The sequence below is a fragment of the Amphibalanus amphitrite genome, unplaced genomic scaffold (genome assembly GCF_019059575.1).
Source record: "Amphibalanus amphitrite isolate SeventyFive unplaced genomic scaffold, NRLGWU_Aamphi_draft 001150F_arrow, whole genome shotgun sequence".
In the NCBI taxonomy this organism is placed as follows: Eukaryota; Metazoa; Arthropoda; class Thecostraca; order Balanomorpha; family Balanidae; genus Amphibalanus; species Amphibalanus amphitrite.
In genome coordinates this window covers 116,677-229,165 of record NW_024882644.1, presented here as the reverse complement: position 1 = coordinate 229,165, position 112,489 = coordinate 116,677, and the positions used below count along the sequence as shown (strand labels likewise).

The 112,489-nt window shown below is 49.9% G+C and overlaps 5 protein-coding genes and 1 long non-coding RNA gene across 11 annotated transcripts; 3 read left to right on the top strand and 3 right to left on the bottom strand.

The window, feature by feature from the left end:
* Positions 1–5,759: 5,759 nt before the first annotated feature.
* LOC122370613 (indian hedgehog B protein-like) lies at positions 5,760–39,408 on the bottom strand (the record flags this gene model as incomplete). Its single annotated transcript, XM_043346344.1, has 2 exons — positions 38,796–39,408; positions 5,760–6,021 (listed from the first exon to the last, which is right to left on the bottom strand). Coding segments are annotated over exons 1-2 (586 nt in total), but the record flags the coding sequence as incomplete, so codon positions are not given.
* A 23,007-nt stretch (positions 39,409–62,415) lies between these two features.
* Positions 62,416–64,577, bottom strand: LOC122370619 (actin-related protein 2/3 complex subunit 3-like). Its single transcript, XM_043346350.1, has 4 exons — positions 64,423–64,577; positions 63,939–64,109; positions 63,550–63,745; positions 62,416–62,927 (listed from the first exon to the last, which is right to left on the bottom strand). The coding sequence occupies exons 1-4, from the start codon at positions 64,426–64,428 to the stop codon at positions 62,770–62,772; spliced, it is 531 nt and encodes a 176-aa protein (XP_043202285.1). The 5' UTR covers positions 64,429–64,577; the 3' UTR covers positions 62,416–62,769.
* Positions 64,578–65,160: 583 nt separating this feature from the next.
* Positions 65,161–72,321, bottom strand: LOC122370618 (negative elongation factor A-like). Of its 3 annotated transcripts, none has more exons than XM_043346349.1 (10): positions 71,891–72,321; positions 70,381–70,561; positions 69,855–69,940; positions 69,144–69,309; positions 68,496–68,717; positions 67,763–67,972; positions 67,213–67,379; positions 66,838–66,957; positions 66,285–66,417; positions 65,161–65,914 (listed from the first exon to the last, which is right to left on the bottom strand). In XM_043346349.1, the coding sequence occupies exons 1-10, from the start codon at positions 72,098–72,100 to the stop codon at positions 65,727–65,729; spliced, it is 1,683 nt and encodes a 560-aa protein (XP_043202284.1). In that variant the 5' UTR covers positions 72,101–72,321; the 3' UTR covers positions 65,161–65,726. The 3 variants fall into 3 exon arrangements, with proteins under 3 accessions (XP_043202284.1, XP_043202282.1, XP_043202283.1); XM_043346347.1 differs by having other exon boundaries at positions 66,838–66,954; positions 71,891–72,167; XM_043346348.1 differs by having other exon boundaries at positions 67,219–67,379; positions 71,891–72,167.
* A 576-nt stretch (positions 72,322–72,897) lies between these two features.
* On the top strand, positions 72,898–86,724 carry LOC122370615. Its single transcript, XR_006254585.1, has 2 exons — positions 72,898–73,179; positions 85,638–86,724. It is a non-coding gene; the product is annotated as an uncharacterized LOC122370615 (long non-coding RNA).
* An 8,445-nt stretch (positions 86,725–95,169) lies between these two features.
* LOC122370612 (pre-mRNA-splicing factor SPF27-like) lies at positions 95,170–98,231 on the top strand. 4 transcript variants are annotated; one of them, XR_006254584.1, is made up of 2 exons: positions 95,170–95,259; positions 97,364–98,231. XR_006254584.1 is itself a non-coding variant. In XM_043346343.1 (2 exons), exon 2 carries the CDS (start codon positions 97,367–97,369, stop codon positions 98,006–98,008), a length of 642 nt encoding a protein of 213 aa, XP_043202278.1. In that variant the 5' UTR covers positions 95,612–95,625; positions 97,364–97,366; the 3' UTR covers positions 98,009–98,231. The 4 variants fall into 4 exon arrangements, 2 of the variants coding, with proteins under 2 accessions (XP_043202278.1, XP_043202277.1); XM_043346343.1 differs by lacking the exon at positions 95,170–95,259 and adding an exon at positions 95,612–95,625; XR_006254583.1 differs by lacking the exon at positions 95,170–95,259 and adding an exon at positions 95,632–95,858.
* A 2,836-nt stretch (positions 98,232–101,067) lies between these two features.
* On the top strand, positions 101,068–112,012 carry LOC122370614 (N-lysine methyltransferase KMT5A-like). Its single transcript, XM_043346345.1, has 8 exons — positions 101,068–101,278; positions 102,960–103,059; positions 103,484–103,613; positions 104,477–104,610; positions 106,063–106,291; positions 109,068–109,248; positions 109,412–109,602; positions 110,627–112,012. The coding sequence occupies exons 2-8, from the start codon at positions 102,999–103,001 to the stop codon at positions 110,838–110,840; spliced, it is 1,140 nt and encodes a 379-aa protein (XP_043202280.1). The 5' UTR covers positions 101,068–101,278; positions 102,960–102,998; the 3' UTR covers positions 110,841–112,012.
* Positions 112,013–112,489: the final 477 nt, after the last annotated feature.

The window sequence follows — 112,489 nt, the reverse complement described above, 5'->3', positions numbered from 1 at the left end:
TCTCTCTCTCTCTCTCTCTCTCTCTCTTCTCTCTCTCTCTCTCTCTCTCTCTCTCTCTCTCTCTCTCTATCTCCTCTCTCTCTCTCTCTCTCTCTCTCTCTCTCTCTCTCTCTCTCTATCTCTCTCTCTCTCTCTCTCTCTCTCTCTCTCTCTCTCTCTCTCTCTCTCTCTCTCTCTCTCTCTCTCTCTCTCTCTCTCTCTCTCTCTCTCTCTCTCTCCTGCTAAGACGAGCGTTATGCCGGGACGGGATGTGTGCAGTTGTAGACCAGGTACGAGTAAGTGCTAAAATGCGCAACTACGGTATTTAGACGGTTTAAATCGAGGTAATGGATCTATCCCCGTAAAAAAGGTACGTCGAACATGCCACATCCTAGCCAACCGTCGGGCCGCCCGTCTATTCGTCAGCCACTGCGCCACTGCTGGTCTGCTGTGGCCGGGGCCGGGCCCGCCGTGGTGAGGCCGCGACCCGGGCCGCTGCGGTCGACCGGCCCGCCCGGTGCAGTCGGCGCCGGTGGCCATTAGTAGGTGCTCGCCGCGGCGCCGGCGGCACTCGTGGCGCGAGAACACCGCCGCAAATCAGCCCTAATTGATTGGCGTGCTGGGCGGCGGCCGGCGGATGGCGGCGCGGCCGGCCGCTGCAGCCGCTCGTAGCCGGCGCCCGCTCTCAGTGGGCCCACACGGCGGCCGGAGCACGCGAGACGGCGCCGCGGGCAGCGGGGCCGGCACTCTCCCGAACTGTGTCCGGCCCCGGGGGCAGCAGCACACACCGGCGGAATACGGATCACACGGCGCAGTATACCCAGTCACTCGGTTCGACGGTTCGAGCACCTCTCTCTCTCTCTCTCTCTCTCCCTCTCTCTCTCCTCTATCTCCTCCTCCTTCCCCTTTCTCATTGCCTGTTTGTCTCTCACCCACCCATTCCGAGGTGCTCTGGCCCCCAGTGGGACATTCCGCAGGCCATTAACAATGCTATGTGACAGGACGGCTAATGTGACGGTAATTTGCAGGCTTACCTTAAACAAGACTGGCACGCTAATTGTCGTTAACCCATCACGAGGTATTTTGCCGGGGAGCCGGGAAACTACATCGGACAGTGGTGTGGGAGCCGGTAGGATTCCGACTGGGATGCGGGCGGGGCACCCCCCCCCCCCCTCCTATTCGCTATCAGAGAGGCACGCGTCTCGTGCTTGTAACGGGAGACGGCCGAGCAGCCGGTGTACCGCCCGGGACTGGCGACCGGACCATATGACTACCTCAGACCATATCTGCCTGCCTTTGGCCATCTGACTGGCTTAGGCTGGGGGGATCCGTGCTTTCGTAAGTTATATCGGATGTGGCTGCGAAACTTCTCTCGGTACGAAACTTCTCTTGATCGGAAGAAAATCGGAGGGATGAAAAAGAAAGAGCGGCCCATCGGAGCTACGTTGTACGTAAGTTGTTTCGTAGCGTTTAAATGCCAGTTTTACTACGATTTAAATGCCAAGCAGATCAGCTGACCTCGTAGTACCATGTCGATAAGGTCGAATTTCCCATACGTCTATAGTGTAAAAGTGACCCCTATTGCAAATGGGCTGTCAGGGACATCTCCTCCTCTGTAAATTTGGAGGGATCATGTGTCGGCATTCCCACGTTCGTTTCGGAGTCCATCTGTTCCATTTGGAGCCCGGCAGTTAGCGTCAAGAGTTGGCGCAGCGAGCGCCCTGAAGGCTTGTGTCTGCGTGCAAGGCTTCGCGATGGAAGAGTATTTTGAGGAAATCGCCATCGCTGCGGAAGAAATAGAGGAACGTGTTGAGGAAGAGGAGGTCACAGTGTGCCGACGACTTTAAACCGTACGCCAACGCCAAGACCAAGGCAATCAGGGGGCGCTCAGATGATCGGGAGGTTACAATTGATCAGGGACCCACCAGGTGACCAGGGAACCCTCTGATAACCAGGGGCCCTTCCAGTAACCAGGGACTTCTTCAATAACCAGGGGCCCCTCAGTAAACGGGGGCCACTCAGGTTACTGCAAGAGACAGGAGTCCCTTATAACCAGGGACCGGCAAGGTCTCTCAGGTCCGTTTTTGACAAGGCTGTTATTGACGTCATGTGCGAGCCCTTTGCCACCAGCAGAGGGCCCTTTCAAGCCTTTTTAGGGCCGTTTAACGTCTCTTGAGTTTCCTTTGAGGCTAAGGGCCTCTTCAGCAGCCGAGGGGTCTTTGAGGCCTTTTTGAGGGCCTCTTAACGTCAGCTGAGGACCGTTGGACGCCATCTGAGGACCGTTTGGGGCCTTCTGATGGCCAGTAGATGCCAACTGAGGGCTCTCTGACACCAGCTGAGGGCACCCTGACACCAACTGGGGGCCTCCTGACACCAGCTAAGGGCGCTTTTATATTTAACACGAGTTTAGGGCCCTTTGACGCCCTTTGAGACCTTCTGAGGTCCGTTTGACGCCAGCAGAGGAACCTTTGGGGTCATATGAGGGCCCTTTGCTGCCTTCTAAGCGGCCTTTGAGGCTTTTTGAGGGCCGCTTGACGCCACCTGAGGACCGTTGCGGTTGGACTCCAGTTACGGACCGTTTGAGGCCTTCTGATGGCCATTTCGCGCCAACTGAAGGTCCTCTGACACTAGCTGGGGGCCCTCTGACACCAGATAAGGGCCCTTTAAGGCCTTCTGAGGTCCGGTTAACGCTAGCGGAGGGCCTTTTGAGGTCAAATGAGGCCCTTTGAGACCTTATAAGGGCTTCTTGAGGCTTTTGAGGGCCGCGTGACGGCCTGAGGACCGTTGTACTCCAGCTGACGACCGTTTGAGGCCTTCAGATGGACTTTTGGCGCCAGCTGAGGAGGGCTCACTGACACCAGCTGAGGGCCCTCAGACACAAGCTAAGGACTCTTTAAGGCCTTCGGAGGGTCGTTTGACGCGAGCTCAGGGCCCTCTGACGCAGGTTTATGGCCCTTTGACGCCCTTTAAGGTCTTCTGAGGTAGGTTTAACGTTGGCTGAGAGCCCTTTGAACCCATCTGAGGGCCCTTTGAGGCCATCTTGTGGCCCTTCATTTGGCCATCTGAGGGCCCTTTGACACCAGATGAGGGCCATTTGACGCTAACCGAGGGCCCTTCGAGACCATCTGAGGACCCTGTGACCCTATATGTGGGCCCTTTGAGGTCTTTTGAGGGCCATTGAAATTTCACCACAATACCCCTGGCTGCGCTACTGGGCATTTGTGGACTCGTATGGGCCTGCTGGGGAACGAGATGGGCCCTCCCGGTCTTTTCAATCATTATTTCAGTTCATTTTACATGGTCTTCGGCGGCCTAAAGATTACGGGCCCCAACTCGAATGGGGGGGGGGGAGGCCCGTGTGCCCTCTCCTGTGTGCGGCCTTGCCGACACTACACCGCTTCCCCTCCCTCCGCCATAAACGCACCGCTGTTAGGCGCCGACAAATACGGACCGGCGCCGCCACCGGCTCCCCCGCGGCCTGCCTCGCGTTGACATAGCCCTTCCCGAACACCAGTGTAACCCCCACGCGGCCTAGGTATCGCCGCGCCCACCTGTCCGCGGCGCGGCCTCTGATGGCGTATCAGATCATTGATGGTGCGATACATGTTTTGGGTCAGATTTTCGCAATTAACGCGAAAAATTGCCCAAAACACTTTTTAAATTTCAAAATTGAAAAAAACTAATTTCAAAAATGACGTGAAAGTGACCGTTTTCAACGTGTAAATTTAAAACGCTCTAGCGCAGCCATTTTTGAAGAAATCGACTTCAAATTTTGCACACGTGTTCAACAACCATATTTGTTTAACATATATTTCGGTTTTGTGAAAATTTTGAAAATTTCTTATATTTTTCTCTTCAGAAAGAGGTAAAACTTCGCTACGATCGGCCTTCCGATCGACCGAGAAGATTCGTAAAGTTAATTCGTATCTTCACCATTTGCGATACAACTTGCGTAACTACTTAGCCTCCGATTCGATGGATCCCTCCAATATCTGCTCCGATACAACTTACGTTTGATCGCAACTGCGATGTGCCTTGCGATCACATGGATCCCCCCAGCCTTAGACAGTTTGGTAGTCTGGTCCAGTCTGCACTATGTCGGTGCTGGTTGAAGATCGGGCGGGTGAAGCAGTTCCCGTATAATTCCTGCTATGGGTGTATGCATAAAATGTTGCACTTTTTGTTGCACACAAAAAAAAACTTTTAATTCGTAATACCTATCGACCATTCCTAAGCTAACTTCAGAACGGAATTCTCACCGTTACCCGAATATCGGCAAGTTCTCAATTTTGAATTTTATCAAGCATATACCTACCATGATATGTTTCGTTTCATTCTATCCATTTCCGTATTCCATTACAAATTTTGCCGCAAAATGTGAAACAAATAAATACCTAATGTTATATACCCAGTTCATAACTGTTCGGTGCGTTAACCTGTCATCCACGAATTTTGACTTGTTAAATAGCTAAATGCTTATCAACTGATTGTTTTGAATGGCCTCCGAACAAAATTAATTACATTCATGTCTTTTTGGTATCATGGCCCGTGGCTGAAAATTCATCTATAAAACAAAAATAAATGAATGTCAAAATTTAGTTTGTGGCAAAATTTACAATAGCTTCCGGAGATGAGCCGGCATTCTACGCGTCACCGAACCCGTCAGCCATCCGGTCCCGTTGGATTCGAACAGCTCGTCTTCTTCCACAGCTGCACGAGGCAGAGCGGGCCGACCTGACCGACCCACCGCAGCGCCGCAGCCGTGCAGCGGGCACTAATGTAGCCATAGCCAATCGCGGCCGCCATTCACTATAACAAGGTACCGCCGTCAGGAAAATTAAATCGGCTGCAGAGTGGGTGTGCAAAAGCCCGTGCATTCCTGCCGACAAACTAAGTGAAATAAACGGCCAAAACACCACTTTAACTGTCAGACCTCGACAGTTAAAAACTCTTAAAATGTCCTGTAAACTCAATGGCTCGTTGTCTGCCGGCAAACGAGGCCGTAAAAACTGGTTGTGCATCAGAATCAAAGCGGTATGATTAGGAGTGATTACAGCGTGCGGCCATTATCAGTGCGGTGCCGGCCGGCCATTTGGCGGCGGTGGCGGCGGCGGGGGGCGCCCATGGCACGCCTGCCGCGCCGCCCCACGGCCCTACCTCATTATCCGCGGCCGGGCAGCTAACAAATGATCCGGCCCCCGAGCTGTAATTGATTAGGGTCCGGCGGCGGCGGCCGGGTGGCGTGCCTGCACCGCTGCCCGGCCAATTTAAATCAATCAGCGCCGCGGTAATCACTGCGGGCGCCGGCCGGCCGCGCGGCGGAGGGCCGCGCGCGCGGCAGCGGACCGGCCGTGTTTGAACAGTGTTTGTTTCGACAGGGACTGTGTTTGAACAGTGTTTGTTTCAACACGCGGCGCTGTGAGAGGCCACTTATCCGCGGGCCGCTGTGATAATGTGACTTGCTGATATGACAGCAGGTAAAGCGAAAGGTACACTTACGCCACTTCTGTGCGCGCGCGCGGCATACAAATGACAGACGAACTGACTGGCAGGTGAAGGGACCTACATTTGCTCTTCAACTGCGGCCCTGAGTTCTCTGTTTTCACGTCCCATAACTGACAGACTTGGCTGACGATAAGCCAGGTAATGGTGCTTTTTCGTCATCTGAATCATCACGTCAACTTCTGAGTTCTGACAGCAGGCCGACAGACCCCCCTGACCACTAGGTAAAGGACCACCCGCCCCACCTCTATCCCAAGCTCACACGACTGACGACTCACCTGATTTGACCGAGCAGTGGATGTGGAAGCGCGACTCGTAGTAGACCCAGTCGAAGCCGGCCTCCACGGCCAGCCGGGCCAGCATGCCGTACTTGCTGCGGTCGCGGTCGGACGTGGTGATGTCGACGGCGCGGCCCTCGTAGTGCAGTGAGTTGGGCGCGTGCAGACGACTGTCATCCCACGCCTCGGTGACCCGCAGCCGCACACCGGGCCACTGGTTCATGACAGCTATCGCCAGCGTGTCCAGCTTGGCTTTCATGCGCTGCGGGCGGAGGGAGAGGGCTGTCAGGTACTGTACTGGGGTGGGAGAGAGAGAGAGAGAGAGAGAGAGAGAGAGAGAGAGAGAGAGAGAGAGAGAGAGAGAGAGAGAGAGAGAGAGAGAGAGAGAGAGAGAGAGAGAGAGAGAGAGAGAGAGAGAGAGAGAGAGAGAGACGTTTCTGTGAGCGCTCGGTCCGCTGCTGGGATTTGCTATTAGCTGGGATACAATGTATGAGCGCCACATCGTAATCGAATCATTCCGTAACAATTTAAAGATTGATAAATAACACTTTCTTATGAGATTATTGGCTTCGCTGCCCTACCGCCCGAGGAATCGGAAACACAAATTGGCCTTCAGTGATTATCTGTTTTACTGGGTATAGGGGAGAGTGGGGTAAGATGCCCAGGGTGGGAAAGACGCCCCGCCCCCTCTAGCGGCGAAACAAAGAATCAGACCTGGAAATTAATGTTCTTAGCGTAAAGCGGAAGCCTGCCTTGTTAACTGCACAAAAAATTGCGAAGCTCAGTTGGGCAATGGCTGGCTTATGATTGCATGTTTTTTATTTGCTGCTTTCAAAAAATATTTTGGTGTCAGAACATTGTAAATATCAAAGAAGGTAAATAATTTTTGCGTCCCTTGCTTTAGTCGTGATACATTAGCATGCGTGTACTGTGTCCCAAACAGTTTGTTTCAGGGTGTAGTTTTATGGCTAACAAATTGTACTGATTTAATGTTAATTCGGTACCTTGGGGTAAGATGCCCCCTGTCCTGATGGGGAAAGACGCCCCCCTAAATCCGTAGGCTATCCTTCAAACAGTCCGTCAAATCATTTATTACATACTTGTGATGTAGACAAAAGCCGATCTGGGACTATTGAGAGTCCAGTACGGTCGGGTGCTCCCCATGCCGGTCTCTCGGCCCACATAGCGACTTTTTGGGCGGCATCTGACTCTGAGAGCCCTCACGACGGCCTCTGTGGGCCCCATTATTGGCTCCAGGGCCCCTCACGACATCCTTTGAGGGCTCCCACGTTGGCCCCACGGGCCGCACTGGCATCGGAGGTCCCCACGATGGGCTCGAGGGCCCTCAAGCATCATGAAGACCTATAAGAGCCCCACAGTGGTCTCCGAACGCCACCACGGAGGCTTGTTTGGCCGCGCTGGACTATGATGGCCCTAACGATGACCTCTGAAGCCCTTACGACTACTTTTGAGGGCCCTTATGATGACGTTTGGTGTCTACTGCAGGCTCGAAGGGACTACTGATTCGTTCAGGCGATTCACGTGCCCATTTATGTCACTTATAGTGCAGGGGGCATCTTTCCCAACGTCAGGGGGCGTCTTTCCCATCCTGTGGGGTAAGATGCCCCCTTTCACTTCTTCAGGAAAATGCTTAATAGCAAAAAAAGTTATGATATTTCAGGCACGAAAGTGTGATATTTTTGGAGAAAAATGATGTCGGCTTCCGTTGAAACTCCAAGTTTTTGCTTTCCCATCGTCATTTTCGAATAATATATGACATAGCAAAACCCTGGGCATCTTTCCCCACTCTCCCCTACGTCAGTAGGTATCGTATGACTAATCTAATTGCTATCTAAATCGAGATACTGTCGGTCGCACATCAGACGAACCAGAACGTGCTTAAAACAAAAAATTGTGTAATAATTTTAGCTCGATACTTTTTGCTTCTTTCGTGTTTTAAGTTGAATTGAATTGAACAGGTTGTTGTCAGAATTACCTATTCCAGATTAACCTCATGGGATTACGAAACCACGAAAACATGGATACCACACCTACTAGACCAATCACCTGCTTATTTCACACGACGATCATAATGTAATGGGGATGAAATTGTTGGTTTTCCTAACACCCTTTGTCACGTCGGTTAATAATTGAACGTAACTACCACCTTAATAAAGCACCACCGTCATGCCTCGTGACTAATGCCCTTGTTATATTCGCGAGGTAATTTGCATTATGAAGCACGGCAATTGCCATAGAATTAGCACGTAGGCCCTTGCAGAGCAGAGACAATGGCCACTAAATTACTGGGCGCCATGGGTAGCAAGGCCACTCGGATCGCTGGCGACGGCTAACTGGATGCCACCCGGCACATACGAATGGCTGGCACGGAGACGAGACGAGAGGCTGCACTGTGCACAGCAAGGAGAGGACGTATGGGACACGCGAGGAAAAGATGAGTGGATCACAGCGGATGAGCAGGGCTTCCGGGTGCAGGTATGTTGGGACGGACGGATAAATCGGTGCAGGTGACGTATGTAGGTATAACCACGGTGGGACGGCCGGGTGAAGGTATGTTGGGACGGACGGATAAATCGGTGCAGGTGACGTATGTAGGTATAACCACGGTGGGACGGCCGGGTGAAGGTATGTTGGGACGGACGGATAAATCGGTGCAGGTGACGTATGTATAACCACGGTGGGACGGCCGGGTGCAGGTATGTTGGGACGGACGGATAAATCGGTGCAGGTGACGTATGTATAACCACGGTGGGACGGCCGGGTGCAGGTATGTTGGGACGGACGGATAAATCGGTGCAGGTGACGTATGTAGGTATAACCACGGTGGGACGGCCGGGTGAAGGTATGTTGGGACGGACGGATAAATCGGTGCAGGTGACGTATGTATAACCACGGTGGGACGGCCGGGTGAAGGTATGTTGGGACGGACGGATAAATCGGTGCAGGTGACGTATGTATAACCACGGTGGGACGGCCGGGTGCAGGTATGTTGGGACGGACGGATAAATCGGTGCAGGTGGCGTATGTATAACCACGGTGGGACGGCCGGGTGAAGGTATGTTGGGACGGACGGATAAATTGGTGCAGGTGACGTATGTATAACCACGGTGGGACGGCCGGGTGCAGGTATGTTGGGACGGACGGATAAATCGGTGCAGGTGGCGTATGTATAACCACGGTGGGACGGCCGGGTGAAGGTATGTTGGGACGGACGGATAAATCGGTGCAGGTGACGTATGTATAACCACGGTGGGACGGCCGGGTGCAGGTATGTTGGGACGGACGGATAAATCGGTGCAGGTGGCGTATGTATAACCACGGTGGGACGGCCGGGTGCAGGTATGTTGGGACGGACGGATAAATTGGTGCAGGTGACGTATGTATAAGTGTAGGAGGGCTCCTTCTCCTGTGGCGCCGCCTATTGCTCGGGCGGCTATATGTTGGCAATGAATGAACTGCCGCCAATGAATGGACTGCCGCTCCGAGACCGACTGAGTCAGAGTCGGAAGTGGAACTCTGCCGCTGCGAGCGCCCGCGGCTACAGCTCACACGCCGTGGGCTATTTGCCATGCTCTGCGGCGACGGCTGTGGCAGTGATGGCGGCTGCTGATTGGCTGGCGCTGCGACGCCAGGGCAGCCGCCGATTGGGTTTTCTCCTGGAACCTTCTCGGACGAAAGGTCGTCTGAAGGTCATTGTCATTGACGGGGGGATTCGGTCTGGAGCGGGGGGCTACGCTTGGAATTGGAACTGGAACTGAACTTTGACTTTGGTTTCGAACTGGTCTTGCTTGCCAATACAATGTGACTAATGTTTTGCATAGAGTCTATCACGGCCATGTCTACATTTGGTGGCAGCGGTTAACGAGCTTCGCTCTTTCGTAACAAGTCTTAATTATGACTTGAAGAGTCGTACTTACCAAGAGTCAAGAACGAACTGAGGATGAAGACGTTCTCGACTGGTCCGCTCGGCGCTCGGCCTTGGGCCTGGCCTACTTCGCGAGTGCATCCGGTGAACTCGGAAGTGTGAGTTTTCGTGTCTGGTCCCGCCTCGGCCATGATTTTGTGCCTGACTCGAGACTGTCAGTGACTTGTGCCGCCCAGAACTATGGTGAAGCAGTGCAGTCTGGTGTCTCAGTGTGCAGCCTCTGCCGCTGTTTGTTGGAGCGGCTTGTCGGTGAGCTCCGCTGGCTCGACGAGAGGTGAGCGGCCGTTCCGTTAGCCATGCGCTGGCTCAACGAGTTGAACTGTTGAAGTGAGTGGCCAGCTGGCCCTCTTCAGTCTTCGGTGTTAGCGGGCAGTGGCTGGCTTGATCTGTTGCCGCCACCTGCTGTCGCAGACGCTGCAGATTCAAGATTTCAAGCTCTTCGTTCGTCGCCGCTGTCAGTCGTGGCGACCCGTGGCGACTGAAGTGACCGTTTGAAGTTCGGTCGTCGCCGCCGTCCATCGTAGCGGTCCTTGTGTTTGCGATGATCGCCTCCGAGTGCGTCCGCCGTCGCCGTCGCTCGTGGCGACCGCTGTCACATTCTTCTTCGTCGCCTTCAAGTTGCAGCCGCCGCTCCTCGGCCGCCGGCTTCGGCCCAGAGCTGCTGTGACGTCAGCAGTCACGTGACGCTGCTCGTCGCTCGGCCGGCTGTGCGTCAGCTGGCCGCCGAGGCCGCCGGTTCCTGCGGCTCCTGACGGCCTGGCGGGCCGATGGATGGGCCGACGGCGAGGATCTCCATCGACAGACGGCGACAATAAGATAAGTGGACCGATTGTTGGTGTTATGAGTGTATTGTGTAGTGTATGTATTTTGTTTGTGATGTGTAAATAGGTGTGTCATTTTGGCAAAATGAATCCCAGGGACGGGGAGCAGAGTGGGTCTGGGGACGTGCGCCGCGGGGCGATCGGTGGGTTTTCGTTTGAGGCGCCAAAGTTCGCCGGGGAGAATGGCTCAGCCTGTGACAGATTTTTGGCGGATCTGGACACTTTCTACACTTTTCACAATTTGGATGATGAGTTCAAGCTGCGCTTCCTGCCGCTGTGCTTGACCGGGTTCGCACGGGATGCTTTTGAGGCCCTCCCACGGGAGGAGAGGGACACGTTCAGCCGGGCTGCTAGTGCTCTCCGCCACTTGTTCATCAAACCGTGCGCTCTGGATGCTCATAGTCAGCTTCAGCAGTTAAAGTTTGACCCGTCGACCTCTCTTGACGCGTTTGTCATCCGACTGCGTGCGCTAGTGGCTGAAGCGTTCCCAGGGAGTGTGTGCGATCAGGTGCTCTTCCACTCTTTCCTCACGGCTCTGCCGAGAGAGTATAAGCAGCAGATAATTTCGACCGGTATCAAAACCTTCACAAAAGCTGTGGAGAAAGTGGGCAATATCATTCGTAGTGAGCGCGTCCCGGTTCAGGATCGGGCCCCGGTGCGCCAGGTTAGCCAAGCTAGTGGGAATGAGATGCTGGAAAAAGTACTTCAGCGGCTGGAGCAGCTGGAGCTTCAGGTCGCGCGGGCGGCTCAGCCCGCGGCCGCCGCTCGGGAGCGGGGACCGGCGCGAGCGGGGACGGCACGCGCACGGGACGGTCGGTCGAGCGCGGGCCGGCCGGACGGGGGCCGCCAGGGGCGCGGCCGGCGCGCATGTTTTGCCTGCGGCAGCGAGCAGCATCTGCGTGCGGCGTGTCCCCATCGGCGCGCACGGTGCTATACGTGCGGCCGAGACGGGCACATTTCCCGTGTCTGTGACCGGGGAAACGACGCCGGGGTCACGGTAAGTTGCAGCGCCAACCAGTGCCCCCAGCCCCAAAACCCGCCGCAGTGAGGCCGGAGAAGCCCAAGTGCGCTCCCGATGCTGCAGGCGTGGCGCTGAATGATGACATGACCTTTTCAGGGACCGTTGCAGGCGTGTCGTGTAAATTTTTGTTAGACACTGGGTCGTCTATTAACGTGATAAATAAGTCCCTGCTTGACGTTCTTCCTCGTGTGACCCTATTGAAAACAGCGACAAAAGCAAAGACAGCCTCACAGGAGGAGTTGCCGTTGATTGGTCTTGTAAAAGTGCCGGTAAAGATAGCAGACCAGAGTCACGTTGTCACATTCTATGTCACTGAGTCAATTGATGTCCCATGTCTCCTCGGTCTTGATTTTCTCCGTGTGGTGCCCTGTGTGATTGACCTGTCGGGCCGGCGTCTGTTGTTGACTGAGCAGAACCAGGTGCGCTCGATCTCAGCCGAGAAAACGTCTGTGGGACGAGCTGTGGTGGGCAGTGATTTCTCCCTTCCCCCGGCGGCTGAATGTTTCGTGAAGGGATACGCCCACAATTGTGATTATACCGGCCCTGTCCTTGTGGAACCGTGTCTGTCTCTCCCAGGTGTGGAAGTGGTAAGATGTATCGCGACTGTGACCGATTCAACCATTCCGCTCCTGGTTAGGAATGTGACCTCAGAAAACGTGACCATTCCCAAACACTGTCCCGTGGCTGATTTGGAGGTGAGCTTTGAGGAGCTGTCACCGGAATCCGAGTCCGAGCCAAATAAAACGGTGGACATTGAATCCAGTGTTGACTTTTCTGAGACTGACCTGACCGATTCACAGCGCAAAGAACTGTTTGCGGTGCTCAAAAAGCACAGTACAATGTTTGACGGTCACGTGGGTCACACTTCTCTCGTGACTCACCAGATTGATACGGGTGACCATCCTCCCATTCGTCAGGCTCCTCGGCGAATTCCTCCTCACTTGAAAGAGCAGGTGCGAGAGCAATTAGACCAGTTGGTTAAAGACGGCGTTCTGGAGGAGTCGGATGGTAGCTGGGCGTCACCAACTTGTCTCGTTAAGAAAAAATCGGGTGAAATTCGCATTTGTGCTGATATGCGGAAACTGAATGCATGCACCCGGTTACCCGCATTTCCCATCCCGCGCATTGATGATACTCTGGACGCGCTGGCTGGATCTTCTTTGTATTGTGTACTGGATATGAATGCGGCGTACCATCAGGTAACGATTGACCCAGCTGACCGGGATAAGGCCACAATCACTACACCTCTAGGCAACTATAGGTACAAGCGTATGTGTTTTGGATTGAGTTCAGCCCCTTTCACGTGCTGCCGATTGCTGAACATTGTGTTGGGTGACATGCCATCTGAATCTTGTCTTCATTACTTTGACGATATCATCTTGCATGGTAAGTCGTTCTCGCCTCTCGGAGGTTTTGAAAGCTCTGGACGATGCGCTTTTCCGGCTGCGCGCTGCCGGACTGACGCTCAATCTGGCGAAGTGTCAATTTTTCAGGAAGGAGGTGAAGTTCCTCGGACATGTGATCTCGGGTCATGGTATGGCGACGGACCCAGAAAAGGTGAGCAAGGTGACGGACTGGCCACAGCCGCGGACGGCCAAGGAGCTGTCCAGTTTCCTGGGACTGTGCTCGTATTTTCGGAAGTACGTGCAGAATTTTGCATCTATCGCGGCTCCGTTGTTTCGTCTCACGAACAAAGATGTCCCGTTCCAGTGGTCGACGGCAGCTGAGGAGGCCTTCGTAAGCTTGAAGAAAGCTCTGACGGAGGCCCCAGTGATCAGCTTTCCCAGGTTCGGTGACGGAGCTGGAAAGTTCTGTCTGGACTGTGACGCGAGCGACCTGGGAATCGGCGCTGTCCTTTTACAGGAGCAGGATGGTGTCGAACGAGTGATAGCCTACGGTAGTCATCAGTTGTCGAAGTCTCAGAAAAATTACAGTACTACGAAGAAGGAGCTTTTAGCGTGTGTCGTTTTTGTTCAGGAATTCTCTCATTACTTGAAGGGCCGAGAGTTTACTTTGCGCACTGATCACAGTAGTCTCCAGTGGCTTTACAACTTCAAAAATCCCTCGGGTATGCTGGCCCGGTGGCTGGAGATTCTCGGGAATTTCCAATTTCAGATCGTGTATCGTCCTGGTGCGCAGAACTCAGCAGCCGATGCCCTGAGCAGGCGGCCGCCGAAGGTTGAAGATGTGGGCTGTCAGACGGAGAGCTGCCAGCACATTTCTGCGTTCAATTGGCCCCTCAGTTTCATTCAGAGTGAGCAGGGTAAGGATGAGGTGCTGGCCGAGCTGGCACGGTTACTTGCGACCGGCTCGTGCCCCTCTCGCCACAGCGTCTCGAGCGCTGTGAGGCCGTGGCTGAGACACTGGTCCCGGCTACGCCTCCTCGACGGCGTGATTTTCAAAGTGTACCGCAGCCGTCCGCAGGCCCCTGAGGCGCTGCAGGTGGTAATTCCGTCTGAGCTTGTGGCAGGTGTGCTCACTTCTCTGCATGCAGGCCCGTGTGGAGGACACTTCGGTCACGAGAAGTTGTTTAAGCAGGCTCAGAGACGATTCTTTTGGCTGGGGATGTGTTCAGATGTGGAGAAGTTCTGTCAGCAGTGCGACCGCTGTGCCGGCCGCAGCTCCCCCAACCCGCCACCCCGAGCGTCTATGGGCGAGTTGTACGCAACTGAGCCCTGGGAGGTGGTGTCCATTGACTTTTTGACCGATCTTCCCACTACAGCGCGCGGCAACAGACACTTGCTGGTGGTCTGTGATCACTTCACCCGCTGGGTGGAGGTGTTCCCGCTTCCTGACATGCTGGCTGTGACGGTCGCGGAGACTCTGGCGTCACAAGTGTTTTCCCGCTTTGGGTGTCCCAAGCGTCTTCACTCTGACTGTGCCGCTAATTTCAGAAGCCAGGTGATGTCGGAGCTGTGCCGAATCATGGGCATACAGAGAACGAGCACCACTGCTTTCCATCCACAGGGAAACAGCCGCTGCGAGCGGGTCAATCGGACCATCCTAGGGATGCTGGCGAAGTACCTGACGGATAATCACAGCGAGTGGGACCGCCACCTGCCGCTGCTGATGCTCGGTTACCGTGCCCAGATTCACAGGTCGTTGGGGTACAGTCCCTTCTTTTTGATGTTCGGCCGGGAGCCGAACCTGCCCATTGACGCTGAGATAGACTCCCCTACCACGGCCCGTGCTCGGTCCGCCGCGGAGTATGTAGACGAGCTGTGTAGCGGTCTCCGTAGCGCGTACCGAGAGGCCCTCAGCGTGTCAGATAGGAGACATACTCAGAACAAGCGTTTGTATGAGCGGAAAATGAATGAGTTTCATTACAGTGTGGGTGATCGGGCCATGCTGTTTCGTGGTGTTGCCAAGCGTGGCGAATATCACAAGTTTATGAGGCCCTGGAAACCCGTGGTAATTGTCGCCAAGCGCGGGGATCTTAACTATCGTGTCAGACTGGAGGACGGGAAAATGTTGTGTGTGCACCACAATAGGTTAAAGCCATGTACCGTGCCCTCTGGTAACACGACGGAGTCAGATCCAGCCGCCAGTGACGCGGCAGACCCGGTAAGTGGCCGCTCAGACTCTGCTGAGCAGGCCGGTCAGTCGGCGAGTGCGACACGGGCTGAGACCGCTGGGTCACCACCTGTCGCGGGGACGAGTCTCTGTGCTGTCCCAGGGAGCGCAACTGAAGTGCCGATGCGTTCTGCAGCTGAGCCTCGAGCTGAGGCTGCCGTTTCACAGGGTGCAGAGCAGTCGGTTGGTCTCCGTGTGACCTTCCGGCCGATACCGCTGCCTCGCACTGCGGTACCCCCGGTGGCTCCGAGACGCTCTACGCGTGAGCGTCGGCCCCCTGACCGATATGTAGCCGTAATGTAAGACACCTGATCGCAACACTGCCCAGCCGCAGCTGCCTTTAGCGCGCTTTATCTTGTGCTTTGACTGGCCAGCAGAGCCTAGATGGACGCGATCTGAACGCGTCGAGCGACTAGCGCGTGGCGTAAGTGGCGGAACGTACGGCAGTGGGTCTCATCTTATCCTTACCGGCTGATGTGTGTCCTGTCTCGTGCCCCGATGACCCGAGCTGACCTTTCATGTCGTTTGTATATATCGCGTTGTTGGCGTCACTCGTTGTGACGCATTTTTATTCTGGTTCCCAGGGGACGCGCGCTGGAGCCGGCGCGCCTCATGCGGCTGGCGCCTCTTTGTAAGCGGGGAGGAGTGTAGGAGGGCTCCTTCTCCTGTGGCGCCGCCTATTGCTCGGGCGGCTATATGTTGGCAATGAATGAACTGCCGCCAATGAATGGACTGCCGCTCCGAGACCGACTGAGTCAGAGTCGGAAGTGGAACTCTGCCGCTGCGAGCGCCCGCGGCTACAGCTCACACGCCGTGGGCTATTTGCCATGCTCTGCGGCGACGGCTGTGGCAGTGATGGCGGCTGCTGATTGGCTGGCGCTGCGACGCCAGGGCAGCCGCCGATTGGGTTTTCTCCTGGAACCTTCTCGGACGAAAGGTCGTCTGAAGGTCATTGTCATTGACGGGGGGATTCGGTCTGGAGCGGGGGGCTACGCTTGGAATTGGAACTGGAACTGAACTTTGACTTTGGTTTCGAACTGGTCTTGCTTGCCAATACAATGTGACTAATGGCCCTTTCACACGTAGCAACTTTTCCGGTCGCCGGCGACGGCAACTGTCGCCGGCGATCGCCAGCGACCGGGGTCAGTCGCCGGCGATCGCCAGCGACCGGGGTCAGTCGCCGGCAACTCCGCAGTTGTCGATATCAGCTGACCAGTCGCCGGGGTGTGACGTAGCAGTCGTGTCAGCCAATCATTGAAGAGTTGTCGGCGTTGCCGAGAAAGTTCAATTTTTCCAACATTTTGAAGTCGCCGGCGACTGTACTAGCCAGCCGCCGCTCAGCTGTCACGTGACCCGCTTGACCTTGAGTTGGCACCAGATATTGCGCTGCTGATACATGCAGCGGCGCAGCTTATTTTACTGCATTATTCAAGGTACTAAATATTTGGACATGTTTTGCAGGATGATAACTACCGTCTAGGTAATATTGGAATAATATTTATTAGATCTACGAGTATTATTGAAACAATACATAATATCAATGAAAATACAATCAAACTGCGATTCTTCTACATTGGAATTCAATGCACTCAAGCATAAAACTGAAAAGTGATGTGTACTTGCAGTTCCTCCATTTTTCCTAACGCATCAGCCAAGACTACGAGTGCTGCAGATTTTGCTCACCTGTCTTGTTTATTCAACTACAACCCTGTTCTCAATAAATGAATAACTTCGCTGTAACGACATTAGCATTGAAGGAATGGTTGGTGGTAAGCATGGGACAATCACAGTGATTTGTGGTCACACATTTGAACCGTGCTTTGTATATGAAAAACAGAAAAAAGGCATTCTAGAAATGTAGCAGAAATTCAAATGCCAGAAACGGACCTGAGGAACGGCGAAGCCCACCACCCACATAAAACACAGGCTTTCATTATGTCAAAAACAGATGCTGTATTATCTAAAGCGCTGGATTGGGGAACACAAGTGTACCCCCCCCCCCTTATAACAAAATGCATTTTTCCACACAGTGGATATCACTAAACATGGCGAGGTGACAGTATATGACACCATACATAAAAATGCAGCACGCGCGGACACGGGGCAAAGACGGTGGCACAATATGCCGATACCCAAGAAGACACAAGCCTAGGTCAAAGGTGACAATACTGTGACAGAAATCTTAAAATCAGCCTGGACACAGCTCACTCTTCATGACCGTTTTTATCGAAAATAGACCAACAAAACACCAAGGCTCCTTCGTCCAAAACTCGACATGCCGCTCCAAAGGCCTTGCAAAACAGCGCACACCAACAACGCATAATAGCCAGCAACGCACACGACAGGATTTTCGAGGCCCGAGTCGTCAGCCGCCGCCGCCGCCGCCACCTCCCGGCAGCTGATTGCTGAGTGCCTTGCTCCGGCTTGCCGCACCGCCCACCGCCGCCGATCGTGGCGACCTCTTTACTCTGGCAGAATCGACCCTACCGAGCGGCGACACCATTCAGAAGCAAAATGACAAATGAATTCACTGCACTTATGTCAGAAAATCGAATGCACATGCCATGGTCACATGCGGTGCCGTCCACGGGGCCGGCAGAAGCTGCACACTGTCACCGAACACCACCTGCACCTTGGACGCAGTATGTGAGGGCTTGGCGGACGCGCGCCGCCTCGCGTGCGGTATTGGCATCAAGGCCCGGACACGAGGGAGCACACTCGGCGCAATCAGAGCACACCGTCCGGGGCCGTCAGTGTCGATCTCCTGACCTCACAGAAAGTTGTGCAGCACACAGGTGAACGCCGTCAGTGTGGTGACTGGTGCGCAGCACACCGTCCCACGGAAGATCGTCTGTGGGCCGTGGTGCAGATGCTGTCTCTAGGCAGAGTCAACAGTGCAGTGGCAGAAGTTGAACATTCAGCTGCTAGACTCCTTTTCGGGTCAGCAATGCCGTCGAGTTGGCCATCAGGTGGTGTTGCAGAATCATCAGGTACTCTTGATCAGGTACATCAGGTACAGAACCTCTTGACTCATCAGGTAACGCTGTGACTTGTCTGCCAGGCACAGAGGGCGGACATGTCAGAACATACTTCAAATACATTTTTAAAAATCATTTTTTAACCAAAAGCTCTGCAAATTAGGAAGCCTGGAATAGGCTATTGCTTAGCATCATAAAAACTACCCAAATACCCAAATCAGGTTAGGCTTGGTTTACCCAAATACCCAAATCAGGTTAGGTTTGGTTTTTACACTTCAGGCTAAAATGAGAACTATCTTAGCATCATTATCCTTGATGTAGCATTGTTGATGCTTTTTGTCTTGTACAATTGGCAATCAGTATTCAGTGACACAGAATTGGAATTTGTGGTTCAGAAACCTAGCATTATTTGAAATAATAGCATTTTAGCAGTGCTCATTCTTTTTGAAAGCAAGTGTATTTTTTAATATAATTTTCTAGGTAATTCATTTCCTACTGAATATGGTTATGAGACCATTGTTACTAATTTTGGTATTATTAAGGCAGCTGTAGCATGAGTGGGCATATGCTGTAGAGACTGGAGTGATTAAAGTCACTAGAGGCTTGAGGGTTTTTTTAGACATTATGCAGCAGCCTGGGGAGATATGCAGAGGCAAGTCTAGGCACCACCAGAAGGGGGACAAGCAGTCAGCACAACACACAGCGGGCACAAGGGGAGAAGATTGTAAAAACTATTGCCTGGATCCACCTCTGTGGACATCCTCAGGCATGCCTCTGTGGACATCTCCAGGCTGCTGCATGTAAAAAAGTATCAAGCCTCTAGTGACTTTTTCCACACTGCAGCAAATGCCCGCTTATTCTTGGTCTGCTCTACCTTCCTCCAATTATGAGTTTTGTGTGAAAACGACATTTTTACATTGGTGGAGCTTGTGTGCGCATGGTACACATAAGCCATGACGGCAGCATTGCTGCAATGAATAGGAAACAGCTCCAGGCCCAAAATACATACCACCTAATACCTTGCCAAAATACATGACATACCTACCACCTACTGTTGCATAATGCAATTATTTATGTACTAATAAGCCATGGATTATCATTTGCCATGTGAGCACGCACACACATGTGAACCCAATGCGGATTAAGTTTGGCCTGGGTTGTTTATCCATGGTACCAAGGAAAACCCCAGCAGAAACAATAACAAAATTGCAAAGCTACCTGTTTGATTTTGATCATGCTAATTAATGAGCAGCAATATAATATTTTGTTGCTATCAAATATTTCCTTGTGGCGCACGAATACGTAGGCAAATAGCTGACTGATGGGTAGGCACTTTGTCCTCAAGCCGGGCACTGATACTGAATGTAAACCATGTTCTTGTGACACAACAAGCAAGTTTTCATTACCTTATGAAACTAGTGTCAATTTCAATGTCATTAAAATATTCAATTTTGATGAAAAAAATACATATTTATCACAAATAAAAATCATGGGTGATCATGGGCAAGTGCGCCACAAATGACATAAACCCTCCAATATTGTCGAATCAAGCTTAAATTCAAGTCACAACAGCTTCACGACAGGCAAACTACAAGATAATAATCCCTATGCTACTGTGCAACAAATTTAAGGTAGCCACACCAACCAAAAATGCATCACAAATCACCTAAACCACTCACCAAGGACAAAACTGTCATGGCGGCGTCCGCTGCTCGAGAAGAGTCGCCGGCGACTGGCCCAAGGCTATATAAACCAGGTAGAACGCTCCCGACGAAAAAGTGGTGACAAGCGATAATTAGTAGCCGCGACCCTCTTTTGTTCAAAACTATATCCGCAAGCAGCATTTACAGGCTAGCGGAAATCGACCAATCGGCGTTCGGCAATACTCAACGCTGATTGGCCCGATGCTCGTGACGAAATTGCGGGGGACTGCAGCTATTCCCCTATGGCGTTTAATAGACTTACGGCTTTTGAAGGGGATTTGTACCAGTTTTTGTTGGGTTTGAGGCCATTTTTGAGCTTGGATATTCTTTCTGTGACTTTTGACTGTGTAATAACGACATTTAATCATAACATTTCTATATACTACCGGTGTCACATCGACCAAAAAGACCGTAAGTACATGGGATAGACGGACCACTGCTGATGGGGCCACACATGCCGGCGTGTGGTCATCGGAGGCCCATGAGGGCTCGACATAGGCCCTTCATGGGTCGGTATAGGCCCGGTGGGTCCAGTGCAAGCCTATCAGGGGCCGGTGCTGACCCAACAGGGCCCAGTGACATATAATGTAAGGCCGTCTAGGGACGTTGAGGGCTCATGGGGGCCATATAGGACCAATAGGGACCACATAAGCCAATCAGGGGCCATTTAGGCCAATAAAGGCACTTCAAGGGACTTGAAAAGGTCATTCAAGAGCTGTGGTGGGCCCATGAGAGGACGGCACTGGTCCAGCAGGTGCAGTCAGGGGATGTTGTACGGGTTTCTCAGTGGCCCATTTGGGCATATCAGTGACCAATTTAGACCCAGCAGTGGGCTTTGTAGACCTATCAGGGGCTGGTGATGGTTCATCAGGGGCCAGCGTTAGTCCATCGGGGCACGGCATATGCCCATCAGAGGTAATTGCGAGCCCACGCTGAACAATGCTGGCCCTTCAACTACATGGATCTACATTGACCCATGGGCCATGATGTGTCATGTATGCCCCTATGACAGGCCTACTCAGACCCCTGATGGACGTTCCCGGCCTCTGATGACCCTATGCTGAATGCTGATGGGGCTCTAAGAGTCTCCAATAACCCTTCGTCACCCCATTATTACCATACGCTGGCATTAGGGACCCCACATCAGCCGCAGGGCAGTCCGTACCATGACAGCATGTCTTTTCGGCCGATATTTCATCGGTAATATTTATCAAAATCATGATTTTATGGTGCCATTATATAGGTAACAGTCATAAGAAATATATTTCAACTCGAAAACAGCTCGAAACAGCATATAATTTTAGAGAAACCCCTCCGAAATCCAAAAGCCTATTCGGGTCCATAGAGAATAACTGCGGTCCCCCGCAATTTCGTCACGAGCGTCGGACCAATCAGCGTCGAGTACCGCCGAGCGCTGATTGGTGAATTTTCCGCTAGCGTGTAAGTACTGCTCACGGAACAAGAGTTCGTCGACAATCCTCCACAAACGTCTGTCACCATTTTTCATAATGCTTAACAGCCGGAGCGTACCCCCCTGGACTGGCCTGTGACGCGGATCTGACGTCACCAGTTGCTGGCGATTGCCCGGCCGTGGCCCGGCGATCGCCACCGACTTGCTTACGTCATACCTACGTCACACACGATCGTTGGCTGGCGGTCGCTGGCGGTCGCCGGCGACTGCTGCTGTCGCCGGCGACTGAAAAGTTGCTACGTGTGAAAGGGCCATAATGTTTTGCATAGAGTCTATCACGGCCATGTCTACATAACCACGGTGGGACGGCCGGGTGAAGGTATGTTGGGACGGACGGATAAATCGGTGCAGGTGACGTATGTATAACCACGGTGGGACGGCCGGGTGAAGGTATGTTGGGACGGACGGATAAATTGGTGCAGGTGACGTATGTATAACCACGGTGGGACGGTCGGGGCAGGCCACTGAGTCGGACGGGCGCGGCCACAATCGGCTGTGTGCGGGTCACTGTAGAATGGTCTGTAGGTCACAACGCCGTGAAGTCAGGGTCAGACGGGATATGAGCTATAGTTGGACGGGCTGCAGGTCCCATGCGGCGGACGGACGGGATACAGTTCAGCGCACTAGTTGCACCCCGCCCGCTGTGCCGCTGCAGAAGTGCAGCCGGTCTCTCAGCCGGCTGACGCTGGTCGGCCACTGTTTCCGGCGCCCACCCGCGGCCAATCGGTTAGTGTCGGAGCTCCATTGTCGGCCGGGGGAACAGTGTAGCCGCCTCACCGCACAATACACCCCGGCCGGAGCCGGCGGGTCAGCGGGGTCAGCGGGGTCACGGCGCCGCCGGTCACCGGAACAGCCAGCCCTTCCCCGGCCGCCGAGGGAGCCGCCGAGGACCTTCGGGAGCCGGCCGCGAGACTCTGATCCGTCCCCGGCGCACGCGCTTTGAAGTGGCCATGGCCGGGTGCGGGCGGCTGTTTTCCGTCCGGTCGTCGTGTTATGATAGCTGGACGGTCGGCTGTGATAGCGGCATTAGTCGCGCCCGCTCGGGAGCCCTCAGCGGCGCCGCGCGCCACAATGGGGACAAATCAGTCACGCTGCCGGCCGGCCGGTGCGGCGCCGCGGCGGGTCGGCCGGCGGGGGGGAGGGTGCGAGCCGGCGGGGGGCGGCGGCGGCGCGGGCAGTGTCGGCCAACACGGGCCGGCCGGGTGACAGCGGCTGTCGGCCGCCGCCGCCGCCGGCGCCCGCTCCGATTAGCCGGTGATGGAGCGGCTGGGTGGCGGCGCGGCGGCCTTCTGATGTGCCGGGTGGCCGCCGCCCCCTGCCGCTCGGTCGACAGCGGCGCGCGGGGGGCGGTATGGCCGCCCGCGCCGCCACTGTGGTGTCCTGTCCTGGGAACAAGCCCGACATGCCCGGAATGTTACCGCCACCGCTGAACTGACATGGGCAGACGCAAATGGTGGAGGGCCCTACCAGGATCGGGCGCAAAATAACTTATGCGCGTGGGAAATTCCCAAGTCAAATAACTTCGACCAAACTCCCACATTTTTGGGTTTTGGTTATTGTATGCAGATACAAAAATGACACATTGAGGAGTCAAAATCATGACGCTGTTCACAAACTTTCATGAAGCGTTCTACACTCAATGCGCTGGCTTTGTTTTCTTGTTACAAGACATGAAAGACGGCAGCAGAGCTACATGCCATTGTACTTTAACGGTGCATGTTCTTTCCTTTCGCAAAAAGTGAACTGCAAAGAAGGGATCAAGGTCAAGGGTATCTATCCAGCTGGCATAGGTATACTGAGACATTGTGGTCCCCAAAACTTTTGATGACCGAATAAAACAAGCCTACTTGATTAAGAATTGTGACATATAAGTGTATATACCGGGTGGCCCAGAAAAAACGTTCCGAACTTTGGAGGCCTATATATCAAATTCGAGTGCAAATAACGAGACAAAATTTTCAGCAAGTTTGCGTCATTTCTTTGCGCATTGGTATGCTAAATCATAACACTATACCATCATTTTCAAGCTGGCAATCTTGAGTTGAATTAAGCAAGACGTTTTTGCTTTTTTTGTCGATGTCAAACGATAGTGATGTTTGGGTTAGACGCCCCATGTTATAAAAAAGAATAGAAAAATAGAGCATGTGAATGAAACCAACACGTATGTTCTTATTTTAAATATTTGTGTCTCACTTATGTGCCAAATATTCAAATACTGAGCCAAAATGGTGTTCATGGATGCCATTCGTTTTAACACCAAATCATGATTCGTGGCACGGTGCATGGATTACTGCTGATTACCCTCCTTTCAGTAGATCAAACAGTAAATCGACCGGATAAGGAAAACAAACTAAAATAGACTAGTTCCTGTGCCAGAAGACCACATAACATTTTATGAAAAACAACATTGCCAGCAGATTACAAAAAAGAAAACTGGTTGAAAAGCTACCTTTTCCCAGGAATGTCAGCCAGGAAAGCATTTGAGCCACAAGATGGTTAGAAAACTGGAAACTTATTCCGATGCCACTGGCACAGAGCCATCGTGGTTGCCTGATGGAATGTGTCATCCTGAGACCCGAACCATCAATGAGACTAGCTGCCAGTAGCAGCCATGGCTCTAGGCCGTGGTGCCGAGGGGTGAAAGTGACCTGTTCACTCACATTTTTGAGTAACATCGGAGCAAAAAAGTAATTTTTACATGGCATGCTTGAAACACGAACCGTTTAAAAAGTAATTTACCGAACACCATGAAAATCACACCATTTACTGAAAATGTGTGCCGCATTAACTATTCGAAGTTTCAATGTTGTATCTTTATCACTTTCTGAGAAATATTGATTTAAAGTTGGGAACGTTTTTTCTGGGCCACCCGGTATGGCCTAAACTTTTGAATTCATCTTAAAATGGGAAACGCAAAAAATACCCAACGTTTCGAATTATATAAGTGTCACCTCTAACACCCATGACTAAGCAATAAATGCGAAACGTTGGGTATTTTTTGCGTTTTCTCCTTTAAAATGAATTCAAAAGTTTAGGCCATACATGCACTTACATACATGTCACATCTGTCATTTGATAGAATTAATTACAATTAATCGATTTAGAATTAATGTAGCAAGACTCAAGTACAACATGAATCAATACAGACACAGCGTTCATGACCATAAATGCCGTCAACGCATATGCAACAAGTATGGTTTCCCCACAAGCAGTGTACCTAAATGACCGCTTTCAATGCAGTAGGTACTTACAATCGTATGATTATTCACCCCTAACCAGAAAGACGCCTTATGGACAGTGGGCGATAAGCAAAAGAGCAAGACGGTGCAAGCGTTGACTCTGCACGATTGAAATACGTTGTGAAACCTCCAACTGACTTGCGCGAGCCTTTTAACCAATCCGCAAGGGCATACCAGCTTTGAGCGCAGCATATTAGGCCTATGCATTAAAAGTAGCTGAATTCATGACTTCAGGGATGGAGCTATCTGATGCAGAAGACCGGCTGTCGATCAGTCGAGCGGTTGCCGAGATATAAGACTGAAAAGTGTCACGGGGCCGAGCCGGTCGGGTCGCTCATATTTTCCCCCCTTAAACCACGCATTGTGAATTTAGTGCTAATTTTTGTATGGAACAACCATTCTTAATTGTTGATGAGGATTGGTTTGGGGTAGGTACGGTATATCTAATGGGATTGGGAACCATTTCCGTCAAATCACCTTTGTCAAAATCGCGACTCCATGGGATTTTCCATCGGGTGGAGGTGCCCTTGAGAAAGAACAGCTCAGCTCGGCACCCCCTCCCCCTCCCCCTCAGCGCTGTGTCCTCCGCGCCGCGCCGGCCCGCGCTCCCGATACATTCCACCGTCCAGGGGCGGCTGGCTGGCCGGCGCGGCGGGGCGGGGCGGGGCCAGCCCGCCGTCGGCCGCACCAATCGGCGCCGCCGGCGACCCGGCGGCCGCCATCTTGGATGGGGTGCTGCCGGCCGGCCCCGCTGAGCCGTGGGGACGTGAGGGAACGGGCGGCGCGGCTGGACCAGGGAGCGGACGGTCCGGGCTGCTCAGCAGCGTCCCTAACGGCACGGCTACCGCGCTCTACAGTGTACAGTGTGTCTAAAAAGAATGTACCGTCGCCACTACGTGGCGCTGGTGTCGCGAGCCGGTAGTTGGCTGAATCCGCACCAGACCACACATTCCCAGGCGCTAGGTGACAGCTGCGCAGCGGTCGGTAGTAGCGTAAGCCCGAACCTTCGTGACACGACCCCGTGGGGGGGGGGGAGGGAGGGGAGCGGGCGGGGCAGCGCGTGTAGGGAGGGGTGCTCCAGCAAGCTGGCAGTTGTCGCGGCCAAAGGTCAAGGGGTCACACACCAAGCGAACGGACGCTGATGTGGGTTCGTGGGGATCATGAACTTGTGTGTGGTAGGTGTGTCTTGCGATGCACGGGTGATACGCCAGGTCTAAGCCAAAGGATTCAGGGGAGAGCTGAAGAAAACACCTGGTCAACTAGCGCGAATAATAGTGCTGAAAAATGGAAAGTATGGGTCAATGCAAGCCTTCGTGACTATAAACAACTTTCTGAGGACGCAAAGGCCAGCATTGAATAACGATATCCGGATCGAAATTAGCAATGATTTATTTAAATGCCGAACTAATAGCGCTACAAAACCCTCCTAGTAAATTGTCAAGTCGGATTATACCCACTTGAATTAAACTATCCTAAATAAAATTGTTAATTAACTTTCTAACACTGACGTTCTTTATCATGCGGTAAGTATGGGGTTAACCAAGATTCAGCATCTTCCGCGTTCAAACAATCACCTGTAAGGCTAGAACATTAATGGCCAGGTAAAGACATGGTCGGGATTTGATTAACCGGATTATAAGTCGATTTTTTAGTCGGGATTTGATAAGTCAGATTTTTTTTACGCCAACCGCATTTTTAAGTCAAGTCAGGTCACTGATCTATGACGTCATCAATGAGCAGTCCTAAAATGAACTGTGTGAAACTGTCCTAAACTGTCCTCAACATTTTAGGACTGTGTGCACACTCCTAAAATGTTCAACTTCGCTACACCCTCAGTGCAGAGCTTTCATAGGGAGATGAAACTTACAGGATCTTATAGTATGATCGAGAGTCTCACAACTTGTATAAATGTATATCTCGGATTTTCTGAAGGGTCGCCTGAGATCAGGTCAGTCTCTCACCATTAAAAGTCAGGGGAATATGGAAATTGCTAGTTTGGTCCGGAAATGATATACAACTATCTCAAATTCTCAAGCACACGGAATCGCGATTTCATGCGCTCTTGCAAGGTCTGATGCTTTAATTTTGCTTTGTTGATCTTGCGTGACGTCATTTATCACGTAACCAAGGGTATCAGTTTTTCGTCAATAACTCCCGATCAACTAAAGCTACCGAGTCGATAAAGCCACTAATGGATATGAAAAGACCTGCCGAATCGATTGATATGCAACATGACCTCCTTTGACCAGGTTCGTGACCTGACGGGCTGTGACCTGACCTTGACCCGAGGTTAACACCTTAACCCACGAGCCGCTGGGGGGTATAAAGTTGCCCCCCCCCCCTTTACGTTTTGTGAAATATCTCCGAAACCTGATGAGCTACGAACGTGAAACTTGGCATAGCTTCAAATGAATACCTAGGCAATGTTTGAGAAAAGTTTGGTGGTTGTAGCACCTAAGATGACGTCACAGTGACGCCATGAAGTTTTGCCGTTTTCCGATATGGACCGTTTCTGACGACGCTGAGCATGAAACTCAACTGTAAATGAACTAGACAGCACCTGCTGTCATCCTAAAACATCTAACTACACTTCCATCTAGCTTCTGACCAATAATCGGTCCTTTATATTCGGTCCCATATATCTGATGTATCGTGAGGAATATGAGAGTCGCAAATCTATAATTTCACATATGACGTCACTGTGACGCCATTTCAAATGGCATCAACACCAAATTTGGACACAACCTCAGCTAGGTATTCAGGAAGATGTGTGCAAAGTTTCGCTTCTCTATCTCTTCGCGTTGCGACGATATCGTCGCAGAAGTAAAGGGTGGGCAACTATATGCCCCCTCCCCCCAGCGGCCGGCGGGTGGCGCGGAGGCCCAGCGGCCGCCGGGTTAACTCTCGACCATATTGGTGTTTTTCCAGCCGCAAACGTATAAGGGGGGGGGGGGGGTCCGTTGGACCCTCCCTTGCCGTTTCGCCCCTGATCGAGCTAGAGCTTCGCGGAAAAAACGAGCGTGTTGGCCGTGACGAGAGGAAGTCGATGATACCCAATTTTAAGGTCCTAGGTCATCGGTTGACTTTCCAGGTCAGGTCAATGACCCAAAAGTCGGGAAAATCGGGCCTGTTAGAAAGTCGTAAAGCGTGGCTGCTATGGGGTTTTCGGGGTGCTGATCACGAATATCATGTTAGTTTTGATCACAGATGATGTCTTTATGCATTTAGGCCAGGTCGGGTCAGGTCAGGTCAGGTCAACCAGTAAGGGTATTCGTAGTAGGTGGCAACCGCCTCTGACAGCTTCGCAACATGTTACGAGGGCACCAAAACTACTTCGTAAATCATATGGCTGCTAAATTCGAATTCAGCTCCTAAAACTGGCCTAGAAACATGTAAAACTCGAAAAAGTGAACCGAGGTCATCAAAGGTCAATGACCTGACCTGACTTTCCGGTGACCTTGACACCCACCCTAATGCATGGAAGCAACATCATATCCCATGTTTGAACGCTTAAAACCACGAAAAGACTGCAAACGCGCCGCTAATGCGAGCCGACATACGCCGAATCGCGATTCCGGCCAAACATGGTCTCGAAAAGTAGGTCGCAGGTCAAAGGTCATTAAGGTCAGGGTCATGACAATTTCAGGGTGGGTGTAAAATTGATTAACGCGAGGGTAACGAAAGTTTTGTCGCGATCGGCCGCTTTTTACGCGAGTTATTCGCGAAAAACCGAGGGAGGGGGGTCCGTTCGACCCCCCCCCCCCCCCCTCTATACGGGCGAGGGTTAAGTTGATCTCACCCGAAGAAAAAGTATACCATTCGACACGCCTGAGCAAACACGATGCTGCTAAAATCGCGGATCTGCGATCATTTTTAGCGAAGTTATTTACCAAAAACCGAACCTGTGCCTTGGGCCACTTGACCTGACCTCCGAAGTCATCGGCTGACCCTGGTCCTTAAATCGGAGACCGATCGCTGCATTTTGTAACGACGCACACGATCGTTTCTTTCGTGAGGCTCTAGCTCAATTAGGGGCGAATCGGTGAAGGGGGTTGTTTCCTCACTTCCAACCCCCAACGTCCCTCGGTATTCAGAAAACCTGAATGTCCGGTGAGGGTTAAAACGTTTCTCCTGAACGAGGAAGAAATGTAAAAGTCAAAGCTCTATAGACGTCCTGTAAAAGTGGCCATAATGATAAATTCGTTAGAAATAAGATGCTTTTTAAACGACTTCCTCATATAAAATCGGGTGCTGGGACCAATCTTATAAACGCTTTAGAATGGACAGGGCGTCACTGGCTAAAGTTTGGGTGCAGAAAACGGCTATTACCTAAATGCAAAATGGTTTTCATGCATTTCAGTCAATTGTATATTGTCGGTCCCAGTGGCCGAGCTAAAAAAAAAATCGGTAGGTAGTGTTTTGCATCTTTTACGCCCTAAGAAACTACACCATCTATCGAAGTGGGCGGGCTTATTTGAATGGGAGGGCGCATTATGCACGAATCGAGTGCTTTCGTTTATTTTGGACTGTATTTTACCACATCCACTGCTGGTATCACTATTGATATTATCTAATGCCGTGAATACGACAGCATTCCATTTATAAGATTGGGCCAATGGAGTCGCGCCCCGCGAGCTCGGTTTTCCGCTGGGCCGCTACAGGCCAGGGAGTCGGTCTTCGCCTGAGGGCAGGACAAAGGTCAGCGAGGGAGCGCGGGGTCAGCCAGGTATCGCCAAGTGCCGAGCGGATGCCCCTCCCTCCCCTCTCTTCCCCTCTTCTCCCCTCCCCACCTCGGTATAGATGGGGAGGGACCGAACTGCCAATGACATGCGAGCGGTCAAGGCCGCTCGCGCGGCAGCGACCCTGGCGGCCGGATGCCGCAACTGGGATTCAGCCAAGTTACCGATTCGCCTCCTGTGGGAGAGCCAAACCAGGGGACATACTTTTTAGATATACTGTACACCTATATGTAGCATGTATGGGCACTGCGTGGTGGGTCAGCTTGTCAAACTGTGCCAGGCTAGATTATTCCTTAATGTGGATATAAGGTGACCGATTTTAATTGGAGCCGGAGTGACAGTGCATGGTGTCTTTTCCTTCTGGCCAGCCTTTCTCCTCTCCTTCAGTGGTCTGTATCTGATGCAGCATCACTTCATCTATCATCCGTATGGAAAACGGAACTTGATAATTAAAGACATTGGAATTGTCAATGCTCTCTTTTTGTCGGGCTCGTTCTGTTCAATTTGCTGATAAAATTTCAGGGCCGTGAGAAAAGCGATACCTAAGCGGTGCCATCGGTGTGACGGCCGATTGATGCGCCTCCGTGACTGTGCCCATCTCACGGGAGAGGCATTGGTTGGAAAGTCGGTCAGATTCGCCTGTGGTTTCCCTGCGCGAACGCGGAGGGATGGGCTCCTATATAGCCCCTTTCACCAGTGACGTTGTGGGCTGGCCGTTAGTCCTAGGCAATAGGGCTAGCCAAGGCTAGGAATCGGTTATTCCTGAGGGTTAGAAAAGACGGGAACATTAGCTTATTGCTCATTACCATTCATACAGTGGCGGATCCAGGGGGGACAAAATGGGCATTTGCCCCCCCCCCCCAAACGGCATAACTGTAACATTACGCCTATGGACGGCATGGAAAGAATCGATAAATTGTTATGGTTTGCCCCCCCCCCCCAAAAAAAACTGAGCTGGATCCGCCTCTGCATTCATATTTGTTTTCCCACTATAGATTTAGGTACTCACAACATAGCCGGTGAGATTGTTCATTGAAATGCGAAGTCCATTAAAATTAGTAGTTAATCAATTGTAGGTATGGCTGTGCAGCCTGTTCCAATTATGTGCCCACGCAGCAGCGTCATTAGATACCGGAGCGGAGCACCCCCCCCCCCCCCTGAGGGCCCGGAAATGCCCATTAGCCCGGGGCGCCCGGGGCAGACGTGCTTTACAAGTGCGCCGCGCCGCCGTCTGATCCTCCGCCGGCCGCCGCTCAGAGCTTCAAATGGACAGGCGGCGGCGGCGGCGCCTTTCTGCGTCCGTCAGCAGATGATGACGCGAGTGAACAGACCGCCGCTGAGGTGCCCGGGTCGTGACCCCGCATTAACGAGCCGCCGGCGGCACTGGCCCGCGAGCCGAGTGACGACAGTGCAATGGACGGCTAGATGGACAGACGGACGGATAGACGGACGGCTAGATGGACAGACTGACGGCTCGATGGACGGATGGATGGACGGACGGACGGACGGACGGACAGACGGACGGACAGACAGACGGACAGACGGACAGACGGACAGATGGACAGGCGGACAGACGGACAGACGGACAGACGGACAGACGGATTGACGGGCGGACGGACAGACGGACAGACGGACAGACGGACAGACGGACAGACGGACAGACAGGCGGACAGACAGACGGACAGATGGACAGACGGACAGACAGACGGACAGACGGACAGACGGACAGACAGACGGACAGACGGACAGACGGACAGACGGACAGACGGATAGACGGACGGACGGACGGACGGACGGAAGAACGGACGGATGGTAGGACGGACCTTCCAGGACGGACCTAGAGCGAAACTTCCAGGTCTGGTGCTCGTGAGCTACTCGCATCGCAGTCTCTTTCAGAACTGGTGTTATTGTGCTACCAACATCGCAGTCTTTTCCATAATTAGTGATATTGTGCCGCCAGCATCGCAGTCTCTTCCAGAACTGGTGTTATTGTGCTACCAACATCGCAGTCTTTTCCATAATTAGTGATATTGTACTGCCAGCATCGCAGTCTCTCCCAGAACTGGTGTTATTGTGCTACCAACATCGCAGTCTTTTCCATAATTAGTGATATTGTGTTGCCAGCATCCCAGTCTCTTCCAGAACTGGTGTTATTGTGCTACCAACATCGCAGTCTTTTCCATAATTAGTGATATTGTGTTGCCAGCATCCCAGTCTCTTCCAGAACTGGTGTTATTGTGCTACCAACATCGCAGTCTTTTCCATAATTGGTGATATTGTGCTGCCGGCATCGCAGTCTCTTCCAGAACTGGTGTTATTGTGCTACCAACATCGCAGTCTCTTCCATAATTGGTGATATTGTGCTGCCAGCATCGCAGTCTCTTCCAGAACTGGTGTTATTGTGCTACCAACATCGCAGTCTTTTCCATAATTGGTGATATTGTGCTGCCAGCATCGCAGTCTCTTCCAGAACTGGTGTTACTTTGCTACCAGCGCTGTAGTCTCCTCCTACTGGTAAACTGGTGCTGGTGCTAGTGCGCTACTAGTGTCGCAGTCTTCCAGAACTGGTTTTACTGTGCTACCAGCATCGCAGGTTCTAGTGCCTGCGTCCTGCCAGCATTAAAGCCCCACTGCAGTCTTTAAAGCGTGAAAGGGATTTGTTAAACTATTGCAGTCGACTAACACACGCAATATGATGTTAATAGTCAAGAAGTGCTAGCGCAGTATTGCAACCATCTTCACTTCTAGGTTTATCTATCACAGCTTTATAACGCTTTTGTCGTAGTGAGCGTATTTAGCAGTGGTGTACTTTTATGTACATGTCCCATATGAGAGTGCTCCCAAGTGGAGCGTGTGTAACTATTCGCATCATGGTTACCCTGGAAGCTGGCATGCATTGTCGCCAGCGCTCCCACAGATTCTGCTTCTTGTGTGCCATAAACCTTTCCATATGCGATTCAGTTCCACCGTCCACGATGTGCGGCGATACAGTTTGGACCGCACAACTCTGGATAGACAAAACAAACGAGATAGAAGGGTTACGACATCATACGCCCGTCAATTTCACGGGTCTTTGTTTCGCCCGAGCCGTTCTCAAGGATAGCCGTTAAATATGTCACGGCGGCCGGCAGGTATGGTCATCCCGTGCTACCGAACTATCGCGGCCCGTCCGGGCGACTGTCCGTTATTGGTGGGGCCGTGCCAATTTGCCGGTTCCCAGGCGCCTCGGAGGCCACCAGGGACCGATCGGCACGAGGCGCGGGCGCCCCCCGTGCCGCTCTCACGCGCCGGCCGCCGTGAAACTGTCCGGCGGTCGGCGGGCCCCACACACACAGGTGACGCCCAGTGGACGGCTCACATACCGGCCACTGGCCAGGTATTTATATTGGCCCGGGCGGGTTCCCACGGCGCCCGCTTCCGCCGTCCGGCGCAGGGCGTCACTGGGCCGCCGCGCCCGTCTGTCCGCTGCCATAAACGTGTCCCAGTGCGGCCCGTCCGTCAGACCCCCGCCCCCCGCCCCCCGCCCGGCCGAACCCGGCCGTCAGGTACCCCGTGGGAACCGGCCAGAGAGCCGCGCGGGAGAAGAGCCGCCACGGCACCGCGGCACCGGGCGGGTCGGCAGGCCGGGTCAGGTCAATGCTGTCGTCAATGGCAGAGGCCGTGAAAATTTACCAGGTGGAAATCAACACGGTTGAAGGTGATCAACGAAAAAAAAAACTATTCAAAGGAGCGATACGGAACTGCGATGTGTCACATGCAAAAAAGAAAATGATAGGGAAAAACGGTCGGAAACGAGAGAACGAGACAAGTAGATAGATCCATACTGCCATATTAGGATGCCATAGGTATAGCCTCCCAAGGTTTGCAACTGTATGAGAGTACAAAGAATCGCTTAGGTCAGGTCTGAGACCTCCGATAAGGCACAGGAGCCACTATGTAGAAAGTACTGCAGCGCGTTGTGCATTGTTTGCACGTCCCACATGCAGTGCTCCTCAGGCTGTGCGCAGTGCGCTCAGTGTGTCAGTCAGTCAGTCTGTTGGTGCAGTGCACACATTTCTGTGCGTGTGTGTTGGACCGGACGTCCCGCGCGGCGCGCACAGAGTGTGAGCACACTGCTGCACAGTGCAGCGCCTGTTGCCACCGGGACGATAGCCGCCGTTATCGACGATAAGGGCCACCTTCAGAGCCGGCTGCCACCGGTACAGAGAGCCCCCCTCCCCCTCCCCGCCTACCCCCCGTCCCAGGAATACACCACACCGGTACCGAGAGTCGCCTCCGCTCCCCGGTACATGCCCCCGTCCCCAGAATACGCGAGATCGGTACCGAGAGCTCCCTCCCCTCCCCCACAGTACATGCCCCCCCCCCCCCCCGTCCCCAGAATACGCGAGATCGGTACCGAGAGCTCCCTCCCCTCCCCCACAGTACATGCCCCCCCCGTCCCCAGAATACGTGAGATCGGTACCGAGAGCTCCCTCCCCTCCCCCACAGTACATGCCCCCCCCGTCCCACAGTGGGCCAGGCGCATCAAAAAAGCGGAATTAAGTCGAAAATCAACTTCGGTGAAATTCCTGTAATTATGGGATAGAGTATTGTAAAAATGTCCAAAGTTTCCGAATAAGCAAGTTTCCTTTCCCCAATGTCAAGGCAGATAATGCTATAACGTCGCAAAGTAGGACTTACCGACTGGAGATGGAAATGACTGCTGTGTACCATATTACGTTCCCCCGATTCAAAAGCTCTCAGCGTAAAATCATTGAAGTTATTCCGTACAAAATAGCTTTAAAAAAACAGCTGGTATTTCTGCGCATGTTTCTCGTAGTCAAGTTCCCGGGAACTATTTCATGCTTACTAGTAGCGGTGGGGTTTACAGTGCCTGTTCGGAACCGTGGTAGTGCAACGACGCAATGAATTTATATAAGGATATAAAGAAAACGTCACCGAACAACACGAAGATATTTGCTGCCTGACTTTCCTCAAGGTGTATAGCTTGCTGCCCAATGCAAATATTTTCCGCATTTTTGCGCGAAATGGACAAATAAGGGTTTAACCCTCGCCGGCATAGGCCGTTTTGCATCCCTCGACGGCACAGGGGGATGCGACCCTCCTCGCGTTTGGCCCCTAATTGAGCTAGAGCCTCGCGGAAAAAAACCATCGTGTAGGTCGTCACGAGACGAAGCCAACGGTACCCGGTTTTAAGGTCATAGGTCAAATGGTGACCTCTGAGGTCAGGTCAATGGCCGAAAGTCGGGACCTGTTAGAACGTCGTATAGTGTGGCTGCTAAGGGGGTTTTCGGGATGCTGATCACGAATATCATGTTAGTTTTGATCACAGATGATGTCTTCATGCATTTAGGCCAGGTCGGGTCAGCTCAGGTCAGGTCAACCAGTATGGGTCCTGCCGGGTATTCGTAGTAGGTGTCAACCCGCCTCTGACAGCTTCGTAACATGTTACGAAGGCACCAAAACTACTTCGTAAATGTTCAAATGGTTCCTAAATTCGAATTCAGCTCCAAAAACTAGCCCAGAAACATGTAAAACTCGAAAATGTGAACCGAGGTCATTGAAGGTCAGTGACCTGACCTGACCTTCAGGTGACCTTTACACCCACCCTAATGCATGGGACCAACATCATATCACATGTTTGAACGCTTGAAACCACGAAAAGACTGCAAACGCGCGGCCAATGCGGCATAGTGCCCGCCTGTCCCAGGCATATGTGCAGCGCAGAAATTAAATAATGACGTCATAGGTCAGTGACCTAGCGTAACCAATCAAATTTGAAAATGGACATCGGATTCGGCTTTAGCATGATATTTTACCCTGTAACGAATCGTTTTTGGCACCGCAGCTGTGCTCAATGATTTAATTCCGCTTTTTTGAAGCGCCTGGCCCACTGTGCGTCCCCAGAATACGCGAGATCGGTACCGAGAGCCCCCATCCCCTCCCCAGTCCCCAGTACATACTCCTCCCCTCCCGAGTCCCAGGTATAAGACACAGCACAGAGGTTGCTGATATGACCCAGCCACGGCGCAATTACGATAGCCTTTGGTGCTCCTAGAGCTCCAATCATACAGTGAAACAATCGCACTCCTTGATCTGTAAATCCTTTGAAACTGTGATTCCTTTCCCTGTAATACCTGCAAACAGTCTCCCTCCTGCTCCGTATCATCGACTGCGTCATATCCACCTTCAAGTGGCGTGAAGCGTGATGCTGTTCTGATTTCTGGTGACACTACTGCAAATAGGTACCTACCCCTAGTGTCTCCGGTTTAGCGCCCCTCCTCTCTGCCCGGTGCCCCATGTTCAATGCTTACCTACTTGACTTGTGCAACCCTAATAGTGACTTTATCACTTGCACCATCGTTCAACCATTTGCACGTCAGCTGCGGTGGCAATGCCAAGGAGGCTTTGGATGTTTTCATACCGTTTAAACCCTAATGTTTTAGCGCTATTAATGTAATCGACCCAGAAATCAATTCCCTTTCAAGCAGAACATACATCTTTAGTCACAACATTCGCTATGTTGCGCTGTCTTGCGTTATGTGTGCACAATATTTGAAATGTACTCTTTAAGTCGCATCATTTATCGCAATTTTAAAATAAGCACAAACCTATATCGGGAAAAAAAATATGGAACGGTTGAGGGCCGAAAGAAAAACCAAGTACCGATTGAGCTTCGAAAGTCTCAAAGCCTATTTGTCATCCCCACTTAAGGTATTTTAGCTTCACAAGTAACAAATGGTAGGGTTAAATGGTTTTAATTTTTTAGATGGCAATGGAAACCGAGGGGTTATGTTCCCATTTTAACGATACCTTAAATTTCATAAGAAATATGTACTGTCTTATGAAAAGAGAAAGAATTGGTATGGTTGTGACGTCACATTTTCGCTGAGCAGAGGCACGCAGCAGACCGAAGCCCCGGCATGCCTGCCGAGCGCTGCAGTGGTCAGGCACGGCTGGCAGCCCCGGCAGAGCGGCCCCCCGGCAGCCCCGGCAGAGTGCCCCCCCCCCCCCCCCCCCCTGGCAGCCCCGGCGGACTGGGCCAGCGGACAGCCCCGGCGGACTGGGTGGCCCGGCCAGCAGGTCCACGGACTGGGCCAGCGCACAGCCCCGTGTCCGGTCAGTGGGAGCGCCCCCGACCGCAGTCTGTGTGTGAGTGGTGTCAACACGCGCCGGCCAGCGGAACACTGCCGCCAAAGTCGGCCGACGGCCTGCAAACAGCGCCTTTGTGGCGGTGGCGGCACCCCGCGCCCCAACACAGGCGGTAAGTAGTTGGCAAACGGAGCCCATGATGGCCCACTCAAGGCGAGGGGCGCCGGCTACCTGCCAATGGGTTCAGCGGGGGCGACTCGTCACTCGGTACACAAACACTGCGCCGAGGAATGCTTGGAATCGGCACAGCTCTACTCAATGAGCGCTACAAGGCAGCGCCAAACTCAACTACGACCTCTTAGCTTAGACGATCTTCATTTAGACGATCAAACGATCTTCAGGATGTTGAACGGTTATAAGACGTCTTCCTCAACCGGCCGGCTACTGCATCGGTTCCTTTCACGCCTGATTTGATCATTCATGAACGGAATCGAAAAAATATGTTGGGGCAATGAAACTTGGCAAAAATGACTATAACATTCCGTTTGGTCGCCAACTGATCGCACACACGTTCGAATCAACACCGCACTCAGAATCATAAATGAAGAGCAATGACAACCAAACTGCACTCCGGCAGAGAGCGCGAGGTGAAGCTGTGGCCTGTGGCCCGCTCTAGCCGGGGTCCGGCGGCTGCGGCCCGGTTCCCACGGCCGGCGCGCGTCCGACACCGGAGCCGGGCCGGGAGCCGGAGCCGCAGCTCCGCTCCGGGTCCGGTTACCGGGGAGCAGGTGCGCAGGTGACGGGCAGGGACTCGAGGCGCCGCGGACCGGCGGGCCAAGCGACCCTTCCGGGGAGCGTCTTCAACGACACACGGCTGACGAGACATGCGGCAATGCCGTGCAGCTCGGCATATTTAGAGCACGGCAAAACGGCTGAGGAAAGCTGTAAAATTACTTACTTTGAACCGCAAAATGACTTGAAAGTTAACCCTCGCATGTGTGCGGCGTTTGCCAGCTTCTAATGTGTAGGGGGGGGGGGGGGTCGGTTGGACCCCCCCCCCTTGCCGTTTGGCCCCTGATCGAGCTAGAGCTTCGCGGAAAAAACGAGCGTGTTGCCCGTGACGAGAGGAAGCCGATGATACCCAATTTTAAGGTCCTAGGTCATTGGTTGACCTTCCAGGTCAGGTCAATGACCCAAAGTCGGGAAAATCGGGACCTGTTAGAAAGTCGTAAAGTGTGGCTGCTAAGGGGTTTTTCGGGGTGCTGATCACGAATATCGTGTTAGTTTTGATCACAGATGACGTCTTGAAGCATTTAGACCAGGTCGGGTCAGGTCAGGTCAGGTCAACCAGTAGGCATCGTGACGGGTATTCGTAGTACGTGTCAACCGCCTCTGACAGCTTCGTAACATGTTACGAAGTCACCAAAACTACTTCGTAAATGTTCAAATGGTTGCTAAATTCGAATTCAGCTCCAAAAACTAGCCTAGAAACATGTAAAACTCGAAAAAGTGACCCGAGGTCACCCGAGGTCACCAAAGGTCAATGACCTGACCTGACCTTCAGATGACCTTGACACACACGGGAGTAACATCAAATCACATGTTTGAACGTTTGAAACCACGAAAAGCTTGCAAACACGCGGCTAGTGCGAGCCGACATACGCGAAATCGCGATTCCGGCCAAACATGGTCTCGGAAAAGAGGTCACAGGTCAAAGGTCATTTGGGTCAGGGTCATGAAATTTTCAGGGTAGGTGTAAAATTGATCAATGCGAGGGTACTGAAAGTTTCGTCGCGATCGGCCGCTTTTTACGCGAGTTATTCGCGAAAAACCATGGGGGGGGGGGTCCATCCGACCCCCCCCCCCCTACACATGCGAGGGTTAACTCGTTTACAGCTGGCGAGATATATTTCTCCCGTAGATAAAACCCTCTGATAAAACCTTTGTTAGCTAATAAAGCGGCTAAAATAAATTATAATGTTTTGTTCTTTCCAATGAAACGGTACGTCTCGCCCGAATCACGCGCTTCTGATAACGTTCTGCGATCGACTGTCCACGCATCAGGACATTCTAGCGCATTGCTCCGGGTATGACCGCTGAATCAGTGAGTATATACTCTGGGGGGTTCGACCAGTCTGCGGAGTCGGTCGGCGCCGGTTCAGAGCGCGCCGCGCCGCGCGGGGCCGTATCGGAGGACAAACAGAGTGTCGGCGCGCGGCGCACCTGAGAACGGCCGACACGGCGCCGATAGCGGACCGACGGCCGGCGCCGATAGCGGCGGTACAGACAGACCGGGGAGGACCGAGCGCCGGGGGCGGCCGGGAGACACTGGAGCACGCGAGTGGCACAGATGACAGAGAACAGCACAGGTGGCACGGACACGGAGCGGCGTGGGTTCAAGATGCTACACGGGTGACACGTGTAGCACGCATCAGCACAGACGGGTGACTTACCGGTGACATCAGCCGGTCGGCGCCGGTGCCCTCCTCGTCCTTGAAGAGGATGTCCTCGCTGTAGTTGGGCACCAGGCCCCGGAAGCGCGGGTCGTGCTGTGCGATGGCGCCCTCGGGCAGGCCGGACGCGCCCAGAGTCTGTTCACTGACGTTCGGTACGTACTGTTTATACACGAGCGGTGTGACTTTGCGCGGCGCGCGGCGCCGGTAGTGCCCGCGGCCGGGCGCGCACGCTCGACTCGTGCTGTCGGTGACCAGCAGCCAGGTCAGCAGCAGGGCGGCCAGCTGCGGCCGCCAGCCGCCCGCGCCGCGCCGCACACACATGGCCGGCCGCCGGGTCAGGCGCGCGGCGCCGACATACCCGCTGACCCGGTCCGAATCCAGACCGGCGCCCACTCGGCACCAGACAACGCAAACTCCGCCAGCCGTCACTCCGACCAGCGCACACACTGCGGCACACGGACCGCAGCCCGACCGGTCACCGCCTACCACCACCACAGAGCCGGCTCACGGGCGCGACCTCGCGTCACACGGTGGCCGGAGCTCGGGTCGGCTGTATCGGTCGGTCGGCGGACGCCTGTGTGGTCTCTCCGAGGAGGTGTGCGTCGCAACTGCGGCGGGTCGGCGCGGGTCGCCCGAGCGCCACCGCCACCCGGCGAGCACGCGCTGTGATTGGCCGAGCGGGCGGCCACCCGCACCGCGCCGCCGGGGACGGTCTCACCTGGGGAGAGGTGCTCCCTGGGGACGGTCTCACCTGGGGAGAGGTGCCCTTTGGGACGGTTCTTACCTCACCTGGGGACGGTTCTCAACTGGGAGAGGAGCGCACGTAATACTAGCGAGCCATATCCCACGCTTTCGATTTATCTTATTGAAATCGGTATTTATATCAAAACTCCGATAACGGTTCAAAAACCATATATTTAATGAGGTCATATAAGCCGTTTTCACGACGGCCATCTGGTACACATTTGGTTCACATCTGGTGCAGATTAGGTGCAGATTTGGTCAAATTAGGTTCAGTGTGTCTCTTAGTAGCTATCAGCTAGGGTTGTAGGTACTAATTGCTTTTATGCCTGCTTTGTCATATTATCAGAGAGCATCATCGGTTAAAACACTGAAATAAATTCATAACATAAAGATATTTGCTGTAAAAGAGATTAGGTGCAGGTTTGGTCAAATTAGGTGCACTCGTCGGACAGCCCGTTGTGAAAACGGCTATTAACAGCCGGGAGCCGCAGCCTCCATGCCGCCCAGCTATGTGGCAGCTGTGCTTCTGGGCCCTGTCTTCACGCAGTGGCCGCGGCGCTGCGTGGTGCGCCCACGCAGCGACCAAGCTGACAGTTGATCACGTGCTGTGCCACCTGGCAGTCCATCATAAGTGAGTTCGTTGCAAGCTAGAAGGAACTGGCCGCGGCGGCGTTGCGGAATATGGATCTGTTGGAAGGGACAGGCTATGCCGTTTTTCGTCTGGTGTCACAATGGAGCCCTCAACTGACTTGCTCCCAACCGAGCGTTTCAATTGCAAACCATCGTCAAAAGAATGACGATGGTTGAAGATGGAGGGAAGAAGGAAAATTGCGTTCGTAACATCCAACAAAACAGTTGATGTCGAATAAACAAATCTTACGAAACAGCTCAAATAGACCCAGCTCAAACGACCTTAAAAAGTGACGTCAGAGCTCCAATCGTGAAGTGTTTATTCAGGGTTGATAGGCCTGTGCCGCTGTTGCCTCGGCGGTCCGACCCACTGCGTACCGCCCAGCACCTGATCAGTGTGTTCGGCTCTGTATCAGCGGCCGGTGCTCAGTGATCGGCCGGCGCTATCCGCGTCTGATGGCGCAGGCCGGTGTCGGTGAGGGCCCTCGGTCAGAGGTCAGCCGTCCGATACCGCTGCGCGCTGCACGGCACGCGCCTATCGCCGCCGTCACAGCGCGTTACTCAGCACCGTCACGGCGCGTCACTGGGCGCACACTCTGAGGTCACGCGCACCGGGTGCGTCGGCAGCGTCACGCGGTGACCGGTCCGGGGGTGTCGGCGAGAGAGGGCGGGCCCACTGGACGACACAGCAACATCGTACGGAGACAGCCGCCGTGCGTAATTACATATTGATATGCAGAATGATGGCCAGGGGAGGCGGGACGACCGGCTAAAACAGTAGATAGTTTACGATGTCTTATTTACTTGGAGGGAAATGGGCATTTTACTGCAGGATGCAGATCGCATCTCTCAGCAGCTCCGGAGACGCACGTGACACGTGATCTCGGGACCCGGTTCATATAGAGCCCTTTTGCGGCCAAATGACACTTATTGGAAAAGGCGACCCGACATGAGCTGCAGGTTCATATCCCGCGCCCTGGTGGGGGTCTCAGCGAACCTCACCATGATAATGGTAGAGGGGCGTGTTTGGCCATATTATATTTGTAAGTTCTTGCCATGTTTGTTTCTGCGTTTTGTTTGTGAGGGCAAGATTTTCGGTTCCGTGGTTGTGTCGTTTGGCGTTTGCAGGCGGTGAGCACTGTTATGTTTTGACATGTTTTGATATAAATTTTTGTCTGATCATTTTCCATCTGATAACTCTGTGAGGGTCTTTAAATTATGTTGCAGGTGCATTTTGTCCATACCTCATAGAGGCGCTTTACGTGTTGCAACGAGTTTGCGCCTCATGATTGAATCGCTTGGAAAAAAGAAGCTCAAAGACATTTGGTTATACGAGTTGAGTTGTAGTTGAGTTCTCGTAGTTCTCGTTGAGGGTAAGACGCTCCCCCCCCCCCCCCGCAAAATTCAATGTCTGCGTCAGGGCTGCGGAGTCTATGCTTTTTCGACGCCTCCAATTCTGACCCCGACTCCGGTTAAAAAAAAAACAACTTCGACTCTAACTCCGGGCTCCGACTGTCGACTCCGATCTACTCCAACTCCAACTCAGACTCGGCAGACCTTGAATGGCTGCGAAGTTGATGGATCTTCGGTGGCTCCGACTCCGGCTATAAGATAAGTATAAGCATAGATCACTATAGTGGTCTATGGTATAATGTAAGTAAGGTAAGTATAAGTAAGTATATAAGGTAAGTATAAAGTAAGACGACTCTCCCCGAGCATAGGCGGCGGAATGGGGAGGGCACCGGGGCACCGTGCCCCCTTTAATTTTGGCATTTTAACATTAGCCCTATGGGCGTTGCATGGAAAGAATCGGACCGAAAGTCGGCAGAAAGTCGGCTTAATTGAAGGTGTTCCGCCGCTACTGTCCCCGAGCGTCTTACCCACCACGTGGGGTAAGACAGCCTTTTGCAAGACTTTTTTCAAACATCTGTGTCGCTCACTTACGTAGGTGACAATGCACAATTTCCCGCTCGTAAAGAGGGAGAAATAGTTGGCCTATTCTAATGCACACATATCTCAATGGTGGATGCAATTATATTGCATTTTCCCTAAAGGGGGCCGTCTTACCGCACTCTCCCCTATAATTCGTAAATAAAAGACGGTAGAATTGCTGAAAACGTATTCGATGGCCCCAGCGGCGTCACCACGGTTTCAGAACTTCTAGGGACACTTTTCCAGGGCGTCGCCACAAACCTTTGCTTGAGCCTGGTCGCCAATACCCACCTATATCCCCAAATCTGCGTTCCTCGTTGGATTTCGGCCACTGTAATTAAAAAACGAGGGAGAATAATTATTATTTTTTTCTTTTTTTTCATATTCGCTGAAGTTTATTGGACACGGCACACTTCACAGCTTATTGCACAGACAACAATTACCAAACACAAATCGCAGACACAAACTGCAACAGCGTGCAGCAATACCGCTTATTTCTGGCCGGGGTTGAGATCGTCAGCATATGCATAGCAGGACACACAGCATGCACAACATAGTAAACTCGATTGTCGAAGACAGTGAGCGGGCGCCACTCCTTCCGTTTCGATTGTTCGTTGGCGTAACGAATCACGGGCCGCGGGCCCCCGCCCGCACCCCCGGAAAATCATTTTTCCCGGGGGTGCCCCCTAACCACCGCCCGGGCGAGGGGAGCGCCGACCCGACCCGACACTCGACAGGCCGGCGCCCCGCCCGCCCGGGCGGCCGACCGGTCCCTTTGAATTGGGACCGGTACCCAGGTTGGCCCGGATGGGTCATAGGGGCGGGGGCCCAATAGGGCTGTTAAGTGTGACGTCACGGTTCCAACAGCTGACTGCGCTAATGCTGTAGAGATAGGGGATTATCTAGAAAGGTGTATTGTGGCGATTCAAAAATTGTCCGACCCTGATTTGGAATTTCTTTGGAAACTTAGATGGATGAATAACATTTCTGAAATTGATTTGCTTCAAGTTTCATCGAAATTTGGCTGAAAAAGCCCAAAGAAATGTGAGGCTACTAAATTCACAATGGTGTTAGCATTTGTGGCGCATATGTGACATTTGGTGAAAACCACGTGAAAACAATAGTACGTTACGGACATTTGCACGTTTCTGGGCTGCAGGCTGTGTTTGACGTGTTTGGGCATGGTGTGAGCTATCATGGCCTTCGTTAGTGTTGCAGCCATAGGTGATTTTTTTCAAACTATGTCCAGTGTGATTGAGAAGGGTGAAAGAGCATTGGATGGTGGCAAAATCCGATCCATTGCCCTGCAGGATGGCAAATACATTGTGGCTTCTGTTGAGGCCAGCATGAAGAAAAGGACCTATGATGTTCAAGTGAGTATTTCTTCATGCTTGTGATAGGCATTTCAAGTACTTTATGAAATCTGCCTTCATGAAATCGTGGCATGAATGTGGGAACAAAATTGCAATTGCAATTGAGAATGAGGTGAATGTGGCAAAAGTATTGAGTGAACATGACCAAATAAAAGAAACATTTCATTATATATTTTCATTCGAGTCTACATAGGTACTCCATAGTTCTTTATATTATCCCCATGTGACAGGCATCTTGCATTATTTTACCTTAGCAAAAGCTGAATAGGAAAAATGAGATGCCACGGTAGCAGACGTAGCACGAGCTGCCATATGCCCCAGAATGCATTTTGCTAACCAAATCAAAACACCTAACCAAAGATACGTAACCTGACCTACAATCTACTTCCTACAACCTACAACCTTGAACCTACCACCTTCAACCTATGATATCTCACATGGCAGCTCGTGCTATGTCTGCCCTACCAGTACCGAGGCCACTTGGTATTGTTTGTGGAGGACCTGACCTCCTCCAGCCCGGAGTGTAGTTGATGTTAGCTTGGTTTTAAATTTAAGTGTATAGTAAAATGATAGATCAATTGATCTACGTAGCAAGTGTGCGGCAGACTTGTGTGGCATCCTGTGCAACCATGGACATTTAGTGGAATTAAATGGATAGGAGGGTTTATAAGTTGAAATGGAAATGGCAATTTGGTTTAGGCGATGTATCTAATCTTCAGTCTCACTTCATTCAAGATCACTCAAAGAAATTCGCTTTCAAATTTCAGTTATTTTTGTTTACTTTTATTAAAGCATCCCCAGATATACAGCATATACTTTTAAAAAGCAATCCCTTTTTGCTAAAATCTAACATCAAGTCATTGTCCAAAACATTTATGTTTTGTAATATCAACTATGATTATAATGCATATTTGGAAGGTTCTATGAATATAAACAGCTGCAATCAATTGTGCTCATTTTGTGAACTTATTTTCATGATAAACATTTCACTTGAGTGAAACGTCCACTTTGATATTAATTGAATATGGTTTGAACTAATGTGTTAGAAAAATATCATGCAGGTATTTAATAAAAATCTGAATAAGGCTTGCTGATTACCTGCTGCAAAGGTGTAAATTGTTGTTATTCTGTGTTTCAGGTCACTGTCGAGAACAAGAAGCCAGTGGATGGAAGCTGCACATGCCCAAATGGTCAGCATCGGTGCTCCCACATGGCTGCCATCCTTCTGTATGCACAGAAGAACTGGTCGCAGACTAATCGGCAGTGTCAATGGAACCGAGGATCCAGCAACGCGACAATGTTGAAAGCAAAGGAGATGTTCCCCCAGGAAGACAGTTCTTTGCTGGTGAGCTCTGTCAAAGAGGACCAACTGGCATGGCTGTATGACCAGGTGAGGGAGCAGCCATGTGGGCTGGCATGGCTGTTGGCTCCAGAGTCTCAGCCTTCCCCAGAAGAGAAGGTACCAAACATCGACAGCATCCTAACTAGTGCTGAGTTTCATGCATCAGCTGACAAGTCCCACTTCCTTTTAGCAATGCTGTCTCTTTCAAAGGAAGAGATTGCAGAGGTGCAGAGGGTGACCAGTGGTCAGGTCAAAAACCCCAAGTGGTTTGTTGCTAGAAAGGGAAGGCTGACATCGAGCAACTTCGGCCTCGTCTTGAAGGCAATTGCCAGAGGAAGATACCCAAAGTCACTATTCAAAAGGCTCCTTGGTGGCTATGACCCATCCGGCAGTGCAGCTGTAAAATGGGGACGAACCCACGAAGCAGCTGCAAAGCGAGCGTATGAAAATCGCACTGGAAAAAAGGTGGAAGAGAATGGGATTTTTCTCTCTGAAGATGGTATGCTTGGGGCCTCTCCAGATGGTGTAGTGGGGGATACACTCCTAGAGGTGAAGTGTCCGTGGACACACAGGTGTCGAACGATCCAGGAAGCCGTGCAAGCAGATGGAAAGTTTTTCTTGGACGAAAACCTGAATCTTAAAGAAGATCACGATTACTTCCACCAGGTACAGGGCCAGATGTGGTTAAGTGGCTTCACCAAGTGTGACTTTGTTGTCTGGACGACTCGTGACTTACACATCGTTACCATCGCCAGAAGCGATTCATGGACTGTAAACCTAGAACTCCTAAAACAGTTCTATAGGGTCCACATGGTGCCGAGCATCATCGGGTCCGCTTAACCCGCAGGGCTCATGCCTGCTGGGCGATATGAGATTTGCCACTGTGATGTAATGTGTACAGGTGCGCGCCAGGCTGGTTGTCGTGTTTCACTTTCAAACGTCAAACTGTGTGTAATGTACAGGTGCGTAAGTAAATGTGTGTCACTGTACAGGTGCGCGCCAGGCTGGTTGTCGTGTTTCACTTTCAAACGTCAAACTGTGTGTAAATAATGCAAATAATAAACATACATGTTTGTGGACAGTTTTATTGACAAGTAAATGTCGCGTACCACAGCGCACAGCTGAAACAATTTCCAGATTATCATACTTCCATGACAGCTATAACTCAAGAAGTGTTTCATCAGACAGTGAAGACATATCAAACAGTTCGCAAACCAGTTTAGGACAAAATGCACAGTTTCCCGCGATAGTACTCCGGGCGTTGGTGAGAAAAACACAGACAATGCTATTGACTTACTTCAATTGATAACTACGCAAACGTTGCATCTAACAGGGTGATACCACTAATAACGCGCAGTTTGCTACCCGGCTTAAGAGGACATGTTGCTAAGTTTCTCGTGGCTTATGATAGGGCTCTGGGCGGTGGTGAGGAAGGCACAGACACGAACTATATTGTCTATCATATTCCTATACTGGTGGGGTATGCCATCTAAAATGGTGTAATACTTCAGCCGCTGAATCGCGCGCTCAACGTGCACGCGGGCTTCGGCAACTTCCCTGTTGTGCATCACCTCTTGCTTGGTGAACTGAGGCTGAAATAGATACGCAGGTGTGTTGACGGTGACGCCATCAGGTACAATGTCCTTGATAGGAAAACCTTTGTCAGCCAGGATGAGGTCGCCTGTGGTTAGCTGCTCCAACAGGCCGCTAGTCTCCACGATGTGCTTGTCAGAGGCATTGCCGCCGTAAACGTCACTGACAAAGTTCACAGTGCCATTGGGTGCCACCCCAACCATGACCTTGAAGGTGTTGGCAGCTTTGTAAGCACTGTAGGTGCTTGAGCGGCCCTCACAGCTATCAGGTCGCTGAATCCTAATTTCTGTGCAATCAAGTGTCGTCCTGCAGTGCCTGAACTTCCTGAACGATGCTGGCATAGATTGAGAATTCTTTTCTCTACTAGGCATACCCTTCCCAAAAATAGGCTTGAACAGAGCCTCAGCGAAGATGGACACAAATGTCCTGAAGACATTTGTAACGGTGGCTACACTCTTGTTAAATCTCACGCTTAGATCTGTGTGCCCAAAGTTGTGTCGCAGTTTCATCAACACCAGGAGAATTTGGTCCTCTAATGTCATCGTTGTGACCTTGAAGGTGTGGTATGTAAAATCACACATGCTCACATATGTGACTAGAGTTTCAAACATTGCTCTGCTCAAACTAGTATAGTAAGTTACTAGCTGTTCGCTATGGCTAATCTGGTTGTAGCAGAACCTCTGCTGCTGATAAGCTGCTGCAGTTTCAAGTCGTTTGATATGCTGTTTGAGAAGCTCGTTCTCGGCAGACAACATGGCCTCACTATGCACAGGTGGTCCAAGGACAGCATCTTCCATTTCCACAGCTGCATCTTGTCTTCTGTTTCCAGGAGAAGAGTGATGGGGTCTGGTATCATCAGGCAAGTTGATCCGCTTCCCTTCATTCCATGGAAACCTCACTGGACCTGCTTTTTTGCCATTAGGGAAGTGCCACGAACAGATCCTTGTGTGTTCGGTAGGGGTGAAGTTCTCCCTCCTGCAACAGAAAAAAGGGATTACATGATGATTTAGATTAGGCATGCATGATTAGGATGACGCAAGTTACAAGCCCTTCAAGTAGAAAATATCCACAAAAACAGGTTCATGCGATTGTTTCTGAAATGAAGCTTGCCAGTTTATTAATAATTTTCAATTTGAATGTTACAAAATGTAAATGTTTCAATGTTCATATCCAAAACATACGACAGACTTGGTAAATATATTTGTGCTATGACTACTGTTACTGCTATTTATGGAGTACCTACGCACCATGCACAAGTGATTGACGATCAAGGCTCTGAGTTAACCTTGTGAATCATTCCGTAATGATGCCAAAAATAAATATTTATCATTATCTGATATTATATACTCTATAGCTTTTATAGAAATAGTTAACAATAATTTGATGTTTTTATTAAAAGGTAAGATGCCATATTTCCCTTGCACGATTTATGGAAAAGATTTATGATGGGATTTATGAAAGCTTGACATGTAAAATATGCTGATTCTCAAAATTCTTACTAACCTTATCGCACGAATGTAGCGTTGACGGATCAGTTTGTTGCTGGGAAACCTGTAGAACGCATATTTGTTTTTGTCCCCTGACCGGTTCGTACAGCCTGGGACACAGCAATTCACCATCTCGATGTTCAAAGCTTAAAACAAGCGTGCGTCTTGTGATAGCTGACCTGAGGTCTGAGAAACACAGTAGGTATATCTAATTAATAACCCACTCCAATTCACTACCTATTCACAGCTAGTACATTTGCCCATTGGTGCCCGTGTTATAAACGTAATGGCGCAATGTCTTACCTGCGCCAAAATCGCACAAGTTTTTTTAATTTAGCAGCCGTGCAAAAAAATCATGTTTTTTGTGCAAATCAATGAATATAAATGCATTTAAGTCGACCAAAATGACAACTTAATACCATTTCCATTATTGAAACATGACATAACATCGGTAAACGTCCCCAAATTCTTGCATTTTAGTTATGAATCGTTTGGCCTATCTCTACAACATTAGCGCAGTCAGCTGTTGGAACCGTGACGTCATCACTTAACAGCCCTATGCTCGGCAAAACTCAGGGCTCCGCCACAGGCCGGCGTTCAAACACAGTAACGTTCAACAATCTTCCGTTCAAACACAACAAACAGTAACCTAGGTGAGCAAAGAGCAACCAAACAAACAAGTAATTAAACAGACAACATAAACTACACTGTTAAAGAAACGGAATGATTGCATTTATGTATGTGTAGGCATTTCTGTTTGTACTGGGTTGTGTTTGTGACTGTGTGCGTACATGCATGTGTCGTGTGCTTGTGCAATGTGTTTGTATCAGTTTAGGTGCTTGTGCGTGTGTGTGTGCGTGTGGGTGTGCGTGTGCGTGTGTGTGTGGTGTGTGTGTGTGTATGTGTGTGTGTGGGGGGGTGTAGGTGTGTGTGTGTTTTTTTTTTAATTATATTTGGTGAATTGACACGTTTCCGAGTCGCCCACCCGGGGGCGGAGCGGACGCTAGCAATCTTGTAAGATTGCCCCACTTCTGGTGGAAGAGATCGAGTTTGTCGCTTGTTTTTGCAATGTGTTGTTCTTTTTGCAGTTCAATCTTTATCATTTGCAACACGACCATCGTTGATGGCATAGAAGACCTGAGACGTGATTTGTGAATGTGATCTTTAATAAGCGTGAATAAAAGCATGGCTATTTTTGATAAGTCTTTAAGAAAAAACCAGCTTACTTTGTTCACGATTATATCTATTCCGTATTCCTGTTTCAGGTGGGATAATACTTCTTTAATTAATATTTGAGTCTTGGGACACTGCCAAAATAAATGAAGGATAGTTTCCGATGTTTCGCTACAGAAGGAGCATGCATTATTGTTTACATAGTTTATATTGTGCAGAAACTTATTTGTGGCGTATATTCTGCTTATTATTCTATAATGAAGAAATATAAAATATGTATATGATGTTGCCTTCGATATTTGTTCCACTGTGCCTTCAACGAACTCGCCAATATCTGTAGTCCACTTTGCTTTAAGACGTAGATTGGACTCTTTGTTAGAATTCCGCATACTTCCAACAAATGCTCGATATGCTAATTGGGGAAAATTGCTGGTATTGAATACCTGGTTAATTTTGTATGGGATGTTTGGTTTTATTATCAACGATTTGTCTATTTCTTTTCGAATCTCTTTTGGTAAGCTTCGAACAAGGGATGCGTAACATAAAAAGTTCATACGTATGCCGTAGGTTCTTTCAACATCTTGTCTTGAAAGAATTAATCCAGTACGTAGGTTATATAGATCTCCTATAAACCTCAGGCCTTTATCATTCCATTTCTTTATAATAGTTGTTCCGTACTTTGTCCAATTTGAGAACCAAATGTTTTCCGAAGCAAGTTCCTCTATTGATGGATAATATTCTTGATTAAACTGAACCCATGCATCTATAAGGTTCAAATAAAATGGATTTGTTGTATTTCTTTTACATAGTTCTAACTTCTTATAACCATAGGTTAACATGCTTTGTATATCTGGGAGTTCTGTTCTAGCAATAGTAGTCCAATCTGCACTGGAGATCCACATGCGCTTTAACCATGTTAATTTCATACTTTTAATGAATGATTGTAACTCAATCATGTTTAGTCCATCCTTGGAATAACTTTGTATTATTTTTGTACGCTTTACTTTATCATTCTTTCGTCCCCAAATAAACTCAAAAAATATTTTTTCTAGTTCTTTTATGCGTTGTTTTGAAGGATTAGGCAGTGCCATAAATAAATAAACAAGTTTCGAGAGCAATAAGGTTTTAAGTACGCATATTCTACCAATCGGTGTTAGGCTTCGCCTTTTTCATTGTTGTATCAATGACTTAATCATGGGCATCTTTAGCTGTATGTTGTTGTCTGTTACATTAGAAGCATCGTCGGTTATCTTAATTCCAAGTATTGTCATTTCTTTTACAGCTTTTAGTGGGCATTCAGGATATATTTCTTGATCTTTCAAAGAACCTATTTCCATAATGGAAGTTTTCTCAACATTTATTCTTAGGCCTGATTGGGAACCAAACTTAGTTAATTCTGTCAGGGAACCGGCAATCGATTTTTCTGATCCGTCTAAAAACAATATAGTATCATCCGCGTACTGACTTATCCGTATCTCGTTTCCCTTTATGATTATCCCTTGTAATTCCTTTGACTTTTTAATTTGTTCAGTTAGGATGGAAGCTGCCAAGTTGAACAGATATCCTGATGCAGGGTCCCCTTGCCTTATACCTCTTTTTAGATGTATTTTTTTGCCTACACTGTAAAAAATATTGACTAGCCCCTCGTCAAATGATTCTCAACGCTAAATGTCGGGGGTACAGACTAGTTTTGCATCCTACTTTTGACACACGCTGCGAGCCCCTGGCTTGTTTTGTGTTCGTCAGATGACAGTTACCAGGTGTCGGTTAGTTTTTACCACGTCCCAAAAATAGCTGGAGCGTTTCTGCCTTGTTTTGGAAGCAGGTCCTCGTTAATGCTGTGTATGATAACAAAGTACCTAGTAACAATAATAACGAAAAACAATGTCAAAACGAGGGCGGCTTGTTTAGTGACGATGCTCAAAAGAAGCATCGTCTTGTTCCTACTTAACGAATGAAGCTCAAACTAGGTCAAAACTAACGTATTGCTCAACCCATAGTCAGATGACCAGCAGATCCTACGCCGCCCAATCCAGTCATCGAATTTGCCAGCGAATTCGTTTGAAGACCATCATATTATTAAATATCGGTGGTCTTCAAACGAAATCCCTTACCAGTTTGATGACGAATTCATCCGGCCCATTCCAAAAACGCTCAAGATAAAATGAAAGTGTATTTCTGAAATAATGTGCTTTCTTGCAATGCACCTTTCGTATATCAAGCGAATCTTTCACTTCCAGCGCCCGTTTACAGTTATCAATCGAATCAGAAGCATGCACATACCTATCGATAGATCTGAACCTAAGAACACAGAAGACATTTTGTAGAGTACCTGTCTGAGCCTATGCAGTGGAGCCCGTGAGCCGCCCAACCGCAGCTGCCTCATGAACTTGATGATAGGTCTGAACCTCAGATTGGCCAGAGCTTGGCCGTCAATAACCAGCTTATTTATATCCACAGTTGTAGTGACTTAGGGTTTGGAATTTGCCAAACCTAAGTTTTGATTACCAAGAGAAGTTTTGTACTTCTTGCACTTGCCCTTTCTTCATAACTTTGGCGGAAATCGTCGTAGTGAAACTTCAGTGTTCCGTTAGCTGTCGGTTCTTGAGAGAGTTGGCCAGGCCGGACACCGGGGGCGGCTCCACAACTTTCGAAAAATTAAACCTAAGTCCTATTGCACTGCATGGAGAGCAATTCATTTAAAATCGCTCTTGTTCCCCCCCCCCCCCCCCTCGACAACTTTGCAAACGTCTCTGCGCGATTTGGTTGAGAATAATGGCTTATGGCAAGTCATTGAATCAGAACGTCGATCACTGCAGGTCATATATCGGCAAGCAATTCTTCATAACTAGACACTGCACAAATGGAAACGATACAGGTTTGCCCAGTGATAAACACTCGCACTGCACAGACTCGCGCACCCCCGACCGAACGCGGCACGGCACAGCGCAACAGCTGGCGCCGGGAAGCCGGGAACGCATTAAGTGAAGGATTCACAGGTGCGCAACTTTATTGCGAACAATAAAAACCTACCGCAAACGATTAAAAAAAAAAGTTTTAGGGCAATCGAAAATACAAATGTATTGACTTATAGAAATAAAATTGTCATTCACCTTCCAAATAACCCAACAATTTATTTGCCGTAAAAAGTGTCTGGAAATGGAAAGTTGCTAACATGATTCAGCAAGTAGGGAAACGCAGCCGCTACCTGGCGAATAATCTCAGGCTGGTTTAGTGACGAGTGCATTGCTACGGCTTGTTCCTCAACCTTCACAGATCACTATGACAAAACTACCCCTAGTATTTTGATCATCCTGAGGCTGGCTTTCACCTAATAATTTGATGAGGGTCTTCCTCGTTTCGGATTGAGGCGAAAACAAACGTCAAACAACCTTGATAGTTAATTCAGCACTTCAAAACAAAGGTACACCTAGGGTATCATTACAATACCGGATCATAACGATCTGGATAGTTCTCAGCCTGTAAGCTAACTAAGCGGTAACTAGTCAAGTGGTAGGTACCGGAAGCATTGACAACCTGGTGACTGTTTCGAGACCCTTGTTTTGACACATAGCTCGTCAATATTTTTTACAGTGTAGATGCCCGTTAAGTAGAATTCGTGAGTGATTGTTCTCGTTTAGAATATAACGATTTGACTATGTATTTCATGTAAGGGCCAAAATTTAATTCGTTTAGTACCATCTCGAGGTACTTCCAATCTACTGATTCGAAGGCTCCTTCGAAGTCTGCGGCCAATATCACCCCAGGTTTCTTGTTAATTTTAGCCCAGTGTATCACGTCTAGCACGAGCCTAGTATTTTCTCCGATATATCGGCCTGACGTGTAAGCTGTTTGGGCTGGGCTGATTACTTTAGACATTATTGTTTTTAATCTATTTGCTACGGCTGTTGATATAATTTTATAGTCAGTGTTTAGTAGTGTAATAGGTCTCCAAGCCTTGGCTGAATGGAGTGGTTTTCCTTTTTTGGGGATTAACGTTATCATACCTTCGCGATGTGTATTTAAACCCCGACCGTATTTTAGTGATTCTGTAAGTGCTCTGTGTAAAAATGGACCTATTTCGGCCCAAAAGCAGCGGAAAAATTCGACAGGGAATCCGTTTGAGCCTGGCGTTTTCCCCTTTTTCATTGAGCGTAGCGTGTCTGTAAGTTCAGACATCTGAATGTCAGCTTCACTGTAAAAAAAGTTTACCAACTAGTTAGTTATCCGGCCACTTTTCACTAACCATAGGCGTGTAAGCAAAACACGCATTTCATGACTAAGTGTGTTTTCAATTACACGCAAAAGGTTGAATAGCGTGTTTTGAAACACACCTCCTAGTTTTCGAATATTTGCCAGGTTACTAAGATAAGCCGTGTAAGCGTGTTTATTGACTATCATCGGTGTGTTTTGTTAATAACTAGAGACGTGTTAGGTAACACATGTGTTTGTCACACGGCCACTTTTCACTAGCTATATGCGTGTACGCAAAACACACATATTGCGTGTTAGCTAACTAAGCTGTGCGTGTTAATAAACTAAATGCATTTTTGAGAACAGGCGTGTAACTTAACTAATGTGCGTGTTAGTCACCTCTTTTCACAGCCGCCCCCCCCCCAAAAAAAAAAACGAATCGAATTAAACTCATCAAACATGTTTATTCAAAACTGCATTCAAGCTCCTTTCAGCAAGCGTACAACTGCATACAGTAATATTTCTCTATTGTACTAAAAATGAACCTAAAAAAGTAATCTTCTGTAGGAAACTGCCGAGCGGCAAAGGCGCTCCGTTCTAAAGTTACGTTCTAAGCTATATATAAACGATCAAGGGTCAGGGTCTGATTCTACGACCACCCCCGCCTGTAAATCCGCACCAGCCATTGCACCAAACAGTCTCCAAATACGTATTAGAACATTTAAAAAGCTTTATTTCTGTCGTAGAGGTAAATGAAACTGCAACAAAAAGGCAAAAATTCTCTGACCGAACAATTGTGGCTCATATACCTACACAATTTTCTTTGACAACATATAGATGCAGTGGACATAAACCAGTCTGTGATGTGATGCACTGATGCAGTGGACATCACATAAATCAGCACCGCACCGCGTGCACTGCCTGAGTGCCCAATGAACTATTAGGTACATTTAATTTATTGTTTAAAGTTAAATGCAGTCTTAACCTGCAATATGTTCATTCTTCAGTCGGTCATAAATACTTATAGAAATCAATTGACAATCAACCAATGAACAGTGCCTCCACACTGAGAAACTGAAACGCCAGCAATGCCTGCACTCATCTTCACCATAATCACTCACCATACGAATAAGGATGAAATCCATGTCCAATAATCCATATCATTTCACTGTCTGACTTCATTTAACACCACACCAGCTCCTTATGCCACGCAACACTTATACGCCACAGCAGCTCCTTTATATACCACATCACAACGCACACGTCCTCTCCCTTCTCTGACTTGGCACAGACTGAACATGGCGGGCGCAGAGGGGCGCACAAAATGGCGATTTTTTTTTCAATTAACTAAGGTCTTTGTAATGCTACAACAAAAAGGGTAGTAAGAAAACTAAGATTGTGAATTACAACATGCGTTTGATTTGTTGGCTAACACGTTATCCCAGAAAAAAAGACAAAGGAAGCATAAACAAACATGTGTGTCAAATAACACGGCATGGTTTGCACGGATAATATTTGTCGGCTTACAATGATGTTAGCTTTTCTGCTTCGATGAAATGGATGTGGTGTTAGGTTGCAAACATATGTGTTATCTGACCCGTTTTTTGCAACAACGTGTGTTTTAATACTAGATTTTGCTTGAAGAATTAACTAACTGGTTTGTTAGCATTTTTTACAGTGTTCTAACGCCTCGTTATCCATATTGTTTAGTTTATCTCTAATATTACTGGATATAAATGTTTTATTTGGGTTTATTTCGCTATTTGTACTGTATTTTTGTTCAAACATGTTTGAAAAGTTCTCTAAAATTTCTTTTGCATCTGTGATATTTCTCTCACCGACCTGAATGTATTGTATATTTTTTCTATCCGCATTTCTTTTTTCTAAAGAGAGAAAGTATTTCGAATTCCTTTCTCCTTTCTCGTGCCAGGATACTCTTGATCTGACGATGAGTCCGTCTATAAGTGGACGCCTTAGTTCCTCTAATTCATTCTTTAGTATGTCTAACTGAACAGAGTCGTTTGCCTGGCCAGAACTAGTTAACTTTTCTTCTGCGATCATTATTTTTCTCTCTAAACTTTTCTCTCTCTGCCTCGTGTGTCTTGCTTTTTGTTTTGAAAACTGCACGGTTTCTCCTCGTAACATCATAAGCAATGTTTCATAAAATAAGCAATCGCTTATAGTAAGCTGAATTTCTTGGTATTGTGTACTGTCACTGTAAAAAACCTCTTGATAGACGGGCACCGCATATTGTTTTAGCGTGTGGGTAATGCATGCTTTAATTCTTTTTACATATTCTTCATCCTTCAAATGTGCAGTGTTAAGCTTCCATATTCCATTACCCCTCTTGTTTTTGCTTTGGATTTCTAGAGTAATCATATTGTGATCGGTGCGATACCCAGGAATGATGTCAATCGAGTTCAATGAAGTTAATAAGCCTTCGGAAACAAAAAACATGTCAAGGCGTCCAGCTTTCAGTGGGCTTTTTCTGTACCATGTGTACTTTTTGTCCTCTGGATGTGCCTGCCGCCATGCATCAACAAGTCCGTGCTTATATGTGAGGTCTAAGAAGGTTCTTTTGGCTCGAACGTTATTTTCGCCAGCGTAATTATAAGAATCTACTTGAGGTGATATGACGAAGTTGAAGTCCCCACCCATAATAATATGTTGTGCATCAAATTGTTCTAATGTATTATTAAGCTGTCTGTAGAGGGAGAATAATTAATGTTTAGTTGGGAAAAATGAAGTTACGCGGTAGTAGGTATATTCTTCGATCATGAAGCGCGTGCCCACATCCTTCTGCCTATGCATGTGACACATTAGTATGCATTAAATCGTATAATCGGCTCTAACTGCTCATCCTTGAGCTGCTCTGCTCGCAAGTCCTCGGCACTTAGCGGTTTGATTCCCATCTCAATGACGGTACAATCCGACCGAGTGCACGAGTCGAGGTCGATGACCACGGTCACTCTTTGGCTTTGCCCTTCTTTCATTGCCCTCCAAGACAAACGGCTCAGTCCATCCACGTGCGGTATTTCGGGCCCCGGGCGATGCCGCACCTCGAACTCGAGCACGAGCAGCCTCATTTGGGTTCCGTTGTGGCCTGGAGTAGGTATCCGAGAGCGCTGTTGTCTGTGGTCAGTATGAAATGCCGACCGTCAAGGTAGTAAAATAGCTTCTCAAAGAGCAAAGACGACTACCAGGCTCTCTTACCAGTATAGGCTGCGGCAGCTCGGACGGCGTCAACACCCGGCTAGCGTAAGCTATATAGGGTGAGAGCCATCCTCAAACTCCTGATGCAGCGCCGCTCACAGTGCTCGTCAGCTTGCGTCGGTGTAGACATGAAATGGATATTTACCCGAGAAGTCGGGGTAACAGAGCACCGGGCTCCCACATAAATACCGTTTTAGCGCCTCAAAAAACTCCCTACACTCCTCGGTGAATACAAAGGTCACGTTCTTCTTCAGTAAGTTCAGTAGGGGTCGTGAGAGGGCCGCAAAACCCGGTACGAAGCGCTTGTACATAGAAGCTGGCCAAGCCTACGAAAGCTCTTAGCTCTGTCCATAGATAACATGAATCTGGATTGGACACGAAATCAGCCTGATGCAGAATGGGGCCGAAAATTTTGGAATGGGGAATCGACTGTTTTTCTGTGAAAACCATCTCGTTTTGGCTACCACTTGAATGGCAATAACTTTTTTCGACATTTTGATGTTTTTTGCTTATATTTCTTTAAAAATAAATATAAAAACGTGTTTTATTAGAGCCGTATATTGCAACATTTACAAGTGGTTCATCAGATATGCAATGGTCACAAGACGCTACAACGAGTGGAGAGAGGGCGAAATAAGCAGACAACATAAAACATAATGACTAATGAGCATGTTCGTCTCACGCCTGAAAGGGTACGCTCGCCGTTTTCCGCCTTCTCCAGGCTGGGACACAATTCAGGGGCGGCGGATTCGGGGGGGGGCAGGGGGGGGGGCAGCTGCCCCCCCCTGGCAAAATCGTGGGGGCAAAAGTATCTTTTTGCCCCCCCCCCCCCATAATTTGTGACAAAGCTTAGACAAGAAACCATATACCTGATTATTCTGTTCGATCATCTGAAGATGTAACCAGATGCCTATATACTTTCATACGCTGCCTTTCTTAAATGGCAGGCGTTCGCGTTCAATTGAAGTTTTCCTCTCTTCAACCTATTTTTGGAGGCATTATAACGTGACGCAGCGGCAGCCCAGGCCTTCAGTGACCGCTTACAGGGGCGACAGATACGGGGTGGCAGAGGAGGCATCGTCCCCTAATAAACTTTTGGAGGAGGGGCAAACGTATATTCTTGCCCCTCCATAGTTTGTGCCCTAAACATGAGGAAAATTTCCATAATCTGATATTGCAGCTATGCGCTCCTACAGTTTGTCCAACGGTGCCTTTTGAATATGTGTAAATGCTAACCATTTCCGCTTTATATCATTTTTTGTCTTTTTAGATTCGATTTAGAGATACTTTAGGTGTGCAAGAGACGCAACTCATACCTTCAGTGGTCATTTGCCGCTATTTTGTACCTACATAAATGCCAAATCGCAAGCGAGCGGAGACGGAAGGGCTAGCCATTCGCTTGCGGGTAGTTAGGACTGATGAGCGCTCATAATAAGCGACTCCCCTGATTTTTTCAAGCGCAACAGTTTCCAGCGCATAAAATGGTAAACGCGGAGGTCGTACACATTGACCACATTGACCAATGCACGGTATGGTATGACACCCAAAGGCCAGTCATCAGAGATCTGCTTTGGGCATTCGGAGGCTTGTGTGGGGCCAGTGTTAAAACTGGATGTTCACAGTTCAGTATCCGCCTTATTTCAGTTTTCACTATCAAAAAAGTAAAAATTAATGATGGAGACTTTTGAGGGTTAGGGCACTGATCATTAGTGGGCCCCCTCTGTCTAAAGGCTGGCTATAGAATAAAGAGCATCAAACACGAACAGTAGCGGCGGAACACCTTCAATTAAGGGGGGGCACTGCCGACTTTTGGTTCCATTCTTTCCTTGCAACGCCCATAGGGCTAACGTTAAAATGCCAACATCAAAGGGGTGCACGCCGCACGGTGCCCCGGGCCCCCGGTGCCCTCCCCGTTCCGCCGCCTATGAACACGAAAGTAAAATCTAAGGCATTTTGGAAAAATGAGTATGCCCCGCAGCGTCCGATAACTACCACCTTCCAGTGGGTCAAGCCAACGGGATCCAAGTCTATAATGTCACTTAACGATAGCACTAACCATGTCTCACTTTTGGTTGAAATCTGTTCCGAATGGTTTCGGCCACAGACTGGCTGCACTGAGGTCGTTTGGTATGTGCAACTGTAATTAAAGCCACCTGAGGCGCCCTGACACCAGGCTGAAGCTGGGTTGGAAATGCTTCGTCTTTGCAGATATCACTGGCCGCTGATTTTCGAGTGCCTGAACCGGTAGATGTCGTGGCAAAATTTGGTGTGATAATTTGGACCTTACCGCAGTCAGCGCACCCTAAAGCCCTAATAAAGAAACGCCCCAACCAGAGCTTCTGGATTCTCGTTCCAGTCCACCATTCTTTCACCCCAGCCCGCCGCCGCGCTCCCTCACCTCAGCCCTCCGTTCCCAGCTTGACGAGCGTTTGGGCCTTAGTTAAGCCTTGCTGTAGGCTTACTGTATGTAACCCATCGAGACAGCCCGTCTCGGTGATCTTATTTGGCGAACTACTGACTTGGGGAGGGTTTCTGGCGGATCGCTGTCCCAATAGGTTTAGATGCGACCGACTGTCTCTGAATGTTTGAGCGGTCTCCTCCCGCTGTGAGCTAGTTTCAGTTGATATCTGTCTCAGAAATACTTTTTAAAGGAAGGTTAAACGGAAATCGAACGTAAAATGAACAGAGGAAATGGTAACGAGTTACCTCATTGCAAAGAATAGCGCTCGCCTACTTCAGAAGGTTTGGCACCGACCGTTCTTCAACATCTGATATGCGATCGGGTTATGGCACAATTTTTCCCATTGGAGCTTTTTTCTAATACAGCAATACGAAAAGCGTTACATCGTCCACTGGCGGATACAGGGAGCGGGCATTTAAAGCAAATATTTACTCCCCCTCCCCCTGGCTTCTGCATCGCCCGAAATAGACAAAACGTACCTTATGTTTCCTAATAAAAACACTTTTATCAGATTTTTTTTTGCTATATGCTGTTCAGCAGTAAGGAATCGAAATCCGAGGAGTTTTTGGATTTTGGACACTTTTTTGAGGGGTATGTCCCCTACAGCGTCGAAAACGCCTTTCTGGATCCGCCTATGACATCATCTCGACTGGGATCTTGCCCCCCCACGCCAAAATCGAATCCGCCGCCACTGGGACACATCGAGTACGTGCATAGCAGCGCCGGGCAACGCAGGTGGACTTGATTTTTTCCCGACAGACGGGACCGGGCGCTGCTCTGCAGTGGCGGTCGTTGCACTGCTCGCACTCCACCATTGACCGGTTCGGAGTTAGTTGGTGGACGTCCACTGCAGGAACCGTCCTGTCGCCGTCAGTGCTAGCTAGTGGTAGCAGTGATCCCATCAGCTGCGCCTTCCGACCAGCCATGCCTGGATGGTGCGGGCCCTCTTGTGCGGCTGCGTCTAAGTGGGCCGTCTAGAGGTCCACCGGGACTCGATTCTGGTCAACATCGCTCGTTTTCCTGGCAATGATACGACTCTCTCTGTCTCACATTGCACTCCAGGCCGCAGCGCGAGGGCACCCGCTGAGGTGGCTGGCTGACAGTCCTCGGAGAATCCTCCAGTTCAGCAGGGAGTTCTGGACGGCTGAGCTGTTGCGGAGAGAGGCGGCGAGGGCGGACTGGAGGTCGTTCAGGCAGAAGACTGTTTAGAGAACAGTTGCCTTTGGTTCATGCTACATGTCGAAGGAGCAATGAGCAGGATAGTTTGTTTTCCGTCCTTGGGCTTCCTACCTTACCACCATACGGGCGTCCCAGCCGCCCTAGCCACTCCACGAAGCTGTTCACTTCGGGTTCAGATTACATCTACGGTTGAATAGTCTCAATCGTATAAACGATCCTCTTTCTCGATGCCACTGGGCGGGCAACTAAGCAGCCGACCAGCCAATGGGTGACGGTCTTCCCTCGTCCGATTCCTCGCACTCAAGGCACGCGTCGTCTTTCTACAGTCCGATGCAGTGATTGTAGGCTCCTAGCGTCTAGTAGCCGTTGGAAGCCGGAAGGTCTAGCAGCTTCGACGTTCTTCTGGCGTAGAGGGTAAGTTCACCCGACGTGAGCCATTTAGAGTAGTTAACGGGTTTTCTCTAGGGCTAGAGCCGTTTATACCAGTGCCTATAAGCGTGCGTCTGAGTCTGTATCTCGCCGACCGCAAAGCGCAAAAGCCTAACTCTGTACATGGCTTACTCTGGCGCTCGCTCGCTTGTTGCCCCAAAAGGTCTTCTATGTATATTGTATTAGCGAAGCATTCCAATGATGGATTAGTGTCAGCTTCTAGTCAATCACAATAGTAAAAACATATAAAACTCAAGCACACACACGCATACACATTGTACTAAAATACCAAAGCGCTAGTCACATGTCGAGTTTAAAAGTCGTAAAAACTCCGCTTTAGTTCGAGAGCCGGTGGTGGCAGGCGGCAGGCGATTCCAGGACGAGGCCGCTCGGTACGACAAGGCCCGGCGCGACATGGACAGCCGGTAAGCCGGCAGCTCCAGTACACCGGCACACGTTGCCCGCGTTGAGCGCTGCGATACAGCAGCTCGCCGAGTGAATAGGGAGCGGATCGCCTCCGGAGCGCAAGGGTCACTCAGCGCCCTGAACACAGTGGAGCAGTCACGGTGGACGACAAGATCAGCAATGTCATGCCAGCCGAGGGCTCTCAACACCGGTGAAATATGTTCAGAAACCCGCGCTCCGGAAACGACCCTAGCACCAAAATTCAGGATCTTCTGCACCTTATGTACATGACAGCGAGCGGCCCCGCCCCAGACGGAGAGGTTGGGTTCACAGCCGCCGGCGGTGGCATTGCGGCACAGTCTGCCTTTTAGGGGCTGGTCAAGACACTGCACAACGCAATACGAATAAGAAGCCAGGGATTTGCTCAAATCAAACTATAGTCACATCTGCAGTTCGCAAAAAGTATCGAACACGTGTTTGCGGACATGCAAAGGCTGCAAGATGTAAGGGTTTGATACTGAGTTGAGTTATTTCATTGTTGAATTGAAATTAGTCGATTATTTCTTAGCTAAAGTAAAAACTAACATTTTTTCCAAACATTAAACAATGCACCCTCACTAATTTTAAGCTACTTTGTGAAAATATTTTTATGACAAATTAATGCGAATGTTTCATTGAGCAGTGTGTGCAAAGGAAGCGCATTATCAGCTATGCAGGAAAATGTTAAAATCACTGGCAAGACCTGAGTTAAAGCCATTCGAATATAAGTCCGCACCGAGTCAGCCTTAAAAAATGCTTATAGGACGCACGTCATTGCTGACGCTGAAGCTGACTTGTCGGAACATCAAATCCAGGCCTCAAATGAACACCGGCCGAATTACCCCAACCCACCGGCCAAAAAACCCTGCTAGCGGGGTAATTTGACCGCTTTGCAGACCTTTGTAAAACGTCAATATCTAAGTACAAGTAGCTAATCTATCATTTTCAGTTTATTGTACGGCAAAGTAAAATGATTGTGACTGCCAGCGTTGAGAGAGTGCAGAAATATGTCGCCAATTTGGAGATACAACGCTTTCTAAAAAAAAACGGCCAAGTTGCCCTATCCTCCGCTACGGTTAGAGTGACCACACACTGAGCTCAGAGGTAATTAGTTGAAAAATTGAATCGGCAGGAACACCGCTTACCACACCCAGCGCCCTCTACGACGTGGAAAACGGGCTGTCAGTCCCAGCACTTACCTCAGGTCTTACCTCAGTGTTCAAACAGACCCCCATCACTACAGCAGAGCAATGCGATCAGCCAGGGCCCAATGCTTTTAAAAGGTAGCGTAACGCTGGACTCGTATGCAGAGCAATGTTTCTGTACAATACCTAGACTACGGTCAGCGGGCGCGTCCTCAGAGAGCTCTGTGAGCCAGCGCATGGTTCGCATAACCGGTATTATAGCTTCAGGAAGCGAAATATTGCAGTCTAACGGATAAATGTATTAATTAGCAGTAAAAGCATCACATAAATATGGACTCGATGAGGTCTACTACACCATGATCATCATATCCGCCGTGAATCAGTCGGCAGCCAGCGTCACCTGTTGGCGAGATTGGAAAGGTGAGTCCCTCTCCCCCCCCCCCCCCCCCAGAAACAGCTGACCAGTCGGCTCGGTCGGCGCTGTCCCCTCCCCCTCCCTCCCACACCAACTAACGCCGGTTGATCACATATCGCCCACGCTCCCCTCCCCTTCAAGGATACAAAAGCATGTTTAGGTCCACAAAGTACCGCTCCCGCCCGGCCGGCTGCCCGGGGCGAGACGGAAGAAACGCCTACTGGCCGCGGCCGCCCAGCGACTTGTCCATGAACTTCTTACGGGAGAAGCAGAGCCACCACTTGGACGGCTTGCCGTCCTCGGTGCTGAAGACCTTCTCGGCGATCCGCAGGCCGGTCTCTTGGCGCAGCTGGGTCAGGTACTGGCGCATCTGGTCTGTGGAACACAGAACAGACCTGAGTAACAAACACACAGGGAGTGCGAGAGTGACTGATCTGTTACGTGACGAAATGGATGCGAAATAAAAGTGCTTCTATACCGCGTAGCTAAGCCTCGGTCACGATAAGACAGATGCCGTAATTGCTAAAGTAGAATATGATCCACACAATGTGAAGGAGCTGACGAAATTTTATATGGTACAACGTTTCTTTGAGCATGATTGTAATTAATAAAAATGGTAAAGTTGACCTTATGCTCAAGTCATAATATCGGATAAATTCATTAGACTTCTTTCAATGAGTTCCTCTGATATTATGAGCATAAGGTCATTTTCACCATTTTCATTGACCTGACTTAACATACAGGATGAAAGTAACAACAGAATGCTCACTGCTCGGTCTTCTTAAAACGGTCCCACTCGGCTTCAGGAGCCATGCCTACGCCATACAAAAGCGAGGAGATCGACGAGGTAAAACAACACTCGATCACTTCCATGGCATGTCACTAGCAGATCCTACCCACCGCGTCGGTCATCCAGGCTCGTCTGACTGTAGCTCAGTCCGTACAGCCCCCTCCCCCTGATGTCATCCCATCCCACCGGCGGCGCGTGGGCACTGACCGGCCTCAGTATCGTCCTTGGGCTTCCCGTAGACGGCGTTCAGCGGAAAACCGGCCTCTCCGGGAATGTCGAACCGCGAGATGGCCAGCGTGTACATCTCCTGCAGGGCGGCGTTCTTGTTGGCGCACTTCTGCAGCTTCTTCAGACACTCGGTGATGTAGAGGGTTAGGTAGATGAGCGTGCGGTCCGCCTCGCTCTGAAACAAACATAGCGGCACTCAGTGACCCTCATATGAAAAGTGCCACAAGTATCAACCATTACATAACTTGCACAGTAATTCAGCACTATTACCAACCAGGTGTTTCCACATGCAGAGTCTGAAACTGAGGAGAGTTATCCACAAATAATAAGCATTTTATTGGTAAATCTGGTAAAAGTCCTACACATACCTTGATCTCGTATGTCCTGAAGAAGACATTGGCCTTGAAGTATCCTATTGCCTCGTCAATGATGTCTGCGTCTGTTGCACGTGGTGCAGGGCCTCGGTACTGGGTCCGCACTGGCAGCAGGGCCATGTTGGCCACCAGGCCTGGTGGGCTGGTGTACTGAGAGTGGTAGGCCTGCAAGACAGGCAGCCCATGGCAACCATTAGTAGCATCTAGTACGAGTCTACATATTTTCCGCATTTGCTTGAGCGTCTCAATCTACATTTATACAGCCATATCTAGGTAGGTAGGTACCTTTGCCATATTTAACTAACAAACATGATTAAATATCAGACAGGATTTGTATTTAAAAAAAAAACTAGCCTTCACAGTTCACAGCCCTATATTTATTACCTAGGCATGTAAGTGTCTAGTCAAAAATCAACTGAAATTGAAAAAAACTTAATTTGCAGAAGCCATGATACATTATTACAGCTAAGATACGTACCGGCATGATAAGATATTGACTGAAATGTGTGACTAAGCCCAAGCCCAAACTAAGCCAACAATCCTATCTTCCAGCTCAGCAGTCGCATAAAATAACACCGAAAAACAGCAAAAAAAGCCCGAAGTCCCCGAAGTAAGATGATCGAAATACGCCTCAGGCGCGCCACTTTTGGTTGTGGAATATGTAAGTGTTCGGAATTTGGCTTGTGACGGCTCTAGCGTCGGTTTTTTCATGGTAATTTGAAGTTATATCAGTAAAATAAAGCGCAAAGAAAATTAATGCTTTTTGGGTCATCTTGTACTGTTTTGATGCCTTGAAAAAATTATTGTATTGAATACTTTCCAAAAAAGAAACAAAATACATTAATTGACGTCATCAAATATGGCGTAGCTCATATCCAAATCCTGCTATCGAACAGGACTGAGGGCGAGGCCGGCAGCCCCTTGCTGCTATCGCTGCTATCGGCTTCCTGCCTTCCTGCGCTTCCTGCATCTCTGCCCTTTTTCCCCCGACACCGCTCATCACGTTGATGCAGCTGGTGTTTCCCAATATCTCAAGTCTCGGAGGGTCAGAATATATACAAAATATTACAATACCACTTACAAATGCGAGGCGTGTGACATTTCAAAAGCTTCCGTCGATAACGTCAAAGCTTCCCCATTGCCCAGGGTACCGCCCGCTCGACACTCCGTGAAACCTCGGAACAATGAAGGAGGCATCCACCAAATACAGGCGGCACATTATCCAAACTCATATATTCTGGAGGACATTGTACAAGCACGGCTCCAAATCTGGCGAAAATACGGCGCTATATGTGTATGATGTGGTCGTGGCCAGTCCGGTACACGGTACACTAGTCGCGTCAGCCGGTACGCTGCGAGGGGACCCGCCCCGTTGCCGTGCCTGGCAGTACTGCGGCACATTGCGCCGTTCAGGTGCTCCCTCACACGGGCCGGGACGCTCTGTCAGGTGAGCGCCGTAAACCAGCACCTATCCATATCTCCAGCGGTTCGCTAAGGTCATATAACAACTTTGTACACACGCGCGCACACGCACCTACTTGGGCAATATAGCCCACGGACACATTAATGCATAGGCACCAAAACACGGAGAAACAAAACGCACGAGAGCTTGCTCCAGCGCACAACACAGAGAGGAAGTGGCTGGGCCGGTGGCGGGCTGAGGTGAGCGCGGTTGGTTAGTCTGTCTGCTGCTCACCACTGCCCGGCCGGACCGGCGCGGCGTCCCCGCCACCGGCCCCGAGCAGCGCGTCACTCAGCACACGGCCGGCGGTCGGCGGCCTCTCACGTGGGCACGCCGTCGCGGCGGCTGAACTTTTTGATGCGCTTCCACTCGCCGGTGGAGTAGTTCATTTGGAAGTGGGTCTCGGCCACCATGGGCACCAGGCCGGCGCCCTCACTCGGCTGCAGCGTCTCCGGGTCCTCGGACAGCTTGATGGTGACCACGTTACCCAGGTGAGGGCACGGGTTGTCTGCGCACACACGAACACAGACTCCGTCAGTGGCGCACATAGAACATGAGCTGGTTCAGCGCTAGCCAACCGAGCATCGTCGGATGAGGGCGCCCTTTTCATGGGCAATTAATATGGCGTCCGTTACTTTACTAATGTATCGTCCCTCAGATCTATTTAGCCTTTTCGCTCGTCCCATATAAGTCACCGTGATATATCCCATCTACCTTCGCTCCATCTCTTCCCTACACTGGACCCCGCACCCTCCGCCCCCCCCCCCCTCCGCCCATAACGTCTCCTACGTAGGACAGCCCCTAACCTCCCCTGACTGCTCCCCGGCCCCTCACTTGCAGTGAACAGCCCTCCGGCCTGCCCGCCACCGTCCGCTCACCCCTGGAGCCGGCGATGAAGCCCAGGATGAGCGCCTTCTCGGGCCGTGTGACCTTGTTGGCCGTACGGAACATCTCCTGCGCCTCGAGCATCTGCTCGCGGGTCAGCGTCAGCCCTCGACGCTGCGTGTTCGCCTGCCGGAGTCGCCAGTCAGTGTCACAACAGCGCGCCGCCAACAGCGCTACAGACATCGACCTCACCTTAAGTCGGGCGGTGAAAACGAATGAACGCAACCGAATAGTGGTGTTAATTCAAGTCATGACACCAAGGGTATATTGCAGTGCTACTCCATTTAGTACTACACATCGCTCTGATCATTTTGATCAGACAGTCAGAGTCGATTGATATTACAACTACAAGTCAGCAAAAGCCGCCAAGACTGGCATATGACTTGTATGAATTCAATAAACAACTCATATCTGGTTTGATAGCAGAGCTCGTGAACTTATTCTGACTTAAGCTATACTCATTAGCCATCACTGGGTGGCATTTCAAAGTGCATCTTCTACCATCGATCCCGTGTTAGCGCCAGCACAGTCCCAATCGCGGCTCACCTGCGGCTGGGCGATGATGGCCACCTGCTGCTGCTGCTGCTGCTGCTGCTGCTGCTGCTGCTGGGCGGCCGCCGGCTGCTGGCTGCTGTACTCAGCCACCCGCGGAACCAGCACGTGCTGCTGGACACGCACACAAACACACAGCGTCAGCCACGGACATCAGGACGTGTGGTCTCCACTGGTGAAACAGGCAACTACACTTTGGGCATACCTCTACAAATTCACTAGCGCCAAGTGCGGCACTTATTGGCCAATCAAAAATCCCGGGCAGGATACCCTTGGACACTCAAATCCGCCGCGGCGCACCATAACTCATTCCCGCGCTCGCGACTAGGTTCCGCTCTGGTCTATCGTCGCCAGGCGTTCAGGCCGTACCTGTACCTGCTGCCCGGGCTGCTCGGGCTGCTGCTGCTGCTGGTACGGCTGCGGCGGCTGGACGGCAGGCTGCGACGGCTCGTACGCCGGCGGCTGCGACTGGTACATGGACTGGGCGGAGACGAGCCCGGCCGCCGGCGCCGCCTGCGTCGGCCGCGACACGCCGTCTGACGGAGGAACGACCGTCAGCGGGACAGAAACGTAGGTTCGAAAATAAAATGGAGTCAGGCAGACCATAAATTTAGCTGAAACTCAAACAGGAAAATAGTTTTCCATAGCGGATCTTGTCGCCTCTACAGAAGAAAATGATTCCAGTGTCGGCAGCATTTGAGTAATGCCCACGCCCTCAATGATGCTAAGAAATTCGCGAAAATCGTTTCGCCTCTCGAAATTAAGGTGATAACTGACAACACAGTGATGAACTTATCGGACGCAACAGAAGCTGGCGCAATGCTGAGACGCAGAGCATCTCCCGCCTGCCCGCCGTATATAGAGAGTATGGTGCTGTGTGGATTCCCGGGCCCGCTGGTCGGCACAGCCGCCCACTCACTGGTGGCCGGCGTGGGCGTCGCCTGCGGGGTCTGCGGCGGCGGCTCGGCGGCCGGCACCGGCGCCGGAGTCGGCGGGTTGGCCGACAGCAGACCGGCCGCGTAGTCGGGCGTGGCCGGCACCCGCTCCTCGGCCGGCTTCTGGCGCTTGGAGGCCGGCGCGCCGGCCGCAGCAGGGGCCGGCGCCGCCTCCTTCGGCTGCTCCTCGTCCTCTGTGGGTTCATCAGGTCAGGGGACGGGTCAGGGGACGAGTCAGGGACGGGTCAGGTAACAACAGACGCCATATCTTCCTCTGATGGTCACACAGTTATGACGGGCCACGTTAGTCCAAACGCCATCAACGTCATAGCAACCCGCTGTGACTCGAGCAAGGCGCAGCTGTAGGGGGTCCCCTTAAAGGTGACGTTGTTTATGACCGCATGCATGTAAACAAATCGTGGAGGGCCCCAAGAATGAATTTTGTTCGCATTTTGCTCAATGAAGGACAGAATTATCGGCCGCAGATTTGTCTGCCAACAACCCAATTTCCTCCACCCAATTTTCTTACAACACATAACATTCATTACTGATACATTATTAAGAAGGAAAAAAACAATGCAAAAACATGACAGACTAACGCCTATAGCATTATAGGGCATGAGCGCACCGATTTGGCGCCAAAGCGGCGTCGCCAGCGCATCCCACTATGTCCCGGTGGGACAGTGTACCACCCGGCCGGCCGCGAAGCGCACTCACCGGGCAGCTTTTTCCGTTTGTTTTTGCCTTGCTGCAGTTGCGCCTGGAAGCCGATGGGCTGTTCGTTGATGTCGAGCATTTTGACGCGCCCCTCCTTGCGTCCGGCCGGGGTGCGGGGCAGCCGGGAGGCCGGGGCGCCGGCGGCCGCCGACAGGCGCGACAGGTTACTGGTGCCGGTGAACCCGCCGGAAGGCAGCCGGCTCGGTATGCCGCGCAGAGGGGCTGAGAGGGGGCGTACGGCGGCAGTCAGCACACAGACACTCTTAGAAGACGGCACTGACGACGCATACGGCCAGCACACACAGACGGTAAGGAGTAAGGACACTGTATATCAGACGCAGTCAGCACACAGACACACTTAGTAGACGTCAATAACGCATACGGCCAGCACACACAGACGGTAAGGACACTGTATATCAGACACCTCGAGCGAATTCCGACAACTATCTTATTTGTTGGTAACAAGGAACCAGCTGTGGAAGGGGGGGCGGTCAGCTGTCATGTAGCTGAAGTTTTTCAGTACTATTCCCGTTTTAAGTGTCAAAACGAAACAGATGTTAACAAAAAATACAACTAGACAAAGCAATGTATTCAAGCGTTGGGTTATTTTCGGTTCGTCGACGTTTCTCGGCTGGCTGCGGCGCTCACCGGAGTTGTCCATTTTCCGCGGCATTCCCCGCGAGCGGACCGGAACCGAGGGCACCACCGTCTTCTTCAGCTGCGCGCTGATGTCCTGGGCCTTCTGCAGCAGCTCCAGCTTCAGCGCCGCCGACTTGGGCTTCCGGCGCAGCGAGAAGTGCTTCTCTGGCTGCGGCTGATCGTCAGGGACGGGGGGCGGGGGTAAGACTTGGCTGGCGGGCAGCAAACGATCGGTAACTAACCAACGAAACAACGGAGCCCGTGCAACAAATCATAGGCATGGGCTTTGCGAGGGGAATTCCGACCCCTTCTATTGCAGTGTGGCATTTAATCATGTTGCATTGATGTGGAAAACAAATAAAGAAATCGAAAATAAATTTTGATTTAAGATGCAAGGATTGTATTACATACAATGAAATTAATTAAAGTAGAAGCACGGATCCGTATGAAGCCGAAGTTCTGTTGTGTTTTCATTAAAGCTAATCAACGAATCAGGGCCTGGTAATGTCTCATAACTTTGAGTACACACACATTCAAAACAGCACGTATGTATAACCGGTGGGCTGAAGATTGTGAGGAGCCCAGTTCATCCTGCGCCACGACACGCTCCGGACTGCCCAGTCGCATTGCCTGACTGAGAGCCAGTGTCGGCGGGCGCCCCATCCCGGGCGGAGGGACCGGGAGGGCGGCCCCGCTGGTGGCGGGGAGGGCGCCACTCACCAGCTGGCCGGTGGTGGCCGCCAGCGCCGCCCGGTTCAGGTAGTGACACTCCAGGGGCAGCAGATCGACGTCCAGTGTCTTCCGCACTGCAAACAACGCAGCAGACGGCCAACGTCAAACGGCAATCCACAAATACTACAGTGATAACACAGGCGCATACTTTGTGAGCTAGGAATTATCGACGCTGGCGAACGTGAAACTTTCGGTCTTAGCTGGTCCCACATATCCACAGAGGACAAGAAAATATGAATAAATTCTTCGTTTATGGATATTTGAAATGCATTTGTGACAAATAGATGGAAAATTGACAATACAGTGAACTATAGGAGCCTACAAACTAATGCAACGATAGTAGACAGATTGGTTAAAATTAGGCAGGCGTATCATCTATACCTTAGCAGTTACCCCCATAAAATGAGCAAAATTATCATATAGCAGAGCACCTGCGTTCCAAACATACCATATGCAGTCTAGAACACTTTCCCTTTTGGAATATATGATCACCTGAAACGTCTTCGAGACTCACCCAGCTTCTGCAGCTCCTGAATCAGGTCACCGAAGATCTTCCTATTCTCCTCGACATTGCCGATTTCCGTGTTGAAATTCCCCGTTGCCGGGAATGTTTTCATGACTTCAGCCAGCATTGATACCCATTGGTCTGAGTCCAGAGCAGCAATCTCGAGGATTTCCTCGATGTCGACTTTCCACTGAAACAAGGGTCGGATAGTCAGCTAACGACACTAACGAGTGTAGCTGATTCGCTAATATCAGTTTCTAACCGGCGACAGATTGTGTAGATTCACCAGCGCCACTAGCTTAGCAGACAGCAGCAACAAAGGGCAATCAAGCAACCAGTTTCATTAGGAACCTAGCTTGCAACGCTTTATCATCACCCAAACATCATCGGGACAGCTCAAACAGTCTCATTTCAGGGGCTCCAGGAAACTTGTATCTTTAAGCTAAAATTATGCCCAGCGCAACCGGGTCCAACATTCCTAAAACGTTGCTTCGCTGCTCGCTCCTGCGTTCCTCTGAAACGCAACTTCCATTGCTTGCAACTCGATTATCCTATTTAAACCTGTGAAGTGCTGGTGGTCTGAATTTTTCGTGGAGTGCTGCGGGGCGCGTTTGTACGCTCCCCCTACTAACTCGGCTTCTGGGTCACGTAGCACACGCGGTAAGCGGTATTAGAAAGAGCGTAATTACGAAGAAAGTACTTCAATCATTTTCAGGCCAGGTCAAATATCAAGGCCACAAGAGGTCTGCAAATGTTAAATTTCGCCTGTTCAAACAATTTTCGATAAATTGACTCATAATTCAGGAATAATAGAGCATCCATGATAGAGCTACAGTGCCACGGAAAAGTGCATTTGAAGGCTCTTTCAACGTTCTTTCAGATTTTCCAAAAAAAATACAAAGAAGCATTACCATGGCTACCAAATGCACTTTTATGAGGTACTGTAAGCTCTATTCATTTTCCAGTTATGCATCAATTTGTGGAAAATTATCAACCATCAAGATAACATAATGCATACCTTGTGATAATTATGAGAACTACAAAAATGAATAAAAGAGCATTTGATGGCTTTCCAGTACCTATCGTGGTTAGCCCACACCACCGCAGGGGCAATATTAGACTCATGAGATTTAAGGTAAACTTAATAATCCATCTTTCCAGCACAAGTGACATGTAACCATCTAACATCAAAGGGAAACCAGGGCCCAGTTCAAGTGTTTGTGACTGCCATGGCTTTCGTGGTTAAAAAGGTGGGGCTTATCCAGTGGCCTATCAGGATGGCAGAAACTCCTGTGTATGTTGACTGATTGGCCACTAGCTAAGCCCAGCCTTTTACACCGCAGGAGCTGTAGCACCAGCAGCCACAGACACTTGAACAGGACGCCCATCTTTCACCATAGCGCTAAATCGTGACACATCAACACAGTTTCCATGGTCTCAAAAATTTTCAGAGCCCACCTAGGGTATTAACATGCATTAGTCGCATGTTGTTAAGTTGCCAAAATATACATAGACTTACTTCTTCTAAGTTCCTTCTTGGAGTGTGAAGAAGTGCTAAAAGAAGCTTCAATTTTACTTGTGTTTGCAAATTTACAAAACACTCACGAATGTTTCTCAGTACTGAGACATTCAGCTGTGAGCATATCGATCCATTAATCCATGTATCGTTAGATGTTCCTAATTTATTATGAAGCCAAAGCGAAGTATCACTGTCCCTAACATTAGACATGACTCCGCGGTCACCGCCGCCCAGTAAGCACAACCAACTACGAACGAATCTGCTGCAAGATAACTGGCGCAAAACAATTTGGCTCGCTCAAGCTTCGTTGATTCACGTTCGTCAATATGGCAGTAGCTCATTTTCTATAGTTAGATAAAGAGTAACATGGAAATTGGAAAATTAACAGAAATGAGGGCAAAAGCTCTTGTAGACCAATTCTAGACACTGGATGGAGCACAACTAAATCATCGACCCAATATGGAATTTTTCGTTTTAGGGCGCCTTGGTGTGCATAATAGCCAAATCCACAACCACACGTATGGAAGACAACAGTTTGCCTCGATGACCATGTGACTGAGATCTTTGGCCTAGAGAATTTATGGAGCATTTCACATTAATAAAACAGGAGTAACCGAGCAACCAGCATTATTTTATATTTATTAATATACCTCCTACCTTTGTATGCTGATTGATACGCTCGAAAGATGTCTGCTTCAATGTGTGCTGTTATGTAGGTATTTTTGGCTTAAAATTGATCAAATTGATAAAATTTATTGATATGTTTGCAGTGCATAGGTGTCTTTGATCGCAAAATGCTTCAAGACCGATTTTCTGTTTTAGACAAACATATCTATAAGTTGAAATATGTTACTGCTACTAGATTGACATACGTTCACCAAACAACAAATGGCGCAGAACGGCGCTGTTATTACGTTCATAAAGTTGGCTTCAAATTCGGATTCGGATTCCAGCACCACATTCGTGGAAAAAATGACAAAAATGGACCCCTCAGAATCGATTTAAATTAACAGGATAGATAGACCAGGACATGCTTATTACGAAAATAAATCACCTAGGCTTGGCACCCCCTAAGAACTGAGGAATCTTAGGTCAAAGTTCAAGGTCATTCTCGGCGGACCCTTTGGATTCTCGTAAAAATTGGTACAACTATAGTCCATGAAAAGCTGATTTCAAAAATATCAATTTCTTACTTTGGCAAGCAGCACGAACTGATATATAGTAGGTCAAAGGTCAGAATCAAGGTCACGTATGTGTAATACAGGAAGTGGAAGTGACCACGTGGCCAGGTGAGAAAGGAGGACCCCTTAGATTTCAATAATTTTTTGCTCAATGATGCAAACAATGTTGGAGATGCTACTGCTGGTTTTTCTTGTTTTGGCAAGGTCAAACTACGGAGAAATGACGGGTCAAAGGTCAAGGTCATTTTTAGCGGACCCTTTCGATTCACATATAAATTTTTATCCCAATACAATTTTTAATGCTGGTTATTATTCTGCGTATTGTTAGGCTTGGCAGGTCTTAAATTATTTTAAAATATTTAAATAATTTAACCTTTAATTCACCTATCCCAACATGGCTACCGTGCGAGCACCTATCAAAACCTTGATGAAAATAACAAACCGAAAATCTGAGAAACGCGATTTGACCTTGGACGTGCCCCGTGCCAGTGCACTGGCCTTACCTTAGGGGTGCTGAAGAACTTGATTTGGTAGGTATAGTGTGTTTTGGTGTGGGTTATTGTAATTTTAATGTATTGCACATTGCCTGATTTGCGACACAACTTACAAAATTGAAATAGCAGTCGTAAGTAGTGTCAGTGTCGCAAGTTGACCTTGCCTTGGGGTATACCGAATAGGTCACAGGTCATTCGGGTCATTGCCTCGAAAGTTACGTGGTACGTGTAAAATTGTTTGAACTTGAGATCCTGAAAATTTTGTTGCAATCCGTTGATGCTAATGCAAGTTATAGAGCTTGAACTGACAGGTCGTCTATGAGGCCTCCATCCATGCAAGCGAGGCAGCAAGAGTGTTGAAAATGGTCCATAATATGCTATTTCACATTTATTGGGGTATTCAGGAATTGGAAGTAGCCTAACACCATTCCAGCAACTACTGGCGAATCCAGAAAGGCGGTGTTGGACGTTGCAAGGGTCATCCCCCAAAATTCTCCCGATTCCAAAAACGTGTCCCAGATGACCCCCATGACCTCCAATGAGCTCTGCGATGACCCCAAGTTGACCTTTTTGACCTGACGTGTCCCAGATGACCTCCGTGACCTCCAGTTTAGCTCTAATAACTCTAAGCTGACCTCTGTGACCTGGCATGTCCCAGATGACCTCCATTTGAGCTCTGTGTGACCCCAACTTGACCTCTGGGACCTCACGTGTCCCATATGACCTCTGTAACCTCTAAGTGATCTCTCTGATGACCCTAAGCTGAACTCTGTGACCTGACATGTCCCAGAAGACCCCCAGTTGAGCTCTGTGATGACCATAAGTTGACCTCTGTGACCTAACGTGCCCCCAAGTTGCCCTTTGTGACCGACGTGTCTCAGCTGCACCAGTGGTCTCCAATTGAGCTCTGTGATGACCCCAAGTTGACATCTGTGACCTGACGTGTCTCATATGACCTCTGTAACCTCTATGTAGGTATAGGTATAGGTATAGGTATATAGATAATGGACTTGGGGTAGCAGTATGCTATTTGTTGTCCATGTCATTGTTGGCAAGGAAACATGTCAGGGTACTCATTGAGGTTGGAGGTCACAGGTCACAGTTGGCTTTGAGCTGGAGGTGCTTATCTAGCTTAGCTTTAAATGTAGCAGTGGTGTCAGCAGACACAACATCATCTGGTAGCTTGTTCCAGTCATTAGCCACCCTCTGTGAGAAGAACCTTTGTCTGGCTTGATGGACTGACTGCTCCTTGTGTAATTTCATATGGTGACCTCTTGTGTTTGTCGTCCTCAGTTTGAAAAACTTCTCTCTCCTCACATTGAGCTTCCCTGACATGATTTTATACGTCTCAATCAAGTCGCCTCTTTTTATCCTGTCTTTAATAGATACGGTCTTCAGGACTTTTAGTCTTTCTTGGTATGGCCTGTGCTTTAACCCCCTCACCAATCTTGTAGCTCTGCGCTGGATGTTTTCGAGGAGACTGATATCTTGAACAGCTTGGGGACCCACAGCTTGTATACAGTAGTCCAGGTGTGGTCTCACATATGAGTTGAAGAGGCTGGTGAAGTTTGTTGCTGTGATTTGGTCAAAGGACCTCTTTATCATTCGGAGAGCTACCATTGCTTTGCTCGCAGCTCTTTGACAGTGACTAGTAGGTCGAAGGTCGTTTGTTATAGTCACCCCCAGGTCTCGCTCCTTATCTGTGACTTCTAGTTTGACTCCTCTAATACTGTAAGATCTTTTTGGGTTATGTGGTCCACAGTGCATCACTTTACACTTTTGGGGGTTGAATTCAAGAAGCCATTGTTCAGTCCATTGCGAGAGTCTATCTAGGTCTGCCTGAAGTTGTTCTGAGTCCTCTGAATTTCTGACCTTGCGATAAATCTTCATGTCATCTGCAAACAGTTTTGCGTCGCACTGGACCAATGTGGGCAATTCGTTGACATATATCACAAACAGGATGGGTCCCAATACTGAGCCCTGCGGAACTCCGCTGGTCACAGCCTCTTCTCTAGATTCTTGGTCATGAACTACTACCTTCTGAGTCCTGTCCTGAAGAAAGTTTGTGATCCATTGAAGCACTCCTGCTTTGACACCATAGGCAGCCAGCTTCTTAACAAGTCTTCGGTGGGGCACAGAATCAAAGGCCTTTTTAAAGTCACAATAGATGATGTCCAGTCCACTGCTGCTGTCCAGTATGTGTGTCCAATCCTCCAGAGCCTCTAGAAGATTGGTCAAACATGATTTTCTGGGTACAAAGCCATGCTGTTCTTTGCAGATGAGATCTTTCTCTAATAGATGGTTGAGCAGGTGCCTTTTGATAATTCTTTCCATGACCTTACATGCATGACTAGTCAGACTCACAGGCCTGTAGTTACTTGCCAGTTTTTTGGAGCCTCCCTTGAAGAGTGGTACCACTGCTGCTCTCTTCCAAGCTGTTGGTAGCTGTCCGCTTGTCATGGACTTTTGGAATATCTGCATGAGTGGGTATGCTAGCTCAGGTGCACAGTTTTTCAAGAGAAAGGGGGAAACATCATCCGGTCCTGATGCCTTGTCTTCAGTCAACGTTTGAAGTTCATGGAGTACTTCCTGAAAAGTAATGTTAATATCCTCGAGTGATTCTCCTTCTTCCACCTGACTTTCAAAAGCTGGCAAAACACCGCCTTGTTCTTTTACAAAAACTGAGCAAAAGAATGTTTGTAGTTCATCTGCAATCTCTTTCTTTGTTGCTATCACAGTGCCATCAGGTTTGACTAGTTCCATCACTTTGTCTCTTGTTTTGCTTTGCAGTCTTACATATTTGGCTATCTTCTTTGGCATTATCTTAGCTGACCTTGCCAGCTCTTCCTCATACAACCTTCTTGTCTGCCGGATGTGACTCGTGGTCTCGTTTCTGATCCTGGTAAACTTCTTCAGATTCTCTGCTGTTTGTTCTTTTCTGTACTGCTTGTAGGCTTTATATTTACGCTTCACTTGCTTATCTAGTGCTTTATTCCACCACGGTGGTGACAGTTTTGTTTTTCTTCTGCCTTTGAATAGAGGAACATACTTCTTTCTGCAATCGTGTAACTTATCAACAAAGAATGTCCATGCTGCTTCAACATCCATGTTTTCTATCACATCCCACTGCACCTGTGCTAGCTCATGACGGATAGAATCATAGTTACCAGCTCTGTAATTGTATCTGAGTTGTTCCTTGGCCTCCCTGTTTTCAGAGTGTATTCTATAGTCCCATATTATCACACAGTGATCACTTTTTCCTATTGGAGCTTCATATTTGACTTCCTCAACATTGTTTTCCTGATTAGTGAGGATGAGGTCCAGGGTAGAGGGGGCTGTACCTGCTCTGTGCCTGGTGCTGGATTTCACATGCTGGGTTAAGTAACAGTCTTGTACTATGTTGTAAAACTGAGTGGCATCAGAGTTTGGTGGTCCTGAAATTGCACCAGTGTCCCAATCAATTTCTCTGTAATTAAAGTCTCCCATAACCAGGTAGTCTGTAGCACTAATTGTTTTCATTTTCTCTAGCAACTTCAGCAGTTCTTGATTATTTTCCCGATCACTGTTTGGTGGTCTGTAGCAGATGCCCACCACTATTGTGTTCCCAGGCCTTGTGTGAATTCTACACCATGCTGCTTCTTCAAAGTTTGAATTGTTCAAAATATCACACTCGCTGACCCTTAAATGATCTGCCACAAGAAGTAGAACACCTCCACCTTTACAACCATCAGGTCGGGACTTACTGGCTGCTACTTGATAGCCTTGAATGTGAATCTCATCCTTCTGCCACACTTCTGTCAGTCCTATAATGTCTGGCTTATGAATGTCCACCCTGTTCACAAACTCTTCCATCTTGTTTCCTAAGCTATTGACATTAGAGTAGAAGCATGACAAAACTTTGTTGAGAGTCACACTACTGTTCTCTTGGGACCACCTTGTTCTGAAAGATCCTGTGTGTCTCCTTGCCTTTTCTTTTGAGTTCGTCCCTCAGTTCTTTTTGCTTTGATCTTTCTTCTGGCGACAGATCCTTGGTGATGTACCTGTTCTTGAACCCTACATCTGTTAGTCTGAACCTCTTTTTGTACAGGTCCTCTAGTTGCTCTTTGTCTTTAAGTTTCACCAAAAGCAATCTCGGTTTGTCGGATGAAGTGTCTCTTCTGCCAAGACGGACCACGTCTAGCAAATCTATATGAGTGTCGTTGCCTCGCAGGGCCCTAGACATCTCTTGGATCCTTTCCTTGTCATATTCCTTCCTTACCTCTGTCTCGCTTGACTCTGACTCTGGCAGGTTGTGAATGATCAGGTTCATGTCCCTTTTCTCGTTGCTCGTTTGAACAGCTTTCTTTATCGTGTCCGAGCTCTGTAGGATAACCTTTTTCTGTTCGCTTAGTTTTTCTACTACTTTCTTCTCCATTTCATTTATTTTTTTCTCGATCCCTTTCTCTACAGTTTTCTCATCCTTGTCTTTGCCAATTGCTTCTATGACATTCTTTTCTACCTGCTCTACTCTAGAGATCACTTGTTGCAGTGAAACCGAGACCTTGAATTTCATTCTGCATGTTTCGCACACCCAGAAGAGGTCGTGTAGGTCGATGGCTTTAAAAGCCTCAACACTTAGGCCCTGACAGCTCGGGTGGAACCAGTCATTACAGCCTTCGCATTCTATAGAATCTTGTTTCTTCCCGATAGTTTTGCCACATGGTTTCCCAGTACTTCCTCTGCACTGGAATGCCTTACCTTTCTTTGATTTCTTTTTGCTTTGCACAGTCACAAACCCCTCCTCAGCACTTTCATTCCCGCCACTTTCATGTTCGCTTTCCTGGCCTTGAGACAATTGTGACGCAGGGGTCTCACGCGATGCAAGACCCTTTACCATTTTATGTCAGTTTCAAAAATGTTCTGACACTTGAAAACTTGCATGAACAAATTTCAATGCTAAGCTAGGCCTCCAAAAGTGGGAATAAAAGGAAAAAGCAGTTATTAAATGATCTAAGCGTAGGAGCAGTTCAGGAGCTGGCAGTGACCTCTATGATGATCCCAAGTTGACCTCTGTGAGCTGATGTGTCCCAGATAACCCCCATGATCTCCATCAGAGCTCTGTGATGACCCCAAGTTGACCTCTGTGACTTGACGTGTCCCATATGACCTCTGTGACCTCAAGTGACCTCTCTGATGACTCCAAGCTGATCTCTGTGACCTGACATGTCCCAGATGACCTCCAATTGAGCTCTCTGATAACCGCAAGCTGACCTCTGTGACCTGACATGTCCCATATGACCTCTGTGACCTCTAAGTGACCTCCCTCATGACCCCAAGTTGACCTGTGTGACATGACATGTCCCATATGACCTCTGCGACCTCTAAGTGATCTCTCTGATTACCCCAAGCTGACCTCTGTGACCTGACGTGTCCAAGATGACCCCCATGACCTTCAATCGAGCTCTGTGATGACCCAGGTTGACCTCTGTGACTTGACATGTCCCAGATGACCTCCGTAACCTCCAATTGGGCTCTTTGATGACCCCAAGCTGACCTCTGTGACCTGACGTGTCCCAGATGACCCTCAATTGAGCTCTGTGATGACCCCAAGTTGACCTCTGTGACTTGACGTGTCCCATATGACCTCTGTGACATCAAGTGACCTCTCTGATGACTCCAAGCTGATCTCTGTGACCTGACATGTCCCAGATGACCTCCAATTGAGCTCTCTGATAACCCCAAGCTGACCTCTGTGACCTGACATGTCCCATATTACCTCTGTGACCTCTAAGTGACCTCCCTCATGACCCCAAGTTGACCTGTATGACCTGACGTGTCCCAGATGACCTCCGTGACCTCCAATTGAGCTCTGATGACTCCAAGCTGACCTCTGTGAACTGATATGTCCCAGATGACCTCCAATTGAGCTCACTGATGACCCCCAAGTTGACCTCTGTGATCTGACGTGTCCCATATGACCTCTGCGACCTCTAAGTGACCTCTCTGATGACCTTAAGCTGACCTCTGTGACCTGACGTGTCCCAGATGACCTCCGTGACCTCCAATTGAGCTCTGATGACTCCAAGCTGACCTCTGTGACCTGATATGTCCCAGATGACCTCCAATTGAGCTCTTTGATGATCCTAAGCTGACCTCTGTGACCTGACGTGTCCCAAATGACCCTCAGTTGAGCTCTGTGATGACCCCAAGTTGACCTCTGTGACTTGACGTGTCCCATATGACCTCTGTGACATCAAGTGACCTCTCTGATGACTCCAAGCTGATCTCTGTGACCTGACATGTCCCAGATGACCTCCAATTGAGCTCTCTGATAACCCCAAGCTGACCTCTGTGACCTGACATGTCCCATATGACCTCTGTGACCTTTAAGTGACCTCCCTCATGACCCCTAGTTGACCTGTGTGACCTGACGTGTCCCAGATGACCTCCGTGACCTCCAATTGAGCTCTGATGACTCCAAGCTGACCTCTGTGAACTGATATGTCCCAGATGACCTCCAATTGAGCTCACTGATGACCCCCAAGTTGACCTCTGTGACCTGACGTGTCCCATATGACCTCTGCGACCTCTAAGTGACCTCTCTGATGACCTTAAGCTGACCTCTGTGACCTGACGTGTCCCAGATGACCTCCGTGACCTCCAATTGAGCTCTGATGACTCCAAGCTGACCTCTGTGACCTGATATGTCCCAGATGACCTCCAATTGAGCTCACTGATGACCCCCAAGTTGACCTCTGTGATCTGACGTGTCCCATATGACCTCTGCGACCTCTAAGTGACCTCTCTGATGACCTTAAGCTGACCTCTGTGACCTGACGTGTCCCAGATGACCTCCGTGACCTCCAATTGAGCTCTGATGACTCCAAGCTGACCTCTGTGACCTGATATGTCCCAGATGACCTCCAATTGAGCTCTTTGATGATCCTAAGCTGACCTCTGTGACCTGACGTGTCCCAAATGACCCTCAGTTGAGCTCTGTGATGACCCCAAGTTGACCTCTGTGACTTGACGTGTCCCATATGACCTCTGTGACATCAAGTGACCTCTCTGATGACTCCAAGCTGATCTCTGTGACCTGACATGTCCCAGATGACCTCCAATTGAGCTCTCTGATAACCCCAAGCTGACCTCTGTGACCTGACATGTCCTATATGACCTCTGTGACCTTTAAGTGACCTCCCTCATGACCCCAAGTTGACCTGTGTGACCTGACGTGTCCCAGATGACCTCCGTGACCTCCAATTGAGCTCTGATGACTCCAAGCTGACCTCTGTGACCAGGGGCGGCGCCACGGGTTTTCGATAGGGGGGGACGGGGACCGAAAATCGAAAATCCCAAAAGTAGATACTGATCGTGTATGCAAAAAAAAACGAGGCACGTAACGCCGCGAAACTTGGCAAGGCCCAAAACACATCGAATGGTGCATCCCGTTTCCAAACTTATCCTAGGACACCTAAGATCGATCACCTTTTCAAGCATCCTTGCCTCTAAATCAAAATTTGCAGTCTTGCCAACTCAAAGCTGGTTTCCTACAAGCTGCGAATTGCTTAGGTATGAGTAGCAGTGACAGCTATTCTCACGTTTCGTACTTTCAAATTTTCGATCTTACGTCTGGTCAGCTTCAGGGCTTCACCATCATATAGTCATGGAGGAAAAGTGGGAATGTCTTCTGCTCTGATAAGTGCGCCAAAACTGCAATATAATTTCAGAATCATGACATCACCACCTGATCCATATGCAACGGGCAGGGTGCAGCTAATGGCTAGCCGTCAGTGGTCATGTCATCGGTGGTCATTCAAAAGGTCACGCTAGGTCATGGAAGGTCACCAGCCGTTATTTGATCACACTTTCTGATGATTTTACTTGCCAAGAGCTTCGCGGGAAAAACGAGCGATGCACCGTTGAAAAAAATTGAGTGAAAGGGTCTCAGGTCCGGTGACATCTGCAGGTGAAATGCCCCAGGGTAGGATTCCGGTGCTTGTTGATTAACTTCGTCAAAAATGGCAGTAGAGCTGTGATGTCGGCACCATTGTGTTCGTCATGATCGAGCTGGCACGACCTGCATCGTTCTCATATTCACCCTCCAATCGTAACAACTACAGCAGGGATTGGCAAATGGCGGGGCACCCCCTTTGGGAGGTAATGAAGGTCTCTGGAAACCTCATCCCACATCTCTTTAGCATTAGTGGCTCTCCTTATGGAACAGGTTTCTTGACTGGTCTGTTTCGCCCCAGAATTCAAAGACTAGTCAAGGTAAAACCGAGCGCACCATCAGTGAGCACAATTTGATAAGCTGGTGTATCTCAATTTTCATGTAGAACCTTGCACGTATCACGGACCTAAAACCCTTTCGTGCACTCGTGCAAAAGCAACTGCCATGTTTCAACAGCTGGTAATGGCATTTTCACAGCCGCTGACGTAAGAAGGGGAGGGATGGGGGGCTCGATTAGACCCCCAGCCGTTCGGCCGCCGACCGAACTTAGTTTTGCAGAAAAAAAAACGAGTGCTATCGAACCCCTTGACGAGAGGGAGCCGATGCTATATCCAATTATAAGGTCTTGGGCTACTGCGTGCTTTTTTGGTCCTGCCTGTGATCTATCCGAACACTTCTCCCCACAAGTGCTGGGGTTAAATGGCATACCTAGATTTCAAATGGTTCCTGTGGTAGAACTGCCATGCTTGAATTTGACTAATTAGGAATGGAAAATTTTCATATAGTAACGGAAATCTATGGAATTTCAGTGAACTTGGTTTTATCGGCAATGGGGTCTGGCAGTGGGGTGGGGAGGTAATAAGTAATAACCCTGCCTGGCGCCCCAAAAAGGGGGCACGATCCCCGAGGCCCTGCCGATCACCTTATAACTACAGGCATCACAGCTCCACACCTTTTGCAGATGGCCAGGACCCCCTGCGATGCATCCCAACAGCAATCTTTATTCAGAACCTGCCTTGATTAACCAACGATGCATTAAATGCGACGGATAGCTCTATAATGCATTATTATCAACTATTGAACGGGCCTCGCCGATAGGGGGGTACTGTACCCCCCTAACTTTCGATAGCGGGGGACCTGTCCCCCCGTCCCCCCCGGTGGCGCCGCCCATGTCTGTGACCTGATATGTCCCAGATGACCTCCAATTGAGCTCTTTGATGATCCTAAGCTGACCTCTGTGACCTGACGTGTCCCAGATGACCCTCAGTTGAGCTATGTGATGACCCCAAGTTGATCTCTGTGACTTGACGTGTCCCATATGACCTCTGTGACATCAAGTGACCTCTCTGATGACTCCAAGCTGATCTCTGTGACCTGACATGTCCCAGATGACCTCCAATTGAGCTCTCTGATAACCCCAAGCTGACCTCTTAGACCTGACATGTCCCATATTACCTCTGTGACCTATAAGTGACCTCCCTCATGACCCCAAGTTGACCTGTATGACCTAACGTGTCCCACATGACCTCCGTGACCTCCAATTGAGCTCTGATGACTCCAAGCTGATCTCTGTGACCTGATATGTCCCAGATGACCTCCAATTGAGCTCACTGATGACCCCCAAGTTGACCTCTGTGACCTGACGTGTCCCATATGACCTCTGCGACCTCTAAGTGACCTCTCTGATGACCTTAAGCTGACCTCTGTGACCTGACGTGTCCCAGATGACCTCCGTGACCTCCAATTGAGCTCTGATGACTCCAAGCTGACCTCTGTGACCTGATATGTCCCAGATGACCTCCAATTGAGCTCACTGATGACCCCCAAGTTGACCTCTGTGATCTGACGTGTCCCATATGACCTCTGCGACCTCTAAGTGACCTCTCTGATGACCTTAAGCTGACCTCTGTGACCTGACGTGTCCCAGATGACCTCCGTGACCTCCAATTGAGCTCTGATGACTCCAAGCTGACCTCTGTGACCTGATATGTCCCAGATGACCTCATATTGAGCTCTTTGATGATCCTAAGCTGACCTCTGTGACCTGACGTGTCCCAAATGACCCTCAGTTGAGCTCTGTGATGACCCCAAGTTGACCTCTGTGACTTGACGTGTCCCATATGACCTCTGTGACATCAAGTGACCTCTCTGATGACTCCAAGCTGATCTCTGTGACCTGACATGTCCCAGATGACCTCCAATTGAGCTCTCTGATAACCCCAAGCTGACCTCTGTGACCTGACATGTCCTATATGACCTCTGTGACCTTTAAGTGACCTCCCTCATGACCCCAAGTTGACCTGTGTGACCTGACGTGTCCCAGATGACCTCCGTGACCTCCAATTGAGCTCTGATGACTCCAAGCTGACCTCTGTGACCTGATATGTCCCAGATGACCTCCAATTGAGCTCTTTGATGATCCTAAGCTGACCTCTGTGACCTGACGTGTCCCAGATGACCCTCAGTTGAGCTATGTGATGACCCCAAGTTGATCTCTGTGACTTGACGTGTCCCATATGACCTCTGTGACATCAAGTGACCTCTCTGATGACTCCAAGCTGATCTCTGTGACCTGACATGTCCCAGATGACCTCCAATTGAGCTCTCTGATAACCCCAAGCTGACCTCTTAGACCTGACATGTCCCATATTACCTCTGTGACCTATAAGTGACCTCCCTCATGACCCCAAGTTGACCTGTATGACCTAACGTGTCCCAGATGACCTCCGTGACCTCCAATTGAGCTCTGATGACTCCAAGCTGATCTCTGTGACCTGATATGTCCCAGATGACCTCCAATTGAGCTCACTGATGACCCCCAAGTTGACCTCTGTGACCTGACGTGTCCCATATGACCTCTGCGACCTCTAAGTGACCTCTCTGATGACCTTAAGCTGACCTCTGTGACCTGACGTGTCCCAGATGACCTCCGTGACCTCCAATTGAGCTCTGATGACTCCAAGCTGACCTCTGTGACCTGATATGTCCCAGATGACCTCCAATTGAGCTCACTGATGACCCCCAAGTTGACCTCTGTGACCTGACGTGTCCCATATGACCTCTGCGACCTCTAAGTGACCTCTCTGATGACCTTAAACTGACCTCTGTGACCTGACGTGTCCCAGATGACCTCCGTGACCTCCAATTGAGCTCTGATGACTCCAAGCTGACCTCTGTGACCTGATATGTCCCAGATGACCTCCAATTGAGCTCTTTGATGATCCTAAGCTGACCTCTGTGACCTGACGTGTCCCAAATGACCCTCAGTTGAGCTCTGTGATGACCCCAAGTTGACCTCTGTGACCTGACGTGCCCCCAAGTTGCCCTTTGTGACCGACGTGTCTCAGATGACCCCCATGACCTTCAATCGAGCTCTATGATGACCCCAACTTGACATCTGTGACCTGACGTGTCCCATATGACCTCTGTAGCCTCTACGTGACCTCTCTGATGACCCCTAAGCTGACCTCTGTGAGCTGACGTGTCCCAGATGACCCCCATGATCTCCAACAGAGCTCTGTGATGACCCCAAGTTGACCTCTGTTACCTGACGTGTCGCTGAAGACCTCCGTGACCTTTATTTGAGCTCTGATGACTCCGAGCTGACCTCTGTGACCTGACATGTCCCAGATGAACTCCAATTGAGCTCTCTGCTAACCCCAAGTTGACCTCTGTGACCTGACGTGTCCCAGATGACCCTGAATTGAGCTCTGTGAAGACCCTAAGTTGACCTCTGTGACCTGACGTGCCCCCAAGTTGCCCTTTGTGACCGACGTGTCTCAGATTGCCTCCGTGGTCTCCAATATAGTTCTGTGATGACCCCAAGTTGACCTGTGTGACTTGGCGTGTCCCATATGACCTCTGTGACCTCTAAGTGACCTCTCTGATGACTCCAAGTTGACCTTTGTGACCTGACGTGTCCCAGATGACCCCCATGTCTCTCTCTCTCTCTCTCTCTCTCTCTCTCTCTCTCTCTCTCTCTCTCTCTCTCTCTCTCTCTCTCTCTCTCTCTCTCTCTCTCTCTCTCTCTCTCTCTCTTTCTCTTCACGTGCCGGTGTCGCGGATCCTATAGGCAAATTTTGTACATACCAGTGTTGATCCCAAGTCTCTGACCGGACATGTATTTTTCCTTCCCTTAGGATGCCGGCGGCGGCGACGACAGTGCGCCGGCGCACATCTCTATGGAGGTGGACACGGCGACCCGTGGGCGACCGCCGCTGCCGCGGTTTGCTACAGGTGGCCATGGCCACTAGTCTGTTGGAGGAGGCGCCCCCGGCACAGGTCCCAACCGCCGGAGACGCGGCAGAGACCGGGCAGTGGGCTGGCTTCCAGTCGCAATACGACGCGGTCGTGACAGCGTCTCAGTGCACAGGAGCTGCGGCTGTGGACGATTGTTGAGAGACGGCGCGGGGCACCGATAGAAGCTTGTCTGCTAGAGATCAAATCCTGTCTGCTGGTGGTATATAATGCCGCGTAGCCCCGTGTCCGTGATGATCTTTTAAGGCCGAGCTAGCTACACTAAGCGTGACCGTCCAGGAAACTAGAAAGCACCGACGTGTACTGCGTGTTCGTGCTCACTGGATTCCCTTGATACCGGCTTCTACGATTATCCATATTTTCCTTGAGCTACCGTATGCCCACGCAAGCGTGATAACGAGCGAGTACCATGCCGATAATACGATATGTATGAACAAGAATATCTTGTGATTGAAATTGCACAGCCATGCACTACCGAAGTTCATCGCTGAAATTGCATCTAGACCTGTGTAATTTCTTACTAACAGTAAGAAGCTCGACAGTAGTTTCGGTAGCAGACAGTATGTAGACTACTTGTGTCTTGTAGACAGTAGAGCTCGTCTTGACGGCGAAATGTCATTGTCCAATTTTTCACTGTCCGGCGACCGCGGGATGACATTAACACTGTATGTCACGCCGTGCACATTATGAGCTGACCTTTCCGTGACCTCTCACTGGTAGCCCGCTACATAGCGCCATGAGGGGTCGTTGTGTCTGTCGTTAGGCGTCCCGGCCGGTCCGCCGGTCTCCGGCTGTCTGGGTGACGAGCGGCGTCTGTGGCGACCCCGCTCAGGACGCACCAGCCGCTGGCTCTCCAGCAGACGGCGCACGACCTGGGTGTTGCCTGCTGCCATTATCCATTATCCATTAGCAATCCACATGTGCCTTTGTCTGTTTTCGTTGTGAATAAATGTTTGCCTTGACAAGCGAGCTGAAACATCTTTCAATCGCCCAGTGTCATTCGATGCAATACCCGATCACATGCCGTCGAAAAGGTTATCTCACTCCACGCTGGGGCTCCAAGATTTTCGCGCCTGATGGGGGAGGGGCTGAACCGTGAACCCCCCAGTGAAGGGGCTGAACAGTGAACAGCCCCCCATCCCCTCGATTTCAACTCAGCTCCTTGACTAGATACGTGTGTTGGTACTTGGTAGTATTAGAACGAGTATTAGAACTCTACCTGAGACGAGGCCACTTGAAGCACCTGGTGCCCTCACCCTGCTGACCTTGAAAGACACGAGCCTAAACTTTTAGTGTAGCACATATGCATGCTAAGGCGTGCCAAAGAACGGCGGCGCTACCGTCTGATCGCTTTCAAAATGACCTCACTCTATTTCTCGTCAAAAACTGTAGCTTCATCACCAGGGTTCTATATTTACTTTGAAACTGAACACGCCCAGCGCTGGCACACACGCGGAGCGGCTTCACATGCGCATACACTCGGTCATCACATGTGGGCATTACACGAGGCCCGGCCGAACAGAACTTGGTGCCGCTAGCGGCCTGGTAGTGCACGGTCAGGCACGGCTCGAAGCCGACGCCACTGACGACGGCGAAGCGCTCCATGTCCTTGACTAGCTGTGCGGGACCGATGCGGTCCACGAAGCGGAAAGGTCCGCCGGTGAGTGGCGGGAAGCCGAGACCCAACACGCTGGCTTCGAGGTCGCCACGTCGAGACCTGTCAAAATGCGATGCACTTAAGGCCTACAACTGAGGCAACCACAATCACGAGTCAGGAGTTAGGTTAATGGTGGCAATACGATTCATATAAATAGATTAAGGTAGATAAATCAGGCTATGAACTGAATAATTCGAGTCACATCCACCTTCTCAGCTAGCAATGTGAATCTCTCACCGATGTCGGGCTCGTCTTCCATAGCCTGTTCGGTGAGCCCCAGAAGCCGGGCGCCATCCACAGAGCGGGCGACGAACGCGTCGGCGTACTGGGCCAGACCGAGAGAGCGCAGCCAGCCGCCCACCGGAACGCAGCTCCATTCAGAGACCTGACAAAGAACGGAACGGTCACTCTACCTGTACCATAACATTGCAATATTTTCACTGTCCACGTAGCCATCGGGAGTCGGTGTGCCGAACCCTACCTGTGTGGTAGCAGCGCGAAGCGGAGCGCTGGGCGTCGGGTGCACCACGACCGGCGCCGGCACTCCCACCGGCCACAGCATCACGGCTCAGTCTTAACAGCCTAATATCAGCAAACATCCGTCTCTAGAAAACCAGCAGCACGTGACGTACCGCTAGTAGCCCTGTAGTGCTCGCAGCAGCGTCAAGCTCTCCTGGCGCCAAAAGCGCAGACGGCGTCACGTAGCTCCCGCAGCTGCCATCCAACACCAGGGGGCAGGCGCCGTCCAGGGCCACCGCCAGCTGCTGCAGCTGGGTCAGCAGCTCGGCCTCCCGGCGCGGCCGGCGCAGGGTCGGAGGACGAAGCGACAGCGCGCCGTCAGTTAGAGATGACAGCCGGGTCAGCGCCGGCAGGTCCTCGGGCGGCAGCTCGCGGCGCACGGTCTCCTCGGCGGCGGCACTGAGATCGCGCACGGCGCGCTGCAGCACTGAGAACTGGTGGAACGACGGGTGGTACCAGTCCCGCGCACGACCGGCACACAGCGCAACGAACTCGCCCGGAAAACGCACACTGTCACACGGTGCATCTCCGTCACTTTATTCGACGGGCGCGTCCTCACATCCGAGAACCGACTGGCGTTCACTGTCAGAAGTTCGTGACAGATTAGTGGCCATGGCCACCTGTAGCAAACCGCGGCAGCGGCGGTCGCCCACGGGTCGCCGTGTCCACCTCCATAGAGATGTGCGCCGGCACACTGTCGTCGCCGCCGCCGGCATCCTGCGGGAAGGAAAATACATGTCCGGTCAGAGACTGGGGATCAACATTGGTATGTACAAAATTTGCCTATAGGATCCACGACACCGGCACGTGAAGAGAAAGAGAGAGAGAGAGAGAGAGAGAGAGAGAGAGAGAGAGAGAGAGAGAGAGAGAGAGAGAGAGAGAGAGAGAGAGAGAGACATGGGGGTCATCTGGGACACGTCAGGTCACAAAGGTCAACTTGGAGTCATCAGAGAGGTCACTTAGAGGTCACAGAGGTCATATGGGACACGCCAAGTCACACAGGTCAACTTGGGGTCATCACACAACTCAATTGGAGACCACGGAGGCAATCTGAGACACGTCGGTCACAAAGGGCAACTTGGGGTTAGCAGAGAGCTCAATTGGAGTTCATCTGGGACATGTCAGGTCACAGAGGTCAGCTCGGAGTCATCAGAGCTCAAATAAAAGTCACGGAGGTCTTCAGGGACACGTCAGGTAACAGAGGTCAACTTGGGGTCATCACAGAGCTCTGTTGGAGATCATGGGGGTCATCTGGGACACGTCAGCTCACAGAGGTCAGCTTAGGGGTCATCAGAGAGGTCACGTAGAGGCTACAGAGGTCATATGGGACACGTCAGGTCACAGATGTCAAGTTGGGGTCATCATAGAGCTCGATTGAAGGTAATGGGGGTCATCTGAGACACGTCGGTCACAAAGGGCAACTTGGGGGCACGTCAGGTCACAGAGGTCAACTTCTGGTCATCACAGCGCTCAATTGGGGGTCTTCTGGGACACGTCAGGTCACAGAGGTCAGCTTGGGATCATCAAAGAGCTCAATTGGAGGTTACGGAAGTCATCTGGGACACGTCAAGTCACAAAGGTCAACTTGGGTCATCACAGAGCTCGATTGAAGGTCATGGGGGTCATCTGGGACACGTCAGGTCACAGAGGTCAGCTTGGGGTCATCAGAGAGGTCACGTAGAGGCTACAGATGTCATATGGGACACGTCAGGTCACAGATGTCAAGTTGGGGTCATCATAGAGCTCGATTGAAGGTCATGGGGGTCATCTGAGACACGTCGGTCACAAAGGGCAACTTGGGGGGCACGTCAGGTCACAGAGGTCAACTTATGGTCATCACAGCGCTCAATTGGGGGTCTTCTGGGACACGTTAGGTCACAGAGGTCAGCTTGGGATCATCAAAGAGCTCAATTGGAGGTTACGGAAGTCATCTGGGACACGTCAGGTCACAAAGGTCAACTTATGGTCATCGCAGAGCTCAATTGGGGCCCTTCTGGGACACGTCAGGTCACAGAGGTCAGCTTGGGGTCATCAAAGAGCCCAATTGGAGGTTACGGAGGTCATCTGGGACATGTCAAGTCACAGAGGTCAACTTGGGTCATCACAGAGCTCGATTGAAGGTCCTGGGGGTCATCTTGGACACGTCAGGTCACAGAGGTCAGCTTGGGGTAATCAGAGAGATCACTTAGAGGTCGCAGAGGTCATAAGGGACACGTCAGGTCACACAGGTCAACTTGGGGTCATGAGGGAGGTCACTTAGAGGTCACAGAGGTCATATGGGAAATGTCAGGTCACAGAGGTCAGCTTGGGGTTATCAGATACCTCAATTGGAGGTCATCTGGGACATGTCAGGTCACAGAGATCAGCTTGGAGTCATCAGAGAGGTCACTTGAGGTCACAGAGGTCATATGGGACACGTCAGGTCACAGAGGTCAGCTTGGAGTCATCAGTGCTCAATTGGAGGTCACGGAGGTCATCTGGGACACGTCAGGTCACAGAGGTCAGCTTAAGGTCATCAGAGAGGTCACTTAGAGGTCGCAGAGGTCATATGGGACACGGCAGGTCACAGAGATCAACTTGGGGGTCATCAGTGAACTCAATTGGAGGTCATCTGGGACATATCAGGTCACAGAGATCAGCTTGGAGTCATCAGAGCTCAATTGGAGGTCAAGGAGGTCATCTGGGACACGTTAGGTCATACAGGTCAACTTGGGGTCATGAGGGAGGTCACTTATAGGTCACAGAGGTAATATGGGACATGTCAGGTCACAGAGGTCAGCTTGGGGTTATCAGAGAGTTCAATTGGAGGTCATCTGGGACATGTCAGGTCACAGAGATCAGCTTGGAGAGTCATCAGAGAGGTCACTCTATGTCACAGAGGTCATATGGGATACGTCAAGTCACAGAGGTCAACTTGGGGTCATCACAGAGCTCAACTGAGGGTCATCTGGGACACGTCAGGTCACAGAGGTCAGCTTAGGATCATCAAAGAGCTCAATTGGAGGTCATCTGGGACATATCAGGTCACAGCGGTCAGCTTGGAGTCATCAGAGCTCAATTGGAGGTCACGGAGGTCATCTGGGACACGTTAGGTCACAGAGGTCAGCTTAAGGTCATCAGAGAGGTCACTTAGAGGTCGCAGAGGTCATATGGGACACGTCAGGTCAAAGAGATCAACTTGGGGGTCATCAGTGAACTCAATTGGAGGTCATCTGGGACATATCAGGTCACAGAGATCAGCTTGGAGTCATCAGAGCTCAATTGGAGGTCACGGAGGTCATCTGGGACACGTCAGGTCACACAGGTCAACTTGGGGTCATGAGGGAGGTCACTTTAAGGTCACAGAGGTCATATGGGACATGTCAGGTCACAGAGGTCAGCTTGGGGTTATCAGAGAGCTCAATTGGAGGTCATCTGGGACATGTCAGGTCACAGAGATCAGCTTGGAGTCATCAGAGAGGTCACTTGATGTCACAGAGGTCATATGGGACACGTCAAGTCACAGAGGTCAACTTGGGGTCATCACAGAGCTCAACTGAGGGTCATTTGGGACACGTCAGGTCACAGAGGTCAGCTTAGGATCATCAAAGAGCTCAATTGGAGGTCATCTGGGACATATCAGGTCACAGAGGTCAGCTTGGAGTCATCAGAGCTCAATTGGAGGTCACGGAGGTCATCTGGGACACGTCAGGTCACAGAGGTCAGCTTAAGGTCATCAGAGAGGTCACTTAGAGGTCGCAGAGGTCATATGGGACACGTCAGGTCACAGAGGTCAACTTGGGGGTCATCAGTGAGCTCAATTGGAGGTCATCTGGGACATATCAGGTCACAGAGGTCAGCTTGGAGTCATCAGAGCTCAATTGGAGGTCACGGAGGTCATCTGGGACACGTCAGGTCATACAGGTCAACTTGGGGTCATGAGAGAGGTCACTTATAGGTCACAGAGGTAATATGGGACATGTCAGGTCACAGAGGTCAGCTTGGGGTTATCAGAGAGCTCAATTGGAGGTCATCTGGGACATGTCAGGTCACAGAGATCAGCTTGGAGTCATCAGAGAGGTCACTTGATGTCCCAGAGGTCATATGGGACACGTCAAGTCACAGAGGTCAACTTGGGGTCATCACAGAGCTCAACTGAGGGTCATCTGGGACACGTCAGGTCACAGAGGTCAGCTTAGGATCATTAAAGAGCTCAATTGGAGGTCATCTGGGACATATCAGGTCACAGAGGTCAGTTTGGAGTCATCAGAGCTCAATTGGAGGTCACGGAGGTCATCTGGGACACGTCAGGTCACAGAGGTCAGCTTAAGGTCATCAGAGAGGTCACTTAGAGGTCGCAAAGGTCATATGGGACACGTCAGGTCACAGAGATCAACTTGGGGGTCATCAGTGAACTCAATTGGAGGTCATCTGGGACATATCAGGTCACAGAGATCAGCTTGGAGTCATCAGAGCTCAATTGGAGGTCACGGAGGTCATCTGGGACACGTCAGGTCACACAGGTCAACTTGGGGTCATGAGGGAGGTCACTTAAAGGTCACAGAGGTCATATGGGACATGTCAGGTTATAGAGGTCAGCTTGGGGTTATCAGAGAGCTCAATTGGAGGTCATCTGGGACATGTCAGGTCACAGAGATCAGCTTGGAGTCATCAGAGAGGTCACTTGATGTCACAGAGGTCATATGGGACACGTCAAGTCACAGAGGTCAACTTGGGGTCATCACAGAGCTCAACTGAGGGTCATTTGGGACACGTCAGGTCACAGAGGTCAGCTTAGGATCATCAAAGAGCTCAATTGGAGGTCATCTGGGACATATCAGGTCACAGAGGTCAGCTTGGAGTCATCAGAGCTCAATTGGAGGTCACGGAGGTCATCTGGGACACGTCAGGTCACAGAGGTCAGCTTAAGGTCATCAGAGAGGTCACTTAGAGGTCGCAGAGGTCATATGGGACACGTCAGGTCACAGAGGTCAACTTGGGGGTCATCAGTGAGCTCAATTGGAGGTCATCTGGGACATATCAGGTCACAGAGATCAGCTTGGAGTCATCAGAGCTCAATTGGAGGTCACGGAGGTCATCTGGGACACGTCAGGTCACACAGGTCAACTTGGGGTCATGAGGGAGGTCACTTAAAGGTCACAGAGGTCATATGGGACATGTCAGGTTATAGAGGTCAGCTTGGGGTTATCAGAGAGCTCAATTGGAGGTCATCTGGGACATGTCAGGTCACAGAGATCAGCTTGGAGTCATCAGAGAGGTCACTTGATGTCACAGAGGTCATATGGGACACGTCAAGTCACAGAGGTCAACTTGGGGTCATCACAGAGCTCAATTGAGGGTCATCTGGGACACGTCAGGTCACAGAGGTCAGCTTGGGGTCATCAAAGAGCCCAATTGGAGGTCCGGAGGTCATCTGGGACATGTCAAGTCACAGAGGTCAACCTGGGTCATCACAGAGCTCGATTGAAGGTCATGGGGGTCATCTTGGACACGTCAGGTCACAGAGGTCAGCTTGGGGTAATCAGAGAGATCACTTAGAGGTCGCAGAGGTCATATGGGACATGTCATGTCACACAGGTCAACTTGGGGTCATGAGGGAGGTCACTTAGAGGTCACAGAGGTCATATGGGACATGTCAGATCACAGAGGTCAGCTTGGGGTTATCAGAGACCTCAATTGGAGGTCATCTGGGACATGTCAGGTCACAGAGATCAGCTTGGAGTCATCAGAGAGGTCACTTGAGGTCACAGAAGTCATATGGGACACATCAAGTCACAGAGGTCAACTTGGGGTCATCACAGAGCTCTGATGGAGATCATGGGGGTCATCTGGGACACATCAGCTCACAGAGGTCAACTTGGGATCATCATAGAGGTCACATAGAGGTTACAGAGGTCATATGAGACACGTCAAGTCACAGATGTCAACTTGGGGTCATCACAGAGCTCAATTGGAGACCACTGATGCAGCTGAGACACGTCGGTCACAAAGGGCAACTTGGGGGCACGTCAGGTCACAGAGGTCAACTTATGGTCATCGCAGAGCTCAACTGGGGGTCTTCTGGGACATGTCAGGTCACAGAGTTCAGCTTAGGGTCATCAGAGAGATCACTTAGAGGTTACAGAGGTCATATGGGACACGTGAGGTCCCAGAAGTCAAGTTGGGGTCATCACAGAGCTCAAATGGAGGTCATCTGGGACATGCCAGGTCACAGAGGTCAGCTTAGAGTTATCAGAGCTAAACTGGAGGTCACGGAGGTCATCTGGGACACGTCAGGTCAAAAAGGTCAACTTGGGGTCATCGCAGAGCTCATTGGAGGTCATGGGGGTCATCTGGGACACGTTTTTGGAATCGGGTGAATTTTGGGGGATGACCCTTGCAACGTCCAACACCGCCTTTCTGGATTCGCCAGTAGTTGCTGGAATGGTGTTAGGCTACTTCCAATTCCTGAATGCCCCAATAAATGTGAAATAGCATATTATGGACCATTTTCAACACTCTTGCTGCCTCGCTGGCATGGATGGAGGCCTCATAGACGACCTGTCAGTTCAAGCTCTATAACTTGCATTAGCATCAACGGATTGCAACAAAATTTTCAGGATCTCAAGTTCAAACAATTTTACACATACCACGTAAATTTCGAGGCAATGACCCGAATGACCTGTGACCTATTCGGTATACCCCAAGGCAAGGTCAACTTGCGACACTGACACTACTTACGACTGCTATTTCAATTTTGTAAGTTGTGTCGCAAATCAGGCAATGTGCAATACATTAAAATTACAATAACCCACACCAAAACACACTATACCTACCAAATCAAGTTCTTCAGCACCCCTAAGGCCAGTGCACTGGCACGGGGCACGTCCAAGGTCAAATCGCGTTTCTCAGATTTTCGGTTTGTTATTTTCATCAAGGTTTTGATAGGTGCTCGCACGGTAGCCATGTTGGGATAGGTGAATTAAAGGTTAAATTATTTAAATATTTTAAAATAATTTAAGACCTGCCAAGCCTAACAATACGCAGAATAATAACCAACATTAAAAATTGTATTGGGATAAAAATTTATATGTGAATCGAAAGGGTCCGCTAAAAATGACCTTGACCTTTGACCCGTCATTTCTCCGTAGTTTGACCTTGCCAAAACAAGAAAAACCAGCAGTAACATCTCCAACATTGGTTGCATTATTGAACAAAAAATTATTGAAATCTAAGGGGTCCTCCTTTCTCACCTGGCCACGTGGTCACTTCCACTTCCTGTATTACACATACGTGACCTTGATTCTGACCTTTGACCTACTATATATCAGTTCGTGCTGCTTGCCAAAGTAAGAAACTGATATTTTTGAAATCAGCTTTTCATGGACTATAGTTGTACCAATTTTTACGAGAATCCAAAGGGTCCGCCGAGAATGACCTTGAACTTTGACCTAAGATTCCTCAGTTCTTAGGGGGTGCCAAGCCTAGGTGATTTATTTTCGTAATAAGCATGTCCTGGTCTATCTATCCTGTTAATTTAAATCGATTCTGAGGGGTCCGTTTTTGTCATTTTCTCCACGAATGTGGTGCTGGAATCCGAATCCGAATTTGAAGCCAACTTTATGAACGTGCTGTTATTGTCCACTCTGCAGAGAGTTCTTTAGTAATGCCATGCTTTAGGTTAATTTTGCACGTGTTTTGTTGCGTCGGACGCGGTAAGTGGTTGATGGAATCATTTTTATTTTGATATCTTCATGCATAACCAAGGCTTGCATAACTATTCTTATAAGGAATATGAGTAATTGAAATTACATATTTAAACGTAAGGTATAATGTCTGGTACAATTTGAGTACAATGACATATTTGATTCAATATTATTCGATTCATATTCGATTGATAACGATTCAATGAGGAAATGCTGACTGCGATGCATGTCTTCCATTTTTAGTAAGTATTGTCTGATAAGCTTGTCATTGTGTTCTGCCTCGGGGAAAATGCTATCGCTTGGATTTTCTCTATTGGCAAATCGTTTACGAGAAGATACGCTCAGCATGCCCAGTAGGTATTTAGGAGAGTTGTTTGTTGGATAATTATTCCTGTCTCGTTTCTTACCTCTTTGGGCATGTTTGCGAATATAAAGTGGCCAAAGTCAGACCAGAAAATGGGTTTGGGGGTAGGTGAGGTTTTGGCACTAAAGGCTGGCAATGCCTATGGGAGCCTGCCCCCCCCCCCCTCCACACACACACACACACTTTCAAAAATGTTCCTATGCCCAAACAGGTGTATTGAGCTGGTTTGTCTGCAATCTGGGCACCTAAAAAGTACTGATCTTTTACTTCAAATTCCACTTCCTACAGAGCAAGCTCCCCAGTTTATTGTCATATGGAGGCTAAAAGCTGGTCATAAGAAATGCTGCCAGAGCTATGGCATTTCATCATTCATTAGCCAATAGCTGTCCTCTGCAAAGTCAGCTTTTATATCAAAAGCTACCACCAGTAGGGTCATCACTGAGGACATACAAATTGTCCCCTCTCAATTCTACTAAGGCAAGAAATTTGCATGGGCAGTTGTTTCACACCCTACATCCAGCAACAATTGTACACAGCTTTATACTTTTGGTCCCATTCCAGATTGAGGGTCCCATTCCAGTTGGGGTAGCTAGGGACTTATGAGAGCTGGATGCCTTGCCAATGCCAAGGACGCATCTCCAGTCCTGTAAGTAAAGTCATTGTGGGCATTGGGGAAATCCAGCTGCCTGCACTTCTGGACCACAGTAGACCAGGGCTGCAGCCTAAGGCTGAGCGGCTTCAGCCTCAGGAGTCAGGGTAGTCTTCAGATACCGGTGGATGGCCAATTTGGATGCTAGGTGATGCCTTTGCATCAGTTTTCTTGCCAACGCTCGTGTTGACAAATGTGTTTTTAAGGTCGACCTTAAAATCACGAGCTTTGCCATTCGACTCACCGCGGTATTACACCCTTGACATGTGCGGTTTTCGAGCGTCTCTCGTAAACGGTTGCCGGCCAACCAGCGCCTAATTGTCAAGCTGACGTTCAGTGTTTTGGCAGCCTGAAGCTGGGCCATGGGTCATCTCTCTTGACCATCGCCACCGCACGGTGGCGGATTGATAGCTTGTGCTCTCTTACTATTGGTGATATGCGGTCTCTCTGAACTGGCTGTCTGGACAAGGTTTGCCTCTCGCGGCCAGTACCGGCCGAGGTCAGGTCACCCGCTGGGGACTGGGGTCACGTGATTATGTGACCAGACAGGTGCCCCTGGAGCCGGAGCCGGTAAAATAACTTTTGTTCCACATTGCGTTACATTACATTCTTTCAACACTCGGGAAGGACAATATAACAAGCGACACCGACCGCACATCAATTTCGGGACACCTTGAATGCAGTGTGCTGTGTGTTGCCGTTTTGCTAACAGATGTTTCTCTTCTTTCACACAGAAAATGGCCGGCGAAGTTGTCGTTGATGCCCTGCCGTACATCGATCAGGGTTATGAAGAGGCGGGTGTGAGGGAGGCTGCTTTGGCCCTGGTTGAAGAAGAAACTCGTCGCTATCGCCCGACTAAGAATTATTTGGACCACCTCCCGCCTTTGAATTTATCTCAGTATGAGACTGAGGTGATGCGTGCTGAGTTTGACCGACTGGCCGCCCGCCAGCCCATGGAAATGCTCAGCATGAAGCGGTACGAACTGCCCACGCCTCCGTCTGGAAAGATGACGGACATCAGTGCCTGGAATGAGTGTGTCGATAACTCGATGGCTCAGCTCGAGCACCAGGCCACCAGAATAGAAAATCTGGAGCTGATGATGGACCACGGCTGCGAAGCCTGGAAGATTTACAATGAGGTTCTGGTCAAGATGGCGTCGGATGCACAGAAACAGCTGCAGGATGTCAAAAAGAACATACAAGAGGTGAACTGGAAAAGGAAACAGGCGCAACAGAATGCCGGCGGTGAGTTGAGAAGACTTGAAGAAACTTGGGTCGGCTTAGTGAGCAAGAACTATGAAATCGAACAAGCGTGTGTGAACCTGGAGAGAGAACTCGCAAAGCTGAAGGACGAAATGAGCTTTGTGCAAAGCGAATGAGTGCGCGCCGACCTTATCATTTGGTGTTCATGTGTCGACTTTTTTATTTTGTCGAGGAGCCGGTGGGCTCATTTCACTATTGGACGAGATACGGGGCTAGAACGAGTTCCGCCTGTCCCGGTTGTCGCGACAGCCTGACTTCACCTACTGTGTTCCACTGCTGCTGCAGATGGATTTAATGTTGCACTGTCTGGTCAGCATTGATAAATACATCATCACGAAAGGTATGAAAAACGGGTTAAAAAGTGCTTTGGTGATGGGACGTCGTTTCGTTAGTAATTACAAACAACGAACAAACGTCAAACCGCCTACCTGGATTTTTCGGCTCTGTAATGTTCCGATCCGTCACCTAACTTTATCGCTCTCCGTTGTGCTCCGGACGAGACAGTTAGCGGTATCCGGGAGAATATCGCATTTTAATTATCACCATCACCATCAACCAGTTCACTAACTTTTACGTCAAGCGCACCTATGTTTGCTTATCCCGGCAGCGGTGGGCCTTCCGCGCGGTGGGGGGGGGGGGGGGCATTCCCCGATATCTTTTCCTCGCGTGTTACAGAAAAACCTCGCTCCCAGGCATCGGTAGGATTGTGATTGCAGGATTGCAAAATCCTGATTGCATTCCTTTTTGGTGGATTGCACCTGGATTTGAAATCCATTCCAAAAAACAGGATTTGATTGCGGATTGGATTGCATCATACTTCCAATTTTTGCAATCCAATCCGGATTGTGTTTGATTAGTGCTTTGAAATGGTTTGTTGCGATTGAAAATTATGAGATCGGCTTCATCGGCTTAATGTACTTTGCTATCAAGGGCTTTGCATCGAAACTTGAAATAATTTAAACGCTTTTAATTTAAACGCTCAAAATAATATACGCTGATGAACTACATAGGAAGGGCAAAATTACGTATTTGAGGGCGAGTTTTAAAATATAAAACACTGGTTGGGTAGAGGTTTAAATGTGGGGGTGTTTGAAGCAAAAAATATTTCCCATAAAATACCTGTGCCTTAGATAGGAATTACTCGCAAGACTAGATACTAGAAATGGGTGATTTGGGGATGGCGGCACGGCCCTATGCCCCCTCCCTCCCCCGGATCCACTAGTGCACATAATAATAAAAATTGCAAAAAAGGATTGCGGATTTGATCACAATCCAAGTGAAAAAGGGGATTGCGGGTAGGAATGCGATCCACTTCGGCACTAGGAATGTGGATTGGGAATGCAATCCTTTCAAAAAGGATTTTACCGATGCCTGCTCGCTCCTTCGTCGCTCGGTTTTTCAGTAACCCGCTTGGAAAAGATATCCTGATCTTCCACTCGGAGCCATGAAGAATCCTCTATATCTCCGAAACTACTGGACGGATCCGTAAAATTCAAACGGCGTTCGATAGCCCTGTCAAATTTGTCGACTAAACCCGAATTTCATTGACCTTGGGGTCACCAATGACGTCACAGGTCAGGTCAAAGATAAAATGTTTCACCGTTCACGGGTCTTCTAGGGTAAGGGAATGCGCTATAACATCGAGTAAAACGCATTTTGTCCAAAATCAGCGATAGGGCGTCAGTTGGCTAGCACATATGTTGATGCTGCTATTAGAGGTCACTGATAGTACCAGGTTAGGTGACAGGTCAGGTCACCAAGGGTCAGCACATGAACCAACTTTACTAGGGTTGTGCGATGCATGTTTTATGGCCATTTTTTTCATTTCAAACTCAATGGTGTTGGTTATAAGACCATCAGGTACGGTTTAGGTCACTTTCTGGTGGAGGTCAGGTCAACGTCAGGTCAAAAAGGTCAAATTTCAAAGTTGATATTTTTGCATAAAATGGGTATCGATTCGATGCAGCTCGTCACGGGGAGTCTAAAGGTGATCTTTGTTTTGCGCTACGTGGTCTAGAATTGCTTTAAAAAAATTAGTTTGAAAATTTGACGTCATCAATTTTTAACACTTTTTTCGCTATAACTTGGCCAAGAAAAGAGGTATCGATCTCAAATTCGGTCTGTGGATAGAAGGCGGTAGAGACTTTCACATATATTCCGGTTTTTCGAAATTAAAAACTTTTTGGATTTTTTGGCCTATATATTTAAAAAAACTAGTTTTTTGGGGGGCAAAATCCAAAAATTTCAAAAATCCGAGATAGTAGTTTTGTAGCCCTGTTGATTCTACATTTTTTTTTATCTCAAAAGCATTTTTCTGCATTTCTAAAGCTGTAGGCCTGACCGGCCTGACAGCTCTTCCCGCAAAACCTTTTTTGGGTCAAAAAGGGCAGAAATGATGTCACTCCGACGTCATAAGCGGCCAACCTATCATAGCCTTTGGAAAAATGTCTAGTCACAATGTGTAAAAGCTATTCACGGGAGGGTACTGAATGTTTGGTGACGATCGGCGCAGCGGTGCTGGAGATATATTGAAAAAACTAAAGGGGGGACAAAAAATGCCCCCCCCCCACCGTCTGGAAGGTTTAAACACACGTCATACATCGTTGCGTTGCATACATATTACGTGTAGCATAGCATACCTATTCGTTACGTGGTCATTTGTCTGCAACAAAGCTGATCATGCCGGCGGCGGAACGAGGGGGGGGGGGCACCGTGTCCGTGCCCCCCTTTGATTTTGGCATTTTAATATTAGCCCTATGGGCGTTGCATGGAAAGAATGGGACCAAAAGTCGACAGTGTCAAAAGTTCCCCCCCCCCCCCTTGATTGAAGGTGTTCGCTGCCACTGAAGCTGATGCCCTTTACTACTCAGCGCTATAAAAGGCAGAAAAAATTTCGGTGCACTTGAAGGAAATTTCCTACCGAACAGGGAAGGCCTGAAATTGGAAGCTATAGAGAAGATACTTCTGGTACTTGAGATGGTGAAAATAAGAGTACTTGCCCCTTGTTAAAAAGAAGCTATGATATAAATTTCAAACCTCACGCTGTAGAGGAAATGAAATTGCCTTTTGATTCATTTTTATCAATATTAAAGTATCTTCGAAACAAAAAACGTGTGATCCGAAATAAGTATTAATAATTCTTAGGTACTGAGCATGTACTGAGAGTACTTTTTGTGTAAATTTTGTCCATCAAAATTCAAAACATGTTTTGAAGGAACTGCGCCATTGCTCGTATATGTCACTGAATTTTTGTGCGCTCTGTGTGTGTGTGTTATTGTGTTGAATGTTGATATAGGTTTTGCATATTGTTTTCGGATCGGGACTGCATGTCATGCATATACGTCTGCTTCCACCACGTATCTCTAGATAAAAATAGGCATTTTTCGGTGAGTATATGCGATTTAGTTTCTTTTGTGTGGGTTTTGGTTTGGTCAAATGCTGTCTGTTGCCTATTCGAGTTCCTGGCTAGACAAAACATTACTGGAATCAGAATGAAAAGCAATGCTTCTCCATTTGCTGCTAAATGTTATGATGTTTTCCTAAATCTCTGTAAGTTAATCATGAATACACTTGCTTTGGTGTGCTCAGGGGGTGACTGGTCTTTCAACATCACATACAGTGGTCACACCTCGCTAGTACCGTCAAGTGTCATTGTCAATGACTATGAGCATTCTAAGCGAAAAACAGTGGACGTTCAGGTAAGGTAACTAGTAGAGGGCATGTATTTTGAGACCTCAACACAAATTGTGGCAACTTGTATTGCTAATTTTTTTGGTAATTCAGGGACGCTCCCAGCGGCATGCCCCACGGTTACCTCTCCCGATCGGCCACCAAAAACAGCTATTGATGTTTTGCTGACTAATCAGCATGAGGCCATACTTGACACCCATTGGATGATGAGTTAGTGATTATAATTGGGAGGGCCAGAGCATCAAATCTAATTTATCTAAAGCAGCCCTGGTAATTCAGTTTAGGACTTAATTTTGTTGTTATTAGGCTTGTCTGGTAATAACTTGGATAACTGATGAAGACTGCAATTCATTTTGCCATTGGTGCAATAAATTTCTTTGTTGTTAGCTAAAGTAGGTAATAAATTGAAACATGGAGTAGAATGGATTATAAGGAGGTTGCTCTGTGCTCATGTCCAGTTTGCCCTGTTATCATGGCAACCTGAGGCTATTTGGCCCTCAGAGGTGCAGCTACTATTTTTCCTGATTTTGATTGGGATTGCTTGACCCGGTTTTCCTAATTAGGTGTGCCTTAGGTGTGCTTCAAATGCTGCTCACTGGCCTTGTCCATACTACAGAATTCTGAAGTTCCAGCATGAGATTGATTGGCATTTAGCATATTTCCTGATAACTTACAGGTAGCTATTTATTTATTTATAGCTGAGTCTTTTCTTGAGGAGGATTAATATTGATAACTTCCTGACTTTCTCTAGTGGATGCACTTTTTTGATGGACTAAGATATTGCAAGTGTGGATTTTATATGGAGTGGTGTGCATGCCAAAGTGATCAGGGTAGGATGACTGTTCTAGCTTAGAGTTGTCCCAGAAACAGTATGTGAAAGGTACAACTTGTCAACCTTGTTGGTATGGCTATGGCTTGTCACTGTTGCCTTGCTTTGCAGTCTAGTCAAGGATTCTGGGTGGTTTGACTGCCCCAGAATTTGATGCATAGATTATGATTATTATCTTGTAATCAAGCAATGAAGTTTTTACTCAGTGCCTACAGTTTTGCAGAACTGAAGTTGTTGACCTGCTCCAGAAGTAATAAGTTAATAACCAGAGCTTGTAATATGTAACCATATTTAGTAAGACAAAAACTGCAGTTGATGTCCCATGAAACCTCAATATTATAAAGTAATTATCATCAGGCTAATGTTTATGTAATACCCGACTTGAAGTATTGGTCAAAGTAGCAGTTACCAATGCCTCAAAGATTGGTCATGAAGTTATGTATATGAGGTAAAGCTTTGTTGTTAAAGCAAGCCAAATAAAATGTGATTTTCTGTGTGTGTTGCATGTTCTGTCTTCCCCCATATAATTCACAATTGTTTTCCCTCAGGAATTTGAGTGCCTTTAGCAGCTGGTGACAGTGGGCACAATGCCAGTGAATGCTGGAGCAGCCATGAAATTGTGCAACCAGCCGATCGTCCTGGGCTCGGGTGAGTTGATGGGTAGCTCAGATAGCAATCCAGCGTCCGTAATATCTTCATGCTCTTTTACACACAAAATTGTAGCCTCTGGGTTTATTATTGGCACACATTTGGTTCGGATTTCATTGATGATGACATATAGTGTAGTACCTAATTGTTTGCTGAATGTCAGAACAAGATGGATTGGTAAATGGTCCTGTTGTCCTTTGAGTAAGTATTTAGGAACTCGTAAGAAGGGCAGCAAAATTGACATGTTGGCACAGGTGGCAGCTGCTCTAATAATGGGAGTTGGTTCTGTGGACGCCTTGTCCATTGCTTCCAATTTGTTGTGTTTGCCGTGGTGAGTTGCTGCCGACTCTGCGGAGCTGACGACTCTGCGAAGCTGACGACTGTGCTGTGCTGTGTTGTGTATTGAGCTGCCGACTGTCGCCAGGTCGCCGGAAGGGCCGGCCGCGGAAGCTGGTGGTTTCCCCGTGCCGGTCCGTGGTGCCGCCGGCCAAGGCCACGGAGATCATCCACCGCACGCGCAAACACCGCGCCGCTGCCGGAAACACCATCACAAAGTGAGTGGCCACGCGCCAGCAGGTGACGCTGGAGGGCCGGCAGGGCGCGCCGGGACGGGCTGCGGAGTCAACCGATGCGCAATGGTCATTGTAGGTGGCCAATAATTATCTTGATAATGATTTGTTCTCCGTGTCACTTTCTTCGCTGTTACATTTGGTATTCGTGCTCAGAAACATACGTGTATTTTGTCCTAATTTGTTGTTCAATGCCATAGACTTTGAGCATTTATCAGCCCTCAGACCTTCACCCCATGTCGAAAGCATCAGATATGCAGTGAAAATGACCACTATCGCTCATGCTTATCGTTAAATGTTGCAAACAAGGCCATCTGCATGATTCTGAAGTACCTTGGCGCGACGTTTCGCCCGCCAATCAATGATGCCCACGAACTATGATAATGCTACAGGTCAGGTGCAGGTTTCGCGTGATTTACCCAGGAGAATCGCTCAGTTCTGTCCCCACCGGGCCGGATAGTGGGCTTCCTGTCGTTGCTGGTAGTGGTACCGACTGTGGCGTTTACAACACGTGTAGTGTTAACTGAAGATCTGGCTAAGATCACGCACGTGTGTCTCTGTGTCCCGGCAGCTACTTCTTGCCTAGTTCGGGCTAGGTTAGTTACTTGTCTAATTGTCTATGTGTCCCGGCCATAGGCGGCGGAACGGAGAGGGCACCGGGGCACCGTGCCCCTTTTGATTTTGGCATTCCAACATTAGCCCTATGTGCGTTGCATGGAAAGAATGGGACCAAAAGTCGACAGTGCCCCCCCCCCCCTAATTGAAGGTGTTCCGCCACTACTGGTCCCGGCAGCTACTTCGCGGTTGGTAAGGTTAGGTCGGTCACGTGTGTCTCTGTGTCCCGGCAGCTACTTTTCGCCGGGCGGCGCCCAGGTGGGCCCGGTACTGGTGGCCGCCGAGTGTCCGCCGCTGGCCGGTCTGCCGGCCGAACAGACGGCCCGCCGACGCCGCTCCTGCCTGGCCGACGAGCGCCGCACGCCCGGTACGTGGTACCCCTGTCCCTCCCTGAGCGCCGCACGCCCGGTACGTGGTACCCCTGTCGCCCTCCCTCCCCTCCCTTCCTGAGCGCCGCACGCCCGGTACGTGGTACCCCAGTCCCTCCCTGAGCGCCGCACGCCCGGTACGTGGTACCCCTGTCGCCCTCCCTTCCTGAGCACCGCACGCCCGGTACGTGGTACTCCGCCCAGGTGCAGTCTCCTATCGTCCTCCCTCCCCTCCCTTCCTGAGCGCCGCACGCCCGGTACGTGGTACCCATGTCCCTCCCTGAGCGCCGCACACCCGGTACGTGGTTCTCCGCCCGGGTGCAGTCTCCTGTCGCCCTCCTTTCCTGAGCGCCGCACGCTCGGAACGTGGTGCTCCGCTCCGACACAGTCCCTTATCTCCCTGTGTGAATGACGACGTCCGGTACGTGGTTATCAATCAGTACCTTATGCAGGATAGGTTATATCCAGGGATGCGGAGCCGTGGAAATTTCAGACGGCTCCGGCTCCGGCTCCGGCTCCGGAGAAAAAAATCGGCTCCGGCTCCGGCTCCGGCTCCGGGTGAAATGTTATGGCGGCTCCGGCTCCGGCTCCGGCTCCGAGTAAAATGGTCCGGCTCCGGCGGCTCCGGCTCCGGAGGCTCCGGCTCCGACTCAGTACATCCCCTATGCAATCAATTAAATACGGGTGGAAGAAAAATTGGATTGGTTATACGCGTTACTCTTTGCCATGACCGGCTCATGACCGCGTCCCCGCGCAAACGCACCTCGGAGAGAACTGGCAGAACAAAGGACTAGGAAGCGATGGCATTGGAAACGCAGTCGCCGCGAATCGGAGTTCACTGAACCATCGTAAGCTGACACCCGTCTCGGCAGAGACGGTGCTGGGAGTCGCAGTCCACTGCACTGGCTTGAAAACAATGGCCGTCACCTGATGACCGGTCCTCATGTTCTGGGGATGCAGTAGACGTGGGGGGGGGGAGGGAGGAGCAGACAGGAAGTTGATTGCGTACTGTGGGATACTGGGGATATTCGGCTTTTTTCATTCACTTGATGGCCCATGACGTAAGTACATACCATATGTTCCACTGCCTTGTACTGTCAAACCGAACTAGGTCAATTATTTTTTTTTTCCTCTTCAAAAAATAAAAAGGAGCCGGAGTCGCCCCCTTTTTTGGCGGCTCCGGCTCCGGCTCCGGCTCCGGTCTATATTGTTTCACGGCTCCGGCTCCGGCTCCGGCTCCGGGCAAAATATGCCGGCTCCGGCGGCTCCGGCTCCGACTCCGGCTCCGGCTCCGCATCCCTGGTTATATCATTCACTTGAAACCAGGGATGTGGAGTTGTACCTACCCCCTGATTGCATTTATCATTGTCGCTCAGTATTATCTGACCACCCCCGGCGCGTTCGATGAGTGTTTTCCCGTCCGTCTGACGTGTGTGTCTCCCCGCTGACAGACCCGCCAGCCACCACCACGGCCGCCGGCGCTCCGGAGGAGTCTGTGCGCGAGGCGGCCGGATCGCCGCGCACGCCCGTCAGTCCGCACAAGATCCAGTCGCTGGACTGCGAGTCGCTGCCGCTGGCGCCCGCCGCCCGCCGCCACCCCCTCTCGCCGGCCTTCAGTCTCAACAAGCCGAAGCTGTCCTACAAGCCGGCGCCCGTCAAACTGGCCAAAAGTGCCCGCCTGTGAGTCCGGGGTCGTTGGGTATGGCCGGGGTGCCGATTTTTTTCGGTTCCTGGCTCTGGTTATTGAATTTTGAGTGGTGTGATCCTGCCCACCTAACCACCTAGCAATGGTTCCACGAGCATATATTATTTAGGATTTGTTGTACAAAACGTTTATTTATTATGTTTGTTGCAAGTGATAAATGATAAGCCGTCCAGCAGTTTATGAAACACTGAACCACGCCAGTGTGTTCCATTCTCTGACGCCGGCCCGCCCCGTCTGACCTGCGGGTTACGGACAAAAGTACGTATCGCTAAAGTACGTAGGACAAAAGTACGTAAGCAAAAGTACGTAGGATTAAAGTACGTATCGCAGAAGTACGTACAGTATAAAGTACGTATGGACAAAAGTACGTCAGGGACAAAAGTACGTATCGCAGAAGTACGTACAGTATAAAGTACGTATGGACAAAAGTACGTCAGGGACAAAAGTACGTATCGCAGAGGTACGTACAGCATAAAATACGTATGGACAAAAGTACGTCAGGGACAAAAGTACGTATAGCTAATGTACGTAAGGTAAAAAGTACGTATGGACAAAAGTAAGTCAGGGACAAAAGTACGTATCGCAGAAGTACGTAGGGTATAAAAAACGTATGGACAAAAGTACGTCACGGACAAAAGTACGTATAGCTAATGTACGTAGGGTAAAAAGTACGTATGGACAAAAGTACGTCACGGACAAAAGTACGTATGGCAGAAGTACGTAGGGTATAAAGTACGTAAACGTATGGACAAAAGTACGTCAATTACAAAAGTACATATAGCAAATGTACGTAGGGTATAAAGGTAAAGACGCAAGGTAAAGACCAAGATACCTTTAAGAAACCTTGGTAAGGTAAGGTAAGGTAAGGTAAGGTAAAGACCTTGGGCAAGACGCCCCAGATAATTTATTTTGCTACATAGGCCTACCTAAATTTTGTCCTACGTCACCTGGAAGGCCAAATTTGTGCTCAATGTGTTCTTTGGACATTTTACTTTAAATTCCACCCCTCTTAATTTATTCACTTATGATCGGACTCCCAGCTAGGAAGTGATTTGTGAAGCAACTGCAAATGGGGCATTTGCCCCAACCCCAGGGCAAAACGCCCCACGGCCTGAGGCAAGATGCCCCATACTCTAGAGTCTAGCTTAAAGATTAAACATGGTAGTTGGCTAAATCTTATATGAGAGGTCCGTTAGACCGCTGGAGGCACGGCACTGAAGTTAGCACCTTCCATCCTATCAGGTGTTCAGCTATGACACTATTGTATGAGCAGGTTTTTCACGTGCCTCATGAGGCCAAATAATAAATTATTGCAATGCAAATCAGTTAACAATACACTTCCTTTGCCATACAGTTGCTGAGAAAAATACATATAAATGCATAGAAACTTGCTGTTCGCCAGCTACCGAACATTAGGAAGTGGGTAGTCCGAATAACACATGCGGGTAAAACGCCCCATGGGGCTTTTTGCCCCGCGACCTACTGGGGCGTTTTACCCCATCACGTAGTTCGGTCAGCGAACAACGCCTTGCGCTCCAGCAAGACATAATTTAACACGAACCAACCCGGCATTATAAGCGTTAGACAATAGTTGTTCAAAATACATAAAAGTCGGTAACCTGATGTGGACTACAAAAGAACGCGATGATGCATAATCAGATGACCAAACATAAAAATCACTCAAAAACACATTTTTGGCTATATCTCCCTAGAGAGCTATCACAATTTCTTTCCAGCCTGCTCATATAATGATCATATAGTGCACGTTTAACAGAAGAGAGGATCTTTCCCCAGAACCCTGTCAGTTCCGAGAAACATCGGTGAGGCCGCCAGGCGTTTTACCTCGGCGGGGCGACTTGCCCCGGTCTACCCTACGTGTGGACCAAAGTACGTCACGGACAAAAGTACGTATAGCAAATGTACGTAGGGTATAAAGTACGAGCCCCACCCATGGGGTAAGTTGATCAATGTGTAATACCTTTCTTATTATCTATTTAGTGAGCATTTGTTACAAGGCATAGCAAAATTTCTCGATGAGTAAATGGGCGAAATGGACAAAGCTATATTATTTGCTATATGAATTTGTCATGAGTTCCCTGTAGTATGGCAACAGGGCAGCAATAAAGAAAAATTGGCTCAACTTGCACTACTATACCCTACTTCTAGCATACGTACTTATACACTACGTACTTTTGCATACGAACCGTACGTACTTTTGGCATACGTATTTTTTACACTACGTACTTTTGCATACGAACTTTTGCGTACGAACATTTGCGTACGTACTTTATACACTACGTACTTTTGCAAACGTACTTTTGCGTACGAACATTTGCGTACGTACTTTTGGCATACGTACTTTATACACTACGTACTTTTGCATACGAACTTTTGCGTACGAGCATTTGCGTACGTACTTTTGGCATGCGTACTTTTTACACTACGTACTTTTGCATACGTACTTTTGCGTACGAGCATTTGCGTACGTACTTTTGGCATACGTACTTTATGCACTACGCACTTTTTCATACGTACTTTTGCGTACGAACATTTGCGTACGTACTTTTGACATACGTACTTTATGCACTACGTACTTTTGCATACGTACTTTTGCGTACGAACATTTGCGTACGTACTTTTGGCATACGAACTTTAGCGCCTACGTATATTTGCGTACGAACATTTGCATACGTACTTTTGTCCTACGTACTTTAGCGATACGTACTTTAGTCCTAACATCCTGACCTGCAGGGCCGGAGGACCGGCAGCCGCCGGGGCCGCGCCGTCGCCAACCGCCGCCGACACCAACCGCAAGCTCACCGACTACTTCCCGATCCGGCGCAGCAACCGGCGCACCAAGCGCGCGCTGGACGAGGAGCGCTCCTGCGAGATCCGCCGCCGGCTGGCCAAGGGCTGCGACGAGGGACTCGAGGTGGGTGGCGCGTCTGCCCGGCGCCGGCGGACGCGGCAGGGCGTCCTGCCTGACTGCCTTGGGACATTGTCTTCTCATGCCCTTACTCGTTTTATATCGTGAAGTGCAGCTATTGCGCCGCGCTGGTCCGCGCCCTGACGCCGTGTCCCTGTCCGGCCGCCAGGTGGCGCTGTTCCCCACCAAGGGGCGCGGCGTGGTGGCGACGCGTCCGTTCGCGCGCGGCGAGTTCGTGGTGGAGTACGCCGGCACGCTGGTGGACCTGGAGGAGGCACGCCGCCGCGAGCGGGTCTACTCGCAGGATCAGAACACCGGCTGCTACATGTACTACTTCACCTGCAAGGACCACAACTGGTGGTGAGTGACCGGCCCGGCCGGCAGCGGCCTGCCGCCCAGCCCCCCGCTCGGCCGGCCCCCCTATAATGAGCTGATGTTGATAGCTGTTTCTGCTGAGATTTGGCCATGGGACAGGGCACCTGGTGCTCGGCAGACAGCTGGAAAGGCGCGAACCTTACTTGCATAGTAAATTGTTGAATCAATTGCGTTATTTTAGACTATGAAAAATCGTCCCAAGCGCATACCGATGTTCAATCATACTCCTGAGTCCTGGTGACAATTATTTTTGTTAAATGTCTCAGTTTGAATAATAAGTGCTGGAGGGAGTCGCATTTTCGCCATTGCTTCTATTCTCTTTGTATATGTGCAGAACGTAAATCTGCACTTTATTAATGACAAATGCTGAAAAAATGCTGCTCCTCCGGTGTTTTACTGGCCAAGTCTCGAGGTGTCAGCTAAATCATATCGTATGAGCTGACATGATCACCTCAGCCTGGTGCAGCCTGCAATCTGTCATGGTTATCTCTGCCTCCTTCACCCGTCTTATCACATGTCAAAAAAGGAAATGGCGTCTTGCTAGCAGCTGGCTTGTTTACCTTCATCAAGGGCCTGTTATCGTACCTGATAACGACGCATTCTTTCACACACTTCTCTATAACGCCCTTGCTGGCTCGGTTTTAACTTTTCAAAGTTATGCTAAGAGCGTTAGATGTAAGCTGCTCTTCCACTACACATATGTCAGGAAGAACAAAAAGATAGCTCGGAAATCGTCAATGACTTTCTTGGTTAACATGATGCATATTACGAAGGCTGTAGGTTGATATCTACGGCAGTATCCATAGTTCCACCCATTGCCCTCAGTTTTGCTACATAGCAATCGGCTGACACTGTTATGCTTGTATTTTCTATTTTTACCACCAGCTGTTCGCCAGCATTGATGTGAGCCGTTTCCATATCTGTCCGCTGTTATTGGTGGTGAGGCCGTGTTTGTTCGTCGTCTGTATGTGTTCTCAATGTTGACCTGAGCGGGCGCCCGTGTCACCAGCATCGACGGTACCCCGGAGACGCCGCGACTGGGCCGGCTGGTCAACCACAGCCGGCACGCCCCCAACTGCGTGACACGCTCGCTGGAGGTGGACGGCCGGCCGCGGCTCGTGCTGATCGCCAAGCACGACATCGCCGCCGGCGACGAGATCCTGTACGACTACGGCGACAGGAGCCGCGAGAGCCTGCTCCACCACCCGTGGCTGGCGTTGTAGTCGGCCGCGCGCCGCGCTGGGGGCGCGCCGGTCCGGTCCGCCGCCGGCCGAGTACTCCCGGAGAGCCGGAGAGCCTCAGACGGGCGCCGTCCCCCTCACCCATCACTGCCACCCTGCACAGCCGTGCGGGCCGACCGGGGCCCGAAGGGCCGCTATGTACAGCTGTATATAATCGTGTGTACTCGTAGGATAATTCGACGACTTGACGACATTGCGCGGTGCAACATATCGTGCGGGCCTGCGCTCGCCTCCTGTGGAACTCTTGCCGTTCGCTGCATTTACGGGCCGGAGCGGTGGCGGCGGTGGGCTATCCGCGGGGCGCGCTGTTAGCAGGGTGTGAGTCCGCCCACCCCGCCACTGTGAGCTCGCTGCCGCCGCGCCGGCCCGCCCCGGCCCGCTCAGGATCTCCGCTGTTGGCGCCGCGTGCTGCTCCCAGGCGGCCGTCCCAGGATCTCAGTTACTCGAGCGGCGGGCGGCCGGCGCCGGTCGCCGGCCCGGCCGCCCCCGAGACCGTTCGTCCTCGTCCGGCATTAGTGGCTCGGGCCACCGTGAGGCGCCGCTGCGCGTCCCACGCCACTCGCGCTCGATACGTTCCGTTGGAGGCACGCGCTCGACGGGCTGTGGTGCATGCTTTAGTGCGGCGCGCCGCCGCGCGTGCGGTTGTGTTTTGGCCGCCGGTGGGCCGTTTGTCGCCGCCGCCGGCCGCCTTCTGTACAGTTTTGTAGTTTTTGTTTTAACTGATAGCCTTGGAGTGTGCTGTGGTAGCTGGCCTCCTGGGCAGGCTGTCGGTATGTGTGTGTGCCTGCGCTGTACCAGCGCCGTCGGCCGGCCCGGCCGGTGTCGTCACCCGGCGGTACCCGGCCTGCACCCCTGGCGGCAGCTCTGTCCGCGCCGCGCCCGTCCACCGGGCGCCGGGGGACACCAGCCGCGGGCCCGGCCACTCTGTGTTTTATGCTTCTGTTGATTGTTTTGGCTGGGCGCCGTTTTTCAGGGTTTGACGGGCGCTCTCTTCTCTCTGTCTTGGTTTTACTGTCTCGCGGTCGCGCGGGTCGGGCGGCTGATGTTGGCCTTTCAGTCGGACACTGCCTCGCGCCGCCTCGGGCCCTCAGCGGCCACTTGTAACAAACACGATTTCCATTGGTAGAAGTTCAAATACATTTTAGCAGGCTGTCCGATGTGGTTTGGTGTCGGAGGCGATCGGCGGCTGAGCTGCCACCTGTTCAGAGCCTGGATACATTCTGTGAACAGGCCGGGACACCGTGTGAGTATGCGAGGAAGACGGCCTACACAGGACCTGAAATATGCGCGGAACGTGGCATGTTTTGACCGATGTCGATTACTGGAGAGAGATGCTACATTTTGAACCCACCTTTTGAATGGGATTTTGCCAAAATCTGGGAAGTTTTTCATATATCGAGATGTATCGCAAAGTTTCTTGCAGCCACTTCAACCGGTTACCAATAGCTACCAGCCTACCGCCGGGTCGATTTTTAGCGAAATCGATGGAGGTGCCGACTTCTTCGAACATCTGTCGATTACCTACGCTAAAACGTCACAAATAAGTAGGCGGGCACCCACGAGGCAATGCTTTCCTACGTGTCACAGTTATGGTGCCACTGGCATTGCACATGCGTTCGTGCAAGGGCCGG

Coding starts and splice junctions, on each gene's coding strand:
- LOC122370618 (XM_043346349.1), bottom strand. CDS start 72,100: ATGTCTAATGTTAGGGACAGTGATACTTCGCTTTGGCTTCATAATAAA. Junction 70,562..71,890: donor CAAGAAGGAACTTAGAAGAA/GTAAGTCTATGT, acceptor CCCTTGTTTCAG/TGGAAAGTCGACATCGAGGA. Junction 69,941..70,380: donor TCAGGAGCTGCAGAAGCTGG/GTGAGTCTCGAA, acceptor CGTTGTTTGCAG/TGCGGAAGACACTGGACGTC.
- LOC122370614 (XM_043346345.1), top strand. CDS start 102,999: ATGCCAGTGAATGCTGGAGCAGCCATGAAATTGTGCAACCAGCCGATC. Junction 103,614..104,476: donor GCCGGAAACACCATCACAAA/GTGAGTGGCCAC, acceptor GTGTCCCGGCAG/CTACTTTTCGCCGGGCGGCG. Junction 104,611..106,062: donor CGACGAGCGCCGCACGCCCG/GTACGTGGTACC, acceptor CCCCGCTGACAG/ACCCGCCAGCCACCACCACG.
- LOC122370619 (XM_043346350.1), bottom strand. Junction 63,746..63,938: donor TCAGGACATACGAGATCAAG/GTATGTGTAGGA, acceptor TGTTTGTTTCAG/AGCGAGGCGGACCGCACGCT. Junction 62,928..63,549: donor CAAGGACGATACTGAGGCCG/GTCAGTGCCCAC, acceptor TGTGTTCCACAG/ACCAGATGCGCCAGTACCTG.
- LOC122370612 (XM_043346343.1), top strand. CDS start 97,367: ATGGCCGGCGAAGTTGTCGTTGATGCCCTGCCGTACATCGATCAGGGT.